A 142,872-nucleotide genomic window follows, 5' to 3' on the forward strand; every position below is an offset into this window, starting at 1 on the left:
AAAATGCTTACAATATGCACCCATTTAACTTTCAGTTCTTGATTAGAAACTTTTTTTGAACTTTTCTTAAATGATGTTAAAAAAGTATCTGTTTTGCATGTAATGTCTCATCAGAATTCCGAGAACAATTGGTGTTTCTATCCCAATGAAGGCCACATTCTTTATGACATACATAATGATTGATGGATGGTCTGGTATTGCAAATGAAATCCTTCGCTTGAAGCACCTTGTCATATACCATCTGAAAAATGTATTTCTGGTGAAGACTGAGAAGGACCGAGAGAAAGCAATGGATCCAGGCAGTATTGGCCTGCCCGAGAACCTGCCTAATTTGCAGTTGTATTTCCTTCTTGGGCTTGTTTATGCTGTGATCACTCCAATTCTCCTTCCCTTTATACTGATTTTCTTCATGTTTGCTTTCCTCGTGTATAGACACCAGGTAAGTCGGATCCTTACCTTGTAAAGTGTCCTTATATTTTATATTGAAATTGATGCAGCCATAAAGATGACCTATTTTGACTAATCAGGAGGGATCCCGTGCAAAAGAACTTAGATGTGATCAAAATGACCTATTGTGGGGCTCATGATGCATATCTCATATAACTGAATTAATGGGAATTTTTCCACGTACAAATGGCATGATACGTGTAACACTATTATGATATATAATTCTGGGTATGCAGCCGCTCCCAATTCCACATTCATATTTGGTCACAGGACCTTTTGGAAACAATTTTGTACCGTCCCACTTGAGCTACTTAATTTCATGGGGACTAGTTTTATCTAAAAAAAAAAAATCAAGGCACTGGCATTTGATCCCTCCTCTTTGACCAGTGATATATACCAGTACAAATAATGCACACACAAGTAATGCATTTAATCAGAAGCTGTTCAGTTTGATTTGGGCCAGAAGTATTGCACTTGGTTCAGGAAAGTTAACTGAAAGTTAAGAATGTCTTCCTCCCTCAGATCTAACCTAGTTATTTGTTTGGAGTAGTTCGAAGATGAAGCCTTTTCAACAAATTTTAGCTCTCAACAATATAAATTTCCATATTGCACAATAGAAACTGTCTTATTCTTTCATTTGGTTTTTCAGATTATGAATGTATACAATCAAGAATATGAAAGCGCAGCCGCCTTCTGGCCATTTGTGCAAAGTCGCATAATAATTGGTCTTCTAATATCCCAAGTTCTTCTAATTGGATTGCTCAGTACCAAAAAGGCGGCTAATTCTACCCCTCTACTTATTTTCTTACCTGTGTTTACTATCTGGTTCCACTACTATTGCAAGAAACGATTTCAACCAGCTTTCCGAAAATACCCCTTGGAGGTAAGTTTTCTCCTTGTTCTTAATTGTCTAGATTTGTGTATATAACAAATTGTAGTAATTATAAATTTCTGATAAAAACCTTGATCTCATAACCTCTCTCCCACTCCCTTTCTCTCTCTCTACAGGAAGCGATGGAGAAGGACATACTGGATAAAGCCTCGGAGCCAAACCTGAACCTAAAAGCATACTTGGCTGATGCATATGTGCACCCTATATTTCAAGAATTCGAGTGCGATGAAGAAGCAGGAGAGGTGAGAGCAAACAAGTATGAACATGAGCTAGAATCGCCTTACCGCAGCGAATCTGTTCCTTCTCCTTCTCCTCCTCACTATGTCTATCACTATGAATTTGAGCCCTAATTTCTTTTGTTGTATTAATATTGCTAAGTTAATTTTTCTGACCTATACTTAGATTGATTGATAGACTTCTTCGTCTTGAATTGTTCATTTTTCTTTTGCTCTTGTTATCAGGGTATTGGTTTGAGTCGTTTGACAGTGCATAGTAACTTGTAAATGTGCAGATAATTAAACATTAACATTACTGATTTTAAGCATTATGTGCATTTGATTTGATATAAATTTCAGTTAGGTGTTGCTATCTTGTTGAATATATAGTGATTTTTGAAAAAGAACATCCTCTACTTGTAGCATCAAAACATAACAACACATCCATATACTAAGTTCATCTACCCAACATACCACAAAACTGTAATCAGAAACAAAGAACATATATATATATATAGTAACCAACACAAAACCCAAAACCCAAAACCTGATTACACTTTACCAATACCCAAGCCCTCTATGCCATCTTCAGTCTTCACTGTTAATTGTCTATACCATTTATAGATAGGCAGAAGAAGGCCCCTGTCCACTTGCTCCATGCTATCCACTATCTCTTGAATTGAATTTGAGAGACATCATTTGGTAGCATAAGATATCATTTCAAAATAGACCCTGCATCTTTGTATTTTACCTAAAGTAGCTAATGATAATATTAATTTGTGCTCCCACTGCTCTAGGATTAACCTGCACATCTTGAAAACACAATTTATTCCTTGCCAATCAAATTAGTTCGACAGAGTAACCTATTTTTTAGTGGAATAAGAGCATCTAAAGGCATAATCTTCAATAGTTGAACAATCAAAAGAAAATTTATTAAAATCCGCTAACCAATCCCAAATAGATTTAACAAAAGAACGTTGAACAAAAAGGTCAGGTTCACCTTCACCACAAAAAAAATGAACAAGCTACATCCCCTTGCCAACCCCTTTTACCTTAGTTAACACTTGACACTCTTCTTTGTTTAACTAACCAAAGAAATATTCTAATTTTAAAAGAATATTTTTAATCCAAGTAATTAAAATGCATGATGATTGAAAACGGAGCCGGATTATCCGATGGATATCCGCTCCGAATCCGTATCCGAACTTAAACGGAGCGGATAGTTCCGGATGAATAATTTATTAAGATGGACAAATTCTCCGGATTCGGATACGGATAATATCCGTATTGGCTAAACGGATCGAATATCGGATCGGATATCCGCACTATCCGAAACCAAACCCAATATCAATTTTTCTCTCTTCGCGCTCCCGTGAAACAGCTTTGCATGCCTTTGTTTATATTAGTCAAGTACCCGTGCGTTGCAACGGGATTGAAATATTATTTTGATCACTTTTTTTAAATGTGATTAATTTTTAATTTATTTCTTCATTATGTGTTCGTCAATAATAAGAGCAAACGATAACCTTAGAGTTAAATACTATATTATTTGTGGAGATAATTAATTATAAAAACATTAGTCAACATATATATTATTTGTGGAGATAATTAATTGTAAATACATATCATGCTGAACCTTGTGAAATACACCTGTTCATCACATCTATGCACTAAAATCAAACAACAGTGCCAAACATAATATAGTCAGAAAAGCTTAGTCGTGTAAAATAAAAATCAATTGATCAGAAATTTATCATATGCAGATATTTTTCAATATCACTATCTCCAAATAGACTTTTAGAACAAGATCAGAAAATTAATTGATCAGAAATTGAACTTTGCTTAGTCATGTAAAATAGTTATCTAAATACGTCCTAATTAATTACATATTGCATGTATACTAACCAAGGCATTACATCAAACACCACACACGCATCCTTATACACCCACAATGTGCATACATACTCACCAAGCATGGCACGAAACACCAAACTCATTTGCTATGTAATCAACTAATTGCTCTCAAATTTGCAAAAGTATTATTTAGTCGGAGAAATTCAATGCATGTAAAATGACATAAAGCACCACCAAGTCACAAAATCAGTAAAGCATTTTAGCGAACACCATGTGTGCGCTAAATGAAATAAAATGAGATATATGTAAATGAAATTGAAAGGTACAAATAATGGTACTGTTTACTAAAATATGATGCCATTAGGAAAATTGAATCAACGATAGAGAATCAATTACCTAGCAAAACTTCACTTGTACGCAAGTTAGAGCACACTTTAAGAGTAAAATCAAATTCCATTGCACAAGTGCTCTAGTCCTTGCCATAATATTTTGAAGGCTTTAGGTCTATGTATAATCCAATTGCTGCACCACAGGTAGATAACCATGAAATATACATGAAAGGAGAAATACTCAATCGCAGTGAAAAATGTAAGGTTTAGGAACAACCTGTGAAGGTAATTAAGTCCATTGAGCAATTTCCATAGCAAAGACTTCACAGTGTACTGATTGATGGCAAGATTAAGCTGCTCCCTGTGATGCCTATTTATCTCCTGGTTGTGAGAAGATCACAAAGAAGATATCATTACGTCAATTCTTAAGAAACATCAAGATACTAATGAGAGATAATACTTACATAAAGGTCATGCTCGGTAAGAAAGCACCACCGTGTGAGAAATACGATCTGAGAAGAACAAAAGCAGAGGGAAAACGAAAATGGAGATTTGACGCACACGAGAAAAGGGTAACTCAGGAAAATAGCGAGGTGGGCCCTCTTTTCCTTTCGTTACATCTAGAGTAAGAGTGTTAATCTCGATGTCTTTCCCTCCCTTCCGATTCTGAATTGCGGTGCAAGTAATTTTTTACCCACCCTCCCTTTCCTTCCCCTCCGTTCCACCCAACTGGAGCACAGTGTAATATACTATTGCAAAACAGTGGACTGTAAGTGCATAATCAAAACACTGAGGATCAGAAGAAATCTGAAATGAAAACGAAAATTTTATTTACTTCATTTATTATGTCAAGCTTCTCTACTCATAAAAAGCATTGAGCTGTCGTACTCTGCACATTTTAATTTCTTCTAAAAGTACAAGATTAATGGTCAACATGCACCAATGTTCACTGTAAATAAAGCAATTAAGCATCATACAAAAATTCAACAAATTCAACAAACAAACAAAAAGAGATATTGACTTCAGGTGGCTTTAAATTGAACAATTGCACAACAAAGGGACATGGTCTTCACTCTTCATTTAAATTAACAATTAGTTGCATTGCACATTTGATAAAGGTCAGTTCTCAAGACAATGCAACTGATATATTCAGTGCCATAAAAAATTCACTCTTCATTTAAATTAACAATTAGTTGCGTTAGACATTTGATAAAGGTCAGTTCTTAAGATATCGTACTGATATACTCGGTACCAGGAAAAAACTGATATATTCAGCCACCCTCTCTTCCCAGTCGAGCCTCTCCTCTCTTCCGTCTCTACAAATGCTTGGCTAATAAAATGGTACCGTGTTCTAATCTCAATTTCTTGGGTATTGCGAATTTTGGGTTGAAATTGGGCAAATTGAGATGGAAAGCTGCACTAAACAAGTCTGGAACTATTCTTTAAGTGTGTAATTATGCCTCGATTAAATCTCAATCCCAGTATATACCAGTATAATGTTCTTTAAATTAGGCAAATTGCGAATTTTCAGTTTTTTACCAATATAATGTTTACCATGCTGGTTTTTGGTTTTAATTAGATAAGTAGATTTCAGTTATTAGAATGTTGCTCCAGTATGTAATCTTTACTCTATATTGATTAATATAACGCATAAGAGCCTTTTCTCTAAAAAAAAAAAAAAAATACAAATTCAGATAGACGCAGGTAATTAGGAAATCAGAATCCACACCCAATATTAGTAAGGCGGAGTGGAGAGGAAGGCGGAGAGGAGACGGGCTGGAGGCGAACGGAGAGGAGACGAGTAGGGTGTTTAGGGTTGGCGTTAATTTGGAATTATGTTCATCTACGTTAATGGAGCAGGGTGTTTCTAAGGAGAATGGATCAGGGTTATTCAAGTAATATCCCCTTATATGTAAATTATTAATTTAGAATTATACATTAATATGGTAAGGGTGGCATTTTTCTTAATAAATGAGATTTGGGATGGCATTTAAGAAAATTAAAATTTTGAAGCGACATTTGTCTAAATTCAGCATTTTGGAGTGGCATGAATCTAATTTTCCCTTAATATTAATATTTAATTTTTTAATTAATATTTGTATCTTAGAAGTTCATATATCTTAATTATCCGACTATTATTTGTTTTATATCCGTATTCAAATCTGTATCCATGAACTATCTGTTCCATATCCGTATCCGTTTAAGGCGAATTTAGTTTTGAATTTTGATATTCGTTTACTATCCGTATCCGTATCCGCTCATTATCCGATTGATGTGGATATAATATTAGCATTATCCGCTCCGTTTTCACCCCTATGATGAATCAGATGGGAACTCAAAATTTTCAGTAAATTCCTTGAGAATGCTCCTCCATTTACTAGAGGCGTCCAGTGAGTGAACCCCCCAATCCCCAACTCGACCTTGCTCTTTCTCTTTCTCTTTCTCTCTCACACGATCCGCTTTCTCTCTCTCAGGGGATTAAACCTAAATCGCACCCCTCTCCTCTCTCGGAGTCACTGTTGCACCGCCATACCATCTCCACCACCTTCTCTCGGGCTCGTTCTCCTCTCGGCACCACCATCGTCCCGCTCCTCTCCAGCGGCATTCCCCTCTCCTCGCCTTAGAAGTTGCTCTCTCTATTTTCGGTAAACTCTTTCCTTGCTAGTTCTCTCTAATTTCTTTGCTATCAAACTGATAGAAAAGTCAGCAAGAACAAAAAAGAAAAAAAAATTAGACTTCTTAGTAATTATTTGAATGTATTGGAATTTACCCTAGAGTGAGAATTAGCCAAAATTCAGCAAAACTAATAGCTATATTTTTGACTAATTACTATGATTTATGCAAACAATATAGTAATTTTTGTTACTTTAATGCCTACTATTTCCTACAATTAATTTTGTTAGTTTAATTCTTGCCATTGTTACATGATCCTTGTAGCAATGCCTTTCCTTGTACCAATAACATGTCAAAATTAAGCATTTTGTTACCTGCTAAAGTCACGGCTACCTATTGTTACCAAGTTCTTAGCCATGACTAATTACTTGCTAAAAAAAGACGATCTCAACCTTGGTAGGTTTCTATCTAAGTTCACTGCTCCTGTTCATTAATTTTCTTTCAGTATGTTTTTGTTGTAATCTAATTATTCAATTAGGATTCTAGGATTATACATATAATTCATGTTTAATAGTACCACCAGTAACAAATGCCTAAAAAATCTGAAGATAAGGGACATGTTTAACAGGTCTTCTTGTTGTAGCAGGACAGTACCAGTTAGATGTTCTTCGTACCAGTTAGAGCATTTTTCTTTCTCTTACAACAAGCTCATGTCAAGAGTGGTGCCTATAGCTGAAGAAGTACCATTATAGGTCCAAATGCAAGATTGTTCAGAATAAGGAAAGAAGTACCAGTATATCTCTTAGAAGAAAAGCTCAGAGGTAGAAGTTTGGAGGGAGAGATGAGGGTGTTACCTTTCTAATTGAAAAGAGATGGAAGACGTGATCTTAGCATCCGACAGGCTGGCTTTAGCAGATGATTCAGGCCGTACTGAATTATGAGATTTTGAATGTCGTAATGCAAGAAGTTGATATTGACAAGGTGCTATATGGATAATTGTTTGGCATGATTCCAGTTTTTTATTTTCATTTTGTAATAAGGTGCTGTAGCACTCTTATTTTTTATTTTCATTTTGTAACATGAAATTAAAGACATTTTTTCTCCTACTAATAGTTCTCTAATGCTACATGTAAATATAATGCTTGTAATGACATATAATGAATGTAATTGTAATGACTTTAGTTAGGTGATGTTAGTTTTTATGTAATGACTTTGTAATTGTAATGATATATAATGAATGTAATTGTAATGTTGGTACACCCAAGAGATAGAGTTCATCATTACATCCAATTGTTCCTTTGTAACATAACAAAACAAAAAACAAAAAATATGCATTGTTATTGTTCAAATATTGCAAAAACAATACATATACATATGATTTCCAACATAAATTTCCAACACAACATAACACTAGTCTATATGATGTCAACATAAATTTCCAACGTAACATAACAAAGCAATATATAATTCATTGACTTTTAATCCTGACAATTCATTGACTAATAGAAGTCTATACAAAAGTCACCTCCTACTTTCATACAATTATACAATTCAAATAAACTTATTAACATAATTATCTTAATCCATCAATTAGAATTTTGTTGTCACATATCTCTTCTGGGTTCCTCATGCGGAGTGTGTCGGCAACTCTTGGGTGTACCAATAGTACCAGCAGCTTGCAATTTGCGAAGGCCACATGGTAACAACTCCATAGCCCCTATAATAACTCCTCAAATGCTGACACTAAGCTCATTACTGTAGAAATTCATCTTAGTATCTCACCAATGAATTAGTTACTTAGTTCTATCACGGTTATGAATTTTCTGTCAAAAGTGACTATTCTACCGACAGTATCAGTCGCGGATACTGTTACATTCTTGTAGCTTAACGGAGATGGTGCGGATGTACGAAGGATTTGGATAAAGGCTATTGTACGATTGGAGGAGGAGAAACTCCTGTGGGTAGGGGTGTTCATCGGTTCGAATCGGTTCAAACTGAATTAAAAATAGGAAGTTGACATGAGTACCCGCACTACATTATTACTCGCATCTAAACTGTTATAACTGTTTGTGGGAATCAAACTGTCATAATTGTACTTCAGATCTGTAATTTTTTTTTTAATATTAATGGTCAAATCTTGAAGTATGTAGTCCAAAGAACACAAGTATTTATATCTATATAATAAACAATGTAATGATAAATTAATTATTTTTAAATAATCGTACCCGCACTTTTTTTTTTTAAATTCTGATGTTGTACCCGCACCTAAACTGCCATAATTGCTTGTGGGGACCGCAACTGTTTCAGATCTGTAACTTTATTTTAAAATATTAATAGTCAAATCTTGAAGTATATAGTTCAAAGAACACAAGTATTTATATCTATATAGTAAACAATGTAAATGATAAATTAATTATTTTTATATAATCGTACCCGCATCTTTTTTTGAAATTTCTGACGTCGTACCCGCACCTAAACTGCCATAATTGCTTGTGGGGACCGCAATTGTTCCAGATCTATAACTTTTTAAAAAAATATTAATAGTCAAATCTAGAAGTATATAGTTCAAAGAACATAAGTGTCACACCCCGCGGCCACGGGTCGTAACAGTCCCCCGCCGTAAGCATACAACGTCGTGTATGCTTACAAGGCAATTAACAATTCAAACCAAACACAAGCAATAAAAACAAGTTTCTAATATAAAATCAGAGTACTCAGTCTGGACAGTAAATAATACAACAAAAGTATCTCATCCGGATACCAACCCCGAGGCCTACCCTAAATCTATACAACAAAACATATCCAGGGTCATATACTGGTAAGCTACTAAGGCCTACTACTCTCGTGCCTCTCCGGAATCAGTCGCACCAGTACCTGTAAAATAACCGGGAGGGTGGGGGTGAGAATAAATTCTCAGTGCGAAATTTGCCACAGTTTAGATTATTGGACTTGCAATCAAACTCTATATTCAAAAATGAAACCCAAACAATAACAATGCAAACAGATATATATAATCATAAATAACAGAATGCCAATGCTCGACAACAATTAATCAACCTGAAACACAGTTCACGAAATTTCCAAGGTGAATTTCAAAACACAACATATATTTGGCTTAACTTAATTCATTAGGGCTTGTAGCAACTACAGATGTTCTTTCGAGCTGGACCGTTATCAAACCCACATCTGTAGGGTTACAGGCGCCTACAGATGGCCAACCAAGCTGGACCATTTATCTGACACCCATCTGTAGCTGTTTGGCTTAACCATATCCTAAGGTCTGGTTACAAGTCACCTATACAGGTCAACTTGACACAAATGCAAACACACGGAATCAAAGTCAGCCATACCGCTCAACCTTGCAATTTCATTCAAATAGAATCACAAACAACTATCAGTCTTGCCCATTTCATTAAACAGGTCAACGGGTAGGTCACCGTCACCGTATCCAGCCACCTCAACAGGTCGGTCTGGCAAATCCATAACAGGTCAAACGCATAAGTCAGCAGCGTCACCCTATCCAGCCACCTAAACAGGTCGGCCTGGCAAATTCTAACAGGTCAAACGCATAAGTCAGCAGCGTCACCCTATCCAGCCACCTAAACAGGGTCGGCCTGGCAAATTCATAAACACCAGTCAACGGATAGGTCACCGTTACCTTATCCAGCCACCTAAACAGGTCGGCCTGGCAGATTCATTCATATCAAGAACAATTAATATAACTAATCAAATAATAACCATACCAACATGCCAATTAACCTTAACCGAACAATTCAATCATTCTCATTTATGCAAGAATCAATATGCAGCATGAATTCCAAAATATGCAACAATTAATCATTCAACATGACAAACGAATAAACAGTTTAATTCCTGAAAATAAAGTATCAAACAAGTCCAAGAATCCCGCACCTGAATACGACGAGCGTACCGCTTAATTTATGGTTCAGGCGTCTCGAAATGCCTCGCAACGTCTTGCTCGACCGAGCCTACACCTATATTACACGTATACTAGGTTTAACATTGGTTCACGATCGAGAGGTTTACTCGAGTTACTTCTAGGGCTCATACCTTCTTTAATCAATTTCTATGCTTTTGGTATCAATTCGTTCGGTTCATTATTTCTTACCAAAATCCTCTAAAACCGCACACAATCTCATCTAGGTCCTATGGACCATACAAACTCTCCATTTGGTAACAATTTAGGTACCAGTTCTCTATTTTGGTTCTCGTACCAGTTCGATTTACCGTTTTGGTTAAACCATAATTTGGTCAGATCTCAAATCAGTCGTTAAATGTTCTAAAAATTCACGATCAGGAGGCAACCCTACCGACTACAAGTCTAATTGGTCGGGTTAAACAAATCAAATCACGATTATGCCAACTTTCAATTTTGGCACGAAACCCTAGAAATCAGATTTCCCAAATCGGAAGAAATCGGGAAAAAGATTGACAAACAAACTAGTAAGGAGTGTAGAGGAACTAGTCCTCGAGCAATTCGAACACAAATCTCGGGTTTAAAACGAGAATCTGAGAAATTGAGAAAATTCGAGGTTTCGAAAGAAAGAAGGAGAGAAAGAAATACCAAATAGGAGGGTTCGGAGAGATCCTCGGCTGCTTTCTCGGTTCCAAACTCGATTTCTCGCAAAAATCAGAAGTCTGAAAGAAACGGAAACTCACGCGCTCTTTTTCTTCTCTCTTGGACGAAAATCACTTAAAAATGGGGAATGGTGAAGAGAGAGAGAGAGAGAAGCTTTGATTTGGGTTTTAGGGTTAAAATTACCCTGAATGCGGATGCACCCATCCGCACTGCGGGTGGCTTGACCCGCACTCGAGACTTGGAAATTTTCAATAGAAATTCAGGAAAAATCCGAGCGTAGTGCGGATGAATTCCACCCGCACTGCGGGTCAACCTCATCTGCACTCAGTACTTAGCCGATTTCAGGAAATTCAGTTCAATACAGAAATTCACGAGTGCGGCTGGACCCATCCGCAGTGCGGGTCACTCACCCGCACTCAGTACTTAGTCAATTTTTCGGCACAATTTCAGAAAAAGTCTGAGACTAATGCGGATGCTTTCCACCCGCAGTGCGGGTCCATCCATCCGCACTCAGTACTTAGAAAATTCAGACCAACACAGAATTGCATGAGTGCGGATGTACCCACCCGCACTGCGGGTCAATCCCATCCGCACTCAGCCTATAAAGTTTCAAAATCTCGAAATTTCGACGCGGTTTCGATTCATACTTAATTTACTTATTTAGGGGAACCTTAATTAAGGTTTAAACTTCTATTTTGTTAATCATGATTTATCGATTCTTTCTTTTAAATCATTTGAATTTAATTCTTAAATTTTCGTAACGTAACAATAAGTATTTATATCTATATAGTAAACAATGTTATAATTTTTACATAACTGCTTGTGGGGACCTAAATTGTCATAATGTTGTAATTGGATCCCTCCTCTTTTTACATATGACACTGAAAGTATTAATATATAAGTATTTAAAGTATTTATATCTATGCACTGAAGTATTTATTTTTATGAGGTCAACTATTTTTGTTAGAGAAATGTTGACGTGGAATTAGTGCCGAGGCTTTGAAAGGGCACTGCTGGGATTTTAGAATAATAATTAGTTGAGACTATATAATATCTTTTTAGAATAATAATTAGTGAACACAATATAATTAGTGGGGACCATAATACATTATTCCTCTAAATGCAGTTACTATTGTGCGGGTACTGTAGCGCGGGTACAGAAATGATTATTCTTAAAAATATAGGTGAATAAAAATTTAATTTGATTTTAAAAAATCAAATCGAGTTGAACTGAAATAGAATAAGAACCGAAGTAACAAATTGAAGTAAATTTCAGTTTGTTCGGTCAAACCGAAATAGGGTATTAATTATAAAAATAAATATCTTTTTGTTAATATTTTGAATTCTTTTAAAGATAGATTTAAAAAAAAGTTGGTTTGGTTTAATTGGTTTTAAATTGAACCAAACAATATTACATTATGTTGTAATTTTTGAATTTTTGAATTTTTTAAATGTTTGATTCGGACGGGTGATGAGTTCAAAATATTTGATCGGTTTGATCTAACCGGTTTTAAAATTTCTAAATCGAACCAAACTATTAAACCGGTTTTAAAATTGAACCGAAGCAATCTATTCAACTGAAAAAACGAAACCATTTAAACCGAACTCCCTCAGTTCGGCTTAAAATCAATTAAACCGAACCCGATGAACACCCTACATGTGAGAATGAGAATTGAGTGCTATCAAAATCGAATTAGGGAATTAAATCATGCTAATGCCATGCAAAAAATTATATATACCGAAATGCTAGCTCTCTCCGAAATTGAATAATTTGGTGCCTTTTAATTTTGATAAGTTCATTACGAATTGAAAATTAATGTTATATCTTATTAATATGGACCGGTTGCATGACGACCGGTTGCATGAGCACACATAAACAAATTAAATCAATTTCACAAAGCACAAATATAATTTGAATAACTAAATTAATATAGTTATCAAGAGTAATAGATTGGATCCACACTTAATTTCTATGAAGAATTAATGTTCCAGCTTTCGAAACAATCAAGTAAAAGACGTTTTTATCAGTTTAAACAAACAATAAGAAAATAAAGAAAAATAAGTAAAACATATATCTATGTTTCTCTAATATTTTCGATTCTTAATTATACGTTCAAGTATGTGTCTACGCGCGCATGCACCTCGCGCTTATCTTACAAAATCTGTAAGTTAATTAATTGTGCTCGGACTCATCAGTGATCAGCAACGCCAACTTTAATAGCGACAAATATCATGCCTCTAAATTTTAATTATCTAGTCGGTTTTGTATATTCTATTTGTTACCTTTCCTTTGTAACCTCTTCCTTCTGGCATTATCTTCAAAAGTCAAAACGAAACTTCACTTTTTATAGTAAGATGCTGGTGAAGGCGATCGAATACCAACATTTCCCAACGTTGTAAGTTGCACAAGTAGAGAGACCAAACATTATACAATAGCGTGCTCCAAGTGCATGCAAAAACTGTATAGAAAGAACGGCTAGTTTTTAATGCATATTTATTTTGGTTGCCATTCATCTCATCTGCGGACTGCGGTCTTTTATAAGTGCATGCACTCGCATAGTCGCATAGTCGCATGCGCACAGAAACATTATATTATAAAACACAGACATACATACATACTCTTGACTCTTCCCTCTCTCTCTGTTTCTCAAAACAAGCTAGCACACCTGAACAGAAAGAAATAGAAATAGAAATGGAGACGGACATAACTGGGCGCTCAGCCTTGGTGCCACCCCAAATTCCCACCTTGTACTGCCCTGCAACAGGGATTTATACGAGCAAGCACCCCAAGAGAGCTATCCCATTGGAAGCAAATCTCGATTTGGTCTCCTTTCTCTTCTCTCACCGCCACAGTGGGGACCAAGCCCTGGTTGATTCCCATACCGGAGACTCAATTTCTTATACCAGTCTCCAGTCATTGGTCGATTCCTTCGCTTATGGCCTTCAAAACATGGGAGTTGGTAAAAACCACGTGGTTATGATTTTATTGCCGAATAGCATTCTCTTTCCTGTCGTGCTGTTAGGTGTTCTACGAAATGCCTCTGTGGCAACCCCCATGAACCCTATCAACACCATAAATGATATCAAGAAGCAACTCGACTCCTCCGGTTCAACCTTGGTGCTCACCTCCATTGAAAATGTGCCAAAAATCCAGTCTCTGGGAGTTGGCGCAATTGCAATCCCTCAAACTTTAAATTATGACCCCCACACTTTTCCAACTTTCAACACAATTATCAATTCTGACGTGCCCAAAAATGCACCCAAACCCAAACCCAAAATTAAACAATCCGACCCAGCCGCTATCCTTTACTCCTCAGGCACCTCGGGCCCATGTAAAGGGGTCGTTATAACGCACCAAAACCTCATCTCCATGGTCGAATTATTCGTCAAGTTCGAGGCCTCTCTATACAAGGATGACAGTTGTAAGAACGTGTACCTGGCACCGATACCAATGTTTCATATCTACGGCATGTCTCTTTTCTCAATCGGACTTCTTTCTCTGGGTACAATGGTTGTGGTCATGAAGCGCTTCCAGGCCAAAGAAGCTGTCAGAGCAATTGAGCGGTACAGAGTTACGCATCTCCCGACTGTGCCCCCAATAGTGGCTGCTCTCATACGGGCAAAGCGGGATCTTGGGTGTGATTTGGGTTCCCTCAAGCAAGTAGCATGTGGGGCCGCGCCGGCCAGCCAGAAATTGATAAACGACTTTTTAAGGGTTTTTCCTCATGTGGATTTCATTCAGGTATTTTCCATATATATATATATATATTATTATTTTTTTGTATTTTATCGATCGTATAATAAAATTTAATTTAATTTTGAACTCAACTTATGAAATGTGAAGAAAATGCTATAATTCGGGAAATAACAGATAATTATAGCAGATTTAAAACCGACTAGATAATTAAAACGAAAGAAAACCACAGCCTGTAGAAATTGTTAGGTCCATATTTTTACAGGATTATAGACTGATGAAAAAAATTAAGGTTCACTAGTTATTTTCTGGACCACATTTGCCCTCTAAAGAAGCTTCGGCCTTTTGTTGTCTTGGTTTTTGTGGTCTTGTTTTAGAAGCTCTTTATGGGCCTTATATTAATACCGGCCTCAAGCTATTATTTGGGCCCAATTAAACTAAATTATTTTTCTGATTTCAGTACCTCTTGTTATGCTCCGCAGCCACAGAAGTTTGTCATTGTTTTTTCTTTACTTAAGGTCCTTAAACAGCAACAGAACAATAAAATGCTACTAAATTTTTATTTTGGCATTTGTGTATGAATATTTATTCTGTTCTTTTCTTTTCATGATATTTTGAAATGAATACCCTGGAAAAAAATATATATGATCCAACAAATGAAAAAAAACAAAAACAAAAAATCATATGAGACCGAACAAATGAATAACAATCTTTCAATCAACATTTTTGTAAAAGAGTTAGAAGCATAAAAATCATCAACTTGCCATATCCAACAAGGTATCCAAAATAAAAATTTGCAGTTACCGTACCATCATAGCAATAACTTATTGAGTTTGAAAATCTTTGCATCAGGGTTATGGCATGACAGAGTCAACTGCAGTTGCCACACGCGGTTTTAACACTCCTAGTTGCAAGAAGTACACTTCTGTAGGTCTACTTGCACCAAATATGGAAGCAAAGATCATTGACTTAGAAAATGGGAATTGTTTGCCCCCTGGCAGTCACGGTGAATTACTTCTGCGTGGACCCGCTATCATGAAAGGTTTTTACTATGTCTAGCAAATGTATGGGTTCATTCGGGTCAAATCTGGTTTGGTTCATTTATCAGCCAGTAAACCAGGTTCAGTTTCTAATTGTGTTCCATTTTGAATGGTTTTTGGGTTATGGGTTTCGGACTTACTTTGGGTCAAGTTGATTTTGGCAGTTTTAATCTCATGATTGCCAAGATAAGCATAAGAGCCCTATTGATTTGATCTAGCCTCTATCTGGTTTTGGTCTGTATTGGTTTCATGTTATGTGACTTAACTAAAACCATTATTGATGCTCCGGATGGTGCAGCAAAAAGAATGCAAAATGAAAACCTGAAAAGGCAAATTTATAATTCTTCTCTGTAAATTAACTTTTTTTTTCTCTCTCTTCCTAAAATATTTGTAGGGTATTTAAACGATGAGAAGGCTACCTCAGAAACAATTGTAGATGGTGGTTGGTTAAGAACTGGAGATCTAGCCCATTTTGATAATGAAGGTTACTTGTACATACTTGACCGATTGAAAGATACAATAAAATACAAGGGCTTTCAGGTACAATTTTTATTTTTGGAATTTGTTAAGTACAACGAGAAAATAATTTATGTTAATCAATACTTGTTAGTTGTTACCTCAAGTTTGAAATTAAGAAACTCATCTCAATTGATGCACAATTTATCCTAATTATCATATAATTAAGGCATAATTCAAGCTATAAACTCTTTAATTATGCTTCAATTTACCCTGAACTGTGATTCCTCCCTCACTACATAATGTTGAGTAATAAGTAACAGTGCAGTGGCAATCTGGTACCCAACAGAGACTAAATATAGATTGGTAGTACCACGCCAACCACAGTCTATTCTGATGATGTTCTGCTGTCTGCTTTATAGTACTGCCGTATTCTGTTACTAAACAGTAGAATTATGTTTCTCTTTCTAGAAGGTATAATCTGATACATGACGAACTACATTAGATGCATGAATTTTTGTTTCTTTGTTTACACAGATAGCTCCAGCAGATCTAGAAGCATTGTTACTCGTTCATCCTGATATAGCTGATGTAGCAGTTACATCGTGAGTGTAAACTTTAAACCCAAACCTTACTTAAATTTTGTAAAATGGTAATCATTGTTTTTGTTTATATATTACAGGGAGGAAAATGAAGAAACGGGAGAAATACCGGTAGCTTTTGTTGTGCGGAGAAGTGGGATTTCTCTTTCTTCTTCTCAAGTTATGGATCATGTCAATAAACAGGTGAATTATATGTTTGTTATTTTTGAATTATATAATTAAGTGGCCCTATCAGGTTCAGGTGTGTTTTTTTTTTTTTCTCTCCCTTTTACAATTACTTTAATTTGTAACATAGTATGAAATAAATTTTTCAAAAACATTGATATTTATCAAACTGGCATCAACATCAACTTAACACATTTCATTCTAGTGCAATTTTATGTTGCCATCAACATTTTCTTAAAGATAAAAAAAGAAAATGTCGGCATTAGGTGTGGCATTTAAGAGTAGTAAAAGAGATTTGAAAATTTTTAATGTCTTAATCTTTCCTTTTCCACCTTTAGACAGTGCCATCCTTATCAATATCAGACAATTTGAAGTGCATGTATCATTTATAAAGTCAAATTTGATAGAGAACCTTTTTCATATATACCATGCCTAAGATATTTTTTCATATTTTTGAACCTTTTTTCAGGTGGCTCCTTACAAGAAAGTGAGAAAGGTGGTTTTTGTGGATTCACTTCCAAAGTCACCAACAGGAAAGGTACTAAGAAGGTTGTTGAAGATAAGTCGTCCAAATTCTAAAATTTGAATCTTTTTAACTGAACATAACAACCTGCAAATTAATTAAGGGACGGAATATAAAAAAAAAAAACAAATATTTGCTATCTCTATCTGTTTGTCGTACGTTCGAAGCTGACTTCTCACCTGCAATGAGATATATTTTTTGTAATGTAATTCTGTTGAAAATATAATTAATTTGGAGTTCTCGAACCTGAGAACATATATATATATATATATATATAGGAAAAGGAACCATGTGAAGAATATTCTTTTTTTTTTAAATTTTTTTATTGAGGTGCCCTGCTAAGATTTGTTGAATTTTTCCTTAAAGCAAGCATACTTTACAAAACATGCAAAGAGTGTGAAATCAGAACAGGTTACAGGTATATTCTTCCGACAATGGTCGAACAACCGAAATTAAATTAATGATACGGCGAATTTTTGTTAAGTGAAAGATGATAATTTTCTTTTTTTCTCTCTTTTTGAGTCTCCGTCTCTGACTGCTTTAATTCTCTGAACAGAATCTGTTTGAGCATGCATTACCGTCATGCTTTTAGTTTTAGAGGCAAGCTTACTTTACTTTTAAGTTTTAACCGCTTGATATATATTATTTAAAAAGAATTAATCATCATAAACCAGAGGGCAGAGGGCAGAGGGCAGAGGGCAGAGGGTAGAATAATTAATTAACCAGAGGAGCTTCTAAATTGAGACCCTGCGAGTCACTGCGATATGGAATTTACGCAACAAGTCAGTGACAAGGTTTCATAAAATAAATTGAGACCCAGCAACGTAACTTTCACTGAATCGATCACGATGCCAAATTGCCAATAGAATAAATATGGAATCTAGTAAATGTAAAACGTTAACGTACGTTATATATACTAGTCGGCAACAAGCAACAAGTAACAAGTAACTCAACGCAACGCAACGCAACGCAATTAGCTAGCTAGGAGGGCTTTGGATGAGGAAATTAATAGCAGTATATATGCACAGTATGCATGTCTCATCCCCTCTAACTCTTAACTCTAACTCTAACTCTAACTCTAACTCTAAGGAGTAATTAAGGAGTGGTTCAACTAATTAAATAAAGTTCATCAGCACCAGCTGTGAGCTGTCCAGGCGTCAAGCACCCATCTCCGTCGCATGTACTAATTAATTAATTAATGTCCATATCCTTCCTTTCCTTGGTCAATGAAATTAAATATATATATCTACTGACTAGATCACTAGACTACTGATGTTGTTGTCGATGGGATGGATTAGTTTTAAATATATTTCAATTTTTAATTTAATGTTTCGGAAACGCACAAGACATACAATACATATTTTATTTCACCAAGCTGCTTCTGCTTCATCTTTCCCTTTCATGTTCACATTTTATCTAACCTAATTTCTACATTAGTGGACACGCTCGCTCTCTCTCTCTCTCTCTCTCTCTCTCTCTCTCTCTCTCTCTCTCTGCCTTGTTTTTTGCCGACAAATTATTTCTAAGAATTTTCTGTAACGTAAAGTATGTTTCAAACTTAGAGTAGCAGGCATAGTGACAAATGAATTATTCGGGTTCGGTTCGGCGAGATCAAAAATTCATGATTCGGGAATAATTCAGATATAATTCGGGAATGATTCGGAATTATTCAGAGCAGAAATCTCAGTCCTATAAAGGAGCAAAAAAAAAATATTCTTGGAAAAATTTGGAAAAAAATCATGAATAATTCGGAAAAAGTTCATAAAATTCGGGAATTATTCGGGTTTAATTCGGTCAAAGTTCGGTCAACTGAATAATTCGGCGTTCGGTTCGGCATTATCCCAAAAAAGAATTAAACGGGTATAATTCGAGTATAATTCGAGTATCTTGTCACTATGGTAGCAGGTAACACAGCGTTCAGCACTTCAGGAGTTCAGGTTAGCGGACTGATCAGTACAATTGAATTGGATGACTTAAAATTGGTTTTTTTTTTTTAATTTTGCACGAATCTCAAAACACATACTGCTCCCTGTGTCATCCTGAGCTAGCACCGGCCGAGAGTAAATTTGAGCCATCTATTTCAATTGTGTCATGTCCGCTCACAACAACAAAGTAGACACTTTTTGCGAAAAAAAAATCGCATTTGTGATGGTACTCCCTCACGCTACCTGAGAGGATACGATGAGTGTGTATCTTCTGAGATAACACCTCAAAATTATCACAAAAGGTTTCACAAGCAGTTTGAAGGCAACCATATCATCCGGAAAACGGGCTGTTATCTAGATAATAGTCCGTTAAGAGTCTTCTAAAAGTTTTTGGTTAACAATTTCTACGTGGAATGTCATGAATTTAAAATCAGATAGCAAAAAAAAATACTTTGTAGTAACAACAAAGGTATGAAATTTGAAAGCTTGATTGCCATCTTTCTTCAATAAAAAAAATAAAATAAAATAAAAATTCTAAAAGTTGATTTCTTGAGTCCTTATATTATTTTAGATCACATCAGCAATTTTTTATTATAGAAGGAAGGACGAGAGCCAAAGAAATAATTAAACAGTGATTTATTTTAACATTATATATATAAAAAAGAGGAGTACAACATCGTACAACATCACTTTCGTGATTTTTAAAGTCCAAATAGTCGATCAAAACCGTTCAATATTATATCTATATTAAAATGTGCTTGGAGATAAAATTTTATATTTTTATGAATTTTTTTACTATTTATTAAATATTTTACAAAACTATTGTTTTTAGACAAATTTGGACCACTTTAAAACAACAGTTTTGTAAAATACTTAATAAATAATAAAAAAAATTCAAAAAAATATAAATTTGTTATCCAAGCACATTTTAATATAGATATCATGTTGAACTCTGAAAATCGCAAAACCAAATTGCTGTAAGATGTTGTAAGTGGATCCCTCCTCGTATAAAAATTATAACTTATGTTAAATTTCAGAAATTATAATAGAAATGTCACACGTACTTTTAGAAATTAAAAATAAATCTCAATAAGTCTTCTCTCCTAGTATATATTTATATATTAAGTAGTGAAATATCTGTTTTCTTTAGGGCTTGTTCGGAAATTACTGTTCACGTGGGGAAAAAAATTCACTCAGACTGAATTTTTTTTTCCCACGTGAACAGTAAAAATCAGTTCAAAAATTCTGCATTCCTATTCCTACGTGCACGCCGAACACGCCCTTAGATTGGTGAGTGTTGCATATGCAGTTTTTATTTTATTTTATTATATTTTGAGCTCGATTTTCAATTGTATAACTTAATTAATTTGTTTCCATCAAAGCGTATATGTGTAGATAATATTGAATGATATCAACGAATCAATTCTCCAAGTTCAAACAAGTTGGTGTTTTGAACGCAATAATGGCGTATTTCACCACCAAAGAAAACCCCTCGACAATTTCAATAATATTTTCAAAAGGGAAAATCAAACTAGAAAGATTGTTGACTTAACTATTGCTCTACATCTTTGCAATTAAAATTGCAATTGTCATATCAACATTTGCAATTTCTTTACAAGCAGGATGAAGATGCTTTTTTTTTTTTTTTGGCAGAAAACTCGTAGATAGTTTTATTAAAACAAAGTAGCTGTTACATAGGATTAGACAACAACTCCATGTTTGGTTGTAGCCTAAAGCTAAGGAGGCCTAAATTGGTTATTCCAACTTAGGTCGGTCTAAATTATTCATATTTGGTTGAGACCTAAAGTTAAATCATAACTTAAACTATTCCTTGTTTGGTTAGAGTTGGTGGAGGACTAAAGTTTTGAAAGCCTAAATTGGTTAATTATTTATAATAATATACTAATTATATAATATTAATATATTAATAATAACTATAATATATTATATATTATTATAAAATTTATTTAATATATTAATAATATAAAATATTTATTATAAATTAATAATAATATTAATAAAAAGATACTAATTATATAATCTTATTAAAAAAATTATTTAATATATTAACAAAATAAAATATTAATTATATAATTATATATTAATAATAATTATTAATAATAAGATACTAATTATATAATATTAATATATCAATAACAACTATAATATATTATAATATTATTATAATAATGATTTACTATATTAACAATATTAATTATTAATTATATGATTATATATTAATAATAATTATTAATAATAAGTTACTAATTATATAATATTAATATATTAATAATATCTATAAAATATTATAATATTATTATAATAATTATTTAATATATTAACAATATAACATATTAATTATATAGTTAAATATCATTAATAAGATACTAATTACACAATATTAATATATTAATAATAACTATAATATATTACAATATTATATAATAATTATTAATAAAAGAATATTAATTATATAATATTATTATAATAATTATTTAATATATTAACAATATAAGATATTAATTATATAATTATATACTAATAATAATATACTAATTATATACAAATAAAATATTATTATAATCATTTAAGTTAGGCCACGAGGTGGAATAAAAATTAAACCACCATGTGAGATGGTTTAATTTAGGCCGGCCTAAAGATTGGCTTATGCCATCTTAGTCCGGCTCAATTAAGGCACATTTGGTGGAATAACGAGGTATAAACTCCTTATTCCACCCTTTAGGCCACAACCAAACATGGTGCAAGTGTCTGTGAAAAACACACAGCTAAACAAAACAAAAAACGCACAGGGGTACATGCATCATGTGGATGCAAATCGATCATCCTTGCTTGATGAAAGTGATAGGAGCCTAGCGATAGTGTCCTCTGTATGCATATCACAGCTGAGAAGGCACTGAATCCAAACTAGACCGGGAACTGAATCGACCGGACCAGGACAATCACCCATCAGCTGAACAAGCACTGAATCAAACCAGACTGGGAACTAAATCAACCAGTCCATGACAGTTACCTCCAAACAAAAAAAAAGTACAAAACACCACAAAACAACACAAAACATCATTATCACAACAACTGACATTTATTTCTCTGAACATTTATTCTAATATAAAATAACTATATGTACAACTCGTTCCACTCACTCTTCCATTGCCAAAGAGGGGACGAAGAGCTCAAAAGAAGATAAGAAAGAGCGAACCCCTGGTATTGGAAAATGCTTGAGTGCCCTTCGTCGAGTCTGTCCTTCCTTTCCTTAAAAATCCCAGAATGACAATGTGAAGAGCGATGACCAGATCCACGAAGTGGAAGAACCAAAGAATGGTTGCCAAATCCGCTATATAGAAGCATCGGCTCGAATGACAACGGAGGAATGAGCAGTGGCTAGATCCACTAGGCGGAAGCACCAAAAACAATAATCAAATCCATCAGAAAGAAGCACAGACTCAAATGAAAAAAAGGTGAAGATGAAGAAGGTAGAAAGAAAGTGGAGGGGGGGAGAGGGGAGATGGGGGAGGGGGGTTGCGGAGGCCTTATCGCCATAGCGAATTTTTTCGCTTGGCTCGTCGCCCTTAAGTGTCACCGCTCAGGATGAAGATGTTATTGCACCTAAAATATATATAAAATGCTACGATCCAATTTGCTGAAAACAATAAAATAAAATAGAAAATAATTTAATTTCTATTTTATCGCTTGAATAAATACAATAACTTTGCTTAGATAACACAAACACACAACTGTACGAATAAAAATAAACGAAAGATAAAAAATTAGATAGTTTCATTATAAATTAATGAAGGAAACAAATATCATTTTATTAAAATTGAGATTAAAGACTTCTTCTTCCTCCTCAAAGTCTTTATTTTCAAATAAATTGGGATAGACTAGAAATGAAATCCAACTGGAATCAGCAACATAAGAACTTCTCAGGAGGTCATCCATTTTAATACTACGACTATCCAATTCGTGAGGGTTTTATTTTCATAAAGATGTAATTTTTTTTACCGCTAATTCGTCAAGTCTATCACGAACTCTTTTTTTTTTTTTGACTTGGAATATGCTGTGTAGAAACTACACAGAAGGAGTTAAAATTGAGATCAAAGACGAAGAAAAATATTTTGGAATGGTTTTTTCTCGCTGAAAACCTTTTCACCTATGTCACCATGAATGGATAAGATTTTTAACTTGTGTGGGTCTCTATTTATGATGGATTTTTTTTTGGGAAAATATTTTTATTCCCCATCTCCTATCCCCCATGGCCCCATCTATCCCTATCAAATAGTCAACCTACACCTCCAATTTATTAACGATGGCCCACATATTTTCTCCCGTCAAACAATATTGGTGCTGTTTTGTTTGATTTCTCAAGTTACAACTATACATGTGTCCGTGTGACCTTCTGTGTTAAAACTCCCAATTAGTTAACTCCCCACTCGCAACACGAAAATCAGTAGAGTTACACAACAAATATTTCATGTACAATTTTTAAAATGGTGAAATACAGATTAGTAGAATACGAAAAGCGTGGTCGTCAAAACTTTTGATATGGTGAAATACGAAAAGTAGTATTGGTCAAATTTTTTGCTGAGGCCTATGTGATATATTAATTGCAGATTAGTATTTCTGTAATTTGAACGCCTTTCTATGTGATATATCATATATCAGTTTTGTAGTTTTTTTATAATTAAAATGCTCTGCTCATTTTTGTCAACAAAAAAGACATGTTTTATTTAGTTTTTTCGATTGCTTCTTTTTAATTTTATTTATTTGTAAATCGCATAAGGGTGCACACGGATCGGATAGTGGTAAAGCCATATCCGTGTTTTTATTTTTTAAATATAGATACAAATCAGATATTAGATGGATATGAATCGGATATCAGATACCTGTGAATATATAAATAAATATTTTCATAATATATATATATCTATATATAGAGAGAGAGAGAGAGAGTGACTAATATGCATTTGGTAGCATATGGGCCGATATGCATACGGTCCAAATTTGAAATTTCAAATTCCAAAAAGTCGATCTGAACCATTCATCTTGTTCTCCATATTAATATGTGCTTGGAGACCAAATTTTACATTTTTCTGAATTTTTTACTATTTATTAAGTCACTTTGAAAATTGTTGATCCAACGGTGGCTACTGATTTTACTGTTTTGTTAAGCCACCATTGGATCAACAATTTTCAAAGTGACTTAATAAATTTGCTTCATAATTTCTCTCTCGAATGGAAGAATTCTACTCTAATTGGATTTCGTGCCTGACACAGCAAGGTCCATAAACTAAAATTTTGAGGAACTTGAATTTACGGTTATTTTAGAAATATGTTAGGTACCTTAGGTATGAATACTTACATTACGAATGTATAAATATTTGCTTGATGTTGTATGAATACTTGTATTCTAGATTTTTAAAAATTGTTGTATCGTCATATTTGTATTGTATCTGTATCGTATCTGATATGATATCCGTACATGTATTCATGCAACATAGTCTACAACGTAAATATTAGTACATAAATACACATGTGTGAATACTTTCCATATTACGTATTAATACAATCAAGCACCAATAGAGTAATTTGTAAAAAATGTTAAATTAGGGAAAATTGTGAGATTGCCACTACAAAACCTTGAAATTGTGAGATTGCCACTATAAACTTCAAAATTGTGAGATTGGCACTACAAAACCTCTTAAATTCTGAGATTGCCATTCTGATACAATTCTTATACTTTTTTTATTAAAAATAATATGAAAAATTATGTTTTAAATACATATTTCTGTATTTCTAATTTTACCATTCATACAATTAATTTGTTATTTTCCATCGCATGCCTCCAGTTCAAATTCGCCTCCTCTTCAAATTGTTTCTCCGTGCTTCTCCGTGTGATTCCTCCTCTTCAGTCCAGGCGAGAGGAGGAGGAGGCGATTTGAGGATATCTACGATTTGAGGGTTGATGAAGGGTATCTGCGATTTGAGTCGTCTCCCTGGCGAGAGGTTGATGAACGGTAATGAAAGTTAGGGTTCGTGAGTTTAGTAGTGCAAGCCTCGTCTCCCTGGTGAAAGAGTAGGGTTCATATGTTTTTCTGAAGAGGGGTATTTCAGTCATTTTTTTATTTTTATTTATTAACATAATTAATACAATATTAATGGCAATCTCACAATTTCAAGGTTTTGTAGTGACAATCTCACAATTTTTCCTATTAAATTAAGATACTTTTCAACGTAACAATTCATACTTCAGTTATAAGTATGAATACTTACATTACGAGGTATGAATATTTACAATAATTGATATTAATACTTTCAAACACTTGATACACAAACTATTCACACTTGCATGACAATATATGAATACTTGCAATACTTGACATTAATACTTTCAGACATCATCGAGTGTCATGTGAAAAAATTTGATAGAATTTGTTAGATACAAATACTTGATACATGAACTATTCACACTAGCATGACGATGTATGAATACTTGCAATACTTTATATTAATACTTTCAGATATCATCCAGTGCCATATGAAAAATATATATAATTTGTTAGATACATATACTTGATATATGAACTATTTACACTTACATGAGGAGATATGAATACTTGCATACTTTATATTAGTACTTTCAAACGTCATCTGATGTCAAAAGAACAAAAAAACTATTGATAAAATATTTTAGGTAAAACGCTTGATACATAAACTATTAACATTTGCATGACAATGTATAAATACTTGCAATATTTGAAATTAATATTTTCATACATCATCCCGTGCCATATGGAAATAAAAATAAAAATTTCATAGATTATGTTAGTTACTTACACTTGATATATGAACTATTTATACTTGCATGATGATATATTAATACTTGCACTATTTAATATTAATATTTTCAGACGTCATCCAGTGTCATATGAAAAAAATTGATAAAATATGTTAGGTACAAATACTTCATACATGAATTATATACACATGCATTATGAGATATGAAGATTTGATCGAACAGGTATGAATATTTGCTCGACAAGATATTAATACTTATACGATAAGGTATTCATGATGATGTATGAATACTTGAACGACGGACAACTCGAAAGTACGTCGTCATGGATCTCATTTGAAAGAGAAAATTACATAGAAGACGTCCATGGTTTTAGATTTGCAAATTTCCTCACAGATCGTCAAAAATATTGACGAGATTGAACGAAAAAAAAAAATTCAACTCTAAAAACGTGTAAAAGATGTGTGTGTGAGGTGCCAGTTTTTTTTTTCGAAATACTTAGTATCGTAGGTATGAATACTTGATATATTATATATTAACACTTGCGCACATAGGTATCCATATATTTGCACACGTCAGTTATAAAATCTATCAAATATTAAGTGGTCCCTAAGTAATTAATGGTTCTCACAAATAGTTATTGACTGAAGGATGAATGAGAGAAATTGACTGGAGATAGTTAGTCGATTCCTTTCTCTTTTTTTTTAAAAAGACTGATAGAAGCCTATAAGTATGATAGATATGTTAACCGTTAAAACCGAGACGCGTGCATCCAAAAATTTGGGCAAAGATTTTAACATAGCAATTTTGACTTCATGCAGCACACTGATCATCCGGATGACTGTTTCAAATCGATAGTGGGTGCGCTGTACGACGTCAAAACTCCTCTGTTAAATTCGTTACCCAAAAGTTTCTTATTTTATGTTTAGCTTGAGATGGCGTGGACTGAATTGGTAATTTCTAGATGCATACATGGGCCAATAAAGTTTTTTAAGAATATTTTTTCCTTCTTTGAAGATTTAAGAAAATAAAAAAGTAGATGAACTTCACAAGAGTTGTATGAAACCGTGCAAAAAACATCATTGTATTTGTATGTAACATATAATTCGGACGTTATCTGTTATTATTAAATTATATTGATCTATGATAAGTTAAAAAGGAATATTCTTAAATCGGTAAAAATGAATTACAATACTATATATATATATATATAGGGTTAATTTCTCACATACCCTCAAAGAGTTCTTTAATTTCTTATTTACCCCTTAACACTTGAATATATCTCATTTGTCCCTTAACTCTTACAATTCTTTCTTTTTTACTCATAGAGTTAATTATCCATTGTTAAAAAAAATAAGTTCCCATTATAGCCTTGTGTGGACCCTCTAATCAAACAGTCTATGGGCCCTCTGATCAAAGAACATTTGTTTCTTAACGAATCCTGATCGATGAATTAAAATTTCTTAATCTGCACCGTTTAAATATATAAGTCAACCCTTCTAATTTGATGGAAAATAAATTTCACATGCTTCTCACGTGCAGAACCTGACGAAACCTGATTCTGGTTAAAATAGTTGCATATTCTGCTCTTTGTATATCTTTAGCTTTAATTTATACTCATTCTTTGCTTGAGCCTAACAGAGCACCAAATACCATTTGACATTGATAAAAAGTCTTCCTTAAAGCCTCCTAACAGTCTTTGAATAATTACATTGAAAAAAATTTGAGATCCTAATTTTCTTTTGTTTGAAAAACTTTACTGGTACTCCACTGCTCTATGTTGAGATCTGCCCAGTATTTCATGTTGCATATATAAAAAAGAGAGATCTATATGCCTCTATATATCAAGAAACACAAAAAAACCTATCAAATATCTAAATCAAAGTTAGCTCTAACAATTCATCATCCATTATGTTATGCTTATCCATGAACGTCGTTGAGAAGAGTATTGCTGAAAGTTAGATCAGTGTCGTCCTTGAAACACAAGTTCTGCATATAAGTAAGAAAAAAGTTTACTTGAATTAGGAGAACAACTACAGTAACTTCAGAAATCAAAAGGGAAGCTTCATATTTAGTAATATTCAGTAATAGTCAAGATATGACTTGTAGAATCCTGAAACGGAAAATCAATTTGTTTCTTAACTTGTAGAATCCTGAAAACCAGAAAACAGTGGTCATCTTGACATTTTTCAAACATAACTTCTATTTAATGCTTATAATTTAAAATTCAAAAATTGTGTTTCCTTTTAGAACAATTTGCAGAGCTTATGCTCCAACTCGGTTCATTCATATTCAATAAACCTATAACAAGATATGGACTCTTAAAGTGGCTATCCTGAGCATTTCTATTAACAGATGAAAACCATTTTAAAAATCAAATAAAATTTATTTTTACTAGATAAAATTCCATGTTTTACCATAGATAAAAAGCTAGAACTCTTGTAGAAGCTTGAATAAGCTTGTTGTGCATGTCATCTTCTTCAATTCATATTTCATCTTTTTCTTACCCCCTACAAAACTGTTATATAAAGATCAATGCACTTAACATAATAAGCAACAAAAATTTCAATTTTCCAGTAATCAATTTAATTCTTATACTATGAAGATATCCAAAACTCATAATACTGTTAAGAAAATTAAAGTCTCACATAATTGATTACTAATGGAGCCTTTTTATTCTTCGTTTTGTGTTAATACTTTAGATGCATCATATTCATATCTACCCACTGCATAATTGCAAGAGATCGAAGCTTTACAGTATAACTAACTGTTCTAGTACACCAAATTGATTTGGTCCCACTATTATTTTAGCATAGTAAACCTTAGCAAACAAGCAAAATTTAATTGATAGGTGAGAAAAACGATTTTCTGAAACAAAGCGAGAGAGCAGAAGGAAAGAGAATGGTTACTCCAATTACCAAACTAATTTTGCGGGGATATTGAATTTGTATCCTTTTTATTTGTCTATTTTGTCTTCATGTGTATTTGTCATAATGGAAGATATCGTTGTAGAAAGCAACAAAAGAATCTTACAGGAAGACCGTGGAAAAGATAAAACAAAAAATCAGATAATTTGCTGGAGAGGCGGGAGAGAGCAGAGCAAATTAAACAATAAGCGCTGAGAAGAACATCGACGAGTGCGCGAGAAAAGAAGGAGATGGATTGACTTCGGCAAAGGATATTTTTGTCATTTATTATTTTAACCATAGATTTAATCATGATTAATTTCAGAAATATTGAACAATGGATAAAAAAGAAACAATTATAAGAGTTAAGGGATAAATAAGATATAGTCAAGTGTTAAGGGGTAAATAAGAAATTAAAGAACTCTTTGAGTGTATGTGAGAAATTAACCCATATATATATATTAAGCTAAATCATGCAATAGTACACAGTAGATACATTGTTTATGAACCGTTATTAAGGACGTAGCCAGGATATTTACGACACAACTAAAAAGGAAATCATATATGATTGTAAAAAAAAAATTTACTGGTACAAGAGTTTTCACATAGATTGTTCAATTTAAAAGTTTTCATTTTTCAACATAACAAAATTATAATATCAAATAAAATAAGCAAGAAGTCAATATAATAAAAATGAACATAAAAATTTCAACTAATTAAGTCAAAAGAAGTTTATAACAAATATTATTTTACGTATAAAATCCAAATAATGAGTGGCCTTAGAGTGGAATTAATCATTAATTAGGTCCCTTCTTAAAGTATTTGTCGATTATCTGATGACAAATTTAAAGGAAGAAATTAAAATACAGGGTCAGACTGTCAGTAGTGTTCAATGAACAACGGTACTAGTGAGCTTGATACGGCAACACATGTCTCTCGCTCTCCTTCCCGATTCATTATTTGGACAAACAGCTTTGTGGTTAGCGAACTTGGGTTCGACCGTTTAAGTAAATTGGTTTTCAGTAATGGTAGGAATCAATTGGATCTTGTTAATTTTGAGCAAGGGCAGTGCAAAAATTGTTGGTCTGAAAAGCCCTCAGGGAGTGAGAGTGAATAAGGACTTTTTAAATTTTAATTTATAAAGTTCTAATGTGTCGTTTTTGACGAAAACTATAATAATTTTGTTCTAAACTAAAATATAAAATAAATAATACAGTTTAGAGACACTTGACACGATAGTTGTTTACAGAGTTTGGCACTAACGCCTACGTCTCCGAGACCCACGACCTTTGATATGGTACGCCTTTCTTTACCTAATAAGAAAGGAATATAAGGTAGAACCGGTGAGCCCTTACAATCTTCTGGAAAGTCACACGGTCCGAACAGGAGCACTAAAGACTCAAATAAAACAATCTGATTCGCGAGAATTTAAGGATTGCAAGGTGAGCACAAGGCTCGAGGTAGTAATTGATTTGATCATGTAGGATTACTCTAGAAGTTGTTGTATTGATTGTGAATATTAAAGTTTAAGTGCACAAGCAACAACAACTTTCTCTAGATCTGAAAATACGAATTATTGAAGTCGGGGGTGGCTAGAGTGTCTATCCAAACCTTGGGATAGCTTCTATTTATAGAGAGCTATAAAAAAGGAAGTGGTGCTGACCGTTGCAACAGTAGAGGGACCGTTACAACAATAGAGTAATTTGAACAGGTTTGGAGTACAACGGTAGAGGACCATTGTAACAGTCCTCACAATGGAAGTCTCTAACTTGCCAACCGTTGGGCGCCGGTCCTAATCGATTTAAACCGGCGTAGCTCGGCTGAGTTACCAATTTTACAACGATAGGCCTCACTTAAATCAGTCTCAAGCTTATGTTACCAATTTTACATATTTATTATCCTTAATCTTGAGTTAATTCTTCTGCTATCCAATATATTGTGTTTCATAACTACATCCTTGATGTTATATTGCAATTCATAATTCAACCTTGATGTATATTTATTGAATCTTCAGTTGTCATGAATCTGCACAAATTCTCAAGAAGAAAAATTATAAAATATAATTTATGTATGTTTTGCAAATCTAATCAAACAGACAAGTAGAGAGCTTCAAAAGCCAACAAGAATCATTATGGATCAAAAAATAAATAACATAAGGGTAAGGGAAGAAGAAATAAAGTATGGATTGGGAATTGAATTGGGTTGGCCAATGATAACCGAATCCAGTTTCAAAGATATAGACATAATTTATTTTTACACTGTCTAGTGTCTATTAATTTTTTTCTTTCCAAAAATACATTGCCTACTCATGTTATATAATAGTTCTGTCATTGACTGTTATAATGCCACTTCACTGTATTTTTCGATTTGTTTGGCTCTTAGTTATTAACTTATTATTATTTTAGTTTAGAACTCTGACCAAGATGAAATCAAATAAGGTGAATCATTAAACTTAATTATAACGATTCAAAAAATTTAGACATATATAGTCAAGTCAATGCAGCTAGCGGACTTGTCAAGAAATAACCCCCAATTTTCACACAAAGGTTATCAGCCATCTATTTTTCGATAATTTCTAAAAATAAATTGTTTTGATTGGCCTGACACGACAGGGGATCCAAGGACACGTTGACAGCTGGACTGGGTCCAAGGACACGTAGACACGAGACTCTCTCCCGTTTGACGCTTTCTCCATTGGATCAAGGCGCTCGTGAGACCTACGCCACGTGGGGTCCATTTTTCGGCCCCCCGCAATTGACTTCGATTCGATTCAGAATTTCAGATTGGTCTAGATTCACGGAAGCCAATCTGCTCCTTTTCTTGAGAAAAGGAGGACCCTCCTGTTTTTCAATCCGAAATGTTAAAAATCGATCAAACGGCTTTAATTATATTTTTCTTTTATATCAATATAATATATTAAAACAAATCAGATGTAATTGAACCCGTTTGATCGATTTTCAACGGTTCGGATTGAAGAATAGGAGGGTTCTCCTTTTCTCAAGAAAAGGAGCAGAGTTCATTCCTAGATCAATTTCATCCCTTCCAATTTATTTATTTATTTATTTATCACACGTATCTAAGGAACTAGCGGAGTATTTAATTATTACAATATTTTATATGACAATTATAATTCTAATTACATTGACTTGCTTAATTTAGTATTTTGTCGAAAAATATTACGCCAGGAATTGTTTTTCACCCAATTTTAGAAATATAAAAATAAAATTGCAATAAGGTAAATTATTTTAAAATAGTCAATAAATCACGCAGTTTGATTTTATAAAATTCATTATAAGTGAGAAGGCAATACAATTTTATCTGTCAACAGATTTAAATTATATTTCGCTGCAAGTGGTACTGGTACTGACAAACGGATGATTTAACTTGGAATACCATGCAATGCATATTAGTAGTTTTGGTTTTTGTACAAGTTGTAATAAAAAAATTGTGATGTAGCAGTGGCGGTGGCCGGTGGGTAATCTTCATTGTTTCCTCGTAGTACGCCGTACGCGATACTAATAAATAAAGACGGGATATGATAAAATATGAAGTGTGTGTGTGTGTTTTTTTTTATTATTGCACCCCACTTGATGTTAAAAATCACAAATTATTTCTCAATTTTGTAGGCTTTTCTTTCTCTTCTCTGTTTTTTCTCTATATTTTCTCCGATTTTATCCGTTTCTGGGGATTTTCGGTGACAAAAATTATACGAAAAGTATAACAAATGACTCGTTTCACAGGTAAACACAGAAGCTTCAAGCAGAAAATAGATGCTTGAAAGGTGCGTGGCAGCGTTTGACTTACACGTGGAATCAGGGACGGATCCAGGATTTTAATCAAGGGGTAGACACAAAATATTAACAAAAGTACAATTTTTCTGTAAGGTGAATAAGGAGGATCCGACTCCGCTGCTCTTCAAATTGAAGAGCAGGACCCTGCTATTTAAAATCTAACCGTTAAATTTTTTCATGCACGAATCTCAACACCGATGAACAGTTAGGTTTGAATAGCAGGGTCCTACTCTTCTATTTGGAGAGCAGCAGAGTTGATGGTATTTTTTTTTTCATTAGTTTACGAGTAAGGGTACACATTTGTTTCCTTTAGTTAGCCAATAAGTATACATATATACACACACACACACACACATGCTGTGGCTAATTTGCTGCCGGTAGCATTTTTGCCGGAGGTGCTGCCACTGTTTTTTCTATTTTTGATGTTCAAATGACAAATCTAAACCGTTAGATGTTTAATTTATATTATAATCTACTTGGAGACCAAATTTTACATTTTTTGAAATTTTTTTACTATTTATTAAGCTGGTTTGAAAACCGCTGATTTAAGTAAATTTCTGCAGCATTGAAATCAGTGGTTTTCAAACTAGCTTAATAAATAGTAAAAAAATTCCAAAAAATGTAAAATTTGGTCTCCAAGTAGATTATAATATAGATTAAACATCTAACGGTTTAGATTTGTCGTTTGAACATCAAAAAATAGAAAAAACAGTGACAGCACCGCCGGCAGAAATGCTGCCGGCAGCAAATTAGCCACAGCCTATATATATATATATATATAGAGAGAGAGAGAGAGAGAGAGAGAGTAGAACTAGGGTGCTCTTAAGCTCACCAAAGTTTTGGTGAGCTTAACTCTAAAACTCATCAAATCGATTTCATATGACGAATCCAAACCGTTGAAACGCCTACCTTACGTGTGATGCATCTACATGTGAAATTTTTAAATATTCGAATTAATTTAGTATAAAGTCAAGCGGTCAAAATTAGAAGGTTAATAAATTAATTTTAGTGCATTCATTTTTGAACATTTTTTGACCGCTTGACTTTATACTAAACTAATTCGAGTGTTTAAAAAATTCACATGTAGATGCATCACACGTAAGGTAGACGGGTTTCAATGGTTTGAATTCGTCATTTGAAATTGATTTGACGAGTTTTAGAGTTAAGCTCACCAAAACTTTGGTGAGCTTAAGAGCACCCTAGTTCTACTCATATATATATAGAGGAGGGTTCAAATGCCTCCATTTTTTGTGCCTTCATCATGCCTCTATTTTTAAAAACTTAAATAACTCAAAGTTTAAAACTTAAACGTCAAAATAAAACCGTTAGATGTAATCTATTTTATTTTCTCTATGTGCCTATAAAAAATTATCACATTTTGATTTTGCTTTTATATGAATCAATAAGTTGAAAAATCAACGTCTAGAAATTATCTACATTTGTATACATTTTTACAAGCTCAAGATGACAATCAAAACAAAGTTGAAATGCCATAATTTTTTACATGTGCATAGATAAAATGATATAGTTCATATTCAACGGTTTTATTTTGAATTTTAAGATTTAAATTTTGAGTTATCAAAGTTTTTAAAAATGGAGGCATGATGGAGGCACAAAAAATGGAGGCATTTGAACCCTCCTCATATATATAAGAACTATTTCTTATTCATTACTGCTAACTGACAATAAAAAACATATATAATAAAGTTTAATCTTACATTAACTTCACACCTTATATTAATACAATGAGATTGGTTTATAAAATATTTTATACATTTTTTTTTATAAATTATGACAAATTGATTTATACAACATTTTGTATAATTTTAATTAATAATTTATAACAGGTTGATATATATAATATTTTATATTGTTCTATTTAATTAATAATTTTAAAATAATAAAATTAATAATTATGATTTTTATTTTTATAATACCACTACATAATATGTTACATATTGTATGTTATATTTTAGGTTAGAATATAAACTATTATTTTCAATAATTATCTCTTTAACTAACTGATAAAAATACGATACAAAATAAGACTAATATTTAATAAATAAGAATCAAATACAGATAAAATTATACACGATTAATTTTATATGAATAGAAGTATAATGCCTCTACGACTCTATTTGATTTTAAATAAATAGAATACAGATTGGAAATTGTCCCTGCTCTATTCTACTTGGTACCTATTGTCAAATCCACCTCTTTATTTCTGGAATGCACGAATCTCAAAATCACTTATTTTTCATGCACGAATCTCAAAATCACTTGTTTTTCATGCACAAAGCTCTAAATAGATGAATGAATAGATTTAGAATAGCCGGTCCTGTGATTCCAAAGAATCACAGCAGATTTGTATCCCGTATGGAGGTATGATGTGCAAATATTTATCTATTATAAATTATTTTTAAGCAGTCGCCTTTCTTTGATAGCGTTAGCGTGGTGCTAATTTACCCACATTTTTATTTTTATCTATTTTTAAAAATATTTTAATAAAAAAATCAGAGTCTGATTAAAATTTTAAAAATGCTCAAAATGTGAAAAAAAATCCACAGTCTCGAATTTTTATTCCAAACTGCGAAATAAATACACGGCCCAGAATTTAAATTCGGAACCGTACAAAAAATCCACAATCCAGAATTTAAATTCGGAACCGTGAAAAAAATCCACGGTCCAATGGTTTTTTATTTTTTATTTTTTAGTTTTTTACACTATAAATAGGTCTGATTTGATCACAGTTTGGAATTTTTATTCGGGGCCGAGTATTTATTTCACGGTTTGAAGTTTTTAATCCGGACCATGTATTTATTTCGCGGTTTGGAATAAAAATTCGGGACCGTAAATTTTTTTCATGTTTTAAACATTTTTAAAATTTTGATCGGACCCTGATTATTTTTAATAAAATATTTTTAAAAATGAATAAAAATAAAAATGTAGGGCAAATTTAGGTGAGCCCGAAAAAAAACTAACAAGACATGACATGATCCCTTTATATATATATACAGTTACACACAGCAATAAGTTGTAACAAATTGTGAGTCTGAGAATCTCTCTTTCTCTCTCTCTCAATTTGAAGTTTGAACACATGGCACGCACCGCTAAGAAGCGCCACGGTGGTGGAAGTGGGTCTAAACAGCCACCAAGGCCAGCGCCAACCACGGATCCGGCCACCACCGGACAAAATATTCCCGCGGTGTTCGTGCCCAATCCTCCGCCGCAGGACCGACCGGTGCGTGTATACGCTGATGGGATCTTCGATCTGTTCCATTTTGGACATGCACGAGCGCTCGAGCAAGCCAAGAAATTGTGAGATGTTCTCTTCTTCCCAATGTGCTCCACACCGCTAGATCTGTTCAATTCAACCCCGTTTGCTTTTTTTTTTTTTTTCTTTCTTTCTTTCTCTGTCTTACAATTTCTGAACTGAGTATTTCTAATCAAAATTATGATAAAGATCAGATCAGAATTGTGTTGGAATGATGAATTGAGACCATTCTACAAGCAAATTAAGAAAGGGGCTTGTGAATTTTATAACTTGGAGTCGGGCTTAAAATGAGTTTTGCTGTTTTCGGTGAATTGGGTCTAAATTCGGTCATGATTTTCCAAATAAAGTTGATTTGCGTTGCAAGTGTTTCTCATTTGCAAGAGTATCAGACAAAATTTGACTCTCTTTTTTTTTCCCCACTTTTGAGTTACTAAGAAAACAGATCTTGATCTATTTGCGAAAGTAGGTTTTGTCTTTTTCTTTTTTCCCAAGTTTTCCAGTATTTGTTAGTTGTTACCCGAGCCGAGTTTGTACTTTCCTTTTCCTCAAAAAGAAAAGAAAAGAAAAGAAAAGAAAAGAAAAGAAAAGAAAAGAAAAGAAAGTTTGTATTTTCCTTGGTCTCTGATTAGACATAGACCCAGAGTGTTTATTGAAATAGAACCTATTTTTAAGAATTTGCACAGCTGACCTACTGTTTCCTTTAATTGTTTTGTAGGTTTCCTAACACATATCTACTAGTTGGATGTTGCAATGACGAAATAACACATAGCTTGAAGGGCAAAACCGTCATGACTGAGGCCGAACGCTATGAATCCCTTCGTCACTGCAAGTTCGTATTCTACAATTATTATATTTTAATTTTATTATATTGTCTTCTGTATTCTGGTTGATAACAATTACTTATTTGAGGCTTATGTTCAACAATCAACGCTTAATTGAGGTTAATTTGAGGCTATTGAGTATTTTTGCAAGTGCTTTTGAGTTATATACAAAGGTTTTTCTTGCTTTTAAATTCTGTTGTTTTTGCTTTTTTAGGTGGGTTGATGAGGTAATTCCTGATGCTCCATGGGTTGTCACAAAGGAGTTCATTGACAAGCATAAAATTGATTTTGTTGCTCATGATGCACTCCCGTATGTTTATGTTCCATTAATGGCTATCATTTTTTTTGTTAGATAATAAGACATCTCTTATTAGATAATAATTTTATATATCAAATCTTCTTAACTTGCTTCATGTTTCTGATTTTGCCCTCCTTAGATATGCTGATGCAAGTGGCGCTGGAAATGATGTCTATGAATTTGTATGCTCTCTCTGTTTTCTTTTGTTGTAATGAATAAATGACTTGTGGTTTTGAAGTTTTATTAACAATAATAAAATTTGGCTTCTCTTACAGGTGAAGAAGATTGGTAAATTCATGGAAACTAAAAGGACAGATGGGGTTTCCACATCAGATCTCATAATGAGAATCTTGAAGGATTACAATCAATATATAATGCGAAATCTGGCACGTGGTTATACGAGAAAAGATTTAGGTGTCAGCTATGTCAAGGCATGTTAAATAATGAACTTTGATTCTATCTTTCTTAATGGTGAAATGTATTTTCTTTAAATGGGCAGATAAAATTGAAATTCTGATTTTTTTTTTTTTATATTACTGGGGAACAGGAGAAGCAGCTACAAGTGAATATGAAGATAAATATGTTGCGGGAGACTGTGAAGGCGCATCAGGAAAAGGTAAAATAGAAATCTTAGCCTTAGCCTAAATTTAGTGTTTGTGAAATTTGTTGAGATCACTTTAGTCTTATTTGAGGTTTACTTAGTATGCTATTAACTTTGTTGTAAATACGTACATACTATGCAGTTGCAAACTGTGGCAAAGACGGCTGGGATGCGACAGGAAGAGTGGGTTGTAAATGCTGATCGTTGGGTTGCAGGATTTCTGGAGAAATTCGAGGAAAGATGCCACATCATGGTGAGGCTTCTGCCTTTCTTACATTGGAGTTGGACCTTGGCTTGTAGCATTATTCAATGTTATTATTATTAACTGATTATTTTGACATTTATAATATTTTAATTCCAGGAAACTGCAATAAAGTTTAGAATTCAGGAGAAATTGAGAAGACAACCTATCAAAGGGATGGAAGATCTTGTATCACAGCCTGTTGCTGCCTAACTTGTTCTTATAATTACGAAAACAAGGACCCTTACAATTATTATTGTCCTGTACAAGTTTCCCCCTTTCGGAAAGTATCTCTCTCGGAAGAAAGTATTTTGGATCCTTTCCTTGCCTTAGTGGGACTGTTGTGAAGGATCTTTGGGTAGACCTTGTGAAGTTTTGTCATAGTAAATACTAAATAGATTTTAAGAGATCTTGGAGCAGCTATTAAGAAAATGTCTATAATGAGCTGCTCTGCTCTGCTCTGCTCTGCTCTGCTGCAATGGATGATTGGTTGGTACGAGCAATTAGTTGGTAATTCTTCTTTGACATGGATTTGTGTTGAATTTTTGTAAGTGTTTTGTACGTCAAATATGCTTAATATTATTTTATGTGCATTGTGGATCATAATTTAGCGTGACTGTTTGTTGAAGGTTGATGCATTCCCTGATATGATTGGTGTTATACAAGATGATGTTCGATCCAGTAAACACGGGATAGGAACGCCGAGTGTTATTGGGCCTTGAGGTGCTTAAATTAAGAGGCATATTGTGGCCCAAATGTCAATGTCACTCAAAAAAATAAAAATAAATAATAATAAAAAATAAATAAAGGAAAATGAATGATACCAATACCATTACCATCCAAATCCAATTGAGATTTGAGACTTGAGACTTGAGAGAGACCAGAGAGGAAGGAAGAGAAGAGAGGGGCTTAAAGTTAAAAGGGTAATCCAAAATTGTGTGAATGCCTATCTCTCTCCTCTTTCCACCTCACCTAGGCTAGAATCGATTGAAGTCGAAAGAAACAAAATGGGGCAAATAATAAGTCAGTCGTTGCTGAGCTCCTCCTCTACTAAGTACTAATCAATCACCTCCCTCTCCCTCTCCCTCCAACCAAAATGGCTTCCTTCTCTTCCTTTCTAACTAAGCCCCCTCTTTTTACTCTCAATACTCCACAGCTGGTACACACATCATCACTGTTCAGACTCAGAGTATCCCTATCCCCTATTTCCTCTTTCAAAAGACCAATTTATTCCCATTTTTATTCACGCTCTCTACGCCTTGGTTGTAAAGTTTCCAATTCCAAGCCCATTTATGGTTTTGGGCAATTGGATTCTCTCTATGGTGCTGGTAACATCAATCAGGATTTAATTGTCACAAAATCAGCTGGCACTGATCAAGGCCAACCTGCATTTGGCTTCTCCATTGTGAGTCAAGTTCAATTGTTTTCATTCATAAATGTTTTCGCTAATGTACCATCTCATGTACCGGTTTTCTACATAATGATTTCAATGCTATAGGTCGTCAAGATATTGCATTTGGCCCTATCTCTGGGCATAATCCTTGCATCTGACAACCTCTTAAAGAAAGCTTTTGTGGCAGCCTCCATCAAATTCCCAAGCGCACTCTTCGGCATGTTTTGTGTGTTTTCTGTTCTCATTGTTTTCGACTCAGTGGTCCCAGCAGCAGCAACCAGCCTGATGAATTTCTTTGAACCTGCGACGCTTTTCATACAGCGGTATCTGCCATTGTTCTACGTGCCTTCATTGGTTGTTCTTCCTCTGGCAGTACGGGATGTACCTGCTGCTTCTGGCCTCAAGATTTGTTTCATCATAGGTCTGTTCTATGTACCCTGCCTTCCTAAATTTAACAAGTAACAGCATATAACAGCTGAATGAGTGGTGAAAAGGGCTGATTACCTGTCTAATAGTATAGCTCAAAAGTTGGAATTATTTCTGTTTTAATGTTTCTATGTTAAATTTTTCTTCCTGTTTTTTTTTCACTACTTATTTGAAGATTTAATGGGGAGGTGAGAAATGGACCGACCCAAAGATTTTTGGTCTGGTCAAGGCCAGGTTGGTTTCGTTGGTTGATCACATAAGAATATATCTTAGGAAAAAAAAAAATTGTTCAAAAAAATGGCAAAATATGTTAAATACTTGTATTTCTTCTAAATTTGATCAAACATGACAAATATTCTATTTACAACCTCAGACGTCTCTTGTCTCTAATGTAAATTAATTTAAACATTCTAAGGGGCCACATTTGAGGAAAAACCTACAATGCCTGCATGCCGTTTCGGGTAAGAGTTAACGTACAATGCCTGCAGGATCCCATCTTACTGGTTAGTGCTGGTAGAATATAATACAAATGACAAATATGCCCCTGTAAGAATTTGTTATTTGCTCTTTTCCAGCTGGTGGTTGGATAGCCTCATTAGCTGTGGCAGGGTACACGGCTCTAACTGTGAGAAAGATAGTAAAGACAGAGATGATCCCAGCTGAACCTATGGCAAAACCATCTCCTTTCTCAGTTGTAGAGCTCTTTGCTTGGAGTGCAGTCTTTGTTTCCTCTTTTGCTCTTGCATATTTCAAGCCGGTTGCTCTTGGAACCAGTGCGAGAACCTGTCTTCCTTTCTTACTTGCAGCCACAGTCATAGGTTATATGGTTGGTTCTGGGTAATAACCTTATTGTCAGTATTTACACATATTCTTGCAACAGAACAATTTGCATATATACCATCTTACAAATATGCATTTGGAACTTGTGAATTTCTACAGTACCTGACCAATAATTTGGAACTTGTTAACCCACATACTGAGCTGTAATTTCTAGATGCAAAATATCATTGATTATTTCTCTTTCTCAGGTTGCCGTCTGAGATAAAGAAAGTATTTCATCCTATTATCTGCTGTGCACTTTCAGCTGATTTAGCAGCAGTGGCATATGGCCTGTTATCCCAATCAGGAGTTGATGCTGTTTTAGGTTTGTCTCTCTCGCACTAATTCGTGCTGTACTGTCAATACTCTTACCAAACCTTTCTTCATTTTTGTTTTTGTTTTGGGCTTATTAAGGTTCTATTAGTGAACCTCAGCATATTAATCCTTCCCAATTCTTTACTAACTACTGGAAACCAAAATGCAATATGATTCTGATTAGGTGATTACCTAACAAAAGCTTCGTCAAATCCTGGAGCGGGTGACATTTTAATGGGTTTTCTCGGATCTGTTATTATCTCCTTCGCATTTTCAATGTTCAAGCAGAGAAAGGTTTATGTTTGATATACCTACAAAATTTTCTTCATGGTGAAATAATAACAATGATAATGAGTAACAACTTTGTTACTTAAATTATAGCTTGTCAAGAGGCATGCAGCTGAGATTTTCTCATCAGTAATAATTGCATCGACTTTCTCGCTCTATTCTACAGCCATAATCGGTCGTATAATTGGTCTGGAACCAACACTTACCATATCTATTTTACCGAGATGCATTACAGTTGCACTTGCCTTGAGCATAGTTTCCTTCTTCGATGGTAACTTCTACCTCAGACTTTACATGCAAAATTAATTTTTCTTTTCATATTTTAACCCTTTTTGTCTCTCATTTTGGATAGGTGTGAATGCATCACTAACTGCAGCTGTGGTGGTTCTGACTGGTTTAATTGGTGCGAATTTTGTGCAAGCTGTGATGGACAAACTAGGTTTAAATGACCCGATTGCTAGAGGAATAGCAACAGCTTCAAGGTACAAAAGAGTAAAATCTAGATAGCATAAAAGAATTGTTATCCATAAGCACGCACATCTGTATGATTCAGCAATAAATCCTATTATTTATCTCCTGGGTTTGACATGGTGAGTTTTTGGTGGTACAGTGCACATGGGCTCGGAACTGCAGCTTTATCGGCAAAGGAACCGGAGGCTCTCCCATTTTGTGCAATTGCATATGCATTAACTGGTATTTTTGGTTCTTTAATTTGTTCAGTACCTGCTGTTAGGCAAAGCCTAACGTTGATAGCTGGTTAGATGCTTTTGGAGTTGCCATTAAATATATATATATATTTTTCCTTTCTTTCTTTTCTGTGCATATATATTTCAATTTGCTTGCTGTAAGTATGAATTACGAGATTACACTCCCAATATTTTGTGTTCCCAAAATCAGTTTTTCTTTTTCCTCGATATGCAGCTCCTGATTTTGCCATACACCCAAACAATAAAAAGAAAATAAAAATTAGAAAGAAAAGTGTATCTATTATTTTGATCATCTGCAGCCAGTCCCAGTAGCTAGTTGTATGAAACTGTGCGCTGTCACTACTCACTATATGTAAAGATGAGAAAAATGTGACTGCATGAAGTCATGTGTAGTGTAGCTATGGACGTACTGTACATAATTAAAATTTGAGATATTTTTGACCTAAATAATGATGTGTTTTCACTTTTGACTTTTGACTTCCAATGACAATGGGCCTGTGAAGAAGAGGTTACTCAATCAAATGCGTAGTGGAACTGTGGAGAGCATAGTATAATTTTGAGTTTAGATCCGCACCGCACAATCGCACAATCGCACAATCTGTTAGGCCACGAAAGTTAAAAGACCCCGAATATGATCCGGATTCTGATCGGACGGTCCGTGTCCAAAGTGAAATATTACGTTTGGACTTTGGACAGCGGACTCCTGTTCCACTTCCCACTGCGGCAGCGGCACTACTCTCTCTACAGTCTACTCTCTACTCTCTACTGACTGAATTTTTTTTGTCTCCATTGCCTGCGGGCTTTCCTTTCCTTTCCTTTCACTAATAAATAAAAAGTTAATTTAGTTAAAAAATCTTCTCCTGTGTTCCCACTTGCGACTTACCAGTGATATAGTTAGTAATAGTATACACTATACAAGAAGAGAAGAGAAGAGAAGAGAAGAGAAAGAGAAAGAGAAAGAGAAAGAGAAAGAGCTGCAGACAGTGCGCTCCAAATGCGGAGGGAAAAAATGGCAGGCGGGGTTGGGATTGGTGCTGGAGCTGGGACAAGCAGTAGCATGGGCCTCAACCTACTCCTCTTGCTCGCCATGGTCACCACCAACATTCTCTCTCTCTACCACCTCTCCTCTTCCCACCGCCTCTTCTCCTCTCCACCTTCTCTCCCCCTCTCCTCCGACGACCACCAACCTCCAGAGCACCTCCTCCGCCAGCTTCACACTATCCGTGCCACCATCTCCCATCTCTCCCACCTACACTCCCACCCCTCTCACGCCTCCTCTTCCTCCTCCACTCCTCCCCCTCCGTCCGAGCTCGTTCTCCTCTCCCACCTCTCTCCCATCTCCTCCGCCTGTGCTTCCCACTCCACTCTCCTTCGTCAGTACATGAACTACACTCCTTTCTCCACTTGCCCCTCTTCCTCCTCTTCCCTTGCTGAATCCCTTCTACTTCGTGGCTGTCACCCACTCCCTCGTCGACGCTGTTTCTCTCTCACCCCCACCTCCAATCCCGCTACCCTCTCTAAACTTCAAGATCCCAACCTTTTCTCTGTCAGAGTCAGATCTACTCTCGATCTCTCCATTACTCAACTACTCCGCCTCGCTCAAGTATCCCGTGCTGCTCCAATCAACCTCGCCCTCGACGTCGCCGGAGGCAGCGGATCACTTGCCGCAGCGCTCCGCCGTGCTTCGAACACTACTGTCCTGACGACCACACTGAATCTGGGCCATCCTTTCTCTGAAAGTGCCGCATCCCATGGTTTGATTACTCTACATTCTCCCTTGCAAGCCCGGTTCCCAGTGCAGGATGGAGTGGTAGACCTTGTCCGGACAGGGCATGCTGTGAACCGGTGGATCCCGGTACCAGTGCTGGAGTTCATGGTGTACGACGTGGACCGAGTGTTACGTCCTGGAGGATTGCTGTGGATCGACCATTTTTTCTGTAAGGGTGTGGATATGGACTCGGTGTATAAGCCGATATTGAACCGAATGGGTTATAGGATAATAAAGTGGACGGTGGGGGATAAGACGGACGCCGGCGGGGTCAAGAACCGCGACCTTTATCTCACTGCGCTTCTCCAAAAGCCTCTCGCTCGTTGATTCTAATCTGACGGTTCGGATTTATTTATTTATTTATTTATTTTTTTAGTGTCGGAGGATGATATGAATGATGTTAGTACTTTTGTTCTCCTTCTGATCTGATATATAAAATCTGCTATGTAATATGTATGTCTAAATTTATATCACAACTCCTCTTTATCTTATGAAGACCACACTAATGATTTTGTTTTATCAAAGTGTGGTAAAAATTTCACCAGTTTCATTAGAAATTATAAAGGCTTACAAACCGGTACCAGACTACCAGAGGTATCGGCCAATTACATGCTCAAGCATTGAAGCTAACTTTTACAGTTCTAACCTCCGAATGTTATATTATTACAAAAATAAGACATACATCAATAGGAGACATGAATGTCCTAATACCAATTTAGCCACGTCTCCAGAGTCCAGACCTTGTTATCAAATCTTCCTCTCTGTCACATCTACCTATAACCAATTTATGCTTTTAATTTCAACTCGTCTACTAGGATCGATAATCCTTCCTCGGTGAACTTGGAAAAGTTCCACTGATGGTGTTTTGCGCTCCATTTCTTGCAACCTGTTTAACATCTAATGAACAAGGTGACTCTTTCTCTTTGTTAGTGCGCTCCATTCTTTCTCCGACTTTAAAGACTATTTCTCCATTTTGGACATCTATGACTATGACTATGACTGCCCAAAAGATGCAATGAAATCAATCTACCAAATAATTTACCAAAAGATGCATCCAACTTTTCAATTTCGCTTAATTTCATGCGGAGAAAGGCTTAATTACCTTAGAGGATGAGTCATACCTCTTCTCTTCCTTGTCATCTATTGCGGCTTTCGCGAGGTAGTTCGAGCTTACCGGTGCAATCGCTTATTTTTTTTAACCGTTCCGTTATATCGCTATAATCGCTATTTAAACCATTGCTATATATAGAGGATAGATATGGATTGTCACCTTTAGTTGTCACACCCCGTCAACAGGACGGACAACCCGCCGCGCTCATTTGCGCAAGGCGATTCCATAATCATACACAGTATATATATATATATAAATACATTACCAATGACAAGACAAGAGCCACAATACACGAATAAACTTTTCTTTTAAGTTTTGAAATTGACATGTAACAACAATTAGAAAATAAACCTCTTACGGTACAATAAAATCCAATCGAAGTACCATAACAGATTTATTTAAAGTGAATCAAATACTCATCTTTGTGGCATGTCGCGCAGTCCTCTAGTTTGGCATCTCACTTTTGTGTCTCATGCTTTGTACCTGGAACCCACCGAAATGGAAATGTGAGAGATTGAAAATCTCCCAGTGCAGTATTCAGTTCCAGTCGAGTTATCCGCAGATCCGACCAACTGAAACCAAAACAGCACCGAGTACCAAAAATATAGACTATAATAATAGTATAAGAATCAAAGAATCTTAGCTACCAATTATCATCAATCAATAAACTAAATATAAGTTCACTTCAAGAAATGCTCAATACCGTGAAAGAAATCAGCAAGCTATTGAAACAGTGTATAGCAATAACAATCAAGCAAAACGAAATATATGACATGCAATGCTCATGCACAATAGACGTTAAAATTCAATCCAATTTTGTTGTGCAACCATATCATATAATTATCCTTTGTTCAAGACTATCCATGATAGAATAAAATATCATTTTATTAGGTAACCATTTTGGTGTTAACAATACTCGGTCATGCACTACAAGTACAACGCCTACATGACCCCAGTCATGCGCTACAAGTTCAGGGCCTACATGACCGTCAAGGTTCATACAGGACTACGATCATGCGCTACCACGAATATGGTGCCTACACAATTTTTGTTATGGCCATAACATGAAATTATGCGCTTACCCCGAATAGGGCACCTACATGACTAAAGTTATGCGCTACAAGTACAGCGCCTACATAATCGAGTCATGCGCTACCACGAATATGGCGCCTATGCAATTTCTGTTATGCACTACAAGTTCAGAGCCTACATAACAAAAATTACATGCTTACCCCGAATAGGGCGCATACATGATCGTCAGGTTTCAGACATCTGGTTCTTTAACACATTTCATTTAAAACAAGTAAATTGTTCATATCATGCTATGTATAATGTATACAAATATATCATGCAAAAGTTCTAGTTCAACTCATGTATTCATGTTATGCAATTCAAAAAAAAATTCAAGAACTTAAACTACAATTAATTAGCTATTAAACAAACAAGTTAGCCACAACAGCTATATGTAATCTCATTTTAGCACTAAACAATTTAAATCACACTACCTTTTAATTTAATCTATTGTTCATGCACCCTTTTAATTCACTTAAGGAATATAACCCATAATCAACTATATGTAATGTTTCATAACTAACTCTAAAATAAACCTCATACTTTATTTTCATATTTTCATTATGAAGAAATATGATCATGCGTCTTTACCTTTCAATCAAGAAATATAACACCATTCTAGCTATAACCCGACAACCAAACAAGTAAACAACTATTCAATCAAGAAAATAGCAAACAAGCAACAAGCAAACAACAACAATGAATAAGTTATGAGAATAACTCGAAATTCGCACCTTAGCCATATCGAGACGATGGGACCAGCGTGTCGCTACGGTGAGGATGCATCATACAATACTTCTTAATCTAATTGCCAAGTTAATAAGATTGGTTCTGTAATTCAACATCGTCTTCGATTAATGGAATTCCTGAGTGAGACTAGTGAACGACAGAAAAGAGCTTCAATTCATGTGGGAGTCGAATATACATCACATAATTTAAGCCGATAATATTTAGGTGACGCAAGTGATTCAAAAGTCTAACATAAAATTAATTTAAGCTTTTGAGCAAGACATTATTTTTCAGGTTTATTTGTTAGAAAGGTACAAGTATATTAATCGTCACAATATGATATATACCCAGCATCACATTATGGAATTGTAATTAGTAATTTATAGCATGGAGGTCTAAGTTTGGAACTTCATACTTTTTAAGGTTGGATAAATTAACCCACTTATCTCAAGCCCAAAACTTTTTTAGTAACTATTATTGTACATTTCACAATCTGCCCAAAAGTTTAGGTTAAAATTCAAGGCTAGTTTCATATAACTCATATCTATATGGTAAGGAACTATTATTGGCACCATGCTTCAATTATAATAAACAAGAAGAAGAATACACAAAATAGATTGTTCAATACCGAAAATTGCTCCGATCGTTACGAGTTGATTGATCTCGAAGAGAATGTCAAGTGTTGCGAATACCTCCATCTCCTTCGTCTCCTCGCTGTTTCTTAGTAATCAGAGAAGGTCGTTACTTGATTCTACCCCTTTCTCTCTTCAATTTTCTGTCCGCTCTTCTCTTCTCAATTTCCTCTATTCTATAAATTTTCGTTAAATACAAGGACCGTATGAATTTAGCAAGATAGAGGAGCGACAAAGAAGGGAACAATTGGGATAAAATCTGGAGATGTAGAGAGAGTGACACGTGGAGACCATATTAATTGGTTATACTTAACCTGTAAAGTAATTATTCTATATATAATAGTACGCGATTAATCTAAATTTGAATAAGGTAGTCCCATTTATAAATGGAGAGGATCCAACATTCCATTCCAACCTTAACCGGTCCCTAATCCCTCCCTCCGACTCCGAGTCTGGTCAAAGCCTCAAACTCTCAAAGCAAAGGTTATCATATCATATCATCCGCTTACTTTTTTTTTTTTTTTTTTTTAACAACAAAAGGAAACCACGCCACGCGGCCCACGCCCCACGCCCCGTCCCGTCATTCGAATCCTGAAGGTGGACTGGAGAGAGAGAGATATCTCCCTTTTTTGGAGAATCGATCGATTCGATTCGATTCTCTTCTCTGCAGAGTGCTGAGCCGAGAATACCAAACCCTAGCTAGCTAGGTGCCTTTCCTCTTTTCAATTATTTTTCTCTTATTTTAGCTTTATAAGAACCGTCGTCATCACGCTCTCCATACTTGCTTTGTCTGATCAACTATTTCGTTTGCTAGGTTAGCCTAATAGCTAGACATGCAAATTTCCCTTCGTTTTCTTCCCCAATCACTCTCGTTCTACTTTTTATTTATTTTATTATAATATCTACTCCGTTGATGGATTCAGCAGTATATCATGTATTCTTTTTGCACCTAAAAGGAGAGGTGAGGTGTTGTTGGCCTACAAAATTCGGTTTTGTGTAGGAGAACTAATTTCAAACTTTATCCCCACTCTTTAGCTAGATTACCAGAATATAATTAGTTGGCCTTTTTTTTCAATTCTACTCTTCTAAATCAGTAATTCAAATTTCAGCATTTATTCTATTAGAGGGAGCTATTTGCCCGGTTTGAAAGAACTTAATATGCCTTATTATTACAAAAGTATTTCATATCTATTTTTGTCCTCATGGTTATACCCTTTTTTTGCAATTCAACAGGAACAAGACAAAGCTCTTTCCAAAATTGACATACAATGAGTACCGGCATAGCAGATAAAGTAACAGCCTTGGGACAACGGCTCAAAATAAGTGGGGCCGAGGTGGGCCGCAAGGTCTCCACAAGTGTTTCTTCCATGGGTGTCAAAATGCGCGAGTTCTTGCAAGGTCCAAATGAAGCAGACCAGATAGTCGAAAACGCCACGTCAGACAACTACGACAGCCCTGATTGGTCGGCGAACCTTGAGATCTGCGACCGAATCAATTCTGGCCTCATCAGTGGAGTCCAAATAATTTGCGCGATTAAGAAGAGGATTATGATGAAGCAACAGCCTAGGGTGCAGTATCTGGCGCTGGTGCTGCTTGAGGCATGCGTGAAGAACTGTCAAAGGGGTTTTGCTGATGTTGCTGCTGAGGGCGTACTGGATGAGATGGTGCGGATCGTTGATGACCCGGAAACTGCTGTTAGTGTGAGGAACAAGGTTTTGGTTCTGATCGAGGCATGGGGCGAGTCCGGGGAGTTATGCTACCTGCCAGTGTATGAGGTGACATACATGGTACCATACTGATTCTGATATCTTTCGTTCATTTTTTTTTTATTTGTATTATAACAAAGTCACTATTTACTCCATATCAATGATTACTTATTTCAATGCTGACAGTAAAATTATTGACTTTGTCCAGTAGCAGTAGATATGGTGGTTTACCAGTACACATTCTTTTATAGTGATTAATTGCATAAAGGTGACTTCGTTTTAGTGTGGTCCTCATGTTCTGTGTGAAGAAAGTGCACGGAAACAATTGTTTAAAATTGAAATCCTTGCAGTTTGGTCCTGTACCAGCCAGGTTTGTACCAGAATGCATTGTTAAACCTTTTTTCATTTTATCTGAAATGACTCCTTGGTTCAAAAACATTTTGAGAACTTACAGGTGATTATAAATCTCTTTAGAATTCAATTCACATAGTCACAGTAACTGTACATGCTGACATGCTTTCCTTGGTCATATTTTCTTAGAGCTTAAAATCAAGAGGAATTCAATTCCCGGGAAGAGACGATGAGAGTCTGTCTCCAGTATTGACACCTTCCAATACTGTCCCAGAAGAGACATTTTATAGTGATGCATCTTATGCAACAAGTCATGAAGCACCACCTGTCTTTAGTTTTACTGCCGAGCAAACCAAGGAAGAGTTCTCTGTGGCCCACAACACCATTGAGCTTCTTTCCACCGTGCTATCTTCTTCCCCTCAGACAGACGTACTAGAGGTTCGTATTTTGTTATCTATCTTTTTGTTTAATATTGTCCATAGGATTTTGACTCATATTTCTGCAGGTATCAAAGATTATATATCAATTTTTCACGAAAGTACAAAAATGACAGTACAGTAGTACCTGTTACATATATAATATATTCACAGTTGTGGCACTTAAAATACCAAAATCACATTGTGTATGAATCTGTTGGGCTTTGCTTTGATCTTGTATGTTTAATTGAGATTTTGTGCGTGGAACGATACTGAACCGATAATCCTTCCATTCTCTATGCTTCACACAGGATGACCTAACAAGCACACTAGTGGCACAGTGTCACCAAAGCCAACATACAATTCAGAAAATAATCGAGTTATCAGGCAGCAATGATGAGTTTCTATTGGAGGCCTTAAACTTAAATGAGGAGCTACAAAAGATTATCTCGAAATATGAAGAACTGAAGAAGCCACAGACGGTCCACCAAGAAGAACCTGAACCAGCTACAATACCAGTTGTGGTTGAACTAGAGTTGCCACATGAAATCCTAAGTAGAATGCCGGGCGTGGTGAGAACTCAGAGGGATGAAGCTGATCAGGGAATGATACATCAGAAAGATGATTTTATCTAAACTTGTCTGTGTTATCTAAACTTTTTTAAGTATTGACTAGGTCGTTTATTTGATAGCATTATATGTAAGAGATTAGTATGGCTATTTTATTTATGTAGAAATCACGCGGAGTGTGTGATTATGTGCGTTACAGCGATATTTGTATATAGTTACTTCCTAAATGCGTGTGTCACTTGTTTATAAAATTTTATTCTTGATCGATTGATCTTATTTGAGGAAAAGAGTAATTAAATTTTTTAAATCGAGCTGAAGAGCCACTTGTGGTTGTCAAGTGTAATCCCGAAGAAAGAGGCCCATTAGGAAATGAACCAACTCCAACATTTGCCTTGTTTATTTTATGTTTTCCAAATTGATCGATGCCAAAGATAAATAGCTTGATGCATAAAAATTCCAACTTTCTGGTTCCGTCCTTGATATGACATTGACATAGACTACATTTCTTTATTTATTTATTTATTACCCAAGAAATAGCAAGGTTAAACAAACAAATTTATAATACTGTTTGAAGATGAAACCCCAAGTGTAGCTGTAGCTTTGATCATCCGGAATGTAGAATCAGGTCAAATTAAGCAACAAAATTAAGATACGAACCTGCTGATTATCTGACAGTTCATTTATGCTCCTTCCTTCCTTCCTTACAAAATAGTGCCTTGAATCAGGTGGTCATCAAAACATCACGACCAGATACCAAGTTAAAAAATATATATAAAGTAGTTGAAATCAATGATTTCATTGACAAAGAGCCAAAACAAAACCTTTATCTACTTAGTTGTGCAACGCATTACGCATGTTGCATGCAATATTTTCTAATTAGCCGAATTCCAAATATCAAATATGGTTAAATTAATTACTCTTTCATATATCTAAAGAAAAAGAAAATTTAAATGAATGTGTGGTGCATAGCATAGCATAGCATAGCATAGCATAGCATAGGAATACATGCATGTACAAAAGTAGCCAACACCAATTGCCAATTTGTTGTATGTATGTGCATGTGCATGTGGTATCATTTCTCTACCGATTATTCTGTAAAATATAGATTGAATTAGCTTCCTTAATTATGAGTTATGAGGGATAACAAATGTTGGAAACCACTGGCTGCGCCTTTGTGGCCAGTACAAATTGTTGGTTCTTATACAAAGGACTTTAAATCGTCTTATCGGTTAAATTTTTTATGGATATATAGTTTTGATTACAGAACCATTTAGATTTATTAAATTTTAAATTGTTCATACAAATCTTAATGCAAATCGTACGAATTGAGTCCTGTTTTGGACAAAAATTTGTCCTTTAAATAAAACCCAATTCCGTAATAAATAATCTGATATCAAATACCCAATAACATGCTCTCTCGGCTTTCGCTCAAGTTTCTCATTAAATAATCTAACAACAATTAATTTCCAATTTAAATGTTTAAGAATTAAAAAAAAATTGAAAAATAAGAAGAATGGACAATTATTTTTCATCCCTACCTACTTTCTCTGACATCAACAGTAGTAGAAAGAAAATAAGAGAGCAAAAGATTTCAACATCTACAAACAAAGTTCAAATAATTGATTCGAACCAATTTCAACATGATCATCATATTAAAATGTACTTGGAGATTAAATTTTACAATTTTAGAACTTCTTTTATCATTTTTTTAGAATTTTTGAAACTCACAGCTTTTCATTAAATAATAAAATTCAGAAAAACAATAATTTTTAAGAATTCTAAAAAAATGTAAAAAGTTTCCAAAAAAAATATAAAATTTGGTCTCCAAGAACAATTCAATATGAAAATCATGTTGAGAAGCTCATATTGACTTTTTGAACTTTAAAAATAGAAATATGAGCGGAAAATAAAACATCATTTTTACTTCCCAAAGCATTGTAGCATCTAACTCTATATATATATATATATATATATATATATATATATCAATATGCAATCCTTTAAATTTGTGGCAATACATGTATATTCTTTCCTCTCTGTGATTCTGAGAAGGGATGGGACTTTCTCCACTCGAAATTTTGAGAAGACAATAAATTAAATAGTTGCTCCTATATTTTTTTTCATGTTGTTTGTGTCAAAGAATATATATAGAGAATTAGAGACGTTAAACAATTGCCTGTCTTCTATAATTTTCAAATTTAGCTTCAGAACTACCAAGGATCTAATACTAAAATTATTTATTATTATTTAGAGAAAAATAAGTTACATCTTTCTGTATAAGTGAGATTACTGTTCTCGTGATTACTTTTTTCTTATTCAAGGCCTCGTCCCGTTTTGTATTTCATATGCATCTATATGTTACTTTATTAAAAGGTGTTTTTTTTTGGGTAATTCTGAAAAAAAAAAAAAAGAACTAGTATGATTTGTTAAGTTTTTACATGATACAGTTCCTCTATTTATTATTGTTAGTCTAAACTCTAAAGCAATTGGCATAGATATTCTACAAGAATGATACCAATGAGTCCGTTTCTTTTGAAGAAAAAAAATACCTCAAAGGAAAAAGTGAGACAATCATATACTCGTTTCATTAAAAGTTACTTTACCAAAGACCAGAAAAAAAAAAAAAAAGGAGTGATGACTGTCTATCATATGTATAACATACTTCTCATATTAAAATGCTTAATTTGGCAATAAAATTCTTACAACTTTGAACATCTGAATATGAATTATACTAACCAATAAAAATAATAATACATAAAATGCTTCATCAACTGACCAAATTTTTATATAACAAAAATAATAATATATATTTTATTAACTTGTAACATTGTTCCATCCCTAGCACACATATATATAAATGATACAAGTATAAAGAATTATTTTGTGGGAGCTAAGTGGTTGTCCATGTATTCTTAAAAAAACAATTTAGTTACGAGAATGATTCGAGAGACCAATTCAAACATTAACTAACATTAATTCTCTCTTAGATCCAGATCAGACATTTTCATCAAAGAAAACAAAAATAATCGAATTTGAGAAACCAGCAATCACACACAAGTTAACAATTGCGCTTGAATTTTCAAAAGAGGGTCACAAATGGAGTTGTAAACTTTGCTTAGCTTGAATTCTGATCTCTGAAAGAAACGTGCTAGCAATAAAGTGAATAAAAATAAATAAATAAATAAAAATTGTGAAACGGCTGAAGGCTACTCTGTCTCTGGTACCGGCCCAAAAACGTATCTGCAGTGCAACTTAAATACTTAATAAATAAAATAAAATAAAATGAAATAAAAATGAAATGGAAATTATTATTATCAAAATGTGGACGATTGATATAAGTGGACTTTTCGTGATTGGGTCAGTTGAGAATGTTGTTCAACAGTGAACGTGCGCTGCTCACCTTTTCTTTTCTTTTCTTTAATTACTTAGTTTTGCATAATTATTTATTTCATATTTATACCGAGTTTATTTCTAATAGACGAGGGTAACTAATACACTAATACCAGATAAAATGCAGGGTCACAAATGGAAAAAAAAAAAAAAAAAACTGTGTCAATTTATTTTGACACCGAGCTGGGTCCCACATAAGCTACTCATTTGCCACGTGGCATTCCTATATACCCCCCCATGGCCCCATCTCTTCTCTTCTCTTCTCCTGTCCTCTCTCCCCTCGCGCCTGCTGACCCAGAAACAGAGCACAAAACCTCTCTGTTTTCTCTCACAATAAATATAAATATACTCTCTCCATTCCTCTCCTTATAACAAGTCGGTTTCTTAATTTCAACTTCTTTTCTTTTCTCCAAGGTTGTTAACAATCTAAGCAAGTCAAAGGTTCATTCCTCGAAAACAGTTTATTCCTTTACATTTTTTAGCTGTTCTCTATTGAAAAGAGCCTGCCATTTGAGGTGTGGAGAAAGAAATTTAGATGAGAAGGAAGCATTAGCCAGCATTTCTTCTGAGTTTGGATCGCAGCCTAACACAATGTCAGGCCATGATCTGATTTTCTAACCAGCATCAAGTCAAATTTCCTAGGAAGATCTCAATAGGTGAGAATTCTCATTCATTTCTTTCCATTTTTTCACAAGTACATTCATTTTAATCCATATCTTGGTTTTTTACCTACTATCCTCCTAACAAAACCTCTCATTTTTTTTCTCCAACAAAATGAAAAAAGAAAGAAAGATAGAAAGTAGGAATCAATTAAAGACTAAAGAAGAAGAACAAGAGAGAATCACCATGAATTCAAAAGGGATACTAAAGAAGCAACCAAGCCGGATACCATCAAATGCAAGCAAGCCGCCTCTGGTGCCACCACCTCCTCCACCAACAGTGGTTTTTGGCCGGCGAACTGACTCAGGCCGGTTCATCAGCTACTCGAGAGATGACCTCGATAGTGAGATAAGCAGCGTGGACATGGACTATCATGTTCACATCCCGATGACGCCTGATCATGATGATGACATGGACCATCATAAACAGGAAGATCAGTACACCGGCTCTATTTTCACTGGTGGATTTAACTCGGCAACAAGAGCTCATGTCATGCCCAATTCGCCGTCACGCGGCGGTCATGTGGAGATGTCGAATTCCGGTTCAACCTGCATGCTCCCGGTTAGATACCTAACCTAACTAGCTAGTAACCATACATACCCACCTGATGGATCTAATTTTTCTTTTCTTTTGATTGAAAATCACGTAGAGTCATGACTCATGATGCATTTTAGTGCATAAAAATCTATATACATTATACTTATTAGAAGAGAAACAAAAAAAGAAAAGAAAAGAAAAGAAGAATTTACTTGTCCCAATAGATCGACTATCATTTGTTCAATTTCATTCATTAGAGAAACGATCTTTCACGTTTCTATATGAAAATTCTTAATTAGTACGATGGCACAAATCGAGGAGCTTTCAAAAACATAATTATTATGGGGTCTTATAAGGAGAACATAATTAATTCATTCAAAAATATGCAAATTAAATTTATGTTTTTTCTTCGAACAAGATGAGTCTAATAGAGTAAAATCTTTGGCAAGAACCATTTTTAACATGCATTAGTTCTTAATTTGTAAGCCTTAATTCTTCATCTAACGGGAAATTAACAAACAAACTCTTAACGTATATTAAATCTTGGCTGAACACAAACAGGGATGCGACGGGAAAGTACCACGCAATAACAGGGGCGAGGACATTCTGCCTTGTGACTGTGAGTTCAAGATATGCGTCGACTGCTTCAATGACTCAGTGAAGTCCGACAGAGCAATCTGCCCGGGCTGCAAGGAGACATACAAGAACACGACCTGGGAAGATGTCATCAGTTTTAGCAACGAGGCCAAGGCCCTGTCGCTGCCATCTTCAATGGGTCCCGACAAGCTTCAGAGACGCCTTTCTCTAGTGAAACAGTCGGACCAGAACCAGAGCGGTGAATTCGACCATAATAGGTGGCTCTTTGAGACCAAAGGTACTTACGGGTATGGAAATGCCATTTGGACAGATGACGGAGACGATGACAACGATAACATTCCAGGACAGCCCAAGGAGCTCGTCACAAAGCCGTGGAGGCCACTCACTCGAAAACTAAAGGTGCCGGCAGGAGTCATCAGTCCATACAGGTCTACATCTACACACACACAGTTTTTTTTTATTTATTTTTTCCTTCTGATCTAATTAATCTGGGTTTCTCAGCACTGAAAGAATCAAATTGAATTGTGCAGGTTGTTGGTGCTCCTTCGTATAGTTGTCCTGGCCCTTTTCTTGATGTGGCGTATTAAGCACGTGAACGAGGATGCGGTATGGCTATGGTTTTTGTCAGTCATATGCGAGTTATGGTTTGCCTTCTCCTGGCTGCTAGATCAGCTTCCAAAGCTCTGTCCAATTAATCGTGCCACCGACCTTTCTGTTTTGAAAGAAAAATTTGAGACACCACGGCCAAACAACCCAACCGGGAAGTCTGACCTGCCAGGGCTGGATATATTTGTCTCGACTGCAGATCCAGAAAAGGAACCTGTCCTTGTCACAGCCAATACTATCCTCTCCATCTTGGCTGCAGACTATCCGGTCGAGAAACTTGCTTGTTACGTCTCTGATGATGGCGGGGCCCTCCTCACTTTTGAAGCTATGGCTGAGGCGGCGAGTTTCGCACAACTATGGGTTTGTATCTAACTGATTGTTCTAGAAAAGAACAAATTATTTGATACATTTCACCTTTTCATAAACAGTATTTGCGAGAACCACAGGCAGTTATATATGTAATAAGAAGAAAAAAGTAACAGACATATTACTTTAAACTTAATAATAAAACCTAATAGAATAGTGATTTCATTACTTGTTCATTAACAGGTGCCTTTCTGTAAGAAGCACAAAATTGAGCCAAGAAATCCTGAGAGCTACTTCAGCCAGAAAAGGGACCCATTTAAGAACAAGGTCAAGTCTGATTTTGTCAAAGACAGGAGAAGGGTCAAGAGAGAGTATGACGAGTACAAGGTCCGTATAAACGGGCTGCCTGATGCAATTAGGCGCCGATCTGATGCATATCATGCAAGGGAAGAGATCCAGGCCATGAACCAACAGAGAGAGAAGGCAAAGGCTGGAGGAGATGAGATGATCGAGCCGATAAAGATAGCAAAGGCGACATGGATGGCTGATGGAACCCACTGGCCAGGTACCTGGCTGACCCCATCCCAGGATCATTCCAAAGGCGACCATGCCGGCATCATTCAGGTACGTACCTGTATTATCTATTTTCTTTAAAGTGTAGAAATTATCATTCTAGTTTTGTGACATTTCAGATATATATTTCAGCATTTCAACTAGGTATAATTAATTAATAGGTATTAATTAATAGGTTATGTTAAAACCGGCTGCTGACATGCCAATCTACGGCAGAGGTGAGAAATCGCCAATTGACTTCCATGATGTAGACATTCGTTTGCCAATGCTGGTTTACATGTCCCGTGAGAAGCGTCCAGGATACGACCACAATAAGAAAGCCGGTGCCATGAATGCACTTGTTCGCGCTTCCGCCATCTTGTCAAATGGGCCTTTCATCCTCAACTTGGATTGTGATCACTATGTATACAACTCTCTTGCTTTTCGTGAAGGCATGTGCTTCATGATGGATCGTGGCGGGGACCGCTTGTGCTATATCCAGTTTCCGCAAAGGTTCGAGGGAATCGATCCCTCTGATCGGTATGCAAATCATAATACTGTCTTCTTTGATGTCAACATGCGTGCCCTAGATGGTCTTCAGGTAATTTGCAAATTCATCTCTGAAATCAAATTTGACAATTAAAAAGACAGATTAGAATTCTGTAATTGGTAATCATTACTTTGCAAAGTGGTTTGGTTTTACAACACATATGAGTCATGATTTTAAAATCCCAACAGGGTCCTGTGTATGTGGGAACGGGTTGCCTCTTCCGCCGGATTGCTCTGTACGGGTTTGACCCGCCACGGGCCAAAGACCGCTCAACAGGTCTATTCAGCTGCTGTCTACCAGGGAAGCGAAAAGCATCAGCCTCAGCCAATTCCGAGGAAACAACTGCCCTCCGTATGGGTGACTTTGACAATGATGATATGAACCTTGCTACCTTCCCAAAGAAGTTCGGCAACTCATCATTCCTCATTGACTCCATTCCAGTTGCAGAGTTTCAGGGCCGGCCATTGGCCGATCACCCCTCAGTGAAGAATGGCCGCCCGCCAGGTGCCCTCACTGTTCCCCGTGAGATGCTCGATGCTTCCATTGTTGCTGAGGCCATTTCTGTCATCTCTTGCTGGTATGAGGAGAAATTAACTTTTTCAACAACATAAAAAGAAATTAAAAGCATTGCTAATCTAGTTCAAATTCTGCAACAGGTATGAGGAGAAGACAGAGTGGGGTACTCGTGTTGGCTGGATTTATGGATCGGTGACAGAGGATGTGGTCACGGGCTACCGCATGCACAACCGTGGCTGGAAATCAGTCTACTGTGTATCCTCCCGTGATTCCTTCAGGGGAACGGCGCCAATCAATCTGACGGATCGTCTGCACCAGGTGCTGCGGTGGGCTACGGGTTCAGTCGAGATATTTTTCTCGCGTAACAATGCCCTCCTTGCCTCCCCGAAAATGAAGATCCTTCAGCGCATCGCCTACCTGAATGTCGGCATTTACCCATTTACCTCCATCTTCCTCATAGTCTACTGTTTCCTCCCTGCTCTCTCTTTGTTCTCTGGCCAGTTCATTGTCCAAAGCCTAAATATCACTTTTCTTGTCTACCTACTGATCATTACTGTGACCCTGATGCTCCTCGCCATATTAGAAATCAAGTGGTCTGGAATTTCTCTAGAAGAATGGTGGCGAAATGAGCAGTTCTGGCTGATTGGAGGCACCAGTGCTCATCTAGCAGCCGTTGTTCAGGGTTTGCTAAAAGTGGTGGCTGGAATAGAAATCTCCTTTACACTGACATCAAAGTCTTCTACTGACGATGAAGAGGATGACTATGCGGAGCTCTATGAAGTGAAATGGACATCTCTGATGATCCCGCCACTTGTTATCATCATGATCAATCTTGTGGCAATTGCGGTTGGTTTCAGCCGAACTGTTTATAGCACAATCCCACAATGGAGCAAGCTTCTGGGTGGAGTGTTTTTCGCTTTCTGGGTGCTGGCACATTTGTATCCGTTTGCAAAGGGTCTCATGGGAAGGAGAGGAAGGACACCAACAATTGTTTATGTATGGTCCGGACTTGTCGCCATTACCATTTCTCTCCTTTGGATTGCGATCAAGCCTCCATCGCTTCAAGCTTCTAACCAAGTCGGTGGATCTTTCACATTCCCTTGATTCGATTCGATTCTTAATTTGGTTTATTAATTTATTGCACCCCAAGGTAAGACCAAGATGGGAAGATGGAAGGAGGAATTTAAAGCCAAATTACATAGTGTGTTTAAATTATATTTGCTAGTTTGATTCATTTCTGTCTCGTGGATAGATTTTGATGCCCCATGCCATGAAGTGGGGAAAACAATCTTCGGGGTTTTTGTTTAATATGCATGCATGCACACATGTTTAGAAGAAGTTTAATTCGTGATTCTTTTTTCACCATTTTTTTTGTAAGTCGGGTGATTTAGACATTAAAAGAATACATATATGTCTTTACTAGCTATGTCTTTACTAGCAGTGCAATATAATTTTATCTTTTATAAAAATCAAAAGTGAAATAGAACATAACAATATCTTACCACGGTGATCAGTAATTACAATAAAAATAGATGCCTTCATATATAGGACAACCAATGCACCAACACGTACGACTTGAGCTCTTTTATAATGTTGCCCTGTGAGCAGCTTTAGAAAAGGCACCATTCCATTCCATAATTCCATTCCATTGCATGAACAGAAGAAACCAGGTTGCCCGCTGCACCCACAAGAATTGAAGCAGCTTAGGGAAACCGTGTGAGATGGGCAATAAGAGGAAGGTAGGTGTTTTGATGTATTGAGATTTGACAAGTGTTTTGCAGTCATCTGCTTTTTATTGGTAGATTTATATAGAAATGCAACAAAATTCACAACTGACCACATACATTAAACCTTGGAATGTGACTATGCGAGAGCTTGAGCCAAATATTAGGACAACATAACTTGAGAGAGTAAGCCTGGCTAAAAAAACAGTTAATGTGATCTAAAACGAACATTGCAGAGAGACCATCTCACCGATTTTAATCATTTCTAATTTTAAGGCAATAAAGATATATCCTTGGAACCTTTATAACACTCCTTACCAAATGTAACCATTAAAAAAAGCAGCATTACACCCTAACATGTTAAGTTGTCACAGCACAATGAAAACTTGAGGATATTATGAAAAAAACTATTGCAAAAACAAAGAAGATAAACAGAAACACACCATGGCAAATCTTCAGGCCCATAATATAGAGGCTTAGGCACGAGTCTAACAATAACAGATATTACTTTGAAGATAAAAAAAAGAAAACAGCACAGAATCAGCCTCTAGAACTCAGCAGTTGAGCCTCACAAAAAGCTTTCCAAGAGATCTTAAACAAATGGCCCCTACCAGGCTCTACAACAAATCCCTCTTGTTTGTCTTTTCTAAAAGAACTGTCTTATGAACTTGTAAAAGGGCCACAGAGGTCAATATCACACGTCTAATTTTGTTTTTATGCAGCAACAAGGTCAGGTGTCTCGGCTTCAACAGATAGCAATGCAGTATGAACCTTATCAACCCAGGCATCGAGCCGTGCTGTCAGAGATTTGATCTGAGGGATTCCCAATACCCTTGGTTGTACCCATGACACATGCACTGTACCCTCCACTTGATCAATTATTCCTTCTATTAGATGCACCTGTGCGCATATTTATTCATGCGAATTAGCATATATCATATTGACTGTGCAAAGGATTTGGAAAGCTATTATACAAGTAAAAAAAAATTTACCGAAAGACTCTTCATGAGAAGATGCTCAACATCAGTGATGGAAAGCTTAGTTCTCTCAGCAATCACACTCAGTGGAATTGTTCTGTCTTCTGATGGCCGGCTATTAAAAATAAAAATATATAAAAATAAAACATTCATCAAAATATTCTAATTGGCACATAATGATACAAGATCCATGGAACAAGATACCAGAATCAGTTAGGTGATTCAATACTTGACCAGGACAAAGAGCAGAAGAAAAAAAATTACAGAGAAAAAGATAACAAAAGAATAAACTAACAAGAACCAAAAATTTAATACCTAAAGATGGTTTCCATAAGGCAGAGTATGTTGATCTTTTCAAGAAGCTTACGCTCATGCTGTACCAGTGCAGGTTGAGAACTCAAAGCCGCGTTGTGAACCTGGCACAGTTCCTGGTATTGCACCAGGTTGCCAGCATTAAATGCCTGGAGTATGTGGTACACCCACTCAACCTTTGACCCTATTAGACTGTTTATCTGTATTATACACACACAAAATTAAATAATTGGAGAAGACAATTCTGCAGAGTACAAAAAAGATGTACCCTCAGTAGAGAGGGAAATATTTGTGGTACTTACAATAGGATGAGCTAGCAGCTCGCCAAAGTTGTAGATGTTGTCCCCAAGTAATGCCGCAAGTGATAGATCAAATGCCAAGTCCTGGTGTGGTCATAATATCATAATTTATAACATCTTTACAAAAAACAGTCATAACTAGATAAACTATCAAGGAAAAAAAAAGTAGAATTTATCTTTACAACATGATATAATTCAAAACCACAAAACATTCATACTATATTTATTTATTGCCTTCAGCCCAGAACCCACAGGTGACACATTAATCAATACGTAATGATATTAAACAACTATGGTGGTTGTGTGCCTGGATATAGAAGGGTAAGTTTTGTTAAACTGAGTAGGGTGTAAATTATATTTCTATAGTTTAGGGAGAGACCAACAAGAGAAGGCCTGGGAAATAATACCAGCTTGAATGATTCGGAAAGAGATTCCACTGAGGTGTAGGCCAGATAAAGAAGGGCACTTTTGTAAAACTCAGCAAACTCCTGACGGGATTTGTGGTATTGGGAAGAGATCCAATAGAAACTCGCATGCACTGTGGGGTCAACATCTGTCATGCTATCTAAAGTGCTCTTCCCTTCTTCTAAAAGCTTCTTACAATCCTTATGGTTTCCCGTCTCCAAATGGAGTGCAGCTACCTGCATCTTTACATATAGCACCGGCTCTTCGACTCGCAACTCCCGAGTTTCCCGCAGTTTTCCAATCACCCCCTCAAGATAGTTGATTGCTGAATCTTTGTCGGTGTACTGACGAGAAACTATAACAGCAAAATGTGCGAGCTTGAGAAGGTTGATTTTTGTTTCGAAATCAGAGATAAAGTTGTTGTAGAGTTGTATCAGAGCATCCCCAGCCTAAAAACAATTCAGACGACTTTTAAACAAATATAAAAATTACAACTTTATCTGTAGGACGAGGAATAATAAAATTAGCCCTATCTGATGTATGGGCAGGTTATATTGACAAAAAAATATGACAACCATGACAGCTGATAAAATACTTGTCCATACAAAAGAACCATAACTATAAATATGTTCTCTGTAATTTGCATAGGCTTTAGTGCAATTTGAAGACCAATTGTTGACCATCCATTGCTAGATATGAAAATTTGACAGTTCCGTTTGATATGCTCTTGATCAGTGACCAGATGAATTTGAAGTTGTGCTAAATTTTGTGAGATGCAGCATATCTGCAGCTCCAGAGTTTGGTTATGATAAATATTTTGTTGGTTATTGCAGTTGACAAACTTGTTTGGTTGTCAGTATATCCTTCCCATTTGGAGTAATAGTCAAAGAAAAAGGCTCTAAGAAAAATTTGCAACATTGCTAGACCTAAACCCAAACCTATGCTATAGATTGAACCTTATTTGAGTGTTACCAATCATCAGACCAACAAACACACTACACATTCAACTTAAGCACCCCACCTATGGAAATAAACCTGATAGAAACGCAATCAGTTACCAATTACAACTTCATAGGTTGAAGTGAATGCAAGAAGTGGAATTAGCCCTTCAATTCCCCCCAACAAATAACAGAGAGGTTCAAAAGTGGTCACACAAACTCAAATGTTAACATAGAATCCAGCGCCAAAACAAAGAAAAGAAGAAGCTTGAAAATTTATCTCCTGCAGTCCATAAATATGAGAGAAAAGAATCCTAACCTGCACTACAGCAAGTGTAACGAACTGTTCCAGCTTGAGCGTGAGCTGATGCCATAGCTTCTGCTGGTAGAGGTCCGCGAGAGCAGTGTACCACTCGGCCAACTCCGGGTGCAACTCCCTCTGCGACTCGAGGAACTGGAGCGCCATTACAAACGACGGAGTAGAGGAGGAGGAGGAGGAAGAGAGAGTTGTAATGATCTGGTTCTCTCTTTTCTTTTCTTGGAGAAGAAGAAGAAGAGCCAGAAGCGAGATGGATCGAGATCTTAAGAGAGAGAGAGAGAAAACCCTAGCTCGATTAGGATTTGCGGGGTTTGGTCCGTCTGATCTGATTCCTTTCGTGTGCATCAAGAGATCACGATTCCAACTTGAACCGGCCCTGGCCCAAAAAAAACTTATGGACCGGACTATACAAGGCCCAAAAAGAGGTGCACATATATAAAATTTGGTGGAAATTCATACCAAAAGGGAGAGGGGGAATTACATAGAACCCTGATATTAATCAAGCGGCACTAAAATTCCAAAAAATAAGAAAGAAAGAAACCACAATTTTTCTATACAAGTTCTTTAACTATTGTGTTTTATTTACGTGACCTATCTTCTCGGACTGGACGGGACTGGATCAAACAAAGCCGCCAAATAAAACAAAATAAAGCCGCCGTATTAAGCCCTCAATATGAAAAGAAACCACAATTCGGTAAACCAAGTAATAAAGAAAGAAAGGTCTTTATCAGATGCAGAACCTTATCCAGTCGTCTGATCATAATCGAACGAGCAAGATACATACACGGCCACGGGCGACGATTTCCTCTAGTCAAACATGGTTCCCATTTCCGGTCAACCCACGGTAAAGTCAATAATCCAAACCGCCTCACCCTCAAGTAGAAAACCCTAATATACATATTATATATTATATATAAAAATAAAAGAAGACAGAATCCAATCAACAAGCACTGATATATATACGTCCATACCATTCCATGAGAGAATGGGTGGGTGGGTGGGGACATTGCGTGTGCGGCGTAGCAATAATCCAAATTCTAATTACACACTCCACTCATCCACATCCACATCCACCGGCCATTTTTATTAATACCCTTCAGAAAAGAAACAACTCTGGCATTTTCTCTTTCGTTGTGCTCGTTTATGGCATCTGAACATAAGAACACAATTCATTTAGTAATATAATAAGATCATAAATGAATTTCGTACAATGCTACATACCTACCCTGCGCCTGTCAGAAACAGAACGGCGAGCCTGATTTTCCGACGGTCGCCTGCCACTCATCTCGTCCATGGTCATTATAATACGCTTGTGTTAGGGATGGCAGAAAAGCCCGTTTGGCCCGGCAGCCCGATCATGCCTGCCCGGCCCGGCCTTTACCTGGTCGGCCCGGCACTGTGATGGGTCAGGTAAGGCCGGGCCCAGAGACAAGACAGGACAGGCCTGGGATTCTGCTGAAGCCCGCAGGATGCCTGATCAATATGTTTAGGGTTTTAATTTTAACCTCTCCCTCTGACTTGCGAAAACACAAATCTACAGCCGCTCCCCACATTTTCTCTTTCGCCTCCAGAGAAAAGGTGCTCCCCGCCTCCCCCCGTTTATTTTTCGCCTCCAACCGCCTTACAGCCGCTCCCCCGCCCCCATTTCTTTAAAGCTTCCAGCTGCCTCCACCCGCCTCCACCTTTCCTTTCATCACCGCCTCACAGTGACAGCCGCTCCTTTTCTTTGGTCGCCTCACAGCCGCTTCTTGTTTGCTTCTTGTTTTTTTCTCCGATAAGCCTCACCATCTCCACATTTCTCCGACATGGACGGTTTTCAACCGACTAAGTAAGTTTGCTTCTTCTTTTTTCTTTTTTCTTTTGAATTTTTCTCATTTCAGTCACCTCGGTTTTGTCCCATTTTTTGGTTTTAATGTTTGATAAAGAATCTGAAATCTATTGTAAGGAATCCCATTTTTTAGACTGGTTTTTTTTGCGAAAGAATATGTTTTTTCTGGAAAAGAATGAATCTGATTTTTTTTTCTGATTTTGACTATATTAGTTTCGATTCTGACTGAAATATGTTGTATAAGATTATAGGTTGATTACTTCCGAGACTCCGAGAGGCGCCGTTGTGCCCCGCTACTAGTTCTCTGCCACAGATCCGGTTCGCTCCTCTCTTCTCTTGATTAGCCAAGCGAAGCCCTAAAGGCTAAAGCTGGTATTTTTTTTCCCTTTTCTCTGATTATAGTGCCCTGATTATACCAAGCATAACCCCTAGATTAATTAGTAGTTAAATACAATGACAATTGAGAAATGAAGTCTCAATTCATATATCCATATCTTAATTTGATTTAATTTATATTGGACTTTTTAGGATGTGTTAGTGTGAATTCATATTAGACGAACTGATGTTACTGATCAGATCTGCTTTGAAAATTTGCTGTGCAGCAGCCAGCAGAGAATACAATATGTTTTCATGAATTAATTCAACAAGAAATGTGATCTAACTTTTCTGGGTCATTAAACTATATGTCACAAAATTATCCCAAAACTATATGTCACAAAATTATCCCACTTGTGTTTGTATATATGCAAGTGCAAAACAGTTAGAATTACATCCCTGTTAGAATTTTTTGGTCTTACTTGATTACCATTTACCATTATTGGGTATGCAAGATTCACTTGATTTCATGTTTTTTTTTTTTGATATATATCTATTGATATTGCACCAATCTGGTACCATTTTGATCTGGTAAAAGTGGACAAGTTCCAGTTAAATCTCATTTGTTATTTGCATGGTTATTTGTAGTATAATTACCATATTTGCTAGATGTCTAATTATTTGGAGTCTTATTTGTAGTCTAATCTTCATATATTGTTTAAATTTTGCTAGATGTTCTATATTGGAGAAAGAAATACAACGTCAGATTATGTGGCATCGAGCTGATTGCATCAGATAATGTGCTTTGTATAATCTTTTTTTAGTGTTTAAACTATGTTATAGTGTTAAACTTTGTTGGAACTTTGTGTACTGTTTTGTTGAAATGTCAGATTATGTTGAAACTTTATGTATGGATTAAAGTGTAATTTCTATGGATTTTATTGTTGGAATGTCAGATTATTTTTGCATTCATATTCTGACATTCCTTGTGAATTTTAGTGAGAATTTATTTTTGTATTTGTATGGATTTTAGTGTAATTTCTATGTTGTGTTACTTGTGTAATTTAATTGTGTATATTGTTTGTATTTGTTTCTATGGTATTTTAATGTTAAATTAGAATTTGGTGTAATAACTTAGATTGTAAATTGCTGTTGGATGGGACAAGGCAGGCTGGGCCGGGCCGGTTAAGGCAGCCCATTGGTGCAGACAGGCAGGCGCAGGCAGGCACAGGATTGATGGGGAAGCCCATGGGCGGGCCGGGCCTAAATTTTCAGGCCCTTCAGATCAGGCCAGGCAGGTGGGCCGTTAGTTTTTAACAGGTAGGCCAGGTCTGGGATTAGCAAAATACCTGTGGGCTCGGCCCATTGCCATCCCTAGCTTGTGTCTCCTCCTCCTCTTTCTTATCCATCCTTCTGAAGGGAGTATTCTATCACCGACATATGCAGGCCACTCATGCTGATCGGGATAAGAATGGAAAGATCCACCCCAAGTGGAAGCAAGGTAATCGGTACGGTACATGTCAACAACATAGTGATCCTCACTCGGCATACCGCCATCACGTGACTGCAGGGTATGTGACTTAGCTGGGGTCCTTGGCATGTACAGGTTACCGCCCTGGCATCTCCGAATTTAACCACGTACTTGCAAGCCCTCTTGACAAACGCCATAGTGCCATCTGGTTTACAGCTGGTAGGAACGTACTTGTTATCACATTATTAGACCTATCATTTCGACTTGTTTCCATATGAAAATCTATGTTTTGAACCAATAAAAGGTGCCTTTTACATTGAACATCCATAGAATGTGGTACTGCTAAGTTTTGGTTCTTACTTTGCAGGAATCAAGCGAAATTGGGCAAAATCAGGCAATTGGCAGACTTCAGGAAGCTCTGATGCGAGTCGCATTCATCTGGTGCGAGTCGCATCCAAGCCCAAAGCGACCTGCGATGCGACCCTCACTGCTCTCTCTTGAAGACCATCTGATGCGAGTCGCATCCACCTGATGCGAGTCGCATCAACTGTTGCCGCCCAGTTCAAATTAAATCTGACAAGCCCAAAGTCAACTCTGTTGCCTATATAAGGAGGTCCTATGCCAGAATTCAGGAGGCTTTTTCCCCCTCTACATTCCAGAACACAAAAAGAGCGAAGATCAAGAGAGAAGAAGGAGATTGGAGCTTGCTTGAAGAAGAGGAGAAGAAGAGAAGATTGCAAGATCCTCTCCAATCCACCTTGGATCTTCGAGCTCCATTATGATCTGCCTATTCTCTCTCTCTTTCATGTTTACTTTTGTTATGCTTGAGTAGATCCCTGTTTCTTAGGGTTAAGATGTAATCTCCAAACCTTTTCTTTGAGTTGAATGATGTTTTGATCTAATGTTGAACTTGTGTGATTGTTGTTTGAGTATTCATTGTTTGCTTGATTGTGATTTCTTGATTGATTCTTGATTGTCTACTGTTAGATGTCTATAGCATCTCTTCTAGTAATTAGGCCTTGATGTATCTTGCAATTGTAATTGAGCACTTGAAGTAGATCTAAGATCAATAGTAACCGAGAGGTGAAATTTCTATTATCGAGAGGTTATAGATACTTCTAGTTAACCAGACAATCAATCTAGGTTAGATACCAGTAGGCGAGAGCCACAGGTCGAAGCCTCGCACAAGAAATCAACTTAGATACGAACTCATGTCAGCTCTGCTCGAGGGCCATGCGACCCGCATCAGAGATGATGCGAGTCGCATCACACAGGTCACATCAGAGATGATGCGAGTTGTATGATAGGTCCAGAGAAGGAAAAGTTTGGAGATGAAGTCTGAAACCCTAAGAACACATTTTATAATTGATTCAAAACCAAATCTTTTAATCGCTTTCATTTACCTTTAATTGAATTGTCTTTTGAAATTTAGAAATTGAAACAAATCAAACCCAATTCTTCAAACTTCTAGTACCTAACTTGGATTTGTGAAAGTCTAGAATTGAGTTTAACCGTCCCTGAGGATCGATACCTTATTTTACTACACGGATAGGATTGTACACTTGCAATCCTAGACGTGAGTGGATTCAAGGTTTAAAACAAGTACAATTAGTTGTATTTGGAACTTTGTAAGCACACTCTGAGAAGCGAACAAGTTTTGGCGCCGTTGCCGGGGACGGCTATCAATTCCTTTCTAGATTTACACTTTTCTTAGTTAATCTAGATTTTAGTTTGTATCTTTTCTTTTGCTTTACTTCTTTATCACTAAAAAAAAACTGGCTTTCATCCCCCCTACTGCAGGTAAATACAAGCTGACTTACCAACTGAGGAGCAGAGGACCACTCTTCGACGAAACACCTCCAGAAGACACAGTCCCTGCTCAGACATCGACTGAAGCGACCCGCACAGAGGTTGACGCGACTCGCATCACAACCGAAGCGACTCGCATCACAACCGAAGCGACTCGCATCACAACCGAAGCGACTCGCATCACAGAGACAATGTCAGAACATCCGAGCAGGGAGGACAGGGATGCAGAAAGAAATAGAGAGCGAGAAGACTTGACTGACCAGTCTGACGACGACATGGATGTCTTCATGCCAAGGACCTTGCGAGAGTTCAATGTACCAAGGGCTGGAGATGTGAGAGGTGCAATCCGGCTGCCGCGCATTCCAGGACAACAACCCAACTTCAATCCGGGAGTTGTCAACATGGTGCAGCAGAACACCTTTCATGGACTTGACCACGAAGACCCGCACTCTCATCTCCAAACATTCCTCGAGTGCATCACGACCATCAAAACCAACGGTGAGAATGCTGATTACACCAAGCTTGCTCTATTTCCTTTCACTCTTAGGGACAAAGCAAAGAAATGGTTAGGATCTTTACCTAGGGACTCAGTTTTGACTTGGAGGGAATTGTCCAAATTGTTTCTGACCAGATTTTTCCCTCATAAACGAACTGCCAAAGTAAGACATGACCTGACCAGCTTTAGTCAAATTTTTGATGAACCCCTGAATGAGGCATGGGAAAGGTTTAGAGAATTGCAATACTCTTGTCCACACCACGGTATACCGGACTGGCTCTTGATCCAAACGTTTTATGACGGCTTGAACGAAAGCACTCGTGCTTACGTCGACGCTGTTGCTGGAGGCGCGCTGATGTCAAGGGAGCCTTTAGAGGCTATGAACTTGATAGACAGCATGGCGCAGAACCAGCAATGGTCCGGCCGTGACAACTCACGACGACGAGGAGGCCAAGGAGGTAGCCAAGGAGGTGGCAAGTACGAGGTGGATCACATCACGGCTCTCACCGCTAAGATGGACGCCATGCAGAGAGCGATGGACAAGCTCAGCGTCAAAGCAGTTGAACAGCAACCCCAAGCATGCGTCATGTGTGGTGATGAGAGACATGCTTACGAGCAATGTCCATTGGTGCAAGCTGATGAGGAGAGCGAGCAGGTCAATTCCATCAACAATGAACCTTCCTTTTTCCCAAAACCTCCCTTCAACCGATCCTACTCCAAGGATCCAATGGAACAACAGAATTGGAATAGGAATCAAAACAACCCTGCGCCTTTCAACAATGCTCCTAGGCCCCCTTTCACCAACCCCACCAACAACAATAACTCCTTCATCAATCCATCATCCGGCAGCAACTGGAACAATTATTCTGGAGGAGGCAACAACAGAAACTTCTACCAGAACGCCTCCTTCCCCAATCAGAACAACCGAGCACCTCAAGCTGGCCCTTCCAAACCATATGTGCCTCCCTATGCGACGAACTTCACACACGAGCAAGGGAAGATGAACCAGATGATGTGGGAGCAAATGCAATCAATGGCAACTCAAATGGCCACCCAAAGCAAATTGTTGGAGCAACTGAGTCATATCGTCACTTCCAGCCAACCTCAACCTGGCAAACTGCCAGCGCAGCCAGAACCAAACCCCAGAGGAGAAGCTAAGGCGATCACACTGAGGAGTGGGACTCAGTACGATGAACCAGCTTTCCCAACTGATCAGATTCTAACCGATGCGACTGGCACCACCATTGATGCAACTGGCACCACCCCTGATGCGACTGGCATCAACTCTGATGCGACCTGCACCACCACAGTGCGACTCGCATCGACTCCAGAAGAACCTCTGGATGCGACTCGCATTGGTACAGTGCGACCCGCATCAAAGGAATCTGACAAGTCTGACAGAGAGAAAGGGAAAGGAGTTGAAAAACCTTACAGACCACCTGTACCCTTTCCCCGACGATTAGCTGAGAACAAGTTGAACGCTCAATTCGCGAAATTCACTGAGGTGATCAAAGGCCTGCAAATCACGATCCCGTTCACCGATGCCTTGACTCAAATGCCCTCCTATGCCAAGTTCCTGAAAGATATTCTATCCAATAAGCGAAGCTTGGGGGGAAATGAAACGGTGAAGTTGACAGAACAATGCAGTGCCATTCTGAAGAACGACCTACCTCCCAAATTGGACGATCCAGGTAAGTTCTCCATTCCTTGCATCATAGGAAAGGCGACAATCAGGAAAGCTCTCTGCGATCTAGGAGCAAGCGTGAGTCTCATGCCACGCACGATCTACGAGCGAATGGGGGTAGGTGAGCTCAGACCAACGCGAATGTCATTACAACTAGCAGACTCCTCGGTACGACTACCACTTGGCATTGTGGAAGACGTACCAGTTCAAGTCGGTAAGTATTTCGTACCTGTCGATTTTGTTGTCATGGAGATGGAAGAGGATAAGGAAGTCCCCATCATCTTGGGACGACCTTTCCTCAGAACGGCAGGTGCAATCATCGACGTCTCTCAGGGAACGCTGACCATGAACTTTGGAGGAGAGAAAGTGTGTTTTCAAATCGACCGCGCCATGAAGTATCCTTCAACCGAATCTTGTTTCCGAGTAGATGTGATCGAAGAATGTTTAACGGATTTGGTAGAAGACTACCTTCTTGAGCGGACCAATGAGAGTATGAACGAGCACTTCGAATTTCTGTCTGAAATGCAAGTTGAAATAACGAATTCGGAAGTATGTGGAGCGGATGTGAAAGCAGCTGACTTTGGGGAGACTGGATGCGACCCGCATCAACCCCATGCGAGTCGCATCCCAAGGTCTGGAGAATTTGGAGCTAATGGAGGCGACTCAAGTACACCTGATGCGACTCGCAAGGAGTGTGATGCGACTCGCAAGGAGCATGATGCGACTTGCATCAAAGCCCAGACAGAGAAACCCACTCTTGAGCTCAAGCCTCTACCAGCCAACCTCAGGTACGAGTACCTTGGACCAGATCAATCTCTCCCCGTTATAGTAAACGCCGAATTGAATCCCGAACAAACCGCCAAGCTTTTGGAGAAATTGACACTTCATCGAGGGGCGATTGGGTATTCGATCAACGACTTGAAGGGGATCAGCCCGTCCATCTGCTCACACCGAATCTTCTTGGAGGATGATCACAAGCCATCTGTTGAGCACCAAAGACGGCTCAATCCGAACCTGAAAGAGGTAGTCAAGAAAGAAATTCTCAAGCTTCTAGACGCCGGTATTATATACCCTATCTCTGACAGTAGATGGGTGAGCCCAGTCCACGTGGTGCCAAAGAAAGGAGGGGCAACGGTGGTGAGAAATGCGAAGAATGAACTGGTCCAAACCCGTGTGGTGACGGGACATCGCATGTGCATCGACTACAGGAAGCTGAACGCAGCCACACGCAAGGACCATTTCCCTCTGCCATTCGTTGACCAACTCCTCGAACGACTTGCAGATCACTCCTATTTCTGCTATCTGGATGGTTACTCTGGTTTCTTCCAGATACCGATTCACCCACAAGACCAAGAAATGACCACTTTTACCTGTCCCTACGGTACGTACGCGTACCGTAGGATGCCATTTGGTCTGTGCAATGCACCAGCAACCTTTCAAAGAGCCATGATGGCCATCTTTTCAGACTTCATTGAGAAAGAGGTTGAAATTTTTATGGATGACTTCTCGGTGTATGGAACATGCTTCGACACTTGTCTGACCAACCTGTGCAAGATCTTGCAGAGATGTGAGGAAGTCCATCTCATTCTGAACTGGGAGAAATGCCACTTCATGGTCCAGTCAGGAGTCGTCCTTGGACATGTCGTGACCTCAAAAGGCATCGAAGTCGACAAGGCCAAGATCGAAGTGATCGAGAAACTAGAGATTCCGACGAGCGTCAAAGGAGTTCGAAGCTTTCTTGGACATGCTGGATTCTACCGTCGGTTCATCAAGGATTTTTCCAAGATTGCTAAGCCATTGACCAATCTGCTCATCAAGGAGTCTGACTTTGTCTTCACTGAAGAATGCGTCAAATCTTTTCACAGCTTGAAGGAGTCTCTCATCTCAGCACCTATCCTGCAACCACCTGACTGGTCTCTTCCCTTTGAGATCATGTGCGATGCGAGCGACTACGCAGTAGGAGCTGTTCTTGGGCAGAGGAAGGGATCGATGCCATGTGCCATCTACTACGCTAGCAAGGTGCTAGACCCTGCCCAGATGAATTACACGACTACCGAGAAAGAACTTCTTGCTGTTGTGTTTGCTCTTGACAAGTTCAGGTCGTATCTGGTTGGTTCGAAGATCATCATCTACACCGACCATGCCGCGCTCAGGTACTTGTTGAAAAAGCAGGACGCAAAGCCTCGACTGATAAGATGGATTCTTCTCCTGCAAGAATTCGATCTTGAAATCAGAGACAAGAAAGGGGTCGAAAACACCGTAGCCGACCATCTCTCCAGACTCCGTTTGGATGACGAGAGTTCTGCCGACTTGCCAATCGATGATTCCTTTCCCGACGAGCAGCTCTTCTCCGCTTCAACTCTGGCTCACCTTGATGCGACTCGCATGGAGTGTCTTGCGACTCGCATCCTTCATGATGAGACTCGCATGGGAGTCAATGCGACCCGCTTGAGCAGGTATCCAGACCCTTGGTATGCAGACATGGCCAATTACCTTGCCTCTGGGATCCTCCCAAACGCCATGACTTACCAGCAGAGGAAAAAGCTAAAATCTGACGCAAAATTCTATTTCTGGGACGATCCCTTTCTTTTCAAGTTAGGGATCGACAGCCTCCTCCGACGCTGTGTACCACATGAAGAGACACGTTCCATTCTCGAGCACTGCCATTCATCCGCCTATGGCGGACATGCCTCGTTCTCCAAAACGGCCGCCAAGGTTTTACAATGTGGTTTCTTCTGGCCATCTATCTTTAAAGACGCGAAAACCTTGGTGATGTCATGTGACAAGTGTCAACGCACTGGGAACATCACTAATCGCAATGAGATGCCTCTCAACTCCATTCTTGAGGTCGAAGTCTTCGACGTGTGGGGCATAGATTTCATGGGACCATTTCCAGCTTCATGTGGAAATGAGTACATTCTAGTTGCGGTTGACTACGTTTCAAAATGGGTCGAGGCAGTGGCCTGTCGAAGAGCTGACTCAGGCGCGGTGAAGCGATTATTCAATGATGTCATCTTTCCTCGTTTTGGAGTGCCAAGAGCTGTCATCAGCGATGGAGGGAAGCATTTCATAAACCGTCAATTCAACAATCTCCTGCAGCGACATGGAGTGACGCACAAGGTCTCCACCTCTTACCATCCTCAGTCGAACGGCCAAGCTGAAATCTCCAACAGGGAAATCAAATCTATCTTGGAGAAGACCGTGGCAAGAACAAGGAAGGATTGGTCTTTGAAATTGAGTGACGCGCTCTGGGCCTACCGTACAGCATTCAAAACACCGATTGGGATGAGCCCTTTCAAGCTGGTGTATGGAAAGCCGTGTCATCTGCCAGTTGAGATTGAGCACAAAGCGTTCTGGGCCACTCGTGCTATCAACATGGACTTGTTAGCAGCTGGAGAGAAGCGTATCCTCGATTTGCACGAATTGGAAGAGATGCGTCAGCACTCATACGAGAATGCGAGGATCTACAAAGACAAAACCAAACGAATTCATGACAAGCGCATCATGTCTCGCGACTTCAAGGAAGGCGATCTGGTCCTCTTGTTCAATTCCAGGTTACGACTCTTTCCTGGGAAATTGAAAACCAGATGGTCAGGTCCGTTTGTGGTACGAAGGGTGCACCATTTCGGCGCAATTGAAATTGGGAATGACACATGTGGGGTTTTCAAAGTGAACGGTCAGCGTCTCAAGCACTATGTGGCAGATCATGATTATCAGGAGCGGGTTGTTCAAGACCTCTCTGATCCCGTCTCACCGGAGGATTAGCACAAAGAAGGTCGAGCTTGAGACCTGAAACAAGCGCTTCTTGGGAGGCAACCCAAGCCTTTTCAGTTTACTTTTAGTTAGATTAGTTAGCTATTTTTCCTTTCTACCGAAAAGAATTACCAACTTCCACTTGATGCGACTCGCATCATCTCCGATGCGACTTGCATCACTCGATGCGACTCGCATCCCACATGATGCGACTCGCATCAATGCGAACAGACGCAGCATCAGAAGGGGTGCGCCCAAACGACGCGAGTCTCACCATATAACCCTCACCCGCACCTCTCCTGTTCCTTTCTTCTTCCTCTGCCCAGCGAACCCCACCTCTCCTTCTTCTTGTTCTTCTTCGTTGCGACTCGAATCACCTCCGTGCGAGCCTCAACGAAATCCTCCACCGAAACCCTAAACCCTTCTTCTCCTACCCGTCGGTCTTCACCACCTCTTCACCGATCAAATCTCCATCTCTCCCTGCCGAAACCTCCTTCTCACTTCCCTTTTCTCCATTGCCACGATCACAACCCTCTCATTCTCTCTTCTTCCGCCTCTGCTAGATCGCCTCTGCCGCCAGATACCAGACAGTGCGACTCGCATCGCTACCCAGTGCGACTCGCATCGCTTACAAGGCGACTCGCATCAACAGTCAGGCGACTCGCATCACAGCCATCATGAGTGATCCAGAATCACCCATGAACCGCGAGCTCCGATCCAAGCGCAACCAAGAGCGCCGACAACGCGAGCTTCGCCGACAGAGGGATCTCCGTATCCAACAGGGGATACCGGACCCTACTCCCTCTCCTTCAGAGTCTGAGGACCAAGACTGGTCTCAGCTAGGCGCCAGTTCAGCTCGCACCAGTGGTAACTCCTCTCATTCTTCTTCTTCTCATTCTTCTCAGTCTTCCTATCACCCTTCTCCCGCATAGGCAGGGGCTGGGTTGGGCACTATAGAGTACAACTCTGATGACTCTGACCCCATCTCGGGTAGGGAAACCCCCCGAGCAGCAGACTACCCAGCCCCTCACTTCACTCTCTCCAGCCATGGTATGCTGGAACGCTTTCTCTACCTCAGGCAGCGCACTTATGAGAACACGCGCCGAGTCGATTTCGACACTTTGGATGCCTTTGGGGTTCGCGAGGAATTCCTTCGTCTCACTGGAAGGATCGGGTTCACTCCCGCCTTCTGGGCAATCGAGCGTAACTGCTACACCGAGCTTACCCTCGAGTTCCTCTCCTCTCTCAAGCTGCGTCAGGATGTGCATGGCTACTACTACATCAAGTTCCAGATGCTCAACCAGACGCACCGGCTCACTCTGGTCCGACTCCGTGAGTGGTTCGGATTTGACAGCGACCCCGATACCGATTTCCTTGACCATCGCGTGGGGTTCGACAAGGCTCATTTCTGGCGTCTGATCTCTGGGATGATGAGTGCCACCAGTGCCCAGTACCGCAGCATTGCCATCTCTCACCCGGTACTGCGGTGCATCCAGCGCACCATCGGCTGCTCTATCTTCGCACGCGGGGAGACTGCAGCCCGAGTTAATGAGGAGGACCTTTGCCTTATGGACCACATGCTCCGTCCTGAGGCTGAGTTGGTGCGACCGGACCTGATGTTGTTCATGGTCCGTCACTGGGTGGATCTCCAGCGCAACACGAAGGTGGGTGGCGCTGTTCGCATTGGCGCCTATGTCACCCTGATCGCTGACAGGCTTGGCGTCTCGACCGCAGGCCTCACTCTCTCTACTGGCCATCTCACCCTGGATGCCAGGGCATACGAGCGGGCGACTTTTCTAAAGATTGAGCGCGGTCCTGCTGGCCACAGTTCTCGGTACTTCTGGGCTCTGAAGGGTCATGGCTTGCATCTGATGCCTCTCCGCCTTGCACCCTTGTCTTTCGATGATGAGAGCACCTGGTTTTTCACCGAGCCCCTGCCAGACGAGCCGGCGCCACCTTCTCCTCCTATCCAGCCCACTTCTCCAGTCCATGATGACGTCGCCATGCCAGATGTCCCTCTCTCTCCTGCCCACCCTTACACTTCTCCTATGCACTTCCATGATTCCACATTCCAGGCAGCCACATCTCCCTTCCAGGCAGGCACATTTACCTATCATGCTGGCCCCTCCACTTCATATGCTGGTCCTTCCTATCCACCACCAGTTCCCTCACCCACTATCCAGGATATCTACAGCCTCGTCTATGACATGAGGTCTGAGCAGGGTGCCATTCTCTACGACTTACAGCGCAGAGTGGGTGACATTGAGGATGTTTTGCGCGATTGGAGGTTCGACCCCTCCGATGACTGAGCAGGTTTGTTTTTCTTCTCCCCTTCCTTTTGCTTTTTCCTAGAGTCTTGAAGCATTGAGGACAATGCTCAGACTAAGCTTGGGGGGGTGACTTTAGGATTTTTAGGATTTATTCGTTCTTACTTAGATCATGTTTACTTGTTTATTGCATTTTTAGGTAGGAATTTGTGTGATTGTGTAAATTGGAAACTTTTTGAATAATTGTTGGTGTTGATCAGGATGACCCTAGGAGATTCGAACTATCCCATAATTGACCAACAAACTGATGAGGACGAATGTTTTGACCATTTGTAATGATGAAAACTTGAAATGTATTGAGAAACTCATTTAGAAATTGACTTGTGCCTTCTCAAATAGGGAAATGGGGGTTATTGATAAAGAAAGTTTGGGATATCATTTGGTATGAATGAATATCAAAGGATGTGTGTATTCATGATATGTGCAAAAGAATAAAAATATAATAATAGATGGAGAAACCAAGAGTACTGGCAATAAGTCCTTTTTAGGGCGCCTTTGAGCTCATCTCCTAAATAAAACAAAAAAAAAAAGAGAAGAAACGAAAAGACGGAGAACATAAGAGTACTGGCAATAAGTCCTTTTAGGGCGCCTTTGAGCTCGTCTCCCACTTAGAAAAAAAAAAAGAGAAGAAAATTTTGCACATATCAACACGCGAAGTCTGCAACTTTCTGACCTAAGCTTGTTCCAAGCTTGGGGGGGTTAAAAAGGGAAAATCTCCACAAATGAGGACAATAGTTAAATAGATAAATGATAACTTGATTGATTCAAGTGCTCAGCTTTACAAGTATTCAAATATTTCAGAATTTGAAGTTTGGTTGGTCGATTTGTGTGGAGAATCAAGGTCAATTAGGAAAGTCCAAGTTATACCAACATGATTTTTAAAATTCCCAATTGAAACAACTCATATAAATTCTTGCATTTAGGAAATTTGCATTTAGAGTCCAAACCGGTACCAATTTTTAGATTTCTGCTTGAGGACAAGCAAAGGTTAAGCTTGGGGGAATTTGTTATCACATTATTAGACCTATCATTTCGACTTGTTTCCATATGAAAATCTATGTTTTGAACCAATAAAAGGTGCCTTTTACATTGAACATCCATAGAATGTGGTACTGCTAAGTTTTGGTTCTTACTTTGCAGGAATCAAGCGAAATTGGGCAAAATCAGGCAATTGGCAGACTTCAGGAAGCTCTGATGCGAGTCGCATTCATCTGGTGCGAGTCGCATCCAAGCCCAAAGCGACCTGCGATGCGACCCTCACTGCTCTCTCTTGAAGACCATCTGATGCGAGTCGCATCCACCTGATGCGAGTCGCATCAACTGTTGCCGCCCAGTTCAAATTAAATCTGACAAGCCCAAAGTCAACTCTGTTGCCTATATAAGGAGGTCCTATGCCAGAATTCAGGAGGCTTTTTCCCCCTCTACATTCCAGAACACAAAAAGAGCGAAGATCAAGAGAGAAGAAGGAGATTGGAGCTTGCTTGAAGAAGAGGAGAAGAAGAGAAGATTGCAAGATCCTCTCCAATCCACCTTGGATCTTCGAGCTCCATTATGATCTGCCTATTCTCTCTCTCTTTCATGTTTACTTTTGTTATGCTTGAGTAGATCCCTGTTTCTTAGGGTTAAGATGTAATCTCCAAACCTTTTCTTTGAGTTGAATGATGTTTTGATCTAATGTTGAACTTGTGTGATTGTTGTTTGAGTATTCATTGTTTGCTTGATTGTGATTTCTTGATTGATTCTTGATTGTCTACTGTTAGATGTCTATAGCATCTCTTCTAGTAATTAGGCCTTGATGTATCTTGCAATTGTAATTGAGCACTTGAAGTAGATCTAAGATCAATAGTAACCGAGAGGTGAAATTTCTATTATCGAGAGGTTATAGATACTTCTAGTTAACCAGACAATCAATCTAGGTTAGATACCAGTAGGCGAGAGCCACAGGTCGAAGCCTCGCACAAGAAATCAACTTAGATACGAACTCATGTCAGCTCTGCTCGAGGGCCATGCGACCCGCATCAGAGATGATGCGAGTCGCATCACACAGGTCACATCAGAGATGATGCGAGTTGTATGATAGGTCCAGAGAAGGAAAAGTTTGGAGATGAAGTCTGAAACCCTAAGAACACATTTTATAATTGATTCAAAACCAAATCTTTTAATCGCTTTCATTTACCTTTAATTGAATTGTCTTTTGAAATTTAGAAATTGAAACAAATCAAACCCAATTCTTCAAACTTCTAGTACCTAACTTGGATTTGTGAAAGTCTAGAATTGAGTTTAACCGTCCCTGAGGATCGATACCTTATTTTACTACACGGATAGGATTGTACACTTGCAATCCTAGACGTGAGTGGATTCAAGGTTTAAAACAAGTACAATTAGTTGTATTTGGAACTTTGTAAGCACACTCTGAGAAGCGAACAGTACTCATTTGGATTTTGCACTTTGAATTATGTTCCATCATTACCCATCAGGATCACGGTCATAGTTGCACCTTTGTCCCTATGTCGTCTTAGTTTCTCCTCCACCCTTGTTCAAAATGACTGGTTCATCCTTATTAATTCTGCGGCCTTAGCACGCTGTTCCTGAAACCATGCATTTAACTTGTAGAATATGTCCTCTACAACTGCAGCCACATGCAACATTGGGCTCTGCTTGAATACTGCATTCAGCGACTTGGATCCGTTGGTGGTCATAATTCCCCAACGCCAACCTCCATCACGGGATTGATATATTTTCTCGTATGCTGGATCTTTGTTGACATCTCGAGGATTATTTTTGCCCACCTTCATTAAGTAGAGATTTGCATTTGGCATGTACTACATAAAAAATAAGGAAATATAATAATGTAAGTAAACAACTGTACTAAAAAAATTTGTTTTCTTAAAGTACAATAATATATGTAAACAATTGAAATACATGTACCTTTGCAAAACTGCTAGTCATCTCTACCACCCTTCTCGTCTTTTTCTTTCTGCAATTCCATCTAAATGTATCAGTAACCCACTTGTCGCCCCCGGTTGCCTTGGAAAGGTTCTCCGCAGCGTGTTGCATACAGAACCTGTGCACACACTGGCCAGTACGGGTTGACCAACCGTAATCTTCACGATAAAAAACATATTTTATTCCTTTGTGCTGGTCTGATATCACACAGAAAAACTTCCTTCCCCAATCACCCGTCTTCTTAAAAACTGCATAAAGAATCCCCAGTTCTCACCATCCTCTTTATGAACAATTGCAAACGCCAAAGGCCACAGCTGGTTCTCAGCATCATATGCACATGCTATCAGTAGCCTTCCCTCGTAACGGCCAGACATGAAGCATGCATCAATGCTTATAACAGGTCTGATGTATGGCACAGCTTAGATACAAGCACCAAAAGCCCATGCTATGCCCTTGAATTGTTGAGCTCCCTCTATTAGTACTCCGACTTTATCAAAAAAGGGCAATGCCATCGCTCATATACGGTGCTGACATTTGTACTTGCCATGGCCTGGAGCAATGGTGCCAGATAGCCATATGAATCCTTCCAACTATCGAATATTCTGCAAACCGCAAGTTCACAACCTCTCCACAGCCTGTTGTATTTTGGGATTACATATTTGTATTTGTGTCTGACGGTCATAGCCACCGCCTTGATGCTCATCGATGGATCCAACTTAATGTCCTCCTCAATTGCATCGGCAATTAATGATGCCGTCAGCTGCGCATGGTCTGTCCTTGTGGACGCAGACTTGTATGTGTGAGGTGGTTCACACTTGTTAATCATCCATGCTTCCTCTGAACCCGTAGGGGTTGCATAAAGGCAGAACTCGCACCGCGAGTGAGTTTTACATAGCACAACTAACCTTGTTCGCTCCCTTTTGTGTATTTGACATTCCCAGTTGCCGTGAACATGGGTCTCATTGATTTTCTTTACAAGTTCGTCTATGTTGGTATAAAGTTGCCCTGCGACAAGTTCTTTATTGTATTGAACACGAGGACCAAAGAAACTAATGTCTGCCTCTTCGAAAGCTATGGTGTCGTTGAATGTGGCGACTGGTTGCTTATTTCCCCGACCTCTAATCGGGAATTTTTTTGCCCTGGATAAACCTGGTACATTTGCATCACCATCTGATAAGTCATCAGATTCCCAAACACCATGGTATTCATCCCCCGTTTCCATTTCCCTTTCTGGTATGACATCAATAGCATCAACATCAATATCAATATCAGTTCGATTAACGGGTACCGGTCCTGACTCTGGCATAGTTGGAAATCTAGGGATTATGGGTGTCTGTCTGGGTGGTGGTGGTAACACTTAAGTATTTTTTGGGGAGTTGTGGTAACCCTGGTTGTCATAAGGGGAGTGGTGGTGGTACTCCTGATTGTCATAAGGGGAGTGGTGGTAGTATCACTGGTTGTCATAACCCGAATTGTAATAACCTGAAGGTCCAGCCCCAGCCGCACTTAAAGGTCCAGCCCTAGTCCGGGGAACCCTCTTCGAATATATTTCCATTATCGGGACCCCACTAGCCGCAAATTGAGTGTACACAACTCTCCACAAATTCGCATCTGTTATTGGAAACTTCACAAAGTAAGGTCTACCTCCTACCCCAGGTGAGTTGTCAATCTGTGTAGCCAATTCTATTTCATACCTGTTGGGGTTTACAGCAGTTTTTTCGTATATTAGCTGCTTCAGTTCCTGAAATGTGGTATTTTCATTAACCTCGAAGGCAAATGTGGCATCTTTCGTGCACTGCACGCCATCTTCACCCCTTTGTAGCATGCCGCCCACATACAGTGCAACTAACATCTTTTCCTTAACAAACTACATTTAAAAAAATATTTCATAAGGATTAAAGTTTTGTACAGTAATCAATGGCTAATTAGAAAATAAAAAAATTACATATTGTTACAGTTACAGTAATTGCAACAGTTACACACAGTAATTAATAATTAGCAAATAATTAACAAGAAACTAAAAAAAAACTGTTGCTACAGTAAAATCGTCTTTCAATCGCCTAACAATCGCTAGAGCTTTCTCTCTCAAACAGTAAAATCACAGCACAGTAAAATTTTGGTTTACAGAATGGTTGGAGTAGGCAGGAGAGAGAAAAAATCGGTTTAAATACCTATAGAGGACCGCCCGTGGGGGGGGGGGGGCGGTTTGCTCCCTAGCAGATCGCCCGTGGGCCAGGCGATTTGCCTATTAATTGAGCCGCCCGTGGGGGGGGGGGGGCGGTTTGCTCCCTAGCAGATCGCCCGTGGGCCAGGCGATTTGCCTATTAATTGAGCCGCCCGTGAGCCTGACGGTTGAGTTATTTTTGAAAAAAAACAGAACTGCTGATTATTTTTAAAATTAAATTTTATTTTTTGAGTATTAATAAAAATGCCCGCACATCTACGCTCTTTAATACAAAAAATCTCCACACTTTGTATTTGTAGGTTCGGTCCAAGTCCAACCCGTCTGATCGGGATCGGGCTCGGGCTCGGGCTAATGTTAATGTCGCCGTCACGTCAAACAGTACAGTCTTTGCTTTAGGCGCAAGAAAACAAGAATCTTGATTGTGACAGACTCATATAAATTGTAAACACCAGGTTTATTTAAAGTCACGTAGACCAAAACGTTCAAAAGATGTTCTCAAATCGCAAGCATGCATGCAACGCGTGCAGACAACAAGTCTATGGAGAGATTGGAAGATGCATGCAACGCGTGCAGACAACAAGTCTATGGGTGTGAAAACCGAGTGTATATGCTATTTGTACACCCGAATTTGAACCGTCTTACGCTCCCCTCTTGCATATTGCATTGCATCTATCTCCTCTCAATTTCTCGGTTTTCTCCCTCAACCAAGGGTTTGCTCAAAACCTCAAGCGGCGACCACAGATACATAAAGCTGACCACAGATACATAGAGAGAGATAACGCAACAGTGAGAGGGGGGACTTGTTATTGCAGAGATGAATCCTCAGATCAGCAACTGCGCTACGTACGTTTCTTATATCTCTTCACAAATCTGCCTTGTTAGTATATTTCCTCATCCAATTGCTTCAATTTTATTTCTTTTATGGATTTGATTGCTGTTACTTTCGTGTTATTGATCGGATCTGCCGTGCTATTTCGTGTTATCGATCTCGATCCGTTGATTGTCATATCGCTTGCCCTAATTACTACGTACAATTTGGGGATTTTTTCTTGTCAGGGCTATAAGGCCCAACTAGTGCCAAGATATGTTCAATTATTGTTATTAGCGGCTTCATCCAACTGTTTTCTTGTGTGATATATACTTGGTCGTTATAAAACAATTAAATTTTAAATTATATCACTTTTCTCATTTCTCATGCTAGGCATGCCCTGCCTATTACAGATCTTTTGTTTAATTGAAGATAGGAGATATGTTGATATAATTTACAAGTGTGAATGATTGTAAATATAACAATCTTACTTTATATTTGGAATTTGGAGCAGTTCTAATCAGTTTTACTATATTCTTTGGTCAGTGGAAATAAGTTGTCGTACATAGCTTTTCCTGTGATAAACAATATGAATGCTTTTGACAAATCAATTATGACCATGCACGGTTCATGTGTTTCTTTACAATTGAATTTTTTTCCTATGAATATTTGAATTTTAACTCATAACACGACTAATATGAGTCCATTATCTTTTGGGTCTTGTAACGGTACATATTTGTTGTGCTCCTACCATCTTCGGTTTTGTATAAAGAAGAGTATAATTACAATCGTGTCCAACACATATGGCTAAGCTAAAATATATACTCAGTGGGATTCCATTATCAATGTGAACATTACTTGAAGGTTGCATATTTTTTATAGGTGCAGGTACTTACTATTTGTATAATCATTTCAGGGTTATTGCACAGAATATCTTCTCAAGCCCGAGTACAGTTGCTTACACATCATGGACCAGTACCGTAGGTCGCATTTCCTTTTCTAGTTAGATTACTCTAGTGGAGGCTAGTCTGTTTCATATTACCTTTCTCTTTTCAGTCTTTCTTTTCTTTTCTAAAAATGGAGTCCACCCCCGAAAAGGCATTGGGTAATAAGCAATGCATTAGAAACCGTGACAACTCTGACAACCTCAAACGAAAGCGCATTCCATCTGAACAAAACCATAATCCCCGCTTGGGCCGGCTCATCAAAAACAGCTATCACAACTTCATGTCAAGCAGCTTGCCGAGCCGTGTGCTAGTTCATGAAGATGGCAGTTGGGTAGATTTCCCTCACCATATTGTAAAATTGGCTCAATCTGATTTCAAATTGAAGAAGGCAATTACTGAGGCTAAGCATGGACATCAGATTGTGCTTCTGGATTTTGTGCACATGGTTTCTGTTGACCAAGAAACAGGCGAACAAAAGCCGATTGCATGGATTGATGAAGAAGGAAAATGCTTTTTCCCTGAATTATACTCTTACTGTGACCATAACGGTGTAAACAATACTGATGCGGTCAATCCTGACGCATCAGAAAGTGATGATGAGAGCTCTAACTCGGACACAAATCTGGTTAATGAAAATAAAAGGGTCAAAACCGTAAACTGTGCTGACACTGTCGAAACTGTAGGAGAGAATGATCCAAGCCCACTTTACCCTTTACATGACAAATCTAGCAGTTTAGTAAACCAACATGTGGGATATGCTGTGAAAAACATGTTGCTAAAAGGATTGGGTGCAATCATTACCGAAAAGGATGTTCTGGCTGTTGGGACTCCGTTACCTGATGATATGGGTCGTGCCTGTTTCAGCCTATTCCAGAAGGAGGTTGAGATAATGAAGAGTAGTCGAGGAAACGCTAATGTGAGGTATGCCTGGGCTGCTTGCTCAAAGGTAGATCTGGACCAGATGGTGGCACGTGGTGTTTTGCAGCTCGGAAAGCCTCTCAATTCACCTCCATTTGGTATCGGTACACATCTTGCACCGGCCAATTGTTCCAATATCTGGTATGGCCTTTTATTGAAATCTCTTTGTCGGTTTTTTGGGGTACTGTATTTTTCTTTTACTGATACGGAGCATGATCATCATGCTATGTTTTTTTCTTTCTTTTTGGATTTGTAATGTGTTGTTCATGCATATTTCCTTGCATGTCTTAATAGACAACTGGTCTGCATAGGGGTTAATCATTGGTCATAGAATTGTTTTTGACTTTGAGCTGGGAGATGGTGAGCTTCTTGGATCTATTGACTGAAGCACTCAATCATAAATAATTTGAATTCTTTTTTTTTTTTCCTTCTTTTGGGGGTTCGCTTGAATTACGACAGATGATACTGGCCTGACCAGTTATTTGCCTTGTTGACAGAACCACAGTACAATTGGTTCTGCAACTGTTTCATCTCTGACAGAGAGCAGGTCCTCGCGGGGCCTCCGAAGCATTGCTGAAATCTCTCATCTCTTGATGAATATTCTTCCTGTATTTATTTTACTTCATTTTGTTGCCATTCCAGTACATGTAATGAAATACAAGAGTGATGTAACTGAATTAACATGTTCTGCAGTGCTAGCTACTCAGATGCTGATGAAAACGGTATAATCCGCATGGTGCTGTGCCGTGTCATTATGGGTAATGTGGAGGTTGTTCAACAAGGATCGAAGCAAACTTGTTCTAGCAATCCAAATTTTGATAGCGGAGTAGATGATGTCGCCAATCCAAAACACTATGTGATTTGGGATATGCATGTAAATATGCGCGTGTTTCCTGAGTTTGTAGTGGCAATCAGAATGCCGTCCCGAGCCAAAGGTTCAAAAGTTTTTTCTACTCCCAAATTTTTTTGCTTCTATTTTTGGAATATATTCTTGTGTTAACTTTATTATTCAATGAATTGTTTAACGTTATTATGCAATGAATCTCATTGAAAACATCCCATACAGAATATTGAATATCCATATGAACTTGATGAACATTGCAAATTACCTGACTTGTCATTGTCAAGAGGGCATTTATGTTAATTATCTGATTTTTTGATAAAATGGGTGAGTCTCTACTTCTGAAAGGTGTCTTTTGAAATTAACTTTGCTTATATCTTATTTTAAGTTAACTGATATGGTATGTGATATTCTGGAAGGTGTCTTTTGAAACTAGCTTTTGCTTAAAAGTTCTTTTTTTAGAGGTTTTGTGTGCAAAATTCTGTTACTTTTTTTGTGTATTTGTAGAAGTTGTGTTGGTGCTTAGAATCCTTTTGGTTTGGTGTCTTTGTGCAGAAAGTTTGGTTGTGAGAGACAGCGAATCTAACATTTCTGTGGTCACCAGTTCTAGTGTTCCCCTTAGTGTGCTTCAGGTGTGTACATTTTGTTGATATTCTTTTTAATGTCCCTTTCAATTTTTCATTGTGCAATGTCTTAATGTAAATGTAGTATCAGCTGGAACAGAAGAATCTTGAGGTAAAGGTACTGGTGTCTCGTACTCTTTGTTTATTTTTTGTGTCTAATTCTAAATATATAGCAGGGTGAAGGAAACATTGAGAGATCTCCTGCTGTGGCAAAGAATTCGAGTAATCCTTTGCTTGGCGGGGCCCAGAGGGCAGCCCCCACTTCGCCTTGGATGCCTTTTTCTATGCTTTTTGCGGCAATTTCTACCAAAGTCTCCCCCCAGCACATGGATTTGGTCAATATTCACTATGAATTTTTCAAGGTATCTCACTCCATTCCCTTTTTGTCATAACTTGTCAATACAATGCTGCTTGCATTAATCCCACCTTTGTGCTCATGAAATTGGCATACCTTGAACTTACCTAGGCCTAGTCAATTACGGGCAGAGCATAGATCATTGAATTTAAAATGATGTCTGGTTATATTACTAAAATATACGTTATACCTGGTTAATCTTATGGTTAAAGAGATATATATCTGATAAATCTTATGCCTGATGAGGACCTGACCTATAGTTAATAGTCTATGTTGCTTAGCCTTGGCTAAGACGGCTTAAAGCCATGATGTGGCATGTGAAATTTGAAGGTGCCAAAAAGATTAATAAATGGTCTATTGAATGATGCTTAACATTTTGAATATATTGTCTTTATGTTTGATAGAACAAAAAGATTAGCAGGCTCGACTTGGTAAAAAAACTGAGGGATATAGTTGGTGACAAACTACTCATATCTACCATTACAAGGCTTCAGCACAAAGTATGCTCTAATTTTACCTCTCTTCTGTGTTACTCACTGCTTTTGAGTATTTTAGTGTTATATTTATCTATTTATTATGTATTAGCCCATGTGTTATTCTCATCATTCAACAACGTTGTTAACCACATAAATTTTATAATCTATCTTGAGCAGTTGCCAAGAGTTGAGGGGCAAGAGACTCAGGGACTGTGGGCCCGGATGTCAGTGAAGCCTTAAATCGGCATGGAGTTGCAAATGGAGAATTATGGTTTGTAATGAGGCTTTGTTCGGTTTTAACAGTAGCTGTTTTTACCTGTGATTGTAAGGCTGTCGACTTTTAAAAACATTGAACGTTTTTTGTTGTGTTGTGTTGTGTTTTGTTTAGGGGTCTCCCTTATGTTGTACTTTCCGTTTGTTGTGTTGTATATTGAACGTGGTTTGGATAATCCAGCATTTCGCACAAGTACTTGTGGATAGGATAGGATAGGATAGGATAGGTCGTGAAAAATCCTAATATTTCTGTTCTGACCCTTCGTTGTAGAATCAATCCTAATCTTAATAGTACGATATACAGATGACGTGCAGGCATTCTACAATGATTCGACTGCGGCTTGATGATAATCATTATTTATATTTTTAGTGGTGCACCTGTTCGTCAACCCCCTTCCTCTCCTCGACTCTGACTCCGCATCTTCTCAAGGGGTCCCTCCCTCTAACCGTTTGATCGAATTGTCTATTCTATGATTTTATCGCTTGATTAATGGATCGCTTTCTCAAACTCCAATTAAACATGTTAAACATGTGTTCGCCTCTCTCTCAACCCTGGACAAATTTGTTCTCTCTTGACTCTTCTACTTATCCGCACTAGTAATTTCTCACTGGCAACTCTGTTGTAGGTTGATTCTAAAGAATTGGGTTAGGTGAACCGTGTACACTAATACGGTTATTCTATTAATTTTTTACTGGAAGCCCTATAGTAGGTTGATTCTGGTAATTTCTCACTCACGTACACTAATATGGCCTTTTAGATTCCTTGGTTGTTGGCTTTTTGAGAAAATTTCTTGGTTGTTGGTACTATTGATGATAATAAAAATGATAGTTTGGTTAACCAGCCATAATTGTTTCTATGAATATTGTAACAAATAATATTTAATACTTGACAATGATGCTATTAATTAGTTAGGGGTGCTGGTGGTATTGGCCACCTTTTCTGATTCAAAACATGCTTAAACTTTCTTTAATTATAATGATAGTTTGATGCCTATTTTGACAACATAAATCATTTTTCTGGTCTTAGTAAACTAGGATGAGCAGGAAATAGAATCCTACTTGATGCTTATAATTGGGCAAAAATTTATGAGAAGCACCTTTTCTGATTCTAACAAACTTCATTACAGTTGCTTTACGTTTCTGCTCTTAATTTTTTTTTTAATATAAAAAGGAAAAACTAATCCATACTAAAATCTTGTAATAGCAATTCGCCAAACAGACCCCAATTGTTCTACAATTTGGAATGAATTATATCATAAGACATAAATGAGCTACAATATGATCAGGATGTTTTTTTGGGACCAAGAAGAAGACCTACGAGAAAGATGAAGATTCAACAGACATCTATTTTGGAGACATGTTACAAACAACTATCAAAGATGCGTTGTGGGAAAACATGCAAAACAGAAGAAGCCATAGGAATTAAATTTGTAATTCTTCTTGTAAATTTATTGTTCATTGCATTGTAAAAAAAGTTGAGATTTTTTCAATTGATTTGGAATTAAGTTGAAAAATGAAATTATTTCTTGTTTGTTTTTTTACAAGCTTTGATTGTGTTGTTTGTTTTATGCTTATTCTTTACGAGTTTTTTTGTTTGTTGTTTAATTCTACTAGTATTTGATTATGCTTATTGTATTTGTATGTTGAGCTTATTGCTAAGCATATAACATTATGTTTATCAAACGATAGAATAGAAATTTTGATCGAACAGTAGAAACCGCCCATCGAAGGTCCTAGAAAAGGAGAGAGGAGGGAGATCCGACGTATCCTTCCTTTTCAGATAATGGATAGAGTGCAAACTCAGGGAGAAGAGGGATGATTAGGCCTAACCTATTTCTAATTATTTGTTCCAAAACACTAAATTTTGCAAGGAAGAAGGAAAAAAAAAAAAAAAAAGGTGAAAACTATATATAGAATATTCGAATTTTGTAACCTTTAAATTAAAGTGTAATTGAAGTGTAGAGGATTTTAAATTGAAGTGCAGAGGAGATAAACTTTTTACGCTGTTCCTCTTTCTCTTTCACCTTGTATGGAGCGTGCAGCTGTTTTCTTCATTTTTCTTACTACCGAGATAAATAATTATTCTTCTTACATGTATATCCAAGAAAAGAAAACAAAATGGCTCGGTCGAACAAGCAGCTTGTGTACCTCCACATTTCTTTCAACAACAACAACAACAAAAACAAAAAGTTTGTTCTCTAGAAAAGCCCCATCTTAAAGAAAAAAATTACAAAAAAGAATCAGGAAAAAAGAGTTCTCTTTTTATTTTCCAAGATTCTTATGAACCCATTGGTGGATCAACGCCACTAGATGGGTCCCACCCAGGGGGCTTGATGTCAGGCCAGTCTCCACGACAACCTAACCTAATATAGAGGCTTTTCTTACCTGTCAAAATGAAGCTTATGAGAATTGTTTTAATGTTTGTTCCAGAATAATTTCATATACTGCAACACCAAACCTGATATATTAGAGATATCTTGTGTATGCATTGGATATACCAAAAATATCATTCAAACCCTCCCTTCCCTATCCCTATCGAGGAAGACCTGAAGGTATCTTGTACTTTTATTTTTCTTCTTTTTAATATTTGACGAAACTAAGAGGATCATCATTGGTGCTATATCACTGTGCTTAGGAGGCATACAGAAATGTTCCCATTTATTTGTATACTTCTTTTAATTCTATATGATCGGTAATGTGGTGCGAATGAAAGAGGGTACCTGAGAGCTTCTTGTCTGATAATGCCAATTGTTTTAGAGCACTGAGACAGCCTTGAGCTACATCACGTGTGTGGTCTTTGTCCCAACCACCAATTTTGACAATGACATCAGCATTTGTGTAAGCAACGCTCCCTTCTTGTACATGTTTTCTAGCCTCCTCCTTTGCTGATGCTTCATCTATTTTTTTTTATTTTTTATTTTTTGTTTCCTTAAATCAATTACTAATCCATTTATATTTTCTATGTAAAATAAGTAAGTGTTGAGTGGTAAGAAGAAATGATCTTGCCTGGAGCTTGAGATTTGGAAACCCAAACGGAGAATCCTGAATGGAGATGTTGCCACCTGTCAAATCTACTGGCAGCTCCATGTTTACCCCCAAGAGTTGCAACTACAGCTCTTACCTGACTGTTGTGAGGTAGATGGTAGATAGGGATTCATTACATTATTGCTTGTAGTTAAGTTCACAAAATTTTGTGAAAAAAATTTAGTCAGGTACAATATCTTCGTCATGTGCCATGATGCTAGCAAGAACAAAAGGTTTTAAATAATGTTATCCTTGAGAAACATTGGAAAAATAAAGTACAAACCTGCTAAGGTTTTCTAAAACAACACCTTCAGCCTCAACCACAGAATCGGCTCCTTCAGAAGCCACCCCTGTAAGAAAGATTATCATTGTTTTTGTAGAATTATTTCCTCTATGCCCCCAATAAAGCAGCAAATCATGCATCTCCATGAAATTAGAGTTTAATCTTAGAAGTGTTGGTAAGAATGATAATCTCCTATACCCCTCTCCTAATTTTCAAATATCCAAATTACCTGTTCATTTATCTCGTTATGTGGAAACAAATGGTGACAACAGTAGTATTGAAGTAAAAGGGAACTGGCAGTACAATTGAAAGCATGGTATCTTTTGTTTTGCAGTGGTGCATGTGCACTCATAACCATTTACAGCGTGCAGGTGGGGTGCACGTGTGAATTTATCCCTAATATTTCACTAATCTCATTTTAGTTTATACCAAGAGGTCGAAGACACAAATATAGGTTACTACTAATATAAAGTTCAAACAAAAGCATACATGATTCAATTGATTGCTGGGCATATTGTTCCAGTAGTTCACTTGTCGAAAGAGGCATATATCTGCGGGGTAAGAGAGAAACCATGAAAAACCACAAGTAATAGGCATAGTATAAAATTATAAAATAATTCCGAACTTATGCTGAGCAGGCTGACCCGTGACTCACGTCAGGTGGAGGATGATATGTGAGTTTTCCCGTCTTGCAGGGCATACATGAAATTTTTTAAATGTTTTTTTGACAAATTTTCATTAATGCTAGACAAACCTTGTATACATACCCAATACCAGTTGCTATTTCTTTAGCAACAGCCTCATTTATCTCAGTAGAATGCCCTATGATATAAATAGAGGTTCCTTTCAATAATTGAGAAATGCCAGCTGTAAGGGATTCCCACGATTCCATTATATCTGGCCATTTCAAGTCAGGATCAATTTTCTTCAGATTTACTACTAATTGGTCCTCATCGATGTACCTAAAATAATGCAAAAAATGAAGGGAAAAAAAAGAAGAAAAAAGAATCAGGTAGGAGAAGCCCATAATGTGTTCAGGTTGAGGTCCTCTAGCAGTATGTTCCTAGAGAATGAAATAAGTCACTTTGAACTGTATAGATTGATTGCATGAGTGAGACATTCGTAGTGTGGGTTCAATTGGGCTATTCTGTAAATATGAAATAGAATAGAAAGAGAGGTGGTAGAATAGCAATAACAATAGCAATAGCAATAGTGTTTGAAAGCACATACCATATTGTTTCAGAAGATTTGATGCGTTCAAAAAGTGGGTTGACATCAATTAGGGTTTTGAGGATTCCAGCAGATTTAGCCCTGATTAATAGAGAAGTGTCATCGGCATCGAGGAATACATTGGCGGAACTTTCTATATTGAGTGATCTGATATCTAATCTTAATTCAACTTCTCCACCAGTGTCAGAGAACTGTATGTATGTAAAAGATGATCAATCTTACAATTAATTTTATATTATACACAAAAAGCTTACATTACATTACATTAAATATCTTGTTGAGAAGGAGAAGAATTAATTTAAATAGACAGAACCTCGTAATTGTTGGAATCAGGTGGAGCTGCTAAAGAGAGGTGTTTGCTGGATGATGCCGATGGAGGCTTTGGCAAGAGAGCGCCATTGGTTTTGGTTGTGGAATAGAGAAGAGAGTGAAGGTTGGTAGAGGTGGTTGAGAGGGAGGTGGTGAAGCGAGGGAGAGGGAATGCTTTGGTGGGGTTTTGTAAGGGTAGGGTCGGGGAGTATAGTAGAGCTAGAGAAGACGCCATTGCCATTGCCATTGCCATTGGATTGGAGCACTGCTGGCCTGGGCAGTGATGAAGTTCAACAGCGCTCATTCGCTAATGGATAAAGAGATATTTATTTATCAAGTGAACCCTGTGATGCAAACGGATCGGATCGGATCGGATGATCATGATCCATCCGTATTCATTCATTTTAATTTTCCAAGATAGGGATATAATTGAAGATCGCAGCGAACAATATGATTAAGCTAACAAGTACTGTCAGAACTCACAACAAGTTCAATTAAATTAATAATTCTGTAGATTGATTCTCCCACGAAACTAACTTTAAATGTAATTTCTAATTGGTATGTAATGGTATGCACATTTTAACAACTTTTTCTTTCTTTCTTTCTTTGTTTTTGTTAAGCAAAAGAAATTAACATTGCATTAACAGCAGGAAGGAAATAACAGGAATAGAATGATACATGTGAGAATAGAATAGAATAGAGTAGAATAGAATATTAGTTGACAAACAAGAAAAGCCTAATGTACAGCTAAAAAGGAAGGTGGATGCTTAATTAATTCTACTCCTCTGCGTCTGCCCCAATAGGAACAGTGCAGTGCAGGAAAGAAACCTAAGAGAAAGAATTACAATTACAAGTCGAGCGTGCGAGCACCTAAATTTTTGCACTCAAGCACAAAGAATTGGTTATATTAAACCCCAAATATACCCTAACATCCTCTAACCAAATTAATGTTCCTCCATCTTCATATTCTGTAGTTAGAACCAGTTACCTATAAAAAAAATTTATCAATTTTTCATATTTCGTTAGCAGTTTCTCCTGTCCTGTTTGACAATCGAGGGAATCTGATTTTTACACGCATCGGTCTTGCATCACTTCTACTTTCATTAGCTCTTCTGTTATCAGTTATGTCACAGGGCTTACACTCAAAATCATCATTATCATTTCCATTTCTTCCGTCAACCTCGTCAGAACAATATGCTGTCAACCTTTTCTTCAAAGGCATTTCTGGAATAATAGAGCCCGCTACTATATTGTTGCTTGTATTGAACTTCCAATCAAAATCTTCCTGTTTTGCATTGACATGCCTCGATTCAAAATGCACCTTCTTCAACCGTTTGAAAACCTGGCAGAAATAATAAGCAAATTAAGGCAATTCAGAACAGGAAAATCTTCATATATGCCTATAATGAAACATTGAAAAATTTCCCCAAGCCTACAAATTGGCCTAGAAGCTTGATTTTAAGGCGATATATTGACTACCAAGAGGGGTCATTGGTTCAAGCCCCCAGGGGGCATGAAATATGGCACAGAACTTGTGAGCCTTCACCATTCAAGCAAAAAGGGGGAAAAAAAAATAATAATTCCATGCATAAACCGCTTTGCTAATTTTATTTTTATAAAGAAGGAAAAGAATCACCCAGACTACTACCCATTCTTATCTATTTCATATTTCCCATGCACAAGCCTACTACCCCTACCAATCTAGTTTATACTTAGAAAAAGAAAAGCCATTGCCCGGACTACTGCCCCTACCAATCTAGTTTATACTTAAAAGAAGGGCTAATTTAGCTAAGTATAGTGGCGTCCTATAAAATGGGGAGAGGAGAGAGGGAAGTGACCTGCTGTTCAGGAAAGCAGATTCTGACATCATCAGGAGACTGATTAACATCAACAGTAGATCTTCGCCTAACCCTAAATGCCTCTGAATCAGAGTCATCGCTATCTCCTATAGCCAACATGTTGTCATTTAAGCCAGCATTAGCAGATTTTAAACTGTTTACTGGCAGAGATTCACATTCAACTTTATCATGAAAGCACTTCCTAATTGCAAGCCTCTCAGCTGCACCATTTGCATCAGAATATTCCTGTAAATTGAAGTACAGAACAATAGGCAAAGTCAATCTTAACAAAGTTTCCGATGGGGAGGATTCATGCCTCAAGGGGAATATGTAATGTTTTACACTATTACCAAAAGAAAAGTATTGAAAAAAAAAATAATATATCCTTACATTATATGGGAGTGAGATTTGCTCTGATCTGGTAGGTGATAGTTCGTGCACGTGATATTGATGGATCTCCTCTATTTTCATACCCTCAGCATTAATTACTGGTTCTGTCTGAAAACACAAGCTATCGCTCCATTCTACTTCTTGGATGTGGTCCATGACACCATCTTCCTTTTCAAACTGGCAGCACATTGCCTCAAGTTCTGATACATCCTCTCTTAGGTACAGGTACCGATTATGCCCACAGGAGCATCTCTTCAATTCAACCTCTAAAGTTGCAAAAGAAACAAGGTCAATAAACAACTCATCCAGCATTCGCACAAATCAGAATTAGCAAGGTAGGTAGTCTAAAATCATTCTTAAGCCAAGCAGTATTTAGGTCATCAAAAATCACATATTGTGCTAATTATTCTGTAACTTGTATTTTATTCAATCTGGTCCCTGAAAGTGAGAAAAAAGTAAGGTTTCAAAGGCAATAAGGGATGATGGACATATTTAGAATTGCAACTTTATATATAATATATCAATTTTCGACCTATTAATTTTTTTTTTCGGTTAAAGATGCAGTTTTTCACCATCATCATACATTATTCTTCTTCTTTTTAAGAATACATACCATGGCGGAGGCATATGGGCTCCAAGTTGCAGTCACACATAACATGAGCCACATAACAGTCACGCCGGCAGAGGCCACATAGCACAACCAGATTCACATCAGACTTGTGGTAAACTTGCGCACCCATCTTTCCAAGAAATAAACGAGCACTTCCCATGGACCTCATTAAATTCACAAAGCCAATCTTCACACATTGCTGAGAGTATAACTCCTCTGACGTGTCAAGTTCTGTGGTCCTCTTAGACAGAAGTGATGCCTCTCGGCAAAGTAATTCTTCATGAGGAAGCAAAGGAATTCGGTTCAAGAGTGCATATCGGTGGCTAGCCATCTCTCCCATAGGGAACCAATCTCCCATTGCAAAGTTCACTGCTTCCCCACAATTGAAACCTGAGCAAATGTATATGAGAGAAAACAGAGGTTAATTTATCTCAAATAATTTTAAATTATTTAGTTTGGGACTAAAGGCTTGGTAGTTGTTGTTATTTCGCCCCAAAATCGGCACCAGAAGTGCCGTCTTGATCAAAACTCATGACCGAAATCATATGATACCAGTACAGGTAGACTGGACTGGTACTTCAAACACAGAATACACCATATCATTGCAATCTAGAAGCCCATAACCCAACCAGAATGGAACAAATATAATACCATTGCTAAATCCTGCATGATATGCACGAGGGAAAGTGATGACGAACTCTCCTGGCCTCTGAACTGCCTTATAAACAGGCACCTCATGATCTAAGAGAACTTTTGGAGGAAACATAGTCGTCTTCCCAAGAAGAACGTCAAAAGCTGCATCTTCATCTCCTTGGCCAGTTAAGAGCTCCTTGTTGTACACGTATTGCCGTACCGTTTTCTCAAATCTGGGTGCAGCATGACCTGGCACACCGTACCAGGTTTTAGCAGCTCCACAGTGCTGGTAGTTTATGCTGTTTAGTGCACACATGTCAAACAAAGCCAAAAAAAAGATAAAAGTCCAAAAAGACTACCGGCATGTCTTGCTTCGTATTTGGATAACTCCTTCAATACTGAACAGACTTAATAGGCATGCACTGTAGAAAAATAAGGAACAACAGATGTGTTTCAACTAGTTACCTGTACAGATAGTGATCTTCAACATGCCAAGCAAACATACTGAAGAGCATTCCAATATAAAGCATTGGATCAGTCACTCCCTGCATCAGCGACATATAATCAATGCAAACAATAAAAAGGTAACTTTAAAAAAAGGTAACGCAAAAGAAAAAAGAAGAAAAAACATGCAAACTTACAGGAATAGATGTTCGGAGAAGCCTCAGTGTAGACTTTGGCAGCCTTGAAAATTTCTGCATTTCAGATCTAAGTGCATTAGAACCGCACCTACAGCCAAGCACACACCAGTACCACTAAAGCATAGGCACCATTTTGGAAAACTTGTAATACTATATTATCAGCCACAGAGATATTTCAATCTGAAATGAACTTCCGAAAGCCAAAAATTTTAGGGTATAAACCAGTACGGTGAATGGTAGTTTAGAAGAGTTAAAGGGAGATATGAAGTCCTATTCAGCAAGCCGAGGGAGCAGAAGAGATACCTTCAAATTCCAGTTGCTTTGGCCCAGGGGATCTCGAGGGGAAGAGGAGAATGCACTGCCATCAACATCACATGCATACTCAACTGAATCAATTTTCCCATATGCAATTTCCCGCCAGAATTCCTCTTCCAAGAACTTGGCTGGGAGATTACACGTGCTGAAGTACCTTCTTGAATATTCCTTGTTTGCTATCTTCTCAAAGTCCCGGAAAGTATACTTCCTGGAAAATTTACGAGCATTTAATACAGGCTGTTACCATCACGTATATAACTAGATAACTTCTTACACAACTTATTCTTCAATCTTAATATACTTTTCCTAAGACATAACAAACTCAAAAGAATCTTCCATAGAGAAACTATTTGATAGAGTATTCGAAGAGATCATTATAGGTACACTGCGGATGACACAGAATCTGATAAGGCAAACTCTCATGTGTTTCAGTATATACATGCTCGGTGTTATAGCTGCATAACACCACACAACCCCACCCCACCGCCCACCCCCAAAGAAGAAAGAAAGAAAGAAAGAAAGAAAGAAGACAAAACGAACAAAAGAAACTGTTCAAACTCCATAAAATCTTGCCTGTGTCCAGGTCAATAAATTGAGGTATGATACCATTTCCATAAAAGTATGTGAAGCAACACAAACCTTCCACTCATGAAGAATGTTACTGTGTCATCCATAGCCCACTCGGCCAATCGCAGAGGCTGGACCCGTGTGGTAAACTTAAATCCTGCCTGTTCCTTCATTAGTACCGCACCAGCTGGTACCAAGGCATTTACTGGTGACACAATTTTGCAAATACCTGAAACAAAGCACACCAAAATGAGATTAAACTTGAGGCATGAATCTGAAGCAAGGACTACCAGACGGCCAGACCAGACGATAGAACGATAGCAACTAGCATTTACTAAGTTGGAATAAATTAGGTACCAACTTAAGAACTTAAGAAAACCTAGGCTTGTGTGTTCTAATAATTAACATATCTTTGCTAGTTATAGACTACTGATGCCTGATTTAAACTGAAAAATGATTGTAAGCATGGATCGATATACCAATCATTTGTAAATAAGAAAATAAGACAAACACTAGCACACAGGAGAGCAAAATTAAAAATAAAATGCCATACCATATTTGGCTCCAACTGGAGAGATTTTCTGAATATACTCTGAGGGATTTTCAAATTCCTCCTTGGTGGGGTAAAAAACTGGACATTCCGGAATCATTTCAATCCAATCCAAATTTTCCATCTCAAATTTCGCCACCCTGTGCTTCAGAAAAGCATCTTTGACATTATTTCCACCTCCATTAAAAATTGCATTGCTACCATTTCCCTGTATTCGGGCCCCACAAGCTGGAGCTGATCTCAATGAATCCCCGCTGCTCCTGGTCTTGACTTCCATACCATGAGAGGATTGAACTCGCTTAAGAAGTCTTTGTTTTAAGGTTTTTAAGCAATTTCTGACCTCGGATGGAAGTTGCGTCCTCTCTTCCACCTACAGGAAATATTTGTAAAAAGAAAGGATTAAAAGATAAACCAAGCAGATCACACATTGCTTACAAGACGGAAACATGTTTCAAACTATATTGAATTTATATAAGTTTCTAATGTCTCAAAAAATTACATAGATAAAACAAACCATCTACTTTTCAAAAATACTATTATTGTGTTCATAAAGACATAATTTCAAGAATAGAAGTATTACACTAAGGATATAATTTTGCAGAAGAACCCCCAACATTTAGATTTGCAATCATGTCAAGACTATGGAAGAATGGTGTTTGGGATATACCGAACTTGTTATTCCAGCAAGCTAGATAATTCGGAAAAGGTGCAATTGTCAAAAATTTGGATAACTGGGGACAAAACACAGATTTTCAGAACCAGCTACAGTTTGGTACTTGGATGAGGAAAAATAAATAAATTCAGTATTCTAGGAGTAGGGACAAATATTGTGAAGCCTAACTTACTTGATACAAAACGGTACCCAAGCAGCGAGGCAAGCTTAGTGGTAATTGTAATTTGAGAAAAAGCAATGCAAAGGTGAAAGTGTTGACTTTTCGTTGCAAAATGTGTGAAAGACCAAGTCAAAATATTTGTGTAAAAGTTCCAACTCGGTGGCTTTGAATCGGATAAAGACCGGGACTTTGAAAAGAATTAATGGAGCATCTCATCTCATCTCATCTCTTGGATTGGATTGGATGTTTTTGACGAGAACTATTTATATACAAGACAAGAGTGGTCAATTTAAGGTGGGAAGCAGCTCTAGAATAGTCCAACCTTTTTGCTGAATTCTTAGTTAATCCAAAAATAAAATTCGACTGCTACAAAATTCTTAAGAAGGCTAAAAATAACTCCAATTTTTTGCTGATAATTAATTCTTGAAAATATCCACAGAAAATTCTCCGCGTTATTTCTGTTGATTTAAGAATAAACAAAGATTTTGAACAAGTCAAAGCTTTCATACCAGTCAGCCCGGAAAAACGAATCAAGCCGCGAATGGAACAGTGCCAATTCCGTTATTACAATTCAATTTTTTTTTTTAAAAAAAAAAAAATCGGAATCTTGCATGCAAGCTAATAAAAATTTCAAAATGTCAGCTCTTACGAAACTGATTTTAGAAAACAACGAGTTTAGAAACAAAATTTATGAGGTGAACGAACCAAGTCGAATTCTACAGAAAACAAAGAACAAAAGTAAATAATAATTCTTAGAGATCTCCGCCACTTACCATCTCATCCCGATCTCGGATCCTCCCAATTCCAGACCCTTTTATCCTCAAAACTCGAGAAGAGGTCAGATATCAACCAGCATTATCCTCTCGTGCACCAAATCAACCGGAGATCCGACAAATCGCTCCTCTTCCCCCGACAAACAATTGCAAGAACGAAACTTCAATTGGCAGAACTCGAATTCCTCACGGATGTGATGTAAGGTCGCTCCCCGGGCTTCCGACGGAGAGCCGCGCTATTTGTGGGGAGAGACGGAGGGGAAGAGCGAGCGAGCGAGAGAGAGAGAGAGAGACAGTTGGGGGAATCGGAGCGAAGCTTGGAAAAAAGGAGAAGGTGAAAAGAGGTATGGTATATTTAATAAACAAGTTAAGTCTCTACAAAATACGAACATATATTTTCCGAATAAACCCTTATAATTTTAGTTATGATATTATCACCTAACCTAACTATATACCAATAAACAGATATAATTGTAACTGTGCTTACTATAATTATGAGTTTATGACATACTAACTAAAGTTAAGCAAAATTTTAAATTTTACTCACTAAAAATCTTTAGTGAGTTTTATTGTAAATATTAATTGTATCAAATTACAGTGACATCATATTTCTGAATTATAAAATGTAGCAAATTATATATATTAGAAATAAAAAAGAATGTGTTTTCAATTCATGAATATAAATATGAATAGAACAATTGAGAAAATAATAAGAGAATTTAACAAGGTTAAAAATAGAGAGATTCCAAAAAGGGCAGCCCCTGAATTAAATGAGGAGGCGCCAATGGGTTGGAGGGAGAAAAAAAAAAAAAAAAGTAGACGGTAGTTGATAGGTGGTTCCACCAAACGTCGTCTTGTCACTCTAAGGCGCTGACGGAACCGCGTAACGATTTCTCTCTCCGTTTCATTCTCATGACCATTTTAGGAATATATATTTCCCGGTCAAATTTAATATTTTATAAAACATTCTATTGTTACTCATCACTTGTCAAATTAATATTTCAAAATCAATATATTTTCTAATTTTTTTAAAAATTTAAATTTTATTTTATTTTATTTTATTTTATTTTACATCAAGTTTGTGAAATTAATATAAATAAAGTACGACCTCATCTAAATTTAGACCTGGAAATGGTATGTACTATGTAGAAACTTCGGGAGCGCGAGGGCAAATTGGTAAATGTAGAAGCGAAGCAGAACGGAGAGGTAGTTAGTAAAATGAATGCCTCAGGGCTCAGGCCTCAGCCTAGCTCGCGGTAAAAACTAAAAAGGAGAACAAACCGCTTTTTCATTGGATTCGTTTGTGGTTCTCTAGGGCAACCGCCGTGCCGTGCCGTGCGTCAGAATTAAATTAACGGACAGTAACAGCAATGTCCGTACACGTGTCGTTTCGTGGCGCGATCACGAGTCACATCGATGGGCCATGAGAACGAAACGTGTCAACGGACGGCGGCGATGGGATACGCGGCAGTGTACGGTTGGACTAGGCGACTATTCGAGAGAACAACAAGTAACTTTTCTATCGAGAATAACAACTTCTACGATTTTATACGGGACAGACCGAGGCAGCATTTTTAAGGCAAAGGCAGCGCCACGTCGCATGGTACCGTGCGACTGTAGACATCTGCATGTTAAGACTTAAGACTGTCTGTAACATTTAATTTTGATTAGCTGGCCTGGCTCTCTCTCTCTCTCTCTCTCTCTCTCTCTCTCTCTCTCTCAATGAGGTCAGGTGAGGCCAAGACGCAAAGTGAAGGTATGGTCGGTCCTACATGTAAGAGAAAGCAGACAGTAAGCAGCTGCGGTGCTCCTGGCGTGAGCAATATATATATTATTTGAGTGGCTTCTCCATCACGGGATGCCAGGTTGTAAATGTAAGGTCACGAAACGAAACCGTCCCAAGTCCCAACCTTTGTACCTACCAGATCTCTTGAGTCCGACTAAATGTGTCAATTTGTGCAGGGCGTCGCTGTCGCTGAGAGCCTGAGAGTTATCTCTATGATAACCAACCCGTTATAAGAATTATCTCTATGATGATTGTTTATATTTTCACTTGTGCAAGTGTAAGTGTTCCCGTATCCTGTCCTGTTATTTGGTAAGACAGACTTATTAAGTTAATGATTGATAAAAGTCAAATGTTCGCAGTGGTCGTTGACGGAATTTACATGTCATGCACAATTGCACATTTGCACAGCATCACCATTCACCAACAAATTAATTATAAGTATTGTAACAATATGCAAAACACACATATAAAATTAATCTCTGAAAATGATATGCTAAAGTCTTAGAGAATATTTTTTTTTTATAAAATTAAAATAATTAATGAGCTTTCAAGGAATAAACCAGCTTGTATTCTATATAGATCGTTAATTTAATCAATTTAAATTAATTATAGTTAATTAGATCATCTAATTATTTATTTGATTAAAATAATTTATATATATATAAATTAATCTAAAACTTTTGGTGAGATATCATAAATTTATAGATCTCGAAAATAAATATAAAAAAATGAAATTAATACAATTGTAAGAATTTGTGAATTAGAAATTAAACAAATTAAATAAACTAGAATGACACGTGGGGCACATGTATAGCCCCTTCTCTCTAAACCTCATTTTGCTTCCTATCTCTCTCTTCATCTTGATTTTCACCTGATCTCTCTCTAATTGTTTACTCTCTCCTTGCGTGGCAATTTCTCAGCATGCCAGCATTTGCTAAAGATCATTTGATCATTGAGCTGCTTACTTTCCTTACCGATCGAGCCTAATTGCTCTCTTTCATATTGCAACATGAATAATATTCGCAGTGTTATGTTCTATTCTTTCTCCGCTTTATGTTGGTGTTCCTCTTGAACCGGATTTAGGGTTTTAGACAGTTTGAAAATTAAGCTTTGTAGAGTATATATATGGATGTCGATATATGACTGGGGTGATGGCTGATGGCTGATGGCTGATGGCATAAACGTATACATGCCAAGCCCTCTATTTCCCTTCTTTCCTCTCTCTTGATTACACCGAGGCTCATGACTAAGATATGAATTCGATCATTCAAACCGAACTGGCTTATCGGATGCACTTACAGAATGGCAACTTGGCATCAAATCATGTCATACCCTACGATATCAGGTGCGAGGTTATTGGATTAATTTTTTAAAGTTAGATTGTAACAATGTATAATATAATATAATATAATATAATATAATAGTCATGTCAATTAATGCCAAATAACTTTGTCATGTCAAAATTATAACAATCATATAACCGCCCTTCGTCATTACTAGTGTTACATCGTTGTCAATAAAACTAGGTTCCAAATAACTATTTTTTATACTCTTAAATAAAAACAAGTGATATATATATATCATAGTACTTTTTTGTCGCGGTTGTTAATGACGGTAAGCATGCATTTTTATACCTGCAAATGCAATTGTAAAATATCGCTCTTTGAAGTAATTTTAAAATTAATTTTCGTGAAATTGAAATCACTGTATAAATGAAAATGTTATGAAATTATTGAAGAAATAAAAATAGTGCTGTCTCTCTCTCTCTCCAAATATCCAGCGGGTCCTACTCCTACTCCTAGGCCTAGCTACCTACCTATTCAGTCATTCCGTTAACGTTGCAACGCATCTAATTAATTATCAAAAGGACAAAATTTAACGGACCACCGTACCACCTGTAACTTGTAACTTGTAACTGTAAGCCAACTAAATCTTATGACCTGTCACCTGTGCCTTTTTCAAAATAATTATACAAATATGTTCATTTCACGGTTCAATTTTCTTTCTTTTTTTGTTGATTAAAAATGGATTCCAAAATTCCAGCGTGTCCTATCCAATGATTCTAATTATCTAAAGGAAAGGACTAAATTTAATGGACCACCGTACCAGATGTACGCCACCAAAAAATTATAACCTTTGTAGTTTTATTTTATTTTATAGAAATATGTTTCATGGTTGATTGTTTTAGTAGAATAATTTGATCTAAGAAGCTTAATGCAGCCTTTTCATTCTATAATATTAATTTTATTTAGAATCCGGCTACGTTGCTTCCTATTTGTATAAGTATATTAGGATATGTGCTTATAAGTTATATATATATTTTTAAAAACTTTAATAATAAATATAAGTCGTTTAAACCGATTTCTTTCTTTATAACTTTATTTATATACTAATTTTTTTTTACTTAGTATCAAGTTAAGCGGTCAACAAATGAAGATTTTTACGCACATCTTAATGTATTATTTTCTAAAAAAATCTGTATCCTCAAAAGTCTGAAAAAAAAAACGTATAATTTTGTTTCCAATAACATTTTAATATGGAGACCGATTTGCATGGTTTGAATTTTGAAAACACATATATGACTTTTAATATACCTCTATATGAGGAAGGATCAAGTTACAACAAATTACCACAACCATTTTCTATATTTTAAAGTCCAAATCATCGATCCAAACAGTTCAACATGATCTCCATAAAAATGTGCTTCCAGATCAAATTTTACATGTTTTGAATTTTTTTTTACTATTTATTAAGATGGGTACAAAATTCAATGGTTTGAATTTGACTAGTTTTTGTACCAATCTTAATAAATAGTAAAAAAAAATCCAAAAAAAATGTAAAATTTGGTCTCCAGCCACATTTTATTGTAGAGATCACATCTAACGGTTTAAATCGACGATTTGGACTTTGAAAATGTAGAAAATTGCTGTGATAACTTGTTGTAACTCAAAAATTGTTGTGACTTGATCTCCTCCCCCCCCTCTCTCTCTATATATATATATATAAGCAAATGTTGTGATATACTTATATAAACACATTTCTTAATCAGTAAGAAGTAATATGTTAAAGGGAAGTGCTATTCTAAGAGCATCATTTGAGTTTTTGAGTGCTGAGAGAATTTTTTTTCCAATAATTCTAGTTTTACCCTTTGCTTAATTAATAAATACTTGATTAAGAAATGAAAGGAGGCCTTTATTCGCTCTCCTACTTAATTAAGAATAAAAGTAAACAAAAATACTAGCCCTTGCAAGAGAAAAACCTACCTTCATATTGAGTAATATTTACTTTCGTGTTTTGTAAAGAAATTAACAACAAATACTTGTAGAAATATCTACATGTCTCATGAGCCGGAATGATAATTTCCATTTCTCTTCACCTCTAAGTCTCATCTCTCTATCTCTACCGCGGAAAATAAAGATTCACGAAGAAGTTTGATTTTTCTCAAAAAAAAAATTAAAACCAAATTTAAATTTTACCCAATTCCCAGCACAAAAAAAAGAACTTCAATTCAATTGTCGTTTTTCAGTTGTGGGAGGAAGAGCGCTAAGGCAGGCATATCGAAGAGGTAGGAGGCTGGTACTTAAAAAATAGGGTTGTTTCTCAGTAAATGGTGTGGTGACTCAATCTTTCATTCATGCACGGTCCATAGCTTGTTGGCTCCAGATTTGAAGTTCACAACAATGTCGCATAACTCCATGCATGCAGTTAGTAGTATTTGCGGAGCTAAAAACTGTGATTATTTATCTTCTACTGATAGTCATTAAGCCAAGTACTTTGATCTTTTTAGCTGGTTAGTTCGGCTATGTAAATATATATATATATATTTTGGTTTAAAAATGTATGTTGGCTATGTAAATATTATAGAGTTATTTGTAAAGAACTTTCTTAATCAATAAAAAATGAATGACAAAAGTGGTGGAGGAGATATTGCAAATTTACTTGAATTGTGGAATAAGAGAGGAGTATATAATTTAATTTATTTAACTACTTAAGAGTACAAGTTAAAATTTTCAACGGGATACGTATTTCACTATTTCTTGTTTTGGTCAATTAGGAGAATAGGAGGTGTGGAAATATCGGTAGGGCCGACTTCATTCTTAATTAAGTCGGAAAAAATGAGTAAGGGCAAAACTGAAAATTAAAATCTTAGCGCTCAAAAACTCAATTAGTGCACTTAATATAGCACGCCCCTATGTTAAAAATTAATTGAATGTGGACATACATTTCCTCCCACTTATTTTATACTCATACAACAACGGAGAGAAAATAAGATATATCCATAAGAATTCATATTGGGGACGAAAAATGTTGTTTAAGATACAGGTTGAGTTTTCCTTTAATCTTAAATATATGTCATGTGCATTATCTTTTTAAAATTGTAACTAAAAGAAAAGAAATGAGAGTTAATGCACGGAACAATAATAATAATAATAACATAGAAAAAGTTGCTTTGAATTATAAAGTGATTTAAAAGATTTGTTTGAGATATTTATGGGATGTGAATGGCTGTGACAGTGAATGTGGACCCCCTTGCAGATTTTCAGTTTCTGACAACAAAAAATGAATGGTTTTAAACTTTTAATTTGAGTCCACCCATCATTTATAGAAAAATGACAAAAATCTCCTTTCAAGTTTCAACTTTCAACCCCTGAGAAATCAATCCTATTCCTAATTAATTTCTTATGCGGGCCCTCATTTCTTTCCCCTGTCTCTGTCTCTGTCTCTGTCTCTGTGTCCTTTGAACCGTGTTCTTGTCAAACCCAAACACCACTGTCAGCCTTCAGGCTTCAGGTCAGCTCAGCTCAGCTCAGCTCAGCTTTCTTCTCTACTTCTCTTTTCTCATCATTATTATTTCGTAGCATTTATTACTACGTATCCTGACTAGGTCTTCGCAGATGAAATACGAAGAGTCTGTGTTATGACAAACACTGTTTGTAGTTTGTACCACAGGTAGATAGATAGATAGTTTGCATTGATCGATCTACATGCATGTTCTAAAACGGTTGCTGGAAATTAATTAATTAATTAATTAATTAATTTGTCTATTTCAATTCAAACTGTATCATATCATATGAATTATCAAGTGCCATTTATCATGCATTGCAGGGATCAATTAATTTTGTCCGAAGAGATGGGATATATCCATCGATGTTTTCCACGGTCAAAGTTCTGATTATATATATATATATATATATATATATGTTAATTTCATGATTTGATTCCTACGTATAATACAACTGTGCTAATAATTAATCCTCAGACTACTAATTACTTATTTGTTGATCGAATTCTCTTATATTAAACAACTTAATTTGGAATTCAATTGCAGCTTAATTACAATTAATGATTTTACTTTTACATATTCTACTATTAGTGCTTGACTTATGGCTTTTATATATAAACAACAATATCCTTTAAGGATAGATTATTCGCTCAACATATTCTACTATTATTTGAACTATTTGGTTTGAAAGTAATAAGGTATATATATATATATATAATAGTATCATACCCGTGCGTTGCAACGGGGACATATTATAAGAAACAAATATATTAATGAAAATAATAACTATCTAAAAATTAAAACACATGTTAATAGAAAATTTATATGATTCTGTATTTTTAATTAACTTTAATCGTGATCTCTGATAACAATTTGATGATGTAATGATTTTTTTATTTTTAAGTACCAATGATATCAAATAATAGCTCGATTCGAATCTAATATCAAATATCATACAACAATTCAATATCAACATATAATATGATATAAAAAAATATAAATAAAAAGTGTTATCGTGTGTATGTATAGGATACACACACACACATATTATAAGAAAAATATATATTCACACACACGTTCTAATTTATATTCTTCTTTGTTTTCAATTTAGAACACACACACACACACACACACACACACACATTGATATATTCTATATTGGAAATATATTCTAAATTGCCCACACCAATATATATAGAAACAAAGAAAGAGAAATAAGAAAATAAAAAAATGATTTCCATTGTGATCCGTATAGAAATGAAGAAGTAAGGAAACAATAAATAAGAAAATGGAAGGTGGAGTCTTCTCAATTGAAGAGGAAAAATATGGAAACAAAAAAAAAATAAGGAAACAGATAAATATATCGTTAAATTTTAGAATTTATTCAATTTTAATTGTAACGTATCGTGTGACAGCATATGTGGTGGGTATGTTTTTAACTAAATTTAGACTTCTATACATAAAACAAATGCATTTAATCAAAAGAAGACAAAACATGTAATTGGAGAGCTGAGATCAAATCCGAAGTTTCATCTCTCAATCGTAGCCGTTGGCGGATCGGACACCCAACGTGCTTAATAATAGAATAGAGATATATTTCAACGGTTCTAATTAACCCTGCATCAACTAAGACATTGGCTAATAGAATTATTTCCTTAATTCCCTCTGATGTCAAGGAATTACTGAATCAACTTCAAGTGGAGGAGGATGTAGTGGAGATTCTTGCGTCCATGATAGAGATCGAGGAGGACTGGGCTCATGATCTCTTGATCTTTTTTTGGACCTCCTCAGGGAGGATTTTGGACCTAACAGTCTCTTAAGTTCAACGTCTCACGACACCTTGAACGACGATGATGATGTGGATTGGGACTTGTTGGATTACTAATAGTTGTTCTTACCTTATGTTTTGAGTTGTCTGTTATTTTCTATAGGTTTTGTGCAGTATTTTGGAACATATATAGATGTTTTGTAACTAAACAGTTTGGCTGAGTTTTAGGTACCTAAACTTTGTCTTTATGGTTTCTAATGAAAATTGGTGAATCATGAATACACTATTTAAAAAAATATATATTCAAAATAATAAATCTTTAATAGTAGCGTGAAATTAAATTATCTGCGTTTAAAGCGAATTTGACGATTTAAATTTGATATTGAATAAGACTGTTCAAAATTATTTGCAAAAAAATTTTATCCCATCATCAGTGACGGAGCCACATTGAATTAGGCACACAGGCAACTACCTATTAGTTATGTGTTCTAAAAGTTATCTTATGTTGATTACTTTTACATGTTATATTTATGAATTGAATGTTATGTGCATTTTGTTCCATGAATTTTATGTTTATCTTTAGAAGTGTTCAAGAAGATGCTCTTGGTTTTGAACCATAGAACTCTATATGATAACAAACATAAATATCTAAAATGTTCACAAACTCGGATATTAGAATGAAACACTAATATACCATGATAAGTTTGTCATGTTGATTAAAGTACATTGTAGTTCTATAAATTTTGATAAAGGTTTATCGTTTAATAACATGAGTATACGAAATGTTTCATATATTGAACAGACCCAACAAATGAAAATATTACATGGGTTATGTTAGTGTCATTAATATTTTCATTGTGTCTCGGATTCTAAGATATGAGATGTATTTCTTTTTCACATGAAAATATATAATGTAATTAGTATTGAAAGCTACTTATCATAAGTGGTGATAAAAATATTAGTTTCTTATATATAACTTGTGCGGGAGAAAGTTATATGTCAATAGTATTATTGCCCCTCATTTATAATGAGTAATGATATTTTATGGGCCCTTTGGTAAAGTAGAATTATAATGCATGCAATATAACTGAAGTGCAGTTATATATTTATAATTTACTTAAGAGACCAAGAAACGAATATATAATACAAAGATGACATAGTTCGACTTTGTATAATATTCATAATATCACGTGGCAAGGAATAGACACAAGTGATGTTAATTATAGCATTACTTTAAGGGATTGTGTATTGTAAAAATGTACTTTACATCTATGTCATTTGGGTAACTATAATATATAGCTAGTATCGCTTATAGTTTATGGTAATAAAATGTTTTATGTCATTGCCAATATGACATAGATCTCACAGGGTCACACCGATAAGAAATTGATTAAAAAGGTTAGCTCCTAGATTTATTTAACATGTATGACATGACTAATAAATGAAATTTTTCTTTCTTCTTCCCAACAGAGAAAAATAACTCCCAATCTTTGAGATTCGGGTTGAGCCTTCTTTCAGCTTCGATCGAAGGTTTGTGATCATCCTCCATCAAGATGCGGTGCATGCAAATGTTGAGATTGATTCCAGTTAGGTCATTTATGGTGTATCCTATCGCCTTTTTGTGCAATCTAAGAGTAGGGGGCCAAGGTTTCAGTTTGAGTTGAGGCGGTTTGGGAGAAGAATCAGCTAAACTGGGGCAGTCAGAATTTTTCTTAGGCTGGTGCGGCCCACACAAATTTTCTGGCTGCTCTCGGAGTTTTTGCTGTGGCCCACACAAAATTTCGTGTGGCCCACACAAATTTTTGTTGTCACCAGTCTGTTCTGTTTTAGCTCCGATTTCATCCAGATTTTCGTCCGACTGTCCACCATTTGTTACCTTATCTATCTGAGCAGCAATTTTGGTATCTAAAATATTTATCCTGCAAATTGTGTCATTGTCATTAGAAGAAAATTGCATAGATTTGAAAACATTAAATTCCACTTTCTCATCACCAATTGAGAAATAAATCTTTCCTCGTGTGACATCAATGATTGTACTTGCCGTACTAAGAAAATCACGCCCAAAAAAGAGAGGGATATGGGGATCTTCTTCTATTTCTACTACCACAAAATCTACAGGTATATAAAACTTGCCAATTTGAACAACTACATCTTCTGTAATTCCAGAAGGGCGTCGTACAGATTTGTCAGCCAATTGAAGAGACATTCTTGTTTGTTTCAATTCCCCTAGACCTAGTCAATCATGCACCGATTTGGGCATCAACCAAACACTAGCACCAAGGTCTAACAAACAACGATTAAAATAGGTGTCCCTAATTTTGCATGGAATAGTAAAACTACCCGGATCTTTGAGTTTAAGGGGCAATTTAATTTGTTTGTTCATGACAAGTGCGCTGCATTCTGCATTTAATGCCACAGTTTCAACCTCTACAAGTTTCCTTTTATTGGACAACAATTCTTTCAAATTTTTTGCATAAGACGGCATTTGAGTAATGATTTCCGTAAAAGGAATGGTAATGTTCATTTTCTTTAAATGGTCCATGAATTTGGCAAATTGTTGATCCATTTTGGGCTTAACTAATCACTGAGGAAAAGGTACAAACCTGAGAGGAGGAACATATTTTTCAGAAGATTTTACCTTTTTTGGATCAATATTACTCGATTTTTGGCGATCTGGAAATTCTGGTGCGGCCGCAGGAAAATCTGTGCACGCTGCAGGAATTTCTGGGAAGGCCATAGGAGAGGCCGCATAAACCTCTGTTTGTGCTGTTTGTGGTGCAACAACTGATTGTTTCGTCATTTCTTCGGCCGGCATCTCTAGTCCATCATATTGCCTGCCACTTTGAAGAGTTACAGCATATGCATGTTCCCTCGGATTTTGCTCAGGTTTTTCGGGAAGCATGCCTTGAGGGCGTGCGGCAGAAGCAGATTGTTGAGCCATTTGGGTCTCAATCAACCTACTTTGAGTTTGCACGAGATCCAACCTATTGTTCATGGTTCTCAAAGAATCTGAAAACTCGTCAATCTTTTTGTTTTGTTGAAAAGCAACCTCTTTTTGAGAAATCATAAAATCTTCCATCATTTTTTCTAACCTTGACAATTGAGATTGACCTTGATTCTGGTATTGGTTTTGGTATTGGTTACCATTACCTTGATTCTGGTTCGAGTTTTCATTGTCATTTCTCCACCTAAAGTTACGATGGTTGTACCATGTGGCATGGTTGTAAATATTTGAGTTGTTTTGATTGTACTGACCATTTTTTTGTCACCCTCATTATAAAACAACCCATTAACTTGTTCCATCATCTCATTACCTTATGTAGAGAATTGGCATCCGGTTGTATCATGGTCAGTTTCTCCACATATACCACAAGGTGAATTTTTGACTAAAGATTTTACCTGCTGCATCTTTTTCATCTGATTTTGGAGAGATTCTACCTTTGCTTGTAAAGCGGTTACCTCATCCACCTTAATCATGCCAGCAGGCGTGTTGCTTCTCCTTGTATCTCTTCCAGCCGTCCACTCTAGGGTTCAACAATCTTAACCAAGTTCTAGCTTCATCCCTAAGAGAAAGGTGAAAACAGTTCAATTTTAAGGCATCAAGTTGGGGTCCTCTTGGTGCAAAAGTACCACAATGTTCTTCAATCATTGCTAAATGTTGCTGAGGGTCCTCATTTAATGCACCACTAAACTGGTTTTGACCTAACAGATGAATAAGAGTTGGTTTGAGATTAGGGTTTGTTCCCCCATGCGCTACATATCCGAAGCATTGGTCTGGATCCATATGATTCATGAACTTGTTACACTAAGCACACCTCTAATTGCTCAAAAACTAAAATTAAATTGCAATTGAAAGTAAATAGATGAGTTTAGAGAAATTTGACACGCGGGATGTTAACGGAGTTTGGCAAAATAAAGGCCTACGTCTCCGGGGCTTCGCAACCTCAAGTGGTGCGCCTTTCTATTACCCAATACGAAATGATTACAACTTGTGAACCGTTGAGCCCTTACACACCAAGCGGGAAATCAAACGGCCAACTCAAAGAGATGAGAACAATGTCTCTTAGTTCAAGCTACTCAAGAGAAACACTCAATAGATCACTCTAATCTAATCTAACTCAAGATTAGTGAAGTGGGTTTGAGGTTATTTGAGGAATTTTGAAGTTTTAAGCTCTCACAACAATGGAATAAGCTAATCTCTTAGAAAATTGCTTTTTAGAAGTTTAGGGTCGGCTGAGATACTTTGGAAAGAAAGCCCAAAGCCCTATTTATAGAAATAACTCAAAAATGAGTTAAAACGTTACAACGTTTTAGTTCAAAATTCAATTTAGGGTTTCAATTTTCTGACAGCTTAGTAAATCGTTACAATGTTTGTAGAACGTTACATAACGTTTTGCTCTATAAAATCTTGATCAAAAACATGAATTGTTTGAAGCTCAGATTTAATTAAAACGTTGTAACTTTTTGTGAAACGTTACAACGTTTGTAATTTGATACAGCTGTATGTATCGTTCTGACAATCCTAAAACGTTACAATGTTTCAAGTTGTTTCTATACAGCTGTGCTTCAGTAGTTCTGACAATCCTAAAATGTTGGTAACGTTTTAAGTTGTTTCTGAGTTTGATCAAGCTGTACTTCAGCGTTTCTGACATGCTTAAAATGTTACAACGTTTTACAAATGTTACCAACGTTTTACCTCTGTTAAAACAGCCTCAAACTTACTTTACCAAGTATCTAATTTTACAATTTGTATTCTTGATAAATATCTTCATGATTTCTTCAGTCCAAGTACTCCATAATGCAATTCCATTTGACTTGAACCTACATATCTTTCAAAAAATAGAAGAAATCATAAAATTCAATAATTGTATGTTTTTGCAAATTAGTCAAATAGACGAAAAAGATTATTGCTCGAACAATAGAACTCCCTCATGGGTCGACGATCATTCGGATTATGAGGTTGAGGTCCATTTCTTCCATCCGCGCCATGGAAAGGGTTTTCGAGAGACGAATCATTATCAACATGGACTTGAGATCCATTTTCATCCTCCTCGTCCATTTCGTATCGAGTGTTTCGGTTCATCTATACTTCTTCCTCTTTGAGAATTGATTGTGTGGATGGTTGAGAAGATGATGCGCCTTGCGTGTTCTTCTGGCTCTGGCTCCCAGTAACAGGTGCCAGTGCTCACAGCTGTGAAAAGAGAGAGAAGAGAGATGAGTTTCCAATCAAGCAAGGAAAAACAAGGAAAGTAAGATAAGGAAAGAGAATAAAATAAAATAAGGAAAGAAAATATTTTTCTGATTTTTAATAAATGAAAACAAAGAAGGAAATATTTTTCTGATTTACTTGAAAAGAAAAATAAAAAGGCAGAAAAATTAAAATAGAAATTTAGAATTAATTCCTAAAGTAAAAATTAATATCTATCCGTTGTCCCCGGCAACGATGCCAAAAAGTTTGTTGTGTATTTTAGGTATAGGATTATTGGGTTAATTTAATACACTTTTCACTTTTAAATTTATAAAATCTTAGTACACAATAATAGGTCAGTTGCAAGCATACAACCTATCTTTGTAGTAATAAAGGTATTGATTCAAAGACAACAGAAAATATTACTTTTTACTAAATTAATTAATTATAAAATAGTGCAATAAAAGTAAAGGGGGGGGGTTGTTTGTAAATTTGTTTTGTGGGTTCAATACCCGAACTGAAAGTTGAATTTAAATAAAATAATTTAAAACAAATAATTAAAAGGAGTTTTGTGATTTAATTAGATAGAAGTCTAGGGGCTTTCGGCATACAATCACTTGGTTAAATCAACACTTAATTGGTTTCTCAATTCATGTTTGCAATTATGGGGTTTCTAAGCCTTAAATATCAAAAATGGTCACTTTCGTGAATTAATGACGTGTCTAGATAATTCGGACTTCACGATTAAGTCCTTCACCCTAGCTATCTAGACCATAAGTACATGTTAGCCTAGTTTTTTTCCTAAATATCAATACTTCACGATTAAGTTCTTCATACCAATATTTGGTTCAATTCTAGGGGTCCCAATCAAATATGAGGTTTCACGATTAAGTCCTTCACCTCAATTCAATCTTTGTTTTTTGTGGTTCCGGACTAAGAAATAGATTTGGTCATTTCTAATCTTAATCCTAAGGTTATTCATGTATACAATTTGGTACCATCAATTCTTTGATCCTAGCACTTTAAGTTTGTTAGACCTAAACGGGATGCTAATTAACAAGCACACAAATCATACAATCACATGAATTATAAAATCAATAAGAACAAACATGCAAGCAAACAATCATCATAGAGAAAAATATCCAACTAAGGTAGATTTTAACACAAGTTCATGTTTAAAGCCTAGAGAGGAAATCTAGCCTCTCATGGGTGCGCTAACATCCAAAAGAAATACAAGAGTAAACATGATTAAAACTAAGAAAAACAAGAAAAAGAATAGAAAACACCAATCTCCTCGCTCGCTGCCCCTTGTCTTCACCTTTGCTAGCTCGAGAAAGCCTTCAATCCTTCGCTCCAATCGCCTTCGATCACGCGGAGAAGAGAGAAAAATATAAAAAGATGTATAGAATAAAAACTAAGTTGAAAAGATGTCTTCCTCTGGTGTCTCACTGCCAATATATAGTTATTTTTGTGCCTTGGGAAACAATCCCCCGAAATCTAGAAGGAAATATGAAGAGATATGGTGAAATTAGGCCAGACTGACATTTGTGCGGCCTTCACAAATTCTCTGCAGCCAGTGCAAATTTCTTGCGGCCTGCACAGAATGGAGAATCGGCTGGGGATCATGAAGGATTTTGTGTGGCCCACACAAAATTCCTTAAGGTCGCACAAAGACCCGCACAACTCTCTGTTTTGAAAGGAGAAAACTTGATAAATTTTGAATTTTATTTTTGACTTGAATTTATTTTGTGTGGCCCGCACAGAATTCCTACAGGCCATACAAACACCCACATAATTGCTCTTTTGCTCAATTTCTATAATTTAAAGAAGGTAAAGGCAGTAACTTGGTTTTTTGGTATATTCTATATTAAATTAAGATATAATACAAGGAATTTGGTGCAGTTTTAGAGGTAAAGCCTTAACCGAAAGTAAATATAATTGAGGCTTATCAAATAGGGATTAAGGAGCGATTGAAATAGTACTCTATAGCAAGAGGAAACTTCAATTTCTAATTAATTTCTTGGTGGGTACCGTGGAGGGCTTCTACTTTGAAGTCTCAAGTTGGTGCATGACATTCTAGGAGGCCGTTTCGATAAATGAAGGTATCCAAGAAATTTAGAAGAGAATACGACTTCTCTCTACTTACCAAATTGACATTTGGTAGAGGTATATCCAAATCTTCTTTTGTAGATAGATTTATGATGCATGAATGATCATATGAATTGCTTTAATAGAATTAGCATAATAAAGTAGATCAGTAGATGCTTGAAAAAAGGATTAAAATTTTTAATTTTACCGCATTGCCGCATCATGAAATCCTTCACTACCTACCTTTGAATTTTAAAAATTGAATATAGATTTGTTTATAATCAGACTATTGCCTACTTTCAAAGAAAATTTCTATTCGTTTACAACCTACAATCTACATTGTCACAAACTCACCATTCATACTAGTAAATTTTTTGGACTACCTCAGATAAAAATTCTAACTTCACTCCTACATGCCCATTATATAAACAATTAAGTTGAATTCATTGAGATGGTAAATTAAATTCAAGTCTAATACGAGCGCTCAAGGAGCCAAAATTTTTAAATGTACCATAATCCAAAAAAAGATAAATCAAAATAACACGACTTTTGAAAATTTTGAATTTTGACACGGCCGCATCCCCTAGATGCGGCCACCCCTTTTTTCGTTCAAATTGAATTGCCACATAAGAAGGAGACCAAAAAAAAAATGACTGCATCTAGGCGATGTGGCCATGTCAAAATTCGAAATTTCCAAAAAACGTAGTGGTTTGGTTTATCTTTTTTGAAATATGGTACATTTAAAAATTTCGGCTCAAGGAGTCTAGCCAGATGTTCAACATAATAGTTGATAATTAGGTCAACCAAATTAATTAAAATGATTTGAAATGGACGAAGAATGTCATCTTAAAAATGCAAAACATTACAGAGCCTGATAATTGTATCTCAAATAAAATCTTCGAACACGTCTCTCAAGTAGTTTAACAGAAAAAACTTTCAATGTTATTTAATTTTCATTTCTAGCGCTAATATTCAAACATTTAAATATCTATTTATAACATTTTACAATGCTAATTGCAAGTATTTAAACCTCTATATGCAAGTATTAAAATTCTAAATATGTATAGTTTTAATTTCTAACTACTTTTGTCTTGAATCCAAAAACGGAAAGTTTCATTTCACAAACTTTTTTTTAATTTTTCTCGAATTATTCTCATCTATTTTTCCGACGATCCATGATGAATTATGCGAATCTAAAAATATGAACGTTTTTTATCTGATTTTCTCTTTCAAATGAGATCCATGGAGAATAACTTTTGAGTTATATTTGTATTGTAATTTTTTTTTACCATTTTAAATCTCTGTGACTTTCATTTTTTTATTTTGCTTCAAAATAATTTAAACCTCTATTTACAAGCCTTCAAATATTTCGTATAAACCTCACTAATAACACTTTAAATCTCTAGTAAAGCATATAAACCTCAACGATAACATTGTAATTACAAAACTCATGTACAAAGCATATAAACATCATGTACAGAGCCTTGAAAATTTTAATGATTATAAACTGAGATTTAAAAACTTGAAAATTTAAAGTGCTCATGAGTTTTACTTAAAAGAAAAACAAAATGATTTCAAAATTACTCAAAAATATTTCTTCATGGATCTTATTTGAAAGATAAAATTGAATAGAAAATGTTCGTATTAGATTCGTAAAATTCATCACGGATCGTTGGAAAAATGAATTATAATAATCAGAAAAAATAGTGGGTGAAAATAATCTTTTATTTTTTGGTTTGAATACGAAAATAGTTAAGAGTTAAAATTATATAGAAATATTTTCAGATATATGTTTAAATGCTTGCTAGTAACATTTTAAAATGTTATAAACATAGCTTTAAATGTTTATATATTAGCGCTGAAAATGAAAGTTAGACAACATTAAAAGATTTTTTTTATGTTAAACTACTTGAGGGATGCGCTCAGGTATTATGGCTCGGGGAACCAGAATATTTCTCAAACATTAATTATATATAATATATTTAATTCCGTTAATGGTTCGGATATGAAAATGAGAAAAATATTTTGCAGGCTGATCTTTTCCGAATTATTATCTTTTTTTCCTACCAATCACTACCTAAAACTCTAACATTACATTATTCATACCGGATTGGTTAAGACTTGAAGAATCTTTATCTGATCTGCGTTTCCTATATTATTCTAATAAAAAAGGGTTTCCCAGCAAAACGTGGTTTGTATCCTGAAGAAAGCGAAGAATATACTTGTCCATTGACATTAGAAAAAACTAAAAATGATTAGGTTACCAAGTTATGTATAATTAGTTGACCAGCTTTCGCCTTAATTGCATTCTTGTGCCTAGCCCCTAGCTAAGCCTGATCCCTTGAGCCTTGACTTGAGAGGCCTTTTTGTGTAAAATTTAGAAGAGAGAGAAGAGAAGAGAAGAGAAGAGAAGAGAAGAGAAGAGAAGGGAAGGGAAGGGGAGAATGGCGACAGGACAGGACAGAGTCGTATGCATTTAACACTCATTTAAATTGACAGAGTCAGACTAACAAATTTTAGGTAAGAGTAGACTTAATTAAGAGGGGAAATAGATACGGATTAATTAGTCTTTCTTTAATTTTGTGGGACTCGTGGGCTCGTGGTCGTGGGGTGGCGTGGGAACTCAATCGGCTAATTTAATTTAATTATGCGACGATACATATATATACATGAAACATGAGGAATATCAATGCACAACCAAATCTTAAAAAGTTTGATATCATATCAAGGGGCCCACGAGATATAGACGTCCCTGCCCTGGCAACCAGCGGTGGCATCATATCATATATATCATGTGGTTGCCAAATACAGTGCCTTATATTCTTTTGTGTTGGCACCAAGCAAATGCCACATGCTAATTTAATTGGGGTCCGTATCTTACGAAATAACTTCAAATTTGATTTGAATCCCAATCAGTGTTTAAAAAAAAACAGCGGTTTAGACCGATTAATCAGCTGATTAGTTCTGGTTGTCATCAATCTGTCACGGACTTTTTCGTTAATTAACTGATCAAATCATTACAAACAGAAAGTGCAGAAAGTTGTTCAAATATGAGAACATCAAATTCCGATTTGTTCGATTAATTGTATATTTTTATGTTTAAATGGTTGTTTAGTCCGTTTAATTAGTTATTTATTTGACCATAATCTGTTTATTCATGTGCAATTTTTCCAATTTAGTTTGTTTATTTTTTTGTTCTGCATTTTTATTTGAAGAGTTTTTCCTAAAATAAAATGTATGGTTCTAAAATAGATACAATAATTTCAAATTTTCAAAATCTCCCGAGGAAACAAAAGTTATCTCCATTGTCCTATCTAACTAAATATGTTTTGTCTTGTCTTATCTAATCTAAATTATTTCTAAATAACAATTACATAAAACTTGAATATAATGGGAAAGGCCAAGGCCCGGCCATTTTTATTAATACCCCAAGAAAAAAAAAGTTAATTTTAAAAATAACCATACATTCTAATTTTTTTCAAAAATAACCTAACTGTCAGGCCCACGGGCGGCCCAGTAAATAAGCAAACCGCCAAGCCCATGGGCGGTCTCTTGGAGACCAAACTGCCTCCCCACGGAAGATCTCCTAGGAGACCAAACCGCCCCCTCCCCCCCCCCCCTCCCTCCCACGAGCGGTCCACTATAGGTGCCTATTTAACCCAATTTTTCCTCTCTCTTGCCCACTCCAACCATTATATAACCATCAACTGCGATTTTTTGTTTGAGAGAGAGCTTTTGGCGATTTGTTGGGCGATTAAAGGCAATTTTACTGTAGCAACAGGTTTTTTCTTTAGTTTCTTGTTAATTATTTGCAAATTATTCATTACTATACTATAATTATTGCAATTACTGTACAATTACCATAACTGTTGCAATTACTGTAGCAATGATGCGCGCAAAAGCGTATGCACAAAGCTTCAGTACAAAGATGTACTTTTTAAACCTTTAACACACGTTTGAGTTAAATTGCAAGTGCACAATTCTATCAAAGTAGTATTTGAGGTGTCGAACCACAGGGAGTATGATAAAAAACTTAGTTTAAACTTTAGTAATAAATTTCAGAAAATAAAATAAAGTGCAATAAAAGTAAATTGGGGGGTTTGTTCTAACAATTCCTAAATTTGGGTTCAATACCCGAATAGAGAGTTTAAAAAACAATAAGAGTAAATGAATGAAAAAGAAAGGAATTGATTTGTTTTCAAGATTTAGAGATTTAGGGGTCTTTGGTCTACATTCCCTTGCTAACTATATCTATTCGGTATTTGTTTAAGTTCATGTATGATTTGATGAGGTTTCTAACCTAATATGTCATTAAGGGTCACTTTCGTGAATTAATAACATGCCTAGGTAACTCGAACTTCTCGATGAAGTCCCCCACCCTAGTTACCTAGACCCATTGAGCTCTTGTTAGTCTCTCCTCTCCTCAAATATTGATACTTCACGATTAAGTCCTTCATACCAATACCCGATTCGATTTGAGATGTCCTAATTAGGGTTTGCCTTCACGGTTAGGTCCTTCACCAAATTCCTAACCTTAATTTCTGTAGTTCCGGCTTAGATTACAAATTGGTTACAATCCTAATCTAACCCTAGGGTATTTGTATTCATAATTTGGTACTCTCCTCTCGTCCTAACTTCTTTGGATCATTTGACAAAGAGATACCAAAGCGGGACTACTGCGATTTCAAGTACTAATTATGTAATTAACACAAATGATAAATCACAGAAATTAACATCAAATCCCATAAAACAATCATAACAAAGACAAATAACCGAATAAGATACAATTAAACAAGTTCATGCATTGACCTAAACCCCTAGAGAGAGAACTACTCCCTCATGGAGAGATCCATTACAAAAATTGGCAAAGTAAGAAGAAATGAAATAAAGGAAGCAATTACACCATTTGACAAATCAAAAACCTCTATCTTGCCGACTTTTTGCTCAGGAAACCCTTCTTCTTCTTGCTTGAAAGCTTTCCTTTTCTTCAGAATTTATCGCTAAGTATTGTGTGTATAGAGAGAGAATGAAAGAGGAAGGGATGATGTGAGAGATGCCTTGAATGGAGAATAAACCCCCTCTTTTATAGCCAAGAATAATGCCCAATTAAGAGCCTAGGAAGTGGAGTTAGTGGGTGTTGTATTTGGATTGTTTCCCCAGGATGCCTTGTCCACATTTGGCTGTAAAAACGTGTCCAGGTTGCGCCAAAAATAGAAACCATGTTGAAAATGTGTATTTTTGGCTTTCTGCGGGTCCAGTGCGGGTGCTCCGGGCCGCACTGCGGGTGATCTCATCCGCACTGGGAGAAATTTGATTTTTTATGTTGTAGATCTTCTCTCTAGCTTTCCAAAAAGTGGTCACAAGCCTTAATTGGAGTTACGAGTCAAAAGTTATGGCTATTTTAAGATCAGGCTCCAGTTATGCGTTCTGCTACAGTGCGTCCGCACTGCTACAGTACCATCCGCACTGCGGATGCATCAAGATCCGCACTAGGGTCGGACTTTTCCTGTGCGACCAGAGTGCGGCTCCATCGAGATCCGTGCGTCCGCATCGATATCTGTGCATCCGTACGGATTTTTGATGTATAGCTTATTATACCTTTTTAAAATTGGCATGTGTTCAGAAATCCATCTAAGTACTTAGTACGGCCGTATCATAAACCGTGCGTCCGCACTGGGCATTTTTCTTCGGTTTTTCTTCATTTTCTGCATTTTCTGCAAATTAAAACCAAACAAACGCAGTAACTTGATCCTAGGTGTATTCTATTCACTTTATATTCAAAATACAAGATATTTGGTGTTATTTCGTGATAAAAATCAGATCGAATATGTATATAATTTAGGTCTATCAAGCAATATGTGATTTTTTTATTTATTTTCTAATTAGCCATTGATTACTGTACCTGTTATATCAAGCACGTGATGAAGGTTGGCGTTGGCGAATTATGACCACCAACGGGTCAGAGTCGCTGAATGCAGTCTTTAAGCAGAGCCGAATGTTGCCTGTGGCTGCAGTTGTAGAGGACACATTCTACAAGTTAAATGCCTGGTTTCAGGAACGGCGTGCTAAGGCCATAGAATTAATAAGGAGGAATCAGTCATTTTCAACAAGGGTGGAGGAGAAACTAAGACAACACAAGGACAAAGGTGCAACTATGACCGTGATCCCAATGGATAATGATGGTACAAAATTCAAAGTGCAAAATCCGAATGAGTACGTTCCTACCAGCTGTAGATCAGATGACACTATGGAGTTTGTGAAGAGGGCTTGAAAATACGTGGTTAAATTTGAAGATGCCAGGACGGTAAACTGTACATGCCAAGGACCCCAGCTAGCTCACATACCCTGTAGTCACGTGATGGCGGTATGCCGAGTGAGGAACTTCTGTGAGGATCACTATGTCTCAGACATGTATCGTACCGATTACCTTGCTTCCACTCGGGGTGGATCTTTTCATTCTTATCCCGATCAGCATGAGTGGCCTACATATGTCGGTGATAGAATACTCACTTCAGAAGGATGGATAAGAAAGGGGGAAGAGGAGACACAAGCGTATTGTAATGACCATGGACGGGATGGGTGGTAGGTGACTGTCGGGAAATCGGGGTAACCGTTCTGTTTCTGAGAGGCGCACGGCAGGTATGTAGCATTGTACAAAATTTATTTATGATTTTATTATATTACTAACTGAATTGTGTTGTTATGTTCAGATGCCAGAAACGAACACAACGAAAGTGAAAATGCTAGAGCTGTTGCTAAAGCAACTGGTAGAACACAACCCCCCTCCGAGCCAATCATCTAGTAGCCAAGCCTCTACAAGTAATGCAGCACCTGCAGCTGGTACCAGAAGAACTAGTCGTTTGTTAGGTTTACTGAGACGTGGTGGTAGGGGCAGATAAACTTGCTATTTTGCTGGTGTGAACTTATTTTTTCGCAAATAAAAATGACGAAATAGATACGTTACAACATAGAGGAGACGGTTTCGATGAAATTGCTTAGTTATAATATGATATGTTATAATTCGATTTGTTGTAATTATGTTGTAACTAATAAGTTGTTTTTGTTCGAATAGAAATGATGAAATTAAAAGTAATGTATTACAACATGAATAGAACATAACGCTAATATGAAAACAACATAACGCCAACATCTATAGTGGACCGCCCGGGGGGGGGGGGGGTTGGTCTCCAGGAGACTGTCTGTGGACCTAGCAGTTTGCTTATTTACTGGACTGTTTGTGGGTCTGGCGGTTAAGTTATTTTTGAAAAAAATTAGCCGAAGGGGGAACTGATGTGACTGACATTTGGTTTTGTTTGTCGAGGCGAGACGCTACTACATTACATATAACATATATATGTGGGCCAGAGGTTGAATAAAACTCGTTAAGGGTATACCCGCCCGTACCCGCCAGCTAGGGTACCCGTGCCTGAGCCCGGGTATGGGTCGGGACTCGGGTACTCGGGTACGCGGGTACGGGCAAAAACCGGACCGGACCCGTTATTTTAGACCAATACCCGAGTTTACCCTACCCGAGTTAACCCGTACCCGACTACCCGAGTACCCATACCCGTATACCCGAGTACTGTTCATCACAGTTCAAAATTCAAAAAATTTGATTTTTCCCCCCAAAAAAATCAGAAAAAATCAGGAAAAACCAGAAAAAACCAGAAAAAATCAGACAAAACCAGAAAAAACCAGAAAAAAAACAGCAAAAAAAAAAAAAAAAAAAAATACCCGTACCCGCCTTACCCGTCAAGGGTACACGGGTAAGGGTATAGGACGGGTAGGGTATGGGTTTTGAAAATTATACCCGCCATACCCGTACCCGAATACCCTTGTACCCGAGTATACCCGTACCCGAGACGTACCCGTACCCGAGACGGGTATACCCGGGGTACCCGTACCCGCCCGAGTTGCAAACCACTATATGTGGCTATGTGCTGATGTGCAAAAGCGGGAAACATAATGGGGACGTGAACTGTGTTCGAAATAGGATGGGATGAAATTGTTTAGGCTCATTAATTAATTCTTATTCGAAAGTGGTGTTGACTAAAAAATAATAAATATTAATTAATTCTCTATATTTGGAAAGAAAATGCCTGGATTGGATTGATTGTAACAGTTAGACGGACCAGCTGCTCCACCACCACACCTGCATCTGCATGCTAAAAAACCAGAATAATTAAAGACTATTTTGTTTTATTTCATTTTATTTTATTTTATTTTATTTTATTTTATATGGATTCTTCCCTGTGGTGACTACACGTGGGGCTAAAAAAGCCCCCCCTCGCCCGAGTAGAATGCTCAAAAAAAGAGAGGAGAGGATTAGAGGAAAGTCTGTTTCATACATGCATGCATTTGCTAATTTTGAGGCCATAAACTACTGCTGCATGGAATTCTTTTATTTTATTTTTGATAAAAAAAAACAAAAAAAAACCAGTGCTGAAGTTGCCAAAAAGCATAGATATATATAGTCTATGAACTCACAAAACTTGCATCTATCTCAAGTACACGTACAAACACAACGCACCCAAAAAAAGAAGGAAAAGAGATGCTATATATTATATTATATTATATTATATTATATATACCAGATAGTAATAGTATATATTTTCACCACATGTCTGGGATAATTAAGGGGCTGGATTCCCTGCCGATCGAACAACATGCACTTAATTATACACATATATATTAATCTTGGTGTCACTTCCAATTGCACATGACAATTAATTGGTCTCTCCCCGTCCCATATATATATATATATATATATATATATATAGGAATATGCTAGTATGCTACGCGTAGCATAGAGACCCTATGTGCAACGGCTCGGATTTTGACTTTTCAAATCCTAACGGTCGATCTGAATCGTTCATCTTGTTCTCCATATTAATATGTGTTTGGAGACCAAATTTTACATTTTTGGAATTTTTTTACTATTTCTTTATATTTATTGAAAATCACTGTTTTTAGCAAATCTGGACCATAAAAAAACAGCGATTTTCAATAAATCTAAAGAAATAGTAAAAAAATTCCAATTCTCTCAATATTGAGCAAAGTCCTGCTATTTTTTCTCCAATTCTCTCAATATTGTCTCTTATAGACACTCAGCAGTGGAGCCACATTGAATCAGAAATAGCTAGTTATCTATCTCTCAACTTTGAGAACCGGATATATATAGATCTATGTATAATCAAGTTGTTATCTATCTCTAGAATAATAATTGTCTACTCTTAACAACTCATAGTCTCAATTAGTTAATTCACGTTAATTCACAACCCGCTGATTGTACCAGTAAATTAATTGTTTTACCTACCCTAGTATAATTCTTGAATACGCTTCTGCTCAGTGTTTTAATATTTGGTTCTTATTCGGTATTCGAAAAACCACCGAATACCGAATATACAGTATGCGGCCGAATATTTGGATTTTTATTCGGATTTATATATTCGGATTTTCAAATAAAAAATCATAGGCATTAACTCTAATAAACATAGATAAACATTACAAATAAGCATAAATAAAACATAAGTTCAAACTTAAATAAATAAAATTATAACTTATTCGGTTCTTATTTAGATTCTTATTCTCTATTAGGAAATATTCGGTTCTTATTCGGATTCTTATTCTCTATTCGGAAATATTCGGTTCATATTCGGTTCTTATTCGGATTCTTATTCTCTATTCGGTTCATATTCTGTTAATATTCGGTTCATATTCGATTCATATTCGGTTCATATTCGGTTCTTATTCGGATTCTTATTCTCTATTCGAAAATATTCGGTTCATATTCGGTTCATACTCGGTTCTTATTCGGATTCTTATTCTCTATTCGAAAATATTCGGCCGAATATATAATATGTGGAAAAATATATTCGGCCGAATATTCGAAACCCAATATTGGACCGAATACTCATTTTCTATTCGGTTTCCAACCGAATACGAATATTCGGCCGAATATTTGACCGAATAGGCCGATTTTTAAAACCTATCGAATTGATAGAGTTTAGCTAGTACGACATTAGTGTCATTTTAGTCTATATAACACCAACTTCAAAACCTATCGAATTGACTTCAAACAGTGAATCCAAACCGTTCAAACCCATCTATTTCATTAATTGTATGTGATAAGCCGAAATTGTATCTATTGAAACCTAGGGTTTGTTATGTAAATTAAGCCAAGTTTTGTTGAAATTATGTTTGATTAGGTTAGAAATGTCCAAAAGTTCAAGTTACTGCCATAGTTATGTTTATTTTACAGGTAATCAAGTGTTTGGAGCTTAACGGAGCAAAACGGGTGATTTGTAGCAAGTTAGCACGAAGATTGGAGCAATTGTTAATGTTATTGCGGCCCGAAATGAAGCCTATTGCGGCCCGCAACCAAACAAGTCAGAGCCCTTTCATTCCTGCACATTCATTGCGACTCGCAACCATACCCATTGCGGCCCGTAATGACTTCTACAGTTTCTGCGCGACAAGTTATCAACTGCCTCCATCCATTGCGGCCCACAATAAGTCAGTTCAGAGCCCGAATTTGCTATTTTTAGTTAGTTATTTCTAGGTTTTAGAGAGAGGTATAAAAGGGGACCTGTATAACAGATTAAGGACATTTTTTAGAGAGAGAATTTCTGGTTTTGAATAAGGAAAAACAAGGAAAAGCAAGGAAGAGAGAAGAAGGGAGGAGAGAACACCATTGATCAACCGGTTTTATTATTTTCTTTCCTTTGGAACTCTTTTATTCTTTTGATTTCATTTGTGTTTTAGCCATGACTGGCTAAAGGCTTTTCTAGGGTTGATTAGGGCTGTACTTGAAACTTTTGTTATGATTTAGTTGGTTTTATTCTATATGTTCTTGTTCTTTGTTATGATCTATTCTTTATTTTAATTGATTGTGAAGACTTAATCGAAATCACATGAAATCCTATGATTTGGTATTTGCAATTGAGAAATTGAATATTAGGTCCAGACCATAAGGAATAGTGTATTTGATAGGTTAAGTACCGAGAGGTGATGCTTGTCTTATACGGACTTTACCTAATAGTTTAGAAAATTGTGCCAAGTACCGAGAGGTGAAAGATAGTTTTCTAGATCAATTGGGACAGTAAGAACTTAATGACTTTAGATTATAGTAGCCAAGTACCGAGAGGTGACGTTTATTCTAATTTAAAGATGGTATTAATATAGAGATATCACTTTGTACCTACAACATCCAACTGTGCCTTCATAAATATAAGAACAAAATTTACAAATCAATTAGTCGTAACACTAGTGGATAGGAACCCTAAGAAACCCTAATTTCTCATACTTGTTAAAAATCAGATTTTGCTTTAAAGACTTTAGTTTAATTCAGTTTAATCGCAATCAAACCAACCTTTGAACAAACAAAAACCTTTTCACTTTCTTTTACTAAATTAAATTATTAGGTTAGATTTAATATTCCAACTTGTCCCTGTGGAGACGATCCCTAAGTACTACTCGACAAGGTTGTACACTTGCAACCGAATTGAGCGTAAATTAGGATTTATTACTTGTATTGTAATAAACACATCAGTATGTTGCATGCAAAATTTATAATTTTTCAAATTTATTTAGTATCAAGTCAAGCAGTCAAATGTGCGAGTTTTTAAGTTAATTTTATTGCATTTATTTTTCAATATTTTTGACCGCCTGATTAATTTGATACTAAAATAACTAGAAAATATAAAAAAAATGTATGTAAACTCATCACTCATCAAGTAAATCGGTTTGAACGGTTTGGATTAGTCGTTTGATGTCTATCCAATCAATTTTGTAGTTGGTGTCATATGACACCGATGTCATACTAGCTGGAGTCCACATTGATATTTAAAAAAAATTAAGTGTAATATACTTTTTTTTAGTAAAGAAAAAGGGAAATACATTTTTTTTAGTATTATAATTTCAGTGATAATATAATTTTAGTATCGCTCCTGCTTAAAGTGATAATCTGTAAAAAATCAAGTGATTAATATAATTTTTTTTGAAAGTACGTAAAGCAAAAGGGAAATACATATTTTGGAATTGCCGAATGAGAATCAATATACTACCTTAACACTTTTTTTAATATTCACAAGAGATCTTTCAGGTTTTGGAATTAGATGAAATGACTGATTATGAAAAAAGTGAATAATTATTTATTTTTATTTTTAGTTTAGAAAAAAGAAAAAAAAGGGGCCGGGCCTTATGTGGAGTCGTTGAATATGAGAATCGAATAGAAATTTAATATATTAATTAATCATTCCACTACTTAACTGATGAGTCCCTTTGATTTAAATAGAAGCAGTACGTACTGTACGTTGTCAGGTTGATATCGATCACTATATATGAATGCCGGTTGCATGCATTTATGCATATTGATAATTATTACGTACGTGTTTACCTCATATATATATGGATAATGGATTCATATATATTTCTCCAAGAAAAATAAATTAATGCATGTCACAGTTGATATATTCAAATTAATAATTAAAACCACTGCATGCAGGTTGAATTTAATTTGTTCCGGGAGGGGAGGCTTTTGGCATCTAAAACATATAATATATTATTTTGTTACTCGCTATTTTGAAAGAACTAAATCGGTGACGCTCTCACGCTAAAAAAAAATATTGGTTTAGAGACACTTTTGCACTTGAATATTATATTTAACAAATATATATTATATTTTCTTTTTTTTGATGGTTAACTGGCAAGTGCCAGGTAATATATATTATATTTTCATCGATGGATCACATATATATATAACACACAAGAGGAATGAGGAAGTTAGAGGAAAAGGAAAGTTGGGAAAAATTTGAATCCAACAACAATTAATAGAACAAGTTAGAAGGCAAGAGGGAGGAAATAACATTTAATTTGTCATTCTCGTGCACACAATTAATTCTACAAGGACCTTTAATTGGAGCTGGGAATAGTATATATATATATATATATAGAGAGAGAGTGGCTAAGCTCAAATCGTTTGTTCCTGGGCTCAGGAACAAACGATTGGGTTCTCCAACTTCCGAAGTTCAAACGGCCGATCCAAACCGTTAGATGTTTAATCTATATTAAAATGTGCTTGGAGACAAAATTTCATATTTTTTGGAATTTTTTTACTATTTATTAAGAGGGTTTGAAAGTCGTTGTTTTTTTATGATGCAGAATTTTAATAAAAACAGCAACTTTCAAACCCTCTTAATAAATAGTAAAAAAATTCCAAAAAATCTGAAATTTTGTCTCCAAGCACATTTTAATATAGATTAAACATCTAACGGTTTGGATCGGCAGTGTGAACTTCGGAAATTGGAGAACCCAATCGTTTGTTCCTGAGCCCAGGAACAAATGATTTGAGCTTAGCCATTCTCTCTCTCTATATATATATATATATATTTGTGGTCCTGAACTGCACGGAGAATAAGTTAGATTAGGTACTTGGGTGGGATAACTAAACTTGGAACTATCTATCTATACTTCTAATCTTCTATAGTAGGTGTTATGTTAATGTTAAGCTATGCTCGGTGGGGTGGAGTTGGTGTAGGGAATAGGAATAGGAATAGGAATAGCCTGTTCTGTTCTGTTCTGTTCGTTTATATATTAGAATATAGAATTAGAATTTAGAAACAGTGGCCAGGCCAGGCCAGGATTATAAAGGTAGCTGCATGACATTCTCTTGGCCCGTATCGTCAACCGCAGGCCTTTTTTTTTCTCACATAACAACCCGCATGTAATTACATGGTAGTGTAACCCACAAAAGCCCAGCCCAAATAAAGGAAGCAGATAGATTACTATTAACTTGAGAAAGAAAACCCTCGATGAAAAAGAACCGACTACCGATTAGCCAATAGCCAATAGCTATTAGCCATTAGCCATTAGCCATTAGCCATTAGCCATTAGCGAAGCTTGCTGCTTTCTCTTCTCTCTCTCTCCCTATTTCCTGATGAAAAACAAAAACAAGCGCTTCTCTTAAAATTTTAGAAAAGGGAGAGTTAAATTAGGTTTGTAGCTTTGTTCAATTCGACGACTGAAGTGAAAGGAAAGGCATGAAGAGGGGATACAATGAATCGACATCGACCTCCTTCGGCCCGCCCAAATCCAGACCTCGATTGAACTCTTTTGGTATTTCAATCAAAACCTCAATTTAATTATTGTTCCAAAACTTAAATTTCTTACTTGCCAACTCTCACTCTGGAAGGATATGATATGATATGATATGATGTGATGTGTTTAAATTAGGTGATTCCCATTATGAAGAGGATGAGAGCAGTAGAAATGCAAGGAAAGTAGCAGACCACTACAGTGCCAGATCCAATCAGACTCTTGAACAGAGAGAAGCTAGTCCCATTATTCATTTAAAGAAGCTCAACAACTGGGTACTGTCTCTCTCTACTAAAATTACCTTCTACTTTCACCTCACCTACTTCCAACCATTTTTCATTTTTCATTTTCCAGTAAAGAAAAAGTCAAATATGCTGCTACCTCTAGATATGCTTTCTGGACGATTCTTAATTTAAAGCTGACAGACAGATTGTTTCTGTTGACATTTTACTAGATTAAGAGTGTTCTAATTCAGCTATATGCACGGCCTGGAGACGCAGTCCTTGATCTTGCTTGCGGCAAGGTTTGTATTTTGTACATTAAACTTGGCTCTTTCTTATTATTCTGATACTAACTATGCACACTTGTAACAAACATAATATCATGAAGCTTTTACTGTCACTATCAATTTCAATGCATGTTTAGCCGTACTTATGCTGCAATCATTGCTTTGTAGGGAGGTGATCTTATTAAATGGGACAAAGCCAGAATTGGATATTATGTTGGTATTGACATTGCCGAAGGATCAGTATGTCTACTTCTACCTAAATTTTTTATTTAAGCAATTCAACATGCTTCTTTGGACTCAAATGTGAATGCTTATTTTTTTAGATAAAGGATTGTAGAACAAGGTACAACGGCGATGCCGACCAGCAACAGAAAAGGAAGAAATTCAGCTTTCCTGCTCGCCTTATATGTGCAGATTGCTATGATGTAATTGTTAAATTTTGTTATATTTGTCAAGTTTTCCAGGGTATTTAAGTTCACTATAGGTAATGCATGCACGTTATGATTATCACCAACCAGATAGTGTACAAAAAGAGTAAAAAAGAGACCGAAGCTATCTGGTATCATAGTGGCTCACTTAATAGTTAATACACGTACTAATTTGCTTGCATTATATCTTTTGCATGAGGCCTCTTTTCCTCTATAGTAATTTGTTTTTTTTTTAATAAAATTAGGTTAGGCTGGATCAATACCTGGATGATGACGCCCCTTTTGACATATGTAGCTGTCAGGTACGTATCTTAATTACTTACACGGTAACTAACCTTAATTTCTTTGGGGAATGAATTTTGTCTCTAGATTCACGAGTGTTGTGTCTTCTAGAAAGTCTGTTTAAATTCAAAATGAATTATTCTGAGAAAGAATGACTTGTTTCTTTATGCAATATGGTTTTCATTTTGTTTATATTTGTCTGTAGTTCGATTTTCTATAGAGAAAAGTCTAATTATTTCATGAACTAGTGCTCTTGGTTCAAATAAGCCCTTAATTTTTTTTTCTGGTTCAAACAAGCTTTGTAAACCATTGATTTTGGTTCAATCAACACCTCTCCTAGTTTCCTTGGGGAATGAATTTTGTCTCTAGATTCATGAGTGTTGGGTTTTCTAGAAAGTCTGTTTAAATTAAAATGAATTATTCTGAGAAAGTATATCTCGTTTCTTTATGCAATTTGGTTTTCAGTTTTTTTTTTTTTTAATTTGTTTGCAGTTCTATTTTCATCAGATAAAAGTCTATAATTAGTCCATGAACTAGTGCTCTTGGTTGAAATAAGCCCTTATTTTTTTTTTTGATTCAAACGGCATCGTAACCCATTTAAGTTTGGTTCAATAAACCCCTTCTGTATATTTCTTCTGTTAAATCACTCACAGTGTGACATCTCCTTCTCCCTCCTTTTCTTCTTTTGTGATGGTCCTCATGAGCAGTGCTGGAAATGCTTTATACTGCTGGCTTGAACACTGCCACTGCTGAAATGGAACTTCTTGTCTTCAATTTCTCTTGCTATTTTCTTTTCTGGAGTATCGCCTAGGCTTTAGATGAAGTGAATCTCATCCCTCCTCTTTTCAAGCATCGTAATCAGGGTAGGGCATTAATCGGATTCAAATAGCTAACTGGGAAATCCATTAACTTATTGGGTACAAAATTACATCTCAATCCCTATAACTATGTTTTATTATAAAATCTGTTATAATTATAAAATCGATTGATACAGCATTGAAATATTTTTAGTAAGCTAATTAAAAATTCTTTTAGCACAATTCAAAGTGGGATTGTTCTTAGCCAATTAGTAAATTGAAGTCAAAGTTTAGATAAAAATTTAACCGAAATATAAGTGTTGAATAATAAAAGACACAAAAAGTTCGGTCAACCCATTTCTTATAATTGTAATAATAGGTCTCACCGTCAGATCTTTCCTGTTCTCTTATTCTCTTTCATTCTATTTACGAAATAGAGTATTGCATATCTGAAAAAAAGGAAATACACAGAATCAACCAAAACTCCGAAGGAATCGGTTCAAGTATCGGACTAACTTGAACCAGGGATAGGCACTACATTAGATTAGGAGTAGGCACAGTGAACAATTAGTACTGGATCGAAATAAAAAATTCAAATCCAGGGGTAGGCACTTGCCTACCCCAATTTACATGTAGATCCGCCAATGATCATAATATGCCAGAAAAACATATTAATGATAAAAAAGCACGGTCAATTAGACTTAGTGAAAATCATGTGTCGATTGGAATATTTAAGACTGAAGTAATTGGTTTATTCTTGTGTGTGTAGAGTTTGATTTTTAATGTTAAAACATGGGAAAGAAAAACAAAGGAGAAAAAAATGATGCACTGTCAACTTAATAATCAAGATTTGTGATATTAAGAAATAATCACTGTAAAATTTTTTCTACGAACATGTCAGTGCAAAGCAATACAGTACAAAAAGTAGAGAAACTTTAAATTAAATTGATTAGATACTTAAGCGACAGATCAGTCATTTTGCCTGAACTAGAATTAAGCCTTCCTTGGTAGCTAATATACTCATATTGATATAAATTGATCTAAAATCAACAAAAAACTACCCTGAATTACTAGTCATATTTTTCTACAAACATGTAAATGCAAAAAAAATAGCACAAACTGTAGAAAATCTTCAGATCAAATTGATTAGGTTCTGAAGCGATGGATCAGTAATTTTGCTTGACCCTAGATTTAAGCCTTCACAAGTAGGGTAGCTAATACAATCAAATTGATCTAAAATCAACAACGAACCAACCTGAATCACTACAAACATGTCAATGCTAAGCAAAAACAGTACAAACTGTAGAGAAACTTCAAATCAAATCGCTTAGATACTGAAGTGATGTATGCAGGATCAGTAAATTTGCCTGACCCTAGATTTAAGCCTCTATAGGTAGCTAATGCAAACAAATTGATCTAAATTGAGCTAAATTCCACAAGGAACTAATCCAACTAGCAGTCATCTCAGAAAATCTAATATTATCAAATTGAAAATAACCAACAGGGGACAAATTAGAGCAAGAAGCTGGATAGTAAGTGTAAACAATATTGCTGTCAGTGGAGGACCTTTGAGTCAAAACTTCTCTGAGAATTAAGTCAGAAAATAACAGCAGAAAGAAGATGAGGTGATGATCGATTAGAAAAAGAGATGAAACTGGAGTGATGGGAGAATATCGTTACAAAATGGATAGCTTTTAAAAGTACCATCTTTGACCATTAAGTAGGGAAAAATAAATCAATAGAGTAGAAGAGGAAAAAGTATAATAGAATGCTGCCTTTTTCATGAACTGAATGTTAGTTCTCTATTCCCTTGCCTATAAAATTCCCAATCGTTTCTGACAAGAGATGGTGAGTGGCTATGGAGATGCATGCGGCATGGCAGACAATTAAATTATTAGATGCTAGAGAGAGAAGAGGGGGAAAGAGAAGAAGAGATGAACCTAGGGGGAGGGGGGTTCGTTATGGAGTGGTGACGCACCACTGAAGAGAGGAGAAGAGAAAGCGGTGCCAAAAAGAGAAAAGTAGGGGGGAAGGGAGAGAGGTTTGATTGAACTGAACTTCATAGTTCAGAGTGCTGTTTGAACCATTTTTTTTATTAAAGGCTCATCAGAACCCAAAGCCATAGTTCAAGGACCAATAACATACTTTTCTTTTTTTGGAGAACTTTTGTTTTAATATGGAACTTAGAATGCAAAAATCTTTCTAAAACACTTGGTGAAATACTTGTTGGTTCAATTATCAGCAAAGACATATTTGAGAAAAACAACCAATTGTAGTGAAGCCCAAATGCCTATGGGGTCACTTAGACTGGGGATTCATGTGCAGGACCAATATCACATCTCCTTACAAAGTACATTATGTACATGTAGTTTGCTTTACACTACTCATGGTCGAATGAGGCACGTGCGAGGCAGGCTTTAGCAAACATATCGGCCTTGCTCCGACCAGGTGGCACTTTTGTTGGCACCATGCCCGATGCAAATGTTATTATCAAAAAGCTGAGGGAAGGTAAATAAGAGTACAACCTTTTCACATCAGTACCAGTTTTGTAGTTGCACTATATATCGATTTATCCTCTTGTTCCAATGATTTCATCAAACCCATATTATATGATGGGAGCTTCACCGCATCATATAATAATAGTCTGGCAATTGCTGACTATACCTATATGCTGCTTTGGGCCAAGGAACAAGCAGAAACTGACATGTATTGTACAACCTTTTCACATCAGTACCAGTTTTGTAGTTGCACTATATATCGATTTATCCTCTTGTTCCAATGATTTCATCAAACCCATATTATATGATGGGAGCTTCACCGCACCATATAATAATAGTCTGGCAATTGCTGATTATACCTATATGCTGCTTTGGGCCAAGGAACAAGCAGAAACTGACATGTATTGTGTTGTAGCTGAAGGATTGGAGTTTGGGAATAGTGTCTACTCGGTGAGTTTTGATGAAGAGTATCAGCAGAAGGTGAGAACTCTAATATACGTTGAATCAATTTTCAGCCCAATTTCTACCTGTGAGATAAATAATAAGCTCTGTATTTTTGCTTCTTAGAGGTTTTCATCCTCAAATCCTTTCGGCATCAAGTACAAGTTCCATCTAGAGGTAAATATACTTTAATAAATTTACTATTGTCTTTAATTATATGACATGGCTTTCATGAAGCTTTTAATGAACACAGGATGCTGTTGACTGCCCAGAGTGGATTGTTCCTTTTCATGTTTTCAAAGCCCTTGCTGAGGAGGTAACAAAAAAAAATGATAAAATCTGTACTTGTGGTATCATAATAAGGTTAATTTTAAGTACTCACTTTTTTTTATCTTATTTTTCAACAATGGGCAGTATGATCTAGAGCTTGTTATGATGAAGAACTTCCATGAATTTGTAAACGAGTATCTGAGAAAACCAGAATTTACAGACCTTATGCGTAGGCTTGGTGCTTTGGGAGATGGCAGGCAAGATCAGAGTGAGTGAGCTATTTTGCAATCTAGCTTTTGCTGGTATTTAAAGGCTGTGATGTTTTTCACCTTTTGCAAAATTCACCCAATGTGCAAACAACAACTATTTTTTATTATTTGTGACGGTCTACAATATCTATCCAGTCTTCACCTCTTAATAGTTCGGTTTGTTTCTTTGACTAGTCACCTTTACATTTTTATGCTTGGATGAAAAAGTGAGAACTAAAAATTGTTGGGTTTTTCAATGTTCTATGCAAAGGGTTTAGTTGAAGAAAGGGGACCTTCAAAGCAGCCTATACCATTCTGTAGCATATTTGCTCTGGACCACTTGTTTTATTAGCACACAATAATAGTAAAATTTTAGGAACACAGTAAAAGGTTGTAATGTTTAATTTTACTTTATGGTACCATAAGAATGTCATACTAGTGTTTAACATAATACCAGGTTCTGAGCATTATTACAAATCACACTAAATTGAAAAAGGTCGTGGTGACACAGCAATGAGTCTACATCAATACTTTATTGTGCTGCAGGTTTGGTGGTGCTTTTTGAATCATCAATCAGTTGTCTGTGTGTTATGTGAAGGAGCCCTTGTTGTAATTTATTTTAGTCAATTTATACTAATTGATTACATTTCAGGCACACTGACACAGGATGAGTGGGATGTGGCCTATCTTTACTTGGCATACGTCCTGAGAAAGGTATCCTGTAATGTTTTGAGTTTTAATTGTTTTTCCTGTGTTTCCATGCACGAATACACTGTTAGTGCGACTCTGCATCTGCTGTCATAAAAGTGATAACACTTGCTGCCATTATTGCATGCGGGCTGTCCATCCAATATCATGGTGTAGTTATGGCCTTTTATTTGGTCGAGCTGCCATCACTTTTATGACTTTAAATTATGGGTGCAAATAGATCAGATATTATCCGTCCGTATCCAGCTCTGTATTCGAATTTTGCGGATTCGGATACTGATAGTTAGCGGATATTGATACGGATATGATTTTTGCGGATACGGTTTTGCTTTCGGAAGCATATACAGATAATTATCCGTGTCCGTATTTTTTTGTTCGCTTGTTTTAGAATCATATATGGTTAGAGAAATATTTTTTTAATTGGTATTTATTGATTAAAAATATGGTTATGTTGGTGATTAAATTTTGTTTAACAAGATATATATTTTGTAATGACATAACAAGTTTAACATGGGAAAAATATTATTTTTTTCACCATAATGATTGAATGTCTGAAATATATATGTATTTTATGCTACTTTTTGTTCTAATGAAAAGAAGAATTAATTGAATAATATGTAATTTTATCACAGAGTATCCGAATTATATCCGTATCTATATTCACTTCCGTTTAATATTCGATCTGTATGCGTATCTGTTAAATATCTAATCTCTATCTGTATCCGAAAAATAATAGGAGATCGGGATATGGTTTTATAACTATCCGATCCGTTTGCACCCCTACTTTAAATGCAGAGTCTTATCGGGTGCATATTTTTTGTTGTGTTGTTAATTGATGTGATATTTGCATAAAAGAACATCTTAAGTAGATCTTGCTTACAATATTAATGTCCACTTGCCTTCTTGGTAAACATGGTACTGTTTCTAACAGAGAGGCCAGCCGCCTAAAGAGCGTAGAAGCAGAGAAGCGAATAGAGGAAAAACGCATATTGAAGAGGATGACATTGAATTCCTTGAAACATAGACATAGGCATGACCACATGATCGTTCATTTAATGTATTCATGAATGAATCTTGCCGTGTTATGCGAGGCGAGTCTCATGTATGGCATATGCAAGAGCATTCTTCTAAGGCATCAGTTAAGATAAACCAAGTTATAATTGCAATTTTTTATGTAGAATTAAGTAATGATGGTTATGTTGTTAGCTCCTTGGGAGAAAAACAATGCCATACATCTTCAATTTTTATGTGTTTTACAACTCTTATATACTTGTGGTATGTTGTAACAAACTGTAAGCAAATTGGATCTTGTAGTTGACAATTACTGCTTGTACCTTTTTCTCGGGATCAATAAAGGCTGTTGTAATTTAGGGGGAAAGTTTGCCTAAGAACATGAAAAGTTTGGAATCTAGTGATTATATATGAAACATCATATTAGATGTTTCATGACATGTTAAAATGCAGCAGCATCTAAGCTTCACTTGGTAACAATAATCCCGTATCACCATAAATTACAATTTTTTTTTTTGTCATAACAGAATGTTATATTCTTTTCCATCGGTCTATTTTCTGTGGTCTGTTCAGATAGGTATCATATAATAGATGAAAGGTAGAATCTGAAATAGGCTTCTATTTTACATTTTTCCGGTTGTGTTGTGGAAGTGGAAAAGTGAAAAAATGTTGAGAATGTGCCGATTTCATCTATTGAAAAAAAAATAGTATTTTTGTATTCATCATTCTACATATTTGGAAATTGATTCATGGCGGAACAAGGAAATACTTGTAAAAAGAAGAGATTTGACCGTAAAAATAAAAGTTCAATTATATTTTGTTATAATTTTTACAATTTCATGCTCGTTCAATTTGAATAAATTTTTGCTTTTCCTCTCCAGCTGAACAGGCCCTGTTAGAAAAACCAAAGCAAGAGAAGTGTTATTTTCTACCTGTAAGGCTAGAAAAGAAGCCGGCAACACAGAAAAGCCGAAAAAAAATAAAAATAAATAATATGTTATTTTTATCATTGTACCTTCAGAAAGCAAGGGTTTAACAGACTTGTGAGAAGCCGAAAAATATGTGGATAATGGTGAAGAATTAAAATCCGAAATGCATGGAGTAATTGTCAGAGCCTTTTTTTAGTTGGGGAGCAGTAGTACAACTCAGATCACCATAATTATTGACTAATAAGATTTATACAGAAATAATGAGATGTCTATTTTTGTTGCAACAAGGGTTCACATGCATGTGTTAATATTGTTATGGGCATAGCAAGCAAACAAAGAAACAAAGAAACTTTTGTCCCTGGGCCCACCACTACCTCTCCTCAAAGGCTCAAAACTCTCCAGTGACAGTGACAGTGACAGTGACAGTGATGGCAATGCAAACCGTTGCACTAATTAAGCAATCAAACAATCAAATGAAGCAACCGGACAAACAAATAACAACCCAACTTGAACCCGAATTATATAGTTGCTTGATGCACGGGCCTCATGAGCCTGAGCCTGAGCCTGAATTATATAGTTGCTTGATGTTTACATTTTATTGGTTTGGTTGGAATGCCGGACAGATAAGCCTAGCTACTTCCTATATATATACCATGCATAGTGACAAATCATAGCCAGCTCATCTCAATCTCATCTCATCTTTAAAACAACTACAACAACTGCGCGCCTCCCCAGTCTCCAATGATAATTGATAAATCTAATCTAATCTAATCTAATCTTCCCTTTCCGGAGCCGGGGCCCGTGAGGGAGGGAGGGACCGTTAATTATAGTTATACTCGCTGCCTCGCTGGTTGGTTGGATAAGGAAAAGAAGCTTAATTTGCTTTCTACGCCTCTCCTCAGTCCTCCCAGCCTCCCTCCCTCCCTTCCCATCCACCTATGGGCTATGGGCTATGGGCTATGGGCTATGGGCTATGACTATGGAGGTTTTAGGCGGCTGAATACGTCCAAAATTGACAGCACAAGTGGTAAACTTATTTCCCTGTGGCGTATACAAATTAAGCACCAAATCATGCATGCACGGCACCAGTCACTATCCACTTGACCACTTGAAGACTTAAAGGAGGAAAGAAAGGTAAAACCGTAATGTCAGAATCCGGAAACACAGACTTAGCTATATGTAGCTATCACGGAGGATCTGAACATGTAATAACTAATTGGTTTGAACGGAGACATCTGTGATCTGGGCCAGCCATACAACAATGGGTCCACTCCACATAGGAATAGGATGATAGGTGTGTGGTGTCAATATGGTGTCAATATTCTCTATTTTCTTCTTCTTCTTCTTCTTTTGTTTGTTCTTTTTCAGGTGGCGCCTTATAATTCAATTAATTATTCCTTCCTTCCGTTCAAAGACATCTCATTTACGCGTAAATATAATTGCTTATGAGTTATGACTGACTGGGAGTCTGGGACCATAATAGCAGACAAAAGGATTTTAAAAGAGTTGGGATTTTTTAATTTTTGTGCTAAAATGCACATCAACTCAAAATGACTCAAATTATTATATTAAGACTTCCGACTTTTTTTAATTTTGAGGGAATTATTTTCTTTTCTTCAACATAATCAAGAGTATGCAGAATTTCTTTAGTAAATTATAACAAAGGAATAAATAGTGCAAAATAATTTGGTTCATTTGAGAAAATTTGTTCATCATTTACTTGAGTCATGTGTGAATTCTTCTTTCAAATGCAAATTTAGGTCTGAACACTATCCTATTTTTTAACGAGTGTGAATTATGTAATTTTTTTTTTTTTTTTTTTTTTTGAACGGAGATGCAGAATGCTGCGACATGATAAAATTCTAGACGATTATTAGTAGATCTCTTTGGTTTTATAAATAGAATGCTATATATAGTGTATATAGTGGTGCAATAGCAGCATTTTAGTATTTTTCGGACCTTAAAAATCAAGTTATAGGATAAAAGTGTACTAATTCAGCTACAATCATTATAGGACATAGCGTACATATATTAAGTACACAAGCTTTTATTTAAAGGCTCAAATTGAAAATTTCTTTTAAGGACCAAATTTTTTCAAGGTCTCGATTGTTTTTGTTTTTTAAATAGAAAAATATAGATAGTTTGTGCTATTATGTTTAGGTTATTTTGAATAGAAAAAAGATATATAGTTTATAATATTATTATAATTTTTTTGAATAGTAATTTGGACTTTGAACTGGTTCAATATAAATATTATAATCCTTAATCAATGTGGTGTTACCTATTGCTCTATGAGATTTCATATAATTAATAGAGAGATATAGAATATAATTTTTAAAAATTGCTATGTACGATAGCTTCTGTTATAGTTACGCTATTCGAGATAGCTTTTTTTAAAATCTTTTTGCAATGACGTGATAATCACTATTAATTATAACCTTGAATCTCTTCGATATTTTACATAAGTTTGAAAACTAACTCCTTGTTTGGATGGAGAGTAGAGGGAGTGAGGGAATGGAAAGAAAAGAAATTTTTTCGTCGAATTGTGTTTGGTTGATGAACCATAATTTGATGCATTATTTGACACACGGTTAACCCCAAAATTTATTCAAATTATCATGTTTTGTTGCATATCATTTATCATTTCGTTTAATTTTAATTAATGTTAGTCAAGACATAAGATACTGCGTAAGTTGTTAATTATTGCAGAATTGGAGCACAAAACCGCGTGATTTGCATGTGCACAGAAGATCAAGAATATTAAGACGAATGAAAAAAACAAATTGATCCATGATATCTTGGCTATTTGCTGCTAATTAATGCATTTTTTTTGGCTGCCGAATCAATTGATACCAATTAATTGCTGCATTTGAAATATGACAAATTAAGAAATTTGATGGCTGGCTGATTGTGGCGCACTTTATTTCTTACCAAAAAAAAATTAAATTGAATAGGACCTGATATATATTTGCCTCTGGACGAAATGAGGGGAGATCTTAACTTTAGCATATTTTATTTTACACTTTGAATTTTATTGGGAGACATTTGGCCAGAGGCAAAATGGAAGGAAGACAATTCGGCCAGAGGCAAACAGAAGGAAGATAGCGTTATGCTTGATTAAGGGAGCTCTTAATCTTTCTTATTTTATTTTATTTTTCTGATTTTAATGGAATCAAATATGATTTGTGCTTGTATTGAAAGTATGCTTGGCTAAACATTTTATGTAGAGATATGTGAGTAGCTTGATACTTTTGTTATATTAATTTAGTTGTTTGAATTTTATTTGTGGTTGTGATGTTGATTTGCTTATGAATGCTTGAATGATTTGTTTAGTTATTTCTTATTTTATTAAGGGATCCGCTAATAATAAATTGAGACTGAAAGGAGAAATTTATATTAGAAGTATTTTTTAAAATAACAATAGTTATGCAAACAATCCTAGGTAAATTTGGTGATGGACCGAAATGAGAAATTAAATTACTTGAACAACATAAATAAACTTAAGTACTCGGAGTTATGAAAGTAGTACCAAAGGCTTTTGGGGGAAAACATGGGTTATCAAATAGCTTAATGGGTTTAGATTAAAACCGGTAAGCCACGAACGTAGGAGATGCTACATTCCAAAATTTTAAAACTTGATTAAATTGATAAATCAATCAATTGGCTTAAATAAAAAGTTTAATCAACTTAACAATCGTTCAGAAATTTTCTGACCGACTAAAATGAAACTAAAATTTCGAAATATAAATAATGTATGAAATTATGTATAATAAAATTTAGAGATTTAGAAATAAAATAAAATATAGCACTAGGAATAAAATTATAATTATTCGGTAAATTAGAAACTTAGAAAATCCGTTACAATTCCTTTTAATTTTCAGAAAAGAAGAAATTGATTTAATTAGATTCGTGTAAATAAATAAATAAATTGAATTCCAAATAAGAGCATAATTATATGAAATTATTCGTACAATTGGATTTTTGAATTTATAAAATTTGTTCATTTAGAAATTTTAGAGATTTAATGGAATATATAAAATTTATATAAAGGGAATCGATTTATTCGAATCTGAAATTTAGAATTTAACACCTGAAATATTATAACAAAAATATGATAAATTTTACGAGACTTGATTCTAATTTTTGTAACATAGAACGTATTAAAATAACTGATTGGGACCACATATTAAAAATCAGAATTTTTAGGACCATTTGATCTTGAACCAGCACGGATCCTGAAGCAACCCATTTAATCCAACCCCTTCTCCCTTCTCTCTTTCTCTCCTCTCCCTCTACGTGACAGAACCCCCCCCTCTCCATCCGACCCCTTCCCCTTTCTACGCCAAAAAAACAGAGGGGGTTCCGCCCCCTCCCCTCTTCCCTCCTCCGTCGCTGGCGAGCCGCACCAGCCCCACCTCTCTCTCCGTTTCTTCTCGGTCCGACCTGCCAGACCCGCCAGAAACTGCCCCTCTCTCTCGGTTTCTGTCTCCCCCGCCCCTCCGCACCACCCCTCTTCTCTCTCGCTGATCCCCGCCACCGCCACGAAAACCCTTCTCTCCTCTCTCTCTCTGACCCGGGGCACTAATCTCTTGGATTCTTCGCAATTGCCGCTGATTTTTGCGAGCTTTCGAGAAACCCTAGAAATTAGGGTTATGGTGCTGAGCCGTGTTGGTGTTGATTGGTGCTGTCCCGGTACTTGGAAGTGCCCATTGCATGTGGTGCTCGCTGATTTTAGACGACCGCAAGGCGAGGCGAAACCCTCGGAACCGATCACTTGTTTCGACATTTTCTCTTTCGGTTAATTTCTAAAATTCTTGATTTGTGTCTTGATGAATTGATTAATGTCGTAGGATGTGAATTTGTTGGTTTCGAGTACGGGTTGTTGATTTTCCCGACTCGATCGAATTGCTCGAATAAATTAAGTATAAGGGGTTATATTGCAAAATGATTTTTATTAATGGTCGGAATTGTAAAATATAGAACCATGGTGATTGTATGAATTAAAGGGACTAAAATGTAAGAAATGATTTGTTTGAAATGGTAGCCGGCCATATATGAAATTATATGAATTGGATTATTCGGTACAAATGTATGTATCTATCTTATGGTTTGTGTAGTAATATCTAGTTTAATTGAATGCTTCTTTTACTGATATAAAATGAATTGGTTTCTGAATAAAAACATATATATAACAAAGTCTTCATGGTTTTATACTACATGGTGTTTATTAAAGCGTATTACACACTGTACCAGTGAACCTGCCAAAGCCTGATCCCGGGTCAACTTGAGAAATATTTTTACAAGAGTATGAATGCACAAATCAAAGAATTAAAGAACCATGTGAATCAATATGGAATGATAGCCGTGACTTTGTTGTTGGGCTATACTTGAATTAAATTGAAATGGTTGATTGTTTTGGGCCTTAGTGAATTGGACTTGAAATTAAAATGATTATAAATGAGCCGAAAGGTATAAAAGAATTGACGAATTGAAAGACGGCTTTTGGAATTTAAGTTTTGAGAATGTAACTGAACTAAACCAAGTAATCGTATAATATAGGTGTAGGGTCAGTCGAGCCAGATTTCGCGAGGCAATTCGAGACGCCTGATCTTTAAATTAAGCGGTACGCTCGTCATAATAAGGTGCGGGATTCTTGGACTTGTTTGATACTTTATTTTCAGGAATTAAACTGTTTATTTGTTTGTCATGTTGAATGATTAATTGTTGCATATTTTGGAATTCATGCTGCATATTGATTCTTGCATAAATGAGAATGATTGAATTGTTTGGTTAAGTTTAACTGGCATGTTGGTATGGTTATTATTTGATTAGTTCTATTAATTGTTCTTGGTGTGAATGAATATGCCAGGCCGACCTGCTTAGGTGGCTGGATAAGGTAACGGTGAC

The 142,872-nt window shown here is 36.6% G+C and overlaps 12 protein-coding genes and 3 long non-coding RNA genes across 18 annotated transcripts in view; 10 read left to right on the plus strand and 5 right to left on the minus strand.

Moving 5' to 3' along the window:
- LOC144576109 (early-responsive to dehydration stress protein (ERD4)) overlaps window positions 1-1,881 on the plus strand; it is a 5,903-nt gene extending 4,022 nt beyond the window's left edge. Inside the window, exons 9-11 of the mRNA XM_078326368.1 lie at window positions 115-439; window positions 1,097-1,330; window positions 1,456-1,881. Coding sequence (XP_078182494.1) covers window positions 115-439; window positions 1,097-1,330; window positions 1,456-1,689 — 793 coding nt within the window. The 3' untranslated portion in view covers window positions 1,690-1,881. The remainder of the gene's footprint in view (window positions 1-114; window positions 440-1,096; window positions 1,331-1,455) is intronic.
- Window positions 1,882-3,658: 1,777 nt separating this feature from the next.
- On the minus strand, window positions 3,659-4,992 carry LOC144543772 (uncharacterized). 2 transcript variants are annotated; one of them, XR_013508063.1, is made up of 3 exons: window positions 4,202-4,992; window positions 3,805-4,118; window positions 3,659-3,688 (listed from the first exon to the last, which is right to left on the minus strand). It is a non-coding gene; the product is annotated as an uncharacterized LOC144543772 (long non-coding RNA). The 2 variants fall into 2 exon arrangements; XR_013508062.1 differs by having other exon boundaries at window positions 3,659-4,118.
- A 1,131-nt stretch (window positions 4,993-6,123) lies between these two features.
- LOC144543720 (uncharacterized) lies at window positions 6,124-7,607 on the plus strand. Its single transcript, XR_013508046.1, has 2 exons — window positions 6,124-6,382; window positions 6,994-7,607. It is a non-coding gene; the product is annotated as an uncharacterized LOC144543720 (long non-coding RNA).
- A 5,920-nt stretch (window positions 7,608-13,527) lies between these two features.
- Window positions 13,528-17,713, plus strand: LOC144543833 (AMP-dependent synthetase and ligase family protein). The gene is made up of 6 exons (XM_078292265.1): window positions 13,528-14,692; window positions 15,497-15,686; window positions 16,079-16,224; window positions 16,678-16,745; window positions 16,823-16,925; window positions 17,377-17,713. Exons 1-6 carry the CDS (start codon window positions 13,643-13,645, stop codon window positions 17,491-17,493), a joined length of 1,674 nt encoding a protein of 557 aa, XP_078148391.1. The 5' UTR covers window positions 13,528-13,642; the 3' UTR covers window positions 17,494-17,713.
- An 18,098-nt stretch (window positions 17,714-35,811) lies between these two features.
- LOC144576113 (choline-phosphate cytidylyltransferase 2-like) lies at window positions 35,812-38,701 on the plus strand. The gene is made up of 8 exons (XM_078326374.1): window positions 35,812-36,181; window positions 36,853-36,966; window positions 37,173-37,268; window positions 37,396-37,438; window positions 37,532-37,687; window positions 37,804-37,872; window positions 38,000-38,110; window positions 38,219-38,701. Exons 1-8 carry the CDS (start codon window positions 35,961-35,963, stop codon window positions 38,309-38,311), a joined length of 903 nt encoding a protein of 300 aa, XP_078182500.1. The 5' UTR covers window positions 35,812-35,960; the 3' UTR covers window positions 38,312-38,701.
- Window positions 38,702-39,092: 391 nt separating this feature from the next.
- On the plus strand, window positions 39,093-42,253 carry LOC144576110 (plastidal glycolate/glycerate translocator 1, chloroplastic). The gene is made up of 8 exons (XM_078326369.1): window positions 39,093-39,503; window positions 39,597-39,912; window positions 40,493-40,754; window positions 40,946-41,061; window positions 41,236-41,345; window positions 41,433-41,610; window positions 41,692-41,821; window positions 41,950-42,253. Exons 1-8 carry the CDS (start codon window positions 39,195-39,197, stop codon window positions 42,098-42,100), a joined length of 1,572 nt encoding a protein of 523 aa, XP_078182495.1. The 5' UTR covers window positions 39,093-39,194; the 3' UTR covers window positions 42,101-42,253.
- A 786-nt stretch (window positions 42,254-43,039) lies between these two features.
- On the plus strand, window positions 43,040-44,215 carry LOC144543630 (S-adenosyl-L-methionine-dependent methyltransferases superfamily protein). Its single transcript, XM_078291962.1, has one exon. The coding sequence runs from the start codon at window positions 43,041-43,043 to the stop codon at window positions 44,139-44,141; it is 1,101 nt and encodes a 366-aa protein (XP_078148088.1). The 5' UTR covers window position 43,040; the 3' UTR covers window positions 44,142-44,215.
- A 108-nt stretch (window positions 44,216-44,323) lies between these two features.
- On the minus strand, window positions 44,324-47,593 carry LOC144543705 (uncharacterized). The gene is made up of 3 exons (XR_013508044.1): window positions 47,354-47,593; window positions 46,731-46,872; window positions 44,324-45,408 (listed from the first exon to the last, which is right to left on the minus strand). It is a non-coding gene; the product is annotated as an uncharacterized LOC144543705 (long non-coding RNA).
- Window positions 47,594-47,923: 330 nt separating this feature from the next.
- LOC144576112 (TOM1-like protein 1) lies at window positions 47,924-50,664 on the plus strand. Of its 2 annotated transcripts, none has more exons than XM_078326373.1 (4): window positions 47,924-48,064; window positions 48,591-49,144; window positions 49,604-49,852; window positions 50,142-50,664. In XM_078326373.1, exons 2-4 carry the CDS (start codon window positions 48,626-48,628, stop codon window positions 50,463-50,465), a joined length of 1,092 nt encoding a protein of 363 aa, XP_078182499.1. In that variant the 5' UTR covers window positions 47,924-48,064; window positions 48,591-48,625; the 3' UTR covers window positions 50,466-50,664. The 2 variants fall into 2 exon arrangements, with proteins under 2 accessions (XP_078182499.1, XP_078182498.1); XM_078326372.1 differs by having other exon boundaries at window positions 48,031-48,171.
- Window positions 50,665-54,635: 3,971 nt separating this feature from the next.
- On the plus strand, window positions 54,636-59,289 carry LOC144576183 (cellulose synthase-like protein D1). The gene is made up of 7 exons (XM_078326468.1): window positions 54,636-55,010; window positions 55,548-56,011; window positions 56,114-56,549; window positions 56,739-57,119; window positions 57,244-57,648; window positions 57,786-58,174; window positions 58,254-59,289. Exons 1-7 carry the CDS (start codon window positions 54,636-54,638, stop codon window positions 59,215-59,217), a joined length of 3,414 nt encoding a protein of 1,137 aa, XP_078182594.1. The 3' UTR covers window positions 59,218-59,289.
- Window positions 59,290-60,226: 937 nt separating this feature from the next.
- LOC144576111 (26S proteasome non-ATPase regulatory subunit 13 homolog B-like) lies at window positions 60,227-63,418 on the minus strand. The gene is made up of 6 exons (XM_078326371.1): window positions 63,088-63,418; window positions 61,833-62,279; window positions 61,429-61,509; window positions 61,130-61,326; window positions 60,830-60,929; window positions 60,227-60,737 (listed from the first exon to the last, which is right to left on the minus strand). The coding sequence occupies exons 1-6, from the start codon at window positions 63,232-63,234 to the stop codon at window positions 60,552-60,554; spliced, it is 1,158 nt and encodes a 385-aa protein (XP_078182497.1). The 5' UTR covers window positions 63,235-63,418; the 3' UTR covers window positions 60,227-60,551.
- Window positions 63,419-82,552: 19,134 nt separating this feature from the next.
- On the plus strand, window positions 82,553-87,338 carry LOC144576114 (inactive poly [ADP-ribose] polymerase RCD1-like). Of its 2 annotated transcripts, none has more exons than XM_078326376.1 (7): window positions 82,553-82,744; window positions 83,626-84,715; window positions 85,268-85,509; window positions 85,971-86,047; window positions 86,215-86,400; window positions 86,798-86,893; window positions 87,047-87,338. In XM_078326376.1, the coding sequence occupies exons 2-7, from the start codon at window positions 83,787-83,789 to the stop codon at window positions 87,107-87,109; spliced, it is 1,593 nt and encodes a 530-aa protein (XP_078182502.1). In that variant the 5' UTR covers window positions 82,553-82,744; window positions 83,626-83,786; the 3' UTR covers window positions 87,110-87,338. The 2 variants fall into 2 exon arrangements, with proteins under 2 accessions (XP_078182502.1, XP_078182501.1); XM_078326375.1 differs by having other exon boundaries at window positions 82,555-82,744; window positions 86,212-86,400.
- Window positions 87,339-89,265: 1,927 nt separating this feature from the next.
- SKL2 (shikimate kinase like 2) lies at window positions 89,266-92,309 on the minus strand. Its single transcript, XM_078326377.1, has 8 exons — window positions 91,993-92,309; window positions 91,680-91,870; window positions 91,217-91,411; window positions 90,939-91,000; window positions 90,450-90,516; window positions 90,149-90,267; window positions 89,863-90,039; window positions 89,266-89,527 (listed from the first exon to the last, which is right to left on the minus strand). The coding sequence occupies exons 1-8, from the start codon at window positions 92,290-92,292 to the stop codon at window positions 89,421-89,423; spliced, it is 1,218 nt and encodes a 405-aa protein (XP_078182503.1). The 5' UTR covers window positions 92,293-92,309; the 3' UTR covers window positions 89,266-89,420.
- A 348-nt stretch (window positions 92,310-92,657) lies between these two features.
- On the minus strand, window positions 92,658-99,467 carry LOC144576116 (lysine-specific demethylase JMJ706-like). Its single transcript, XM_078326379.1, has 11 exons — window positions 99,139-99,467; window positions 97,536-97,902; window positions 97,055-97,211; window positions 96,404-96,623; window positions 96,101-96,154; window positions 95,925-96,004; window positions 95,478-95,758; window positions 94,830-95,216; window positions 94,217-94,482; window positions 93,827-94,072; window positions 92,658-93,330 (listed from the first exon to the last, which is right to left on the minus strand). The coding sequence occupies exons 1-11, from the start codon at window positions 99,139-99,141 to the stop codon at window positions 93,001-93,003; spliced, it is 2,391 nt and encodes a 796-aa protein (XP_078182505.1). The 5' UTR covers window positions 99,142-99,467; the 3' UTR covers window positions 92,658-93,000.
- A 29,165-nt stretch (window positions 99,468-128,632) lies between these two features.
- LOC144576117 (mRNA capping enzyme family protein) lies at window positions 128,633-136,395 on the plus strand. The gene is made up of 13 exons (XM_078326380.1): window positions 128,633-128,866; window positions 128,984-129,120; window positions 129,300-129,368; window positions 129,522-129,593; window positions 129,677-129,778; window positions 130,027-130,083; window positions 133,230-133,368; window positions 133,774-133,838; window positions 133,926-133,976; window positions 134,053-134,115; window positions 134,214-134,337; window positions 134,970-135,031; window positions 135,957-136,395. Exons 1-13 carry the CDS (start codon window positions 128,791-128,793, stop codon window positions 136,047-136,049), a joined length of 1,110 nt encoding a protein of 369 aa, XP_078182506.1. The 5' UTR covers window positions 128,633-128,790; the 3' UTR covers window positions 136,050-136,395.
- Window positions 136,396-142,872: the final 6,477 nt, after the last annotated feature.

This window comes from Carex rostrata, chromosome 25, assembly GCF_964058835.1.
Source record: "Carex rostrata chromosome 25, lpCarRost1.2, whole genome shotgun sequence".
NCBI lineage: Eukaryota > Viridiplantae > Streptophyta > Magnoliopsida > Poales > Cyperaceae > Carex > Carex rostrata.

What these genes read in the sequence shown, in the direction of transcription:
- LOC144576110 (XM_078326369.1), top strand. Translation starts at nt 39,195, where the DNA reads ATGGCTTCCTTCTCTTCCTTTCTAACTAAGCCCCCTCTTTTTACTCTC. An exon ending in CAATGTTCAAGCAGAGAAAG is followed by an intron (nt 41,346 to 41,432) that starts GTTTATGTTTGA and finishes CTTAAATTATAG; the next exon opens with CTTGTCAAGAGGCATGCAGC. An exon ending in GGAATAGCAACAGCTTCAAG is followed by an intron (nt 41,822 to 41,949) that starts GTACAAAAGAGT and finishes TTGGTGGTACAG; the next exon opens with TGCACATGGGCTCGGAACTG.
- LOC144576117 (XM_078326380.1), top strand. Translation starts at nt 128,791, where the DNA reads ATGAAGAGGGGATACAATGAATCGACATCGACCTCCTTCGGCCCGCCC. An exon ending in TATGTGCAGATTGCTATGAT is followed by an intron (nt 129,779 to 130,026) that starts GTAATTGTTAAA and finishes TAATAAAATTAG; the next exon opens with GTTAGGCTGGATCAATACCT. An exon ending in TTGACATATGTAGCTGTCAG is followed by an intron (nt 130,084 to 133,229) that starts GTACGTATCTTA and finishes ATGTACATGTAG; the next exon opens with TTTGCTTTACACTACTCATG.
- LOC144576113 (XM_078326374.1), top strand. Translation starts at nt 35,961, where the DNA reads ATGGCACGCACCGCTAAGAAGCGCCACGGTGGTGGAAGTGGGTCTAAA. An exon ending in CTCGAGCAAGCCAAGAAATT is followed by an intron (nt 36,182 to 36,852) that starts GTGAGATGTTCT and finishes ATTGTTTTGTAG; the next exon opens with GTTTCCTAACACATATCTAC. An exon ending in GAAATGATGTCTATGAATTT is followed by an intron (nt 37,439 to 37,531) that starts GTATGCTCTCTC and finishes CTTCTCTTACAG; the next exon opens with GTGAAGAAGATTGGTAAATT.
- LOC144576114 (XM_078326375.1), top strand. Translation starts at nt 83,787, where the DNA reads ATGGAGTCCACCCCCGAAAAGGCATTGGGTAATAAGCAATGCATTAGA. An exon ending in TTCCCCTTAGTGTGCTTCAG is followed by an intron (nt 86,048 to 86,211) that starts GTGTGTACATTT and finishes CTAAATATATAG; the next exon opens with CAGGGTGAAGGAAACATTGA. An exon ending in TTACAAGGCTTCAGCACAAA is followed by an intron (nt 86,894 to 87,046) that starts GTATGCTCTAAT and finishes TATCTTGAGCAG; the next exon opens with TTGCCAAGAGTTGAGGGGCA.
- LOC144543833 (XM_078292265.1), top strand. Translation starts at nt 13,643, where the DNA reads ATGGAGACGGACATAACTGGGCGCTCAGCCTTGGTGCCACCCCAAATT. An exon ending in TGGACCCGCTATCATGAAAG is followed by an intron (nt 15,687 to 16,078) that starts GTTTTTACTATG and finishes AAATATTTGTAG; the next exon opens with GGTATTTAAACGATGAGAAG. An exon ending in TGGATCATGTCAATAAACAG is followed by an intron (nt 16,926 to 17,376) that starts GTGAATTATATG and finishes ACCTTTTTTCAG; the next exon opens with GTGGCTCCTTACAAGAAAGT.
- LOC144576112 (XM_078326373.1), top strand. Translation starts at nt 48,626, where the DNA reads ATGAGTACCGGCATAGCAGATAAAGTAACAGCCTTGGGACAACGGCTC. An exon ending in TGTATGAGGTGACATACATG is followed by an intron (nt 49,145 to 49,603) that starts GTACCATACTGA and finishes ATATTTTCTTAG; the next exon opens with AGCTTAAAATCAAGAGGAAT. An exon ending in CTCAGACAGACGTACTAGAG is followed by an intron (nt 49,853 to 50,141) that starts GTTCGTATTTTG and finishes TGCTTCACACAG; the next exon opens with GATGACCTAACAAGCACACT.
- SKL2 (XM_078326377.1), bottom strand. Translation starts at nt 92,292, where the DNA reads ATGAGCGCTGTTGAACTTCATCACTGCCCAGGCCAGCAGTGCTCCAAT. An exon ending in CTGATTCCAACAATTACGAG is followed by an intron (nt 91,871 to 91,992) that starts GTTCTGTCTATT and finishes ACATACATACAG; the next exon opens with TTCTCTGACACTGGTGGAGA. An exon ending in GTTTTAGAAAACCTTAGCAG is followed by an intron (nt 90,268 to 90,449) that starts GTTTGTACTTTA and finishes ACCTCACAACAG; the next exon opens with TCAGGTAAGAGCTGTAGTTG.
- LOC144576111 (XM_078326371.1), bottom strand. Translation starts at nt 63,234, where the DNA reads ATGGCGCTCCAGTTCCTCGAGTCGCAGAGGGAGTTGCACCCGGAGTTG. An exon ending in CTTATGGAAACCATCTTTAG is followed by an intron (nt 60,930 to 61,129) that starts GTATTAAATTTT and finishes TATTTTTAATAG; the next exon opens with CCGGCCATCAGAAGACAGAA. An exon ending in TTCTCATGAAGAGTCTTTCG is followed by an intron (nt 60,738 to 60,829) that starts GTAAATTTTTTT and finishes ATATGCGCACAG; the next exon opens with GTGCATCTAATAGAAGGAAT.
- LOC144543630 (XM_078291962.1), top strand. Translation starts at nt 43,041, where the DNA reads ATGCGGAGGGAAAAAATGGCAGGCGGGGTTGGGATTGGTGCTGGAGCT.
- LOC144576183 (XM_078326468.1), top strand. Translation starts at nt 54,636, where the DNA reads ATGAATTCAAAAGGGATACTAAAGAAGCAACCAAGCCGGATACCATCA. An exon ending in CGAGTTTCGCACAACTATGG is followed by an intron (nt 56,550 to 56,738) that starts GTTTGTATCTAA and finishes GTTCATTAACAG; the next exon opens with GTGCCTTTCTGTAAGAAGCA. An exon ending in ATTTCTGTCATCTCTTGCTG is followed by an intron (nt 58,175 to 58,253) that starts GTATGAGGAGAA and finishes ATTCTGCAACAG; the next exon opens with GTATGAGGAGAAGACAGAGT.
- LOC144576116 (XM_078326379.1), bottom strand. An exon ending in TCCAGTTGGAGCCAAATATG is followed by an intron (nt 97,212 to 97,535) that starts GTATGGCATTTT and finishes GCTTTGTTTCAG; the next exon opens with GTATTTGCAAAATTGTGTCA. An exon ending in AAATCTCACTCCCATATAAT is followed by an intron (nt 94,073 to 94,216) that starts GTAAGGATATAT and finishes TTCAATTTACAG; the next exon opens with GAATATTCTGATGCAAATGG.